At 44.5% G+C, this 144,179-nt stretch overlaps 2 protein-coding genes across 2 annotated transcripts; one reads left to right on the top strand and one right to left on the bottom strand.

Annotated features, from left to right (window-relative positions):
* Positions 1-16,515: 16,515 nt before the first annotated feature.
* Positions 16,516-17,172, bottom strand: ASCL1 (achaete-scute family bHLH transcription factor 1). The gene has a single exon (XM_065921110.1). It carries the CDS (start codon positions 17,170-17,172, stop codon positions 16,516-16,518), a length of 657 nt encoding a protein of 218 aa, XP_065777182.1.
* A 29,506-nt stretch (positions 17,173-46,678) lies between these two features.
* Positions 46,679-125,448, top strand: PAH (phenylalanine hydroxylase). The gene is made up of 13 exons (XM_065921098.1): positions 46,679-46,853; positions 54,438-54,542; positions 68,210-68,393; positions 86,814-86,902; positions 98,890-98,957; positions 106,920-107,116; positions 110,454-110,589; positions 111,694-111,763; positions 115,270-115,326; positions 118,580-118,675; positions 119,195-119,328; positions 122,661-122,776; positions 124,860-125,448. Exons 1-13 carry the CDS (start codon positions 46,794-46,796, stop codon positions 124,901-124,903), a joined length of 1,356 nt encoding a protein of 451 aa, XP_065777170.1. The 5' UTR covers positions 46,679-46,793; the 3' UTR covers positions 124,904-125,448.
* The last annotated feature ends 18,731 nt before the right edge of the window (positions 125,449-144,179 follow it).

The raw sequence follows: 144,179 nt of genomic DNA, 5'->3' as shown, positions 1-144,179 counted from the left end.
CTAGTCAGCACCTGTGGCCTGAGAGTGTTGTGGGCCAGGATACAACCCCAATTGCTATATCCGGACCTCCTCCTTGGGAAGCAGGAAGGAAGATCCCTCACAGGTTGAATTTTCTGATCAAAGTGAGGACTGACCTCCCTCATAGAGGGATGAATAAGCCCTCTTCCCTGAAACATGTGTGGAGAAGAAACAGATATAGCAAATGAGTGCTCCCAGGAGTAAAAAAGAAAAAAGCTTGTTTATAAAGACAAAACTAATTGAACATCCCCCAGGATGGAGACCATGTTTTATTTATCTTTATAGCCCCAACATTCATTAGAAGGACTGATGCTGAAGCTGAAGCTCCAGTGCTTTGGCCACCTGATGCGAAGAGCCGACCCATTGGAAAAGACCCTGATGCTGGGAAAGACTGAAGGCAAAAGGAGAAGAGAGTGGTGGAGGATGAGATGGTTGGATGGCGTCACCAATTCAATGGACATGATCCTGGGCGAACTCCAGGAGAGGGTGAGGGACAGGGAGGCCTGGCGTGCTGCAGTCCACGGGGTTGCCGAGAGTCAGACATGACTTGGTCACTGAAAAGCAACAACATAGCCCCACTGCGCAGTGTAGACACGGCATACTTTAGGGTCAAAACTTCTATGATGTAAATAAATGATGAAAAGAAGGAAACAAGCTTTTTCCATCAAGGAGTTATTTTACCTCTATGAGAGCAAACATTCATGTCTGATGATTTGTCATTCAGCCCACTGGCCTGACTCTCTTCCCTCCCCAGGTCACATAAAACCAACCCATGGGGACCTCACATAAGAAGCTACTGACTATTTTATCAATGTGACTGGCATCCCCTCAGGAAGAAACTAATACCCATGCGCCTGGAGTGAACTAAATGCCCTTCTGAGACCATCCGTGGCCAGCAATGATGCCACTGGCCCTAAAGGTGTGGTAATGCCACAGAGCTGAGGAAAGGAGCCCCTGGGAGACCGGGGAGGTGGGGGGGCAGCCTGGATAGTCACGCAGGAGGGCAGAAGATGAAGGAGGCTTCTCTTCTCCTAGCCACTGCCACACTCCTCACCTGGAGGGGGCGCTCCACTAATGCTCAGATCCGAATTATAATTCTATTTGAATGCAAATATATGGTTGGTCAAAAGTTTCACTTGGGGTTTTTCATACTATCTTACAGGAAAACCCAAACAAACTTTTTGGCCAACCCAATAGTGTACTTGGGAAAATTCCAGGAGATGGTGAAGGACAGGGAAGCTTGGCATGCTGCCGCTCATGGGGTCTCGAAGAGTCAGACAACTTGGCGACTGAACAGAAACAGTAGTTTACATGCAATTAAGCCCCCACCTAGGAAACAGTTTTCATTGTAAAACCAGCAGTGACCAGAAGTAAGTTAAAAACATGAGAGGAGCAAATTTTAAAGAATTTCTGCTTTCTCCACCTGCGCCCATCTCCAGCCAGGACACAGAGGCAAGTTTCTCAAGTTGCCTTAAGTTATCACCACCATCCACACTCTAGAGCAAGGATATACAATCTATGACCTGAAAGCCAAAGCTTGTTTATGTATAAAAACTGTATTGGAACACAACTGTATATTTCAGTTTGCATAGAGTTCCTGCTTCTCTCATACTGCTATAACAGGAAATATTTACTTGCCCTTCATGGAAATAGACCCTTCGTGGAAATAGCTGGCTGACCCCTGCTCTGAAAGCTGTCATCCTTCTTGTTGCTGCTTTTCATTATTTGGTTTGCTTTGGGGCTGCCCAGCATCTGAGCACCCTTCCACTGGAGGTTCTTGAGCATTTTGGTAGGAAGCAGAGTCCATCTCCTGCCATAAAACTGGACAAGGTCAGACACTGCCTTCTTGGCCTCCCTTGCACCTCTGTCTCGACTAATCAGAAGCTCCCACCCCACATGTAGACTGGATGCACGCAGGCCTGTTAAGTCGCTTCAGTCATGTCTAACTCTCTGCGACCCTATGCTATGGACTGTAGCCCACCAGGCTCCCCTGTCCATGGCATTCTCCAGGCAAGAATACTGGAATGGCTTGCTGTGCCCTCCTCCAGGGGAATCTTCCCAATGCAGGGATCAAATCCACGTCTCTTACGTCTACCTGCATTGGGAGGTAGGTTTATTTTTATCACTAGTGCCACCTGGGAAGCCCATAGACTGGACAGATAGTGTCATAAAGAAGCAACGACAGCAGAGAATTCATTTTTGTCACAATGGCATCTGGAGCTATGGGTTCAGCCAACGAGTTTCCAAGCAGTGGCATCGTCTCTGCTGGCAGGACATCCAGGGCTGTTCCTGGAGGTGGTGTCAGTCTAAACAGCAGAGTCCAGAGGCTGGAGGCAAGGTGGATGCAATCTCACCCAGCTACAGTGCAGGGTGATTTTATCGATGATTTTGGCTGCTGCTCAGCCCCATTTTTTCCTGGTCACCTCCTGACTCTGCAGTTAACATTTTCAGTAATTCTAGGAATCACTCAAAGCCATTTGATAAGTTTCTTTCCAGTTTAAATCAGCCAGAGTTGATTTCTGTTGTTTGCACCTGAGAGTTCTGACATTAAAAAACATCTATTTTTTTCATATTGGTAGGGTGACTAGCAGATTACAAATCAGCTTCACATAACCTGTTTTGTTCTTGTGACAACCCTGTGAAGTATGGTTTTCTGCCCACTTAACAGATGAAGAAATTGAGGCTAAGTGAGGTTAAGCAATCCCTTTGAGTCAACACTGGAATCCCTTTCTGCTGTGCCAAACAGGCAGAACTCCTTTCATAATGTCAGGCACACGATCATTGGTTTTACTTTTAAATTAAACAAACCCCACCTCTTCTTCAAAGCCCATGGAGGGCTGAAAGCTCTGTTGTGCCACTTACCAGCATCTTGTCATTTTTCACCTCTTTTATTCTAAGTCCAGGTGGCTTTATTTTTTCATTTGAAAATGTCATCACCACGTCATTAGCAAGGCCCTGTTACCTGACAGGAGGAAGAAGCGTCCCCGGGCCATATGGCTGGGTTTAATCTACATGGTCACGGTGTAATCCCATTGAAATGGCTTCCCTTTGCAATCAAAACTGAATTTCACACTCTACCAAGATGGGGACAGCTCTCGTCTTCCCCAGAGTAATATAGATCTCCCCAGGCAGCCAAGGCCAATGGAAATGGCTTTCTTCTTGAGGCCAGCAGCAGGTGGGGGGCAGAGCTGGGAGGTCAGTGTGAATAGGAAGAGGGGGAAAGGAGAGTAGGAACACTTGGTGAGTCAGAGGCTAGAGTAATCCTTTGCATTCCCCGCCCACAGATTACCACTGGGGGCATTTAACCCTTGGCACCTGGAAAAAGTAAATTTGGAATAGAAGTCACCATTATCCCATGAGTGGTCTTATCACAGATGTTGCTTCTAAAGTTAGTTATCTGGCATATCTCCCCAGAAGGGCTAAAATTACAGTCACTGTCCAGAGCACGCAGTTAATCAGGATTTATCTGTATTTTAAGGAACATGTATGTTAAGTAGACATCCTCCTGTGTTCATTGTGAAGCAGTTCATCTCAGTCCAGCATATGAGAATCACTGATGCAAACAGACATGAAAAAGTAATTGACCATCATTGGTGATGTAGCAGAATGAAAGAAGGAGGCATCAATTACCATTGGCAACATTGTTTGCTTATTTAAAATGCAATAAATGTAATACCTGATGTGTACTCAATCACTGCTGGTGAAAACCACACTGATTGTATTAATATCTGCTGAAGGCAATTGTAGGTGATATGAATCTAAAAGTCTTCAGAAAACACATTCACTTTAACAAAACAGTTCTTCAGCTGTGTGTTGGGAACATAGTCTTGTATAATTGTTTGGTTATAAGATTTTTCATCACAGGCTTTATTCCAAATAGCAAAAAATAAAATTAAAAGAAACCTCTGTGTAAAACTACAGATCGGTTAAAGATGTTATTCAACTAACATTTAAAATTATGTTGTAGAAGACTATGTGAGGATTTAGAAATGTGTAACTAGCAGATTTTGGAGTGTCTTTCTTACCTCATAACAATAAGGTGTAGGATTGTGTTGGTCTTTGCCACTACTGTATCCCGAGGGTATAGAATAGGGTCTGGGAAAATATTTGCTGAATTAATGACTAAATTGATTAATGGTCATATTGGGTTGGCTGAAAAGTTCATTTGGATTTTTCTGTAAGATGTTATGGGGAAAACTTGGATGAATTTTTTGGCTAAGCTAATATTTTAAGAAGAAAAGTGAAGTATATAGTACCACCTTGTCAAAATAACCACACATGTTATTAGACATTGTCTGGTTTCCTTTGGCTGGCAGAATTATAGGTGATGGCTATTCTTTTCACTTATGACAAGATACTTATATCACAGATTATTTCCATGATGTGTGTGTGTGCTGAGTTGCTTCAGTTGTGTCTGACCCTATGGACTGTAGCCCACCAGGCTCCTCTGTCCATGGGATTCTCTAGGCAAGAATACTGGAGTGAGTTGCCATGCCCTCCTCCAGGAGATCTTCCCAAACCAGGAGCCGAACCTGCATCTTTTATGTCTCCTGCATTGAAGTTTCAGTTTGTGTCATATTCTTCAACACTATGAAAAATACCACTATTACTACTGTTACAAAAAAAAAAAAAAAAACACTATCTGCTGTGTGTCTTTTGAGCATGTCTGATTTTTTTTTCCTTAAAAAAGGTACCTAGAATTAGAATTAGCATGTCTGCTGTCATCTGTAGAGGCTGCCTAGCAACCAATTAGCTCTTCTCTGAGAAGTATACCCACTTTAGATGCCACAGAATGAATTGCCTTCATCTGTGTGTTCCAGGGAAGCAAGGTGACAAAACTTTCTGGGAACCGGGAGATGGGTGTGGAGCAGGTTTCTTCTTGATCGTCCAACAGGAAGAGCCTGGGGAAGGTGCCTGCCCGGGGCATGCGCTGCTTCTCTACCAAGCTCCGCTTCCCTGTCCTTGGGAAGCAGAGATACTATAAACTCCATGGATACTGACACCAGGCTAGTGTAGCCTCACCCTCTCCTAGGGCTGCAGTGCTGACTCATTCTGTCTTTTCACAGGAAAGACCTCATCGCTAATTAAACCATGAGTGTTAGACTCTCAGGAGTCTTTTCCAGCACCACAGTTCAAAAGCATCAGTTCTTCAGTGTTCAGCTTTCTTTATAGTTCAACTCTCACATCCATACATGACCACTGCAAAAACCAAAGCCTTGACTAGATGAACTTTTGTTGGCAAAGTAATGTCTATGCTTTTTAATATGCTGTCGAGGTTGGTCATAACTTTTCTTCCCAGGAGCAAGCATCTTTTAATTTCATGGCTACAGTCACTATCTGCAGTGATTTTTGCAGCCTAAGAAAAGAAAGCCTGTCACTGTTTCCACTGTTTCCCTGTCTATTTGCCATGAAGTGATGGGATCAGATGCCATGATCTTTGTTTTCTGAATGTTGAGTTTCAAGCCAACTTTTTCACTCTCCTCTTTCACTTTCATCAAGAGGCTCTTTAGTTCTTGCTTTCTGTCATATGAGTGGTGTTATCTGCATATCTGAGGTTATTGATATTTCTCCCGGCCGTCCTGATTCCAGCTTGTGCTTCATCCAGCCCAGCATTTCTCATGATGTACTCTGCATATAAGTTAAATAAGCAGGGTGACAATATATAGCCTTGACATACTCCTTTCCCTATTTGGAACCAGTCTGTTGTTCCATGTCCAGTTCTAACTGTTGCTTCCTGACCTGCATACAGATTTCTCAAGAGGCAGGTGAGATGGTCTGGACTTTTGAGAGTCCTTTGGACTGCAAGGAGATCCAACCAGTCCATCCTAAAGGAAATCAGTCCTGAATAGTCATTGGAAGGACTGATGCTGAAGCTGAAACTCTAATACTTTGGCCACCTGATGCGAAGAACTGACTCATTTGAAAAGACCCTGATGCTGGGAAAAGTTGAAGGCAGGAGGAGAAGGGGACAACAGAGGGTGAGATGGTTGGATGGCATCACGCACTCAATGGGCATGAGTTTGAGTAAACTCTGGGAGTTGGTGACGGACAGGGAGGCCTGGCGTGCTGCAATCCATGGGGTCTCAAAGAGTCAGACACCACTGAGCAACTGAATTGAACTGAACTGAACCAATGTTAGATCACTGGTTATACAAACTCTACATTCTTCACTTTAGCAGTCTTATATCATGTTCTTGAGCTTCCTAGGTGGCTCAGTGGTAAAGAATGTGCCTACCAATGCAGGAGACACAGGTTAGATCCCTGGGTTGGAAATATCCCCTGGAGAAGGGCATGGAAATTCACTCCAGTATTCTTGCCTGAAAAATCCCATGGGCAGAGGATCCTGGTGGGCTCCAGTCCATGGGGTTACAAAGAGCCAGACATCACTGAGAATGCCCATATGGTATCACGTTCTTGGGACATGGCGTGTTCATATAGTTGGCCTGCCTTTCAAACATGACTACATTCTGAACATCTTCAGCCAATGATATATTTTCATGAAATAGCTCAACAGTGACCTCATGTTTACCCTCCTCCATTATTTTTGGCTAGCAGTCCATGAATTAATGATTATATATCCAGGACAGAATCTGTCTTCAGAAATATGAGAAAGGTAGACCAGGGAAGGAGGAAAAGGGGGAAATGTGACACAGAGCAGGCCATGGAGATCATCCCTGATCTCTGGAAGTCAAACAATTCACACTTGGAATCAGTGGGAAAACAGTCACTGAGAAGCTGATCTGGTTGCCGAATTATGAAACCTTACTGGGATTATAAACTTTTCTCACTCACTTTTTTTTTTTAATTGGTATCTTGGAACTTGGAAAAACTGATTGTTGGGAGGTAATAGCAGTACTGGAGGTTTGGGAGTTGATGCAAATCTAAATAATCTAGATAATCTTGAGAGACACAGTGGAAGTGTTGGCAATCCCTTGAATTTCTATAAATGGCTTTTTGGAAAAATTTGCTTCTAAGACTTGGGAAGAGGCCACAGTTCTGAATCAGTTCAGAATGCTGAGAGGGCAAAGCTCCTGGAGTGGGGCCCAGTGGCCAGTTCTAACTCTAGTGCTCACTTTCTCCCAGCAAAGTCATCACTCCTTGGGCTGTCTTTTTTTTTTTCTTCCACGACCTGGGCTGACAACCTCCTCCCTACATCACCAGGGGTAGTGAGCAACAGTACAACTCTTCTGCTCTAACCAGAGGATGACCACTCACTTCTCAGAGGCACTGAAACACTTCCATGCCACCAGGCAGTCCCGTGAACATCCATGAACATGGACTCTGCTTTAGCTCACCATCCTTGTGGTATGAGCACCATACAACAGAAGATAAAATTCCCTGATGTCATATGTTTCATGAATGTAATTGGATGTGTGGCATAATTTTCTGATACACAAAAATAAAAGACTAAATCCTATATCATGTTCAACTGAATTTTCTTGAGCACCTACTATGTGCTAGATACTATGCTAGTCACTTCTACATAGTCTGTTTAATTCTATCTTTATAATTAGCCATGTAGACAGGTGTTCTCATCTCCATTTATGCAGATGAGGAAACAAAGACTTGTGATGATGCATGGAGAATCCCAGCCAGGTCTCTTAATCCCCAAGTTAAGTATCTTCTAGAACATTTTATTCAAAGAAAATCAAAAGGAATCTAAGGAGTCCCTCCTTCCCTCCCTCTTCTCCTGTCTCCCTTTCTTCTCTCTCCCCTTCCCTTCATATGTTTTGAGTATCCAGCACATGCCAGAATATTCTGGAAGCAGGAAATATTCTTGGTAATACAAGGAAGATGGCAAAGAAATGCTCACACACTAGTAGTCTTTTCAGATGTAGACAAGCATAGAGTTGGTCTTTGGGTCTTATTGGAGAAACTATGGGCTGGATTATGGTGGAAAGAACTTGAAATCTGAAGTCAAACAAACCTGAGTTCAAATTCTGACTCTGCCACTACCTGGGTTTGTGATCACGGACAAGTCAGATAACCTCCCCCTGTCCCTCAGTTTTTTCATCATAAGGCAAATATAATAATGCATCACCTTATAGGATTGCCCTGATTATGAGCAAAATAAGATGCCCAGAGCTTGAAAAATGCTCATTAAACAAGAGATGAAGTAGTAGCCATTTAAACCGTATCCACTGCAGGAAAAGGTCCTGCTCTCCTGCCCAGACCTGGGAGGTCTGTTTATCTGTCCATCCTCACATCTATCTCTTAATGACCTCTTTCAAGCATCTTGCGCTGACTCTTCCAAGGAAGAAGCTGAGTGTATCTCCTCACATCCTGACACTGCAGAAACAACACCCAGGCGGCCTCCAGCTTCTTTGGCTTTGAAATCCCTGCTCTTTTGGCTGGCGGGCGCTTCACGCGGTGGATGGCCAATTCGCCATGGCGGTTTGTATCTGCAGCCAGCCTGACAGGCTGGGAGAGGAAGGCGTTAATGTTTTCTGACAGGCGACCCCTAATTGTGGGAGCTTTTCTTCTCGAGCTTTCTGTGAAATTCTGACTTAGGCGAGCAGCATAACCAAACGGCAGGGCATTGAGCTGGGCTTGCACTGCGCTGAGCTGGGTGGCTGGGCGGGGGAGGGGGCGTCCTGGGGGAAGGGTGCTGGCCCAGCATTATTCATGAAGACTTTCAGCTGTTTTTGTCTTTTAACTAACCTTTGAGTTTGATCAGAGGGCTGGCCGGCCTCCCTTTCGCCAAAGGCCCCGCTGGCACCTGGACAATGGAGGCAGACTGTTTTTCCTGGTAAAGAGAGAAGAGCTGGGGGAGGCCATGGGCTGTGTGTCCTGGAGGTGGGAAGGGAGGGTTGCGGAGGGCAACTTTACTTCTGTCCTGGTCCTGGGCAGAGGGGTGGTTATTGATAGAACTTCCAACTGCCCCAATACAGGCAGCCACCCTCCTACTGCTGACTTTCCAGGCTCTACAACTTTATCCAGGAAAATGCACACAGCCTTTGGTTCTCCCGTTTGATGTTCAAATCCCCTCCCTTCCCCTCCAAGTAGCTTTCTTCTGCTCTTTCTGTCCCCTCCCCCCCCCCATCCCCCTTTCCAAAGGGCTCATGGGCTGGAGTAAGACTCCAGTCTACAAATATTTGGGTAGTGCTGGCTTATTATTATTATTGCAAATAATGATGCAAAGTGGGTGAGAGCAAATAAGTCAAGAAAAGACAAGGAGAAAATGACCCTTGAATGAAGTTAGAGACCCAAAGAATGCTTAATGGCTCAGTCAGGCCAGACTTATTGTGACCCCATGAACTGTAGCCTGCCAGGTTCCTCTCTCCAAGGGATTTCCCAGGCAAGAATACTGGAGTGGTTTGCCGTGCTCTGGAGAATCTTCCCAACCCAGGGATGGAAACCAGGTCTCCGGCATTGCAGGTGAATTCTTTTCCTTCTGAGCCACCAGTGAAGCCCTACTATTGTAAATAATAATGCAAAATGGGAGAGAGCAAAAAAGTGAAGAAAGGAGTAGGAGAAAGTGACTCTTGGATGAAGTTAGAGACCCAAAGAATGGTGGGAAGAGGGTTCAGGAGCGGCCTCCCCACCTGCAGGGGAGGAGGGTGGAGGGGAGGATGATTTGTTCTTGCTTTTGGCAGGTGCGGGGCTTTTGTCCCCTGCATCCACTTCCTGCCTGGACCCAAGGCCCAGTCCTCTCCAACGCACTTTGCAGAAAGTGACTCCCTTCAAGGAGTGTGGGTTGGCGCCTTTCCCCCATCTCGTCCCCAAAATAGTCCTGGTCGCCAGCGCATCAAAGGCGGCTTTGTGAGCGGCGGCCGGCAGGCTGCCTGGAGGGGGGGCGCACGTGGGGCGTTCTGGGAGCGCGTCCCACTCCCCTCTCCAACCTCTGTCTTCTTTCATTCGTTCTTCTCTCTTCTCCTGCTTTGTCTCTTTCGTTTTTTCTTCCTGCTCTTTCTCTCTCCCTCCCTCCCTCCCTTCTCTCCTCTCTCCCCCATCCCACCCTCTCTTTCTTCTTTTTCTCTCCATCTCTTCTCTCTCCTTCCCTTCCTCCACCTTTGGCTTCCACTCTCTTTCTCTCACCTCCGCCATCTCCCTTTTCCCCACCTCTCGCCTCCGAGCGAGTGACAAGCCTCCTCTCCCCGACACCCCCCATCACTGCCATCAGGTAGCCGGGTGAGGTCCCGGCGTGCGCGCAGCTGACAGCGGACGCATGCCTGCAGCCAATCACTGCCCGGATGCGCTGCAGCCTGAATAAATCATTAAGCCTGACACGCGCTCAGGGCCCTGCTCTGCGCTGCAACTTGCTTCCTGCCATTAACCTACACACCCTCTTTTGTAACAACCTAATCTTGCATACAAAGGAAGTGGGAATATAACTTCGACCTGAGCTTAAAGCCCAGCCCTCATCATTCCCAGTGGGAAAAGAACGTTAGTGTCAGCGAATCCACTTCCCTCCCTCCCTTTGACTCCAGATAACCTGGAGTTTCTGGGGAAATCTGAAAACAGATCATTTCTGGGTCCAGGATTGGAGAGAAGGAGAAAAAAGAGTTCAGAGACTTCTCAACAACTGGAAAAGGAAAACAGCTTGGAGGGCACTAGGAACCACAGAGAAGCATCCATTGTGTTTGAAAACAGGTTGCCATAAATCCAACAGAGAGAGTTCACTCTAGAAGATACAGATTAAGACAATTAAGTCCTAGAAATGTTGACTCACCTTAATCATTTGTCCCTCCCGTTTTATTTATGAGTGCAGACATGGAGAGTGAGTGAGTGGGTGAATGAAAGCAAGTAGAGCTTCCCAACAGCACCATGGTCTTGGTTTATCTTTGTGGCAAGTCCCCAGCGCCATCGTTCTATCTACCTGGTTTTGGAAGATCGTGAGAAGTGGGTATCCCTTCAGCTGCTATAATCATGGACAGCTCTAAAGCCCTTTCATTTTCTATCCATCTGTCTATGCAAGGGACAAGTCATTACCCTCATTTTCTAGAAGAGAAAACTGAAATTGACTTACTTTGCGAACTTTCTAGTAAGTCATTCCCAGTGCCAAAGGATGAATTGCTCTTCCAGAGTTTGGTTTTGAATAAAGCTAGGTTCACCTCTGCCCTAGGAAGTTTCATGATGATGGCCATAGGGCCATCATAGGATTCCTGAGAATCTTACTCAAAACAAGTACATCCCTGAGATTCTGCAAGGAGAAGAGCCTGGGTACCAGACAGGGTCAGCAGGAGCCGGCAGCGCACTTGAAAGGGCAAATGAAAAGAGTCTAATGGAGAGACGGAGGTGGGTGGAACTAAAGGAACCAAAAAGATGCAGCACCCAGAGACTAGAAACAAGGGGAGTATCCTTAGCATCTCTGGATTTCAGGGGACAGAGGAGGAAGCTGTTACTGCATCTCTGCAAGAGTTGTTGCTATGGGAGAGAAAGGTCCTGACAAGAGCCGAGGCCTGAGACGGAAGAGGAAAGCCACTGCTAAAGCAACTGAGGTCCTGTTCAGTGCGGAGCAGGGATAAACATGGTCTGACCTACCTTCCCTCCTACCTCACAAACTCCTAGTGGCGCCTCCTAGTGGCCAAACCCAACAGGAAGCCAGAGGGCAAGGGAGACCTAGGGAAGAAGGAGGTCTTGCCACCAAGATAAACCAAGACCATGGTGCTGTTGGGAAGCTCTACCTGCTTTCATTCACCCACTCACTCACTCTCCATGTCTGCACTCATAAATAAAACGGGAGGGCAGATGATTAAGATGAGTCAACATTTCTAGGATTTAATTGTCTTAATCTGTATCTTCTAGAGTGAACTTTCTCTGCTGGTTTTATGGCAACCTGTTTCAAACACAATGGATGCTTCTCTGTGGTTCCTAGTGCCCTCCAAGCTGTTTTCCTTTTCCAGTTGTTGAGAAGTCTCTGAACTCTTTTCTCCTTCTCTCCAATCCTGGACCCAGAAATGATCTGTTTTCAGATTTCCCCAGAAAGTCCAGATTATCTGGAGTCAAAGGGAGGGAGGGAAGTGGATTCGCTGACACTAATGCTCTTTTCCCACTGGGAATGATGAGGGCTGGGCTCTAAGCTCAGGTGGAAGTTACATTCCTACTTCCTTTGTATGCAAGGAAGAGGCAGAGCAGGGTAGGAGCTGGAGGGACTCCAGAGAACAAGACAAGTAAGCTCACTGTCCTCGTGGAGTTTACCTTCCAATAGGGGGCAATGGAAAGCAACTGCATAAACAAATAGGTGGTGTTTTGTTGTTTGTTGGAGTTTGTTTTGTTTTTAGTTTTTGCGTAGTAGTAGATGGCAGGAAGGAGAAACAGAAAAATGGATAAAGAGTGACTATAGCCAGCAGAAAGCTGCTTTACATAGGATGATCATGGAAAGCTTCTCGGAAGAGGTGGCGTTTGAGGTAAGCTGGGCTGGGCTTCCCTGGAAAGACTACTGCTATTCACAGATTTCTTTTTCCTGTAGGTAAACCTCAAATCTAGGTTGATTTGGATGCATCAACTAACTGACCAGTCCCCGTGAAAGTGAGATATTAGAATAACAACACCAGGTGATCACATTTACATGTAGGTTGTAATCTCCCCCACAAGGCCATGTGCTAAGTCCTTTTACATAGCATCCTGTTGCTGTGGTGGGTACCACCAGCCTCATGTTGCAAACAAGAAGGAGATGTGGATTCTCTTATCTCACACCCCCAACTCTGCAAGAACAGTGAAGTGTTAACGCACATTGTACTCCTTCTTTCTCAGTCCTAGCCCTTTGATGCTATAGGCAGAGAACAGACCGGTTATTTTTCCCTCTTCTTTGGTGGGCCCGTCTGATAACCGAAGATATTTCTCCACTCCAAGCACATCCTCCTCCTCGCAATTTAAAATTTTGAAAGGTAGTGTCAGGGAAATGAGATGTGCGTCCCAGGAGCTCCGGTACAGCCTCTGATAATACTCGCATTCAACAGTTTTGCGGCCAGCGGCGGGTCTATTTTTTCTTTCCTCTCCCGCCTGCTTGCTCCTTCTGGTCAATTTCAGGCGACTCCAGTCTTAACTCGGTGGTCTCAGGTTTTTTTTTTTTTTTTTTAATAGTTAAGATTTCTAAGTTAATAAAGTCAAGGCAGTTTTTTCTCCAGCATCTCCCTCCCCAAAAAGAAAGCAGGAGAGGGGGCTCACGCTGGGGAGAGGCCGCTACTGCTAGCCGCTGGGGTCTACATTTTGTATTTCGCTGACAGCCCAGGGCCGCTCCAAAGCCCGCCGCGCAGCCAATGGGCAGCGGTGATTTATGGAGCTGACTAATGCTGGCTGAATGCGGCCTGTCAGAGCGCCCTGAATGGCTTCCCTTCGCCGCACAAGCCCCGGCTTTGTGTTGCTAAGCGATTAGAGCAGATGTAATGAGATTTTGCCCAATCCCCGCTTTGCCTTTCCTAGCTTCGGCAAAATTGTGTGTGTTTTTGTGAATTTTTAGAGTTTGCCTCCGCATTGTGGCAAACAACGGCTAACTTTGCCCCGAGTTTAACGAGACTGGATATTTCCCATTCAGAAGTGAGTAAAAGAACACCTGTCTTCACAAGCAGAAGGGGGGAAAAACCCCCTTTGTGGGGGCTGAAACATTATCCTAATGTTATATTCATAGCCATAAATGACTTGCTACACTTTCTTTGCGTACCTTATCTGAAAACTTGCAAAGGAGCTAAATTAAAAGAAAAAAGGAAATGCATGAGGGTCGGGAAGGGGTGGGGATGGGGGGGACCGAGGTCCGGTGCTACAAATGAGAAGATAAAAATAAAGCAGGCATCTCAAAAGCATTACTTCCCTCAAGTAAGCTCTAAATTGGCCCACTGCTGGCAGAAAGTCCGATTATTTATGGCGATGAGGAATTTACTGATTTTTTTCCCCCCTTAATTACGCTCATCTCTTTGAAAGGGACTGAAGCCTCAATGTGCATTCTATAGAGGGTCATTTAGCAAAATGACATCAGACGCTGGGGCGTGCTCTGCGCATCGCGGCTTTAAAAAATGATTATTCTGTGCCACTAAATGGTATAGATGTACCAACACAGACTAGATTTTTAACTCTGGAAGACGTGCTGGCCCCCCGCTCTTTGTTGGGTTTTGTAAGATGCATTTTGCGCTCGGCTTTCCGCTTGGCTGGAGACACGCTAACTGAATCTGCAAGTAATGCAAGCGGCGAGCGAGGAGCCCACAAGAGGCGGAGTGGGATTCTGATCACGTCCTTGCTAACTGACAAGAAGCAAGCCAGCCAAAAACCCACCAATTTCTTTTTGAATCTTGGTAATTGGGTACTTTTACACGCAACTCACACCATTCGGATAGAGTCCCAAGCTTAGATAGGCCAGTGTCTCAAAGCTACCACACATTTCTAAGGCTTTTATTTATTTAAATCTAACTCCTGTAAGAAATTTATATCATATGTACCCTTTACTTAAAACCGACATGGACAGTGTGTGCAGTGGGAGAAAGAAGTAGAAAATGCATGGCTGGCGGTGAAGGGAGAACACGCCCACCACTGGCAGTGTGGACAGGGCTACCTCTCCCAAGCCCAGCCTCAGGCACCCCCATCCTTTCTCCCACTGCTGATGTTCATCATCTCATCCAGACCTGCCACAGTTTCACAATGAGAAACTCAGAGTGGGACTAAGGGGTGGAAAGTGGGGTGAGGACCCTCTCCTTCCAGTGCATTTTGGGGGAGATTTTTTTCAGTGTACAGTCATTTCATCAAAAGATGATGCAGCTGTTAGTCACCACCTATTTGCTAGGTGTCTGCATACATTTACACCATAAATGTCAAGGAAAACTATCTATATATCTATATATGTAGATATACAGGTAGAGATATATCTCTTTGTACAAGTTTCATAGAGTCGGATAGGCCTGGTCACAGCACTTATCTTTGACATCCCTGCCACTTAGCATCTTTCACACCACCCTCTCTCCCTCCCTTCCCTTTGGCACTTTGATAATAACTTGGATGGGGCAGTAACATCAAAGAAGACTTGGAGGCAGCTGATTATTTTCATTTGTAAAAAAAGAAAAAAGTTTTATTACGAAACTAGTTTGTATAAAACAGGGTTATACACGGGGTATTTTCTTTTGTAAGTTTGTAATAAAACAGTAAGAAAAAAAAGGGGCAGTGGTAGAAATTTCCCAAAAGGCAACCTATCAAAACCAACTGGCTGCCACTTTGTGTTTGGACAGTAGCTGCATAAACTTTGTTCTTCTTGAACAGTATTTAATAACATCATTAATACATTAACAAAGTTTCTATAAAGTAAGACACATTGGTGCTGAAGTACATCCGATGGCCTTTAAATCTCACCTATGAGGACAGTTCTTTACAAAACCACATAGGGGAAATGGCAGTTGTAAGATGAACTACACATCTAAAATATGCAGAGGTAATAGCATTACATGTTAAAGTATCAAGATATACACATTTTAAACCATTTGTACAAAACTCTATAAATTTTTTTCTTTCTTTCTCTCTTATGTACAAAAATATCTTAATATATCCCCAAACTGGTTAGGATAGATACAAATAGATTTTTCTTATAATAAAAAAAATTCACAAAAGATTGGAAGCATTCTATGATGAAAATGATGGAAAAGATGGTGTGAGGGAGTGAAGCTTGGGGAGGGGGGCCCCAAGAGGCTGGGGGTTTTGAAAACCCCCAGAGGATCAGGGTTTCAAATACCATACTTTCACTGCAGACGAACGTCCACAGCTTTATCAGGGTGGGGCATACAGAGGAAGGACACCAACCCATTTCTAGCGGGCCAAAGAACTGGCTTTCAAGAGAGGGCGGGGAGGTCAGCTCTGCCTGTTAGTGGTGGGTGGGAGTTCCTACAGGGCGTGTGCTGCTCCCTGACGCCAGGAACCCACTGCTTTTGCACACCAGCTGCAATCTGTGCATCCTAGTCATCCTAGGGTCCTAGTCACTCTATCTCAGGGAATGATTGGAGTGCAAAGATACTGTTCTGAGCCCATCCCTGTTTTGCCAGAGCCTTGCTTCTCAGGCGGGCGGCGCTTAGTTGATGTAGGGGGTGGGGTGCCTGGATTTGTTTGTTTTCTTCTTATTCTCTTCTTCTTCTTTCTTCTCCCTTCCAACATCGCCGAGGAGAAAATACTAAAGATGCAGCTTGTGCAGGCCCTATAACATAAGAAGAAGGGGACAGGTTAGTGTGGACTTGGAGGCTAGTGGTGGAGGAAGTGGAGGTTGGGAGGAAGATCTGTCAGGTGGAGCGCCTCTTCTGACAAGTCTAGTACTCGGTACACCGCCTGGGTACCCCTACCCTGCAAGTCCTTGGAGACCTGGGCAAAGCCGCCGCTCCCTGAAGCCAAGGCTGAAACTTACACGCCTGGATTTGAAAAGGACAAACTCACAAATCCTTTCAATCCACCCCTCCCCTCATCTCCGTGGGGGCAGTCGCCCTCCTACAGAAGAAAAAGAATGAAGGCTAGAGAATCCCCCGGTCCAGGCCCCCATGTCGCCTACCTGCTTTCGAAGTCCATTCGCACCAGGGCCTGACCAGGCCGAGCCCCTCAGAACCAGTTGGTGAAGTCGAGCAGTTCTTGCTCCTCGGGGCTGAGAGGGTCGTAGGAGCCCTCGTCCGAAGAGTAGGATGAGACCGGCGAGCCGGCCATGGAGTTCATGTCGTTGGAGTAGTTGGGGGAGATGGTGGGCGACAGAACGCCCGCCTGGAAGGCGGCGCTCACCGCGTCGTGCTCGTCCAGCAGCTGCTGGAGCGCGCGGATGTACTCGACGGCGGAGCGCAGCGTCTCCACCTTGCTCATCTTCTTGTTGGCCGCGCCGTTGGGAACGTGCTCCCGCAGGGTGGCGAAGCCCAGGTTGACCAGCTTGACGCGGTTGCGCTCGCGCTCGTTGCGACGCGCCACGGCGGCCGGCTGCTGCTGCGGCAGGCTGTAGCCAAAGCCGCTGAAGTTGAGCCGGCGTTTGCAGCGCATCAGTTCGGGCGACGAAGAGCGCTGGCGCTTGACTTGCTTGGGCGCTGACTTGTGACCGCCCCCTGAGGGCTGGCCGTCGGCCGCGGGGCTCAGCTGCGGCGGCGGCGGCGGCGGCGGCGGCGGCTGCTGCGCGCTCTGTGCAGCGGTGGCAAAGAAGCAGGCTGCGGGCGGCAGGAAGGGCTGCGGGGGCTGCGGGCCGGCGCCGCCGCTCTCCATCTTGGCAGGGCTCTCCATGCACCGCGGCGGCCAAGGAGTCGCGCGATCGGAGCGAGCGGGGACGCGAGGTGCGGGGCGCACGCTAGGGGGGCACAGACAGGACCGGGGAGGGGCACGAACAGAGAAGGGAGAGAAGGGGAGAGAGAAAGCTGGAGTCCCGAGGTAAGTTACAGAAATACAAAATCCCCGGGAGCCACTTCTTAGGGTGGGAGCGAGGAAGGTGCAAACCCGTCCCCTCCTCCCTCCACCCCGCCTCCTCCTCCCCTCCCCCCTTCGCAGGTCGGCTTCAGGAGCCTCGCGTGGCGCTCGCGTGTGAGGCTGCCGCTAGCGCCTTCTGGTTAAAAAAAAAAAAAAAAAAAAAGCAAGCAGCAGCAGAAGCAAAAGTCGGCGGTGAGCGCGCTCTGCTGTCTTCTGTTCTTCTCCCCTGAGGGTTGCGCGCTCTTGCGCCCGGTCTCTCCAGCCGCGACTCGGGCTGTTTGTGTTATTTGGTTAACCCCCTTTCTTTGCGTATTTCCTTCTTTTCACTCGCCCTCCTTGGCCGGCTCCCTGTCGCTGCGCCTTCCACGTTCCCTGGCCAGAAGTGAGAGAGTGCTGGGCGGCCGGAGTGCGGCCGCCTTTTCAACGGGACACCCAGCCCCACGCGTAGCGCTGGCCCCGCCTCGCCCCCCACTCCCCGCTGCTGCAGCGAGCGGCTGCAGCCCGCACCCCCTCCTCTTACCGCCTCCTCCCACCCACTCCCTGAACCCCCCTCCTCCCCCCCCAGCCCGCCCCCGCCCGTCCCCTGCGCCCGTCCCTAGCAAACTCTCCATTCAGCCGGGTTTGTTGTTGCAGTGCGTGCGCCTGGCGCGTGCCGGACTCCCGGCTGAATAAACAGGCGGCGCGCTCAGGGCGGGCTGCAGCCGGGGGGTGGTTCTGGAAAAGGGGGGGCTAGCGTCGCCGGATAGGCGAAGAGCTCTGGAAATTGGAGGTGGATGGGTAGACAGGTGTGGGGTGACGTGTCCCGGGATTCTCCTGAAAACTTGGAAAAAAGCACAGGCTAGGGTTTGGGCGGAAAAAGTGACGCAGGGCCGTGCGGAGGTTAGGCACAGTGGGGCTCCATTTCTCCTGTTTTCTTCTCCTACCCTACGGCCACTTTCTTGGGGGGGGGGGAGTCCGATGTCGTTGGGAGCAGAAGCAAATTAGCTCCTGAAGTTCAGAAAGATGGGGAGAACTCCGTGGAACTAAGTGATGGTTAAAACTTACGTTCTGGTACCAAGGCATCCTCTCACTAACTCCGTGACCCTTGTTCAGCGGCATCCGCACCGAGCCTCAGTTTCCTCATCGGGAACCACAGAAGGTTGGATTGGGTGGTCTCTAGTGTCCCATCCAGTTGTGAGAACTAGAATATGCTCCCGCAAACTGAACAAGTGTGGAGGAGGTCAAGAAGGGAGGTGATCGCACTGAGGGGGGTTGTGATCAGCATTTAGACAGGTGTGTGCAGGACGGATACTCTGCCAGGGTGAGCTCCCGCCTGTAGCATCGCCCCCAGCGCAAGGATTATTTCCTGACCGGTTAGGGGGATGCGTAAAGAGGCGAGCGCTTTGGCGTGGACCCACTGGGGATCTGAGAAAAGAGATGGGGGCGGTGGTGGAGCTGGGGAGAGGGGTTGGGGGAGCAGCTTCGCCCGCAGTTCGGCGCCGCCGCAGGCACCTCGGCTGCCTTGGCGCGGCCTCCATCCCGCCCCAGGCGTGTGCCCGGCGGGCCGGTGGCAGGCGACTGGGAGCCGAGCCCGGCCCGGCCGCGTGCTGGCGCCGCGAGGGGGGAGGAGACGCTTGCAGCCGCCGCTCGGCCGCTTGGACAGCGCCCACCCAGGCGCCCTTTCTGGGCCCTCGGCCCTGGCCCTCTTTGGCCAGAGCCTGGTCCAGCTTCGGGGCTTCTTGGGACACGGCGCTGCAGGGAACGCGAACGCAGACGGAGCCACGGGTCCCATCTCTGTGCGGCTCCCGGGAGGGAAGAAGTCAACTGGGGCGCGTCCCAGGTCGCCTTTACGTCGGCTGGAAAAAGCAGAGGGTAACCATCTGGTTGATTTGTCCACTAGAAATAGGCAGTCCGGGTTATGGGTGCAGGAATGCTCGTGGTGAGGCATCCTAAGAATTGCTTCTCACTGAACTGCCCTTTGTGGAGATGGGTCTTTCTAAAAGATCGTGGGGGTGACCCTGGGAGCCGCCTTTGGTATGTGTGCGTGGCTGCGAGCGCTGGGGGTGGGGGGCTCCGGAGATGAATCGCCTCTCTTCTCGGCCTCGGTTTCTTTTTTTGAAACAGACGGGTTTAGGAAACATAGGACTGCATGGTGCCAACAAAGCTCAGTTCTGTAAGCCTCCCAGCCACACAGCCCTCTCCCCGACGGGAACTGTGGCCCGCTGACCCCGACAGGCCCGAGCCGAACTCGGTCCTCTGGCCTTGGAGCTGAGAGGGCGCCCAGATTACGCTTGTCTCCTCTTCTGGGAAGGACAAGAGGCCATGAGGCCTAAAGCAGAGGCGCACCCCCACGCTTTCTAACAGGAGGAAGCCTCGGACCAGCCGGCAGGGTAAAGGGCCTTCGGGCACATCCCGCCACCCACTTACCCCCGGGGGGGGGGGGGGCGGTCAGGGCGGCCGCTAGGCGGCGTCCCCTCCTCCTTAGGAAGACACAGGCTGAGGGCGGGGTGCAGGGCGGGTAGCCAACAACAACGCACCGAAGCGCACTTTCCTTCACCTTAGGCTGCATCTTGCGCCTTGAGCTCCGTTCCAATTCAGACCCTCTCCTTCCACACTTGACAAAGGCCGATAATCCCGGCTCCACCACCGTTTCGAGTTGTGACCTTGAACAGTCTCTATGGACCAGACACGCATCCACCGGCTCATTTAGAAACACGTCTGGGAGCGGGGAAGTTTGCCGACGGCCAGCACATGTTGTCAGTTTCTTTCCAGAGTGCGGGCTCCACGGGTCCACAGAGATCCTCATTATCAGGCATATCAAGGCCAGAACCTACTCCCAACCTCACACACACGCGCGCGCGCGCACACACACACACACACATACACACGCCATGCCATGGGCGCTCAAATAGAAGCGCCAACTAGTGAAGACGCGCATTGTAGTGGCCCTACGCTTTGGCCTCCACCCAGGAGCAAAGACAGCGGGTGCTGCGATCCTTCCGGCCAAAGCCACAGAACATTTGTCCCTATTCTTCCCTCCCCAGTCCCGAGCCAAAATCCCTCCCTACTCCCGCATCCTCAGCCTGTTTCCTTATAGGCTTGGCAAAACCTCCAGGCTTTCTCTTTCTCCTACTCAAGTAAACACAAAGAGTGCTCCCAGCAGCCCCCCATCCCTGCACCAACACACACACACTCACACACCTAAGAGAGCTGCCACTTCCTGCCCCAGCCCCCGGGGGGCTCCAGCCTTTACACAGGGGTTAAGGCAGAGGGACTCGATTTGGTATCCAGGCTGTTACTTAAGAACTGCGACTTTGAGCTAATAGCGGACACTCTGCGTCTCAGTTTCCTCATCTACATGCCCATGGTTAGAGCACCTACCTCCAAGAGGTGTGAGTTTCATAGAGATGTCCCTGGAGTGCTCAGGAGGAGGTCAGACAGAAAGTGATGAATTTTAATGGCCTTTTTCAAACAAGGAGGAAGGCCCTGCTCACAGAGCCCACCCAGGAAAGGGTTTGTGGGAAGAGGATGCTTGACCCCCAGCTTCCTAGAACCACACTGCCCTAATGCTCCAGCCCTTGGAGAGTCGATGCCACTGTGTCCCACTGTCCCAGCATCTGGGAGTCATTTCTGTTCTTTTTGAGGAATGGTGGTGATGCTCACTGGCAAATGCTGGTGACAGAGAAACCACTTTTTTAAAAAAAATACACACAAACAGTAACAAGTCAGATCAAACACATACAAGCTTCATGGCCAGCCCAGGGATGGGCTTCAGCAGAGCCAGCGGCCCTGCCCTCCAGCTGTCTGAGGCTCCATTGACACCCCGTGGGCCTGACAGTGCAAATCTCCAGGCTTTACTTGACAGGGATGCTCAAGGTCCCATTTATCTGGAAGTGGAAGGAGAAGAAGAAAACTTCCATGCAAAGTGCTCAGATGCTCAGTCATGTCCAACTCACTGAGACCCCATGGACTGTAGCCCACCAGTGTCCTCTGTCCATGGGATTCTCCAGGCAAGAACACTGGAGTGGGTTGCCATGTCCTCCTCCAGGGGATCTTCCTGACTCAGGGATTGAACCTGCATCTCCTGTGTCTCCTGCATTGGCAGGCAGATTCTTCACCTGGGTGCCATCTGGGAACCCCCAGGGTTCCATACTTTCATCCATAAATGGAGTAGTGGCACTCCCTTTGTTTGCCTAGCAAGGGAATAGGATGTTGTTTGTAAGTTCACTTTGCAGATCCCTCCACAGTCTACAGGGGTTGCCATTGTTTTAATAGGGAGGCAGGGCGCTGACCCCCTTTTGTGTTTGTGAATTCCTCAGAATACAGAGCTTCCCACATGGCTCGGTGGTAATGAATCTGCCTGCCAATGCAGGAGACATAGGTTCGACCCCTGGGTCGAGAAGATCCCCTGGAGGAGAAACTAGCAACCCAAGCCAGTATTCTTACCTAGGAAGTCCCATGGACAGAGAGCCTGGTGGATGATGGTCTGGTCCTTAGGGGCAAAGAGTCAGATACGACTGAATGATTGAGCATGCACACACACCCAGAGAGGTGGAGAGGTTCCTCTTTCTCCTCTCTTCCTAAAGGTCTTAGTTTCTGGATCTTCAGATCCCTCTTCTATGTTAGGGAATCCTGGAGGTAGATCATCCCTTAGATGAAAACTGCGTTCAACACCAGGATCTACATGGGGAATTGATGTTCCTGGTGATTCATAGGGGATCAGCTACCCAGGACACGTGAGGTGCTGGGGCCCTGAATCTCCTGCCACCTTCTTCCCACCCTTAGTTGGAAGCCAGGCCACCTGTTCTTACAGGCTGCACTCCCGCTGCCTACTTGTTCAGCTTCTCTCTGTGGAAAGGAGACAGGCCTCATCGCTTTCTCACAGTGGCTTCTGTGCTTTTTCTCTGGAGGGAAAGGAGTTCATGTTAAAAGTGAAACTAGTTTTCCCATTAAAGGAATCATTTAATAGAATCCTATTTAGAGTGAACCCTGAATAAAGGGCAAAGAGAGTGCAAAGATGAACACAGGCCTTAGAGCCTTGACTTGAACAGGAAATTTGGGGTGCAACCCCATAAACCAGGGGAACTTTGAGAAAAGTGAGTGTGCAGGAAATTCATAGCAGACATCCCATTCCCAGTAGCTATCAAATGTCTTGGGGTCTTGGCTGCCCCAAGCCTGAGCTGACACTGTCCTACCCAGGAAAAAGAAGTTCATTACTGTGAAGTCTACTCTCCAAGGCACCCTACCCAAAGCTACTTCAGAAGCTGCCCAGCCTGGGCTGAGTCTACCAGCCGCGGGGATGGCCTGTGGGAGTAGGGGAGGGGATCTGGCTGAGCCTCTGGGTCTCAGCAGCCAGGCCGGCACCTGCATTAAGGAATCCAGGCTCCTAACCCATCTATTTGCTTTTTCAATATGCATTACAAAGGGAGGGGAGGGGGCAAAGCTGGAAAAACAAAACAAAAAAAGCACAAACTATTATTTTCTCGTGGCTTTTTAGTGAGGGAGGGGAGCTGCAGTGAGGGAAGGGGGCAATTTGCAGCCACCCTCACAAATCCTTTTGAAGTTCTTCAAATAAGAAGTGATGCTGCAAAGTCTTTATTTATTTTTTTCTAAAGCCCCATTTACATTATGATTAAATACCTTCCTCGGATAAGCATAAAGAAAGTCGTTAATCTATATAGCTCTCCAAAGCACCAATACATTCTGAACTTTTGTAGGATTTGTTACACCCTATTTTGTTACAGTAGGCCAGCTCCTCTAGGTCTAGGCACATGGCCCTCCTCCCCTCCCCCCTTCCCCACCTCCTCCAAGAAAGGAAATAAAGTGAAGGTCTTTCACGGTAAACAAAACCAGCTGATTCTTCACAGAGAACCCATGAATAGCTGGAGAAGGAAAAAAAAAAAAACTTACAATAAATGGTGCATTTTTTCTCTGCTGGGTATAGTATTCAAGGATCGGGGCAGTATTCAAACAGAGGTCCATTTTTTGCTCAGCAAGAGAGTTTAGAAAGGGAGCGTGGGGTCCATTCAGCGCTTTCCCCCCTTCACAATCCCTGGGTTCTATGAAACCTATCTTCCGCGCCTTGTCCGAGTGCTTCTGGGGACCAATTAGTGCTTTGTTGCACGGCTTCTTTGCTGAATCTTTGAGCAGCAAGAAAAAGCGCTCTCGACTCTCCCCTTATTTTGACCATTTCAGTCATTACTCAGTGTAATAATTAATATGACAACTGGACGCTCCGGTTTGTATAGAAACACCTCAGCGACAGGAGCGAGCGTGCAGTGGGTGGTAACGAGCGGCACATCAGCCCGCAGAAGCCACACACACAAAAAAGGAATGAATGGCCGGGGAGAAAGAGAAGGAATAAAGATAAAATGGTTGGCACAACGCAGAAGAACAGAAAACAGACGCGAATGCAGAGCGGGAGGGGGAAGGGGGGACAATGAGAAAGGGAGGGGGAAAAACACCCGACGGAGGTTAACTTATTTTGAAACTGTTTTCTGAATAGGACCTTGGAAGTGAGTGGCCGGCTGTCAGCCCAGCGCGTCCTCGCCCTCCCCCTCCAACTTTCTGAACTCTCTTGGAACTCGGTGGGGAGTGGGGGCCTGGGGTGGGGAGGGGGGGTGAAAAGAGGACTCCTGCATCCTTTAGGGTCTCCCTGAGGTCGCTTTAAAGGATGCATCCAACACACCACTGCGCCCAAATCCCCGACTCCTCGTTTGCCTTCCATTTTTGCAAAAATCTTGCTTTCGGTTAGCAATAGAAAAGATGTGGCGCGAGTACAGACGAGAGTTGAGTGCTGAATTACCTCCCTGAGGGTGAGTTTTGGGGAGAGGGCACTTCTGATACACACCCCCCCCAACAACTCTGCGACGCTGCCTCCTGGAGCAGCGCCCCGCGGGGGCCCTGGCGAAAAGGGCCGGGTAGCGCGCAACCAGCCTACGCGCTGCGCCTGGGTCCCTGCAAGTGCGCCCCGGGGTGGCGACCCGCTCCGTGACGGCATAATAAATAATTAGAGGGTTTAAGCGCGTTAGCCACAGCTCATGCTAATGAGCCAGATAAGGGTTCAGTCTAACCCGAAGTGACAGTTTGCATATCGCAGGAAAGAAAAAGAAAAGCCCGGTGTTTTTTTTTCCCCCTAACTTGATCGCCTCTTCTCAAATTCAGGCGTCCCCAAACCCATATTCCCCTGATTCCCTCTCCTCACATCCCCCTGACCTCCCGCCACACACGCAACACGCACACTCCACTCCCGCTTGGACCCTTCCTCGTCTTTCAGCCGGCCCGGCCGCCTGGTGCCAGGGCAAAATCCCTGCGTGTCTCTATCTGACCTGCCAGGGAAGTTGACTCCCAGCGCGTTCGGGCCAGACTCAGCCCCCAAGCGGACACGGTTCGTGTGTCTGTCTTTGCCAAGTAGGGAAGGCACCGAGGCGCGCATCCTCGGGGAAGGACTTTGAGACTTGGGGTCAGAGGCCTCTGAGAGCTCCGGGGGCCCCAGCACGCCCTCGGGTGCCCTCTGCGCTCACCAGTGCGGGCGAGGGGCGCTACCTGCTGGGGAGAGGAACGCGGGCGCCCCGGGCCCTTGAGCTGGAGCTCCTGAAACGCTCCTGCCGTCTCCGGAAAGCAGGGGCAGTTTGCCGAAGTGACTGAGGTCAGTCGTGTGTCCCCATTGTGTGGCCACGTGTCCGGTGTCCATCATCACCTCCCCGAAGTCCGAGCTCAGCCCGACTCCTTGCGGCGCGGCCTGGGAATGCTCCCGGCTGTAAATCAGCCGGTGGCTGCGAGCCGTCGGCACCTCGGCGCCGCCCTGGACGCCCGCCCCGCCGGCCAAGGGGAAAGTTTGCTCGCACCAGGTTAGCTAGAAAGCCGAGGCTGCCAGTGCCCAGGGTCCGCCTGAGCAACTGTAAGCCCCCACGGTGGGGCAGTTAACTCTTTCTCCCTCCCCACCCTCTTCCCTAGCATTTGCAGAATCTTTGGGGGGAGGAGGTGGAGGGAGGGGAAGAGCGTAATTTCTGATACATGGTTATTCGTTGTCATGGAACCTTCAACACACAGCAATAAAAACAAAATTAAATGAGTTAATATTTGTAAAACGTTGAGAACATTGGTGGGCACTGAGTGAACACTTTATACATTTGTTAAATAAATGCGGGCATCATAGGAGGTGACCTGCTCATCTCAGATGTTAGAAAATATTGCTTTGACCCCAAAATGATGAAGGTGGATATGCTCACTGATTCGTCAAATAACTATTGAACATAATCAGAGATAAATAAGACTATCTGCCTTCAGTAACCTAGTTTAGCCGACATAAAAGGAAGAGTAAAAGACAAGACTGCCCATTAAAACACAGTTTGAAAACAGTGGAGAGCCTCTGCCCTCTGCCCTCATGGACTGTTAGTGTGGACTCCACTCCCACCCCCTGCCCCTGGTCACCCTCCTGGTTACCGCAAATAAATACACAGCCCAGGTAAAAAGTGGACTTGATGCAAACAGAGCCAGGCCCTCTTCCCCAACCAGATGGTCGCTCCCAGCTTCTCCTGTGTGACAGCTCATGAGCAGACACTAATGAAGTAAACACACACCTTTAACACCTGTAGTGAATGTCAAATGAAGTGAAAAGGCAAGTCAGTTGAAGTCAGGCAGACTCCAGGTTCTGGAACTTTTCAGCTTCGTGCCCTTAGGTAAAAGGCTCACCTTCTCCTAGACTATCCTCATCTACCAAATGAGGGGACTGAGTAAACCCCCCCCCCCCACCTTCACCTCTACACAACTACACAGACAACAGAGGCACGGCCATCCGCCCCTCTACTGACAATAGCTTTCCTCTTTGAGCAGACAGACATCTTCTGCTGATCTTTACTGCAAGAACCTTCAGAAGGCACATGACCTCATCCAGAGTTTCAAGATAGAGACCAGCCCTTGCTAGTACGAAGATTAAGGCTCCTAGTGGCCAGAGGCTGAATTATAGGGTCAGCATAACTTTAGCCCTGGGGGTTAGATGGACCACTGTCTCAAGGGGATTCATGTGCAAAGAAAATACCACCATTCTGACTAAGACTTTGCTTGGGAAACAGGATTCCCCTCGATTGGACTGCCTGAGCAGATTTTGGTTTGGGATTTGGGACTCAGTAAAAGGAGATCCAACCAGTCCACCCTAAAGGAGATCAGTCCTGGGTGTTCATTGGAAGGACTGATGCTGAAGCTGAAACTCCAGTACTTTGGCCACCTCCTGCGAAGAGTTGACTCATTGGAAAAGACCCTGATGCTGGGAGGGATTGGGCGCAGGAGGAGAAGGGGGCGACAGAGGATGAGATGGCTGGATGGCATCACCGACTCGATGGGCATGAGTTTGGGTGAACTCCGGGAGTTGGTGATGGACAGGGAGGCCTGGCGTGCTGCGATTCATGGGGTCGCAAAAAGTGGGACACGACTGAGCGACTGAACCAAACTGAAAACGCGACGTCCTCCTTGCTGGGTTGTGTGAATCGCTTGCCACCTGCTGGCCATTTCTTGAACTGTAGCGACGACTGCAATTCCATACCTTGCGCGTCTGTTTTGCAGTCACTAAGTCGTGTCCAACTCTTTGCGACCCTATGAACTGCAGCACGCTAGGCTTCCCTGTCCCTCACCATCTCCCAGAGTTTGCTCAAACTCATGTCCATTGAATCGGTGATGCCATCCAACCATCTCATCCTCGGTCACCCCTTCTCCTGCTCTCAATTTTCCCCAGCATCAGCATTTTTTTCCGGTGAGTTGGCCCTTCTCATTAGGTGGCCAAAGTACTGGAGCTTCAGCTTCAGCATCAGCCCTTCCAATGAGTATTCAGGGTTGATTTCCTTTAAGATTGACTGGTTTTCTAACACCATACACAAAAATAAACTCAAAATGGATTAAAGATCTAAATGTAAGACCAGAAACTATAAAACTCCTAGAGGAGAACATAGGCAAAACACTCTCCGACATAAATCACAGCAAGATCTTCTATGACCCACCTCCCAGAATATTGGAAATAAAAGCAAAAATAAACAAATGGGACCTAATGAAAATTAAAAGCTTTTGTACAACAAAGGAAACTATAAGTAAGGTGAAAAGACAGCCCTCAGATTGGGAGAAAATAATAGCAAATGAGGAAACAGACAAAGGATTAATCTCAAAAATATACAAGCAACTCCTGCAGCTCAATTCCAGAAAAATAAATGACCCAATCGAAAAATGGGCCAAAGAACTAAACAGACATTTCTCCAAAGAAGACATACAGATGGCTAACAAACACATGAAGAGATGCTCAACATCACTCATGATCAGAGAAATGCAAATCAAAACCACAATGAGGTACCATTACACGCCAGTCAGGATGGCTGCTATCCAAAAGTCTACAAGCAATAAATGCTGGAGAGGGTGTGGAGAAAAGGGAACCCTCTTACACTGTTGGTGGGAATGCAAACTAGTACAGCCACTATGGAAAACAGTGTGGAGATTTCTTAAAAAACTGGAAATAGAACTACCATATGACCCAGCAATACCACTTCTGGGCATACACACTGAGAAATCCAGATCTGAAAGAGACACATGCACCCCAATGTTCATCGCAGCACTGTTTATAATAGCCAGGACATGGAAGCAACCTAGATGCCCATCAGCAGACGAATGGATAAGGAAGCTGTGGTACATATACACCATGGAATATTACTCAGCTGTTAAAAAGAATTCATTTGAATCAGTTCTAATGAGATGGATGAAACTGGAGCCCATTATCCAGAGTGAAGTAAGCCAGAAAGATAAAGAACATTACAGCATACTAACACATATATACGGAATTTAGAAAGATGGTAACGATGGCCCTATATACAGGGCAGGAGAAGAGACGCAGAAGTACAGAACAGACTTTTGAACTCTGTGGGAGAAGGTGAGGGTGGGATGTTTCGAAAGAACAGCATGTATATTATCTGTGGTGAAACAGACCACCAGCCCAGGTGGGATGCATGAGTCAAGTGCTCGGGCCTGTTGGGCTGGGAAGACCCAGAGGAATCGGGTGGAGAGGGAGGTGGGATGGGGGACCAGGATGGGGAATACATGTAACTCTATGGCTGATTCATATCAATGTATGACAAAACCCACTGAAAAATAAAAAAAAATAAAAAATAAAAAATAAAAAAAAAGATTGACTGGTTTGATCTCCTTGCTGTCCAAGGGACTCTCAAGAGTATTCTGCAGCACCATATTTCAAAAGCATCAATTCTTTGGTGTTGGGCTTCTCTTGTGGCTCAGCTGGTAAAGAACCTGCCTGCAGTGATGGAGACCCAGGTCCAGTCCCTGGGTTTGGAAGATCCCTTGGAGAAGGGAACGGCTACCCACTCTAGTATTCTGTCCTGGAATACCATGGAATGTATAGTCCATAGGGTCGCAAAGAGCTGGACAGGACTGAGTGACTTTCACTTATACTCACTCATCCTTCTCTATGGTCCAGCTCTTATATCCGTACATGAATAATGGAAAAACCATAACCTTAACTATACATACCTTTGTTGGCAAAGTGATGTCTTTGCTTTTTAACACACTGTCTAGGTTTGTCATAGCTTTCTGCCAAGAAGCAATCGTCCACTAATTTCATTACAAGTAGATTCCACTAAATTTACCCCATATAGTTCAGTTCACAGAGCATTGTGCTATCTGTATCACATCCACACAATACTTACATTAGAAATATAGGAGATGCCTATTAATGTTCATATTATAAAGCTTCATCCCAGCCCTACCAAGTCATAATCTGGCCAGCTGGCCTTTTAAACAAGCTATACAGTAGTCATTTTGCACTCTGCAGATGGAAAATTAGTACTCTAGAGGTGTTCCAGGTGATAAGACATAGTCTTCATTATTCAGAGTTATGAAGAATTAATCTTCTAATAAAGAAGTTACACTAGTTCCATAAATATACTTTCTTGGGATGAAGGGGTGTCCCAATGACTACTGAAGGAAGTGGAGATAATTGGTAAGTTATTACAGAGATGGTCTTTGATGCTGGCCCTGAAGAACTGATGGAAATTTGCAGTGACAAGAAAAGGGCTATGGGAGCAATCCACCCAACACAGAGCACCTTGCTTTCTTGACTTTTGAGACTTCAAGAAGCTTAACCTCCACTCCTCTTTGTTACACTCCTCCAAGGCTACATCCTGGGTGTGGTCTGCACTCGGAACAGCTCCACCTTGGAAACCTTAACTTCCCAGCGAGTCCTTCTCATCCTTGTGTTTTATTATCAAGTATATTCCCAACAAGGAAAAATTCCTGCTCTTTTTTAATTTGAGGGGAGTTGCCCAAGCGTATGATATTTCCCCCCAATTTTATAATTAATTGACAAGTTAAAATTGTGTATATTAAGTTGTACAACTTGATGTTTTGATGTTCATATCACAACAATCAAGTAATTAACATCCTCATCACCTCACATAATTACCATTTTCTTTTTCCTCTCTCTCTCTCTCTCTCTCTCTCTCGTGTGTGTGTGTGTGTGTGTGTGTGTGTGTTGAGCAGACTTAAGATCCACCTGCTTTTAGTAAATTTCATTTATGCAATACAGTATTGTTAACTTTGTTGTGCATTAGCTCTCCAGGAAGGAAATTGTTTTAATTAAGGGCTGAAGAAAATTGGACACTTAGGCCACATTTTCAAGACTTCTGACTTTGAATCTAAGAGTCAGTGACCTAGGACAGAAACAGTAGGGGTGTTCCTGGAAACCCCTCTTACTTCTAGACAACCAGCAATAGCTATCCACGCAAGTGACAGCAAATGACTTGAATGCATCTACTAAATACAGTTTAAATGGACCTTCATCTTTACTTCTCCTTAGGTTGATCTCAAAAATGTCTGGTCACTGCATTTAAATATATATTCAGTACACAGTATCTTACACTATATGTAAGATAGAGAGCCAGTGAGGATTTGCCATGTGACTCCGGGAACTCAAGCCGGGGCTCTGTGACCACCCAGTGGGTGGAATGGGGCGGGAGGGAGGCTCAACAGGCAGGGGCCATATGTGTACCTATGGCTGATTCATGTTGATGTATGACAGAAACCAACACAGTATTGTAAAGCAATTATCCTTCAGTTAGAAATAAATAAATTAAAAAGCAAAACAGGAGTAAAACCATCAAAGAGCTTGCATGGAGGCATCTCTGAGAATGGCACTATTTCCATTGACTCAGCAGCCCAGAAATCATCTTTGACCTGTTTCTCACCCTCACCCACCATATCTAAATTGACTCTTTCAAGCTTCTAAGTCTTTCTCAAATGCATCCCATTTTTTTTATCTCTACTGTTTTAGTTTGAGATGTCCATTTCTTGCCTGAACAACTGTAATTACCTCTGAACTGCTCTTGCTATGCTTCCCTGCCCTCCACCCCACCAGCCCGAGTGATTTGTTATAATGCAAATATCATAAAAAGCATTAGTTGCTCAGTCGTATCTGACTCTTTACAACCCCATTGTGGGTAACTCACCAGGCTCCTCTGTCCATGGGATTTCCCAGGCAAGAATACTGGAGTGGGTTTCCAGGCCCGTCTCCAGGAGATCTTCCTGACCCAGGAATTGGACTCAGGTCTCCTTGATGGCAAGCAGATTCTTTACTGGCTGAGCCACCAGGGAAGTTGGCAATCTCATAGAAGAGCATCGTTTTATTACATACTTCATGGCCTGGAAATTCTTCCAGGAAAAAAAAAAACTCTTCACTTGGTCTATGAGACTCTGCATGATCTAGCTCTCTCTAGCTCTCTGGCTACATCTTCAATCTTATTCCCCATTGTTTCTACCATATTTGACTTTTGCGTATGCTTCTCCTTCTGCCTGGAAGGTTCCAGACAGTTCCAGATTCTTCCCTTCCTTTTTCACCTAGGTATTCTTAAATCAAGAAAACCTCCTAGGGAAAGCTTCTTACAGCATCATGTGTGTTTCTTTCATGCTCTCTGTTACGGCTGTAAATTTGAATTTATCTCTGTAATTTTGCTAATCCTAAAAAAAACATAAACTCAGGGAAGCATTTATACTTGGAACTAGAAAAGTGCCTGTTTTTCGACAAAACTCTAATACATATGTTGTAGGGATGTTGTTGGTGGTCGTATGGATGAGTCTCACTCACTTCTAGTCCCCCCAAGTATCTTCTCAATCTTAAGAGTTCACCTAGCTCCCCTCCTCCCACCAGTGAGGCAGATGCAGAAGAATTAGAAAAAAAATCAAGGTCTAAGATCATGCATGTGTTTTACAAGAAACTGGGCATCCCATTGGTCTAGTGGGCTGCATGCCTCTCAAATTAATTACTCTGTGAATAATGATCACAACCACCAAGACCTAGCTTTCAAATGGCCAAGCCTACCGACACTCTATAGGGACCAGGAATCTCTGAGTGGACAGAGGTGTTTATACCACCCTTGCCTTCCACAGAAGGCTCTTCTGTCACTCAAGAGTCAATGGGAAAGGATAATGGGTATTTTTCTCAAGACCAACATCACCACCACAGGTCTTTTGCTTATATCTCAGATTCCTCTTCCATACAGCAGGACTATCCAAAATCTATCCCCCTGGATTCTAGAATGAATTAAATAAGACAGCCTCTGCAAAGTGCCTGGTACTGAATAAATATTTAAATACAGAATAAATATTTGTTCCTTTCTGTTTCCAGAGAGGAGGAGACAAAAAGAGTAAAGCTGAGAGATAGCCTTTTGTGTCTAATTAGAAATCCAATATGGCTTTGGGAAAATTTTCTACACAAGCTCCTTTATTCCTTGCAAATTTCCTTCCTTATATACATTTAAATGGAAAAGATAACAACCACAGCAACAAAACCTGTTCCCCCAATTCCATAACTAGAGATAATTCCTCTTTCTCATTCCTTTTTGTTGTTTTTGTATGCCTCCTGACATATTTACACAATGTGGAATACAAGACTTTATGTTTTACTTTTATCAGTCATGAGTTGAATTGTGTGTATTTGGAGTATGATAAATGCTTATAAAGTATGATAAATGTTTATGATTTAAAAAATAATTTTATGACTGTATCTATTATGTGAATGAAATATAATTTAATTAATTCCCCTATTGGTGAAGTTTTCATTTCTCCCCAAACTTTTTTTGATCTGAACATCTTTGTACATATTTTTCTACATTCTCTATTAAACTAATATGAATGAGCACTTAGTATAATGAACCAGACACCATGCTTAGTCCTGGAATTTAGAAAGACTAAGATTTGGTCTCTAGACTGAGAGTTCTTAATCTTGAAGGAGGAGACAGAATAGGGAAAACAAGACAAGACAATTTATAAGTTTAGTTATTGAGGGAAAGTCGAGATGCGACCTGAGTCGGGGTGACCACTCCCACCTGGGGGCAGTGTTTTTGGAGGAGGCGGTGTTTGCCTTGACCAACTGAGCCCCACCACTGGGGCGGCGTTCCCTGGCTTTGGCTTTGGATTTTTCTTAGACCAAATCTTACTCTGACCTACTTGGATTTGATGCCATCGCTCTATTGACCAGTGGCTGAGCCCACTCTGCCCCGAAGTGTCTTCAATCTCTGGACTGGCTTTGTCGTCCTGCCTCTGAGGCCTCTGACTTTGAACCAGTCCTACTTGTGGTTTTGCTGCTGTAGCTGTTGTTGATGGGATGGTGGTAAATGTTTAACAACCCACTGACTTCACTCCTGACGTGTGGTGTTTGCTGATTTCCATGGAGTAAATATTCCTGCTCTGGCAGATTTCAAGCTACCAATGTGAGCGTGAAGTTGAGAACAGAGATGTGGTAGCATATTATTATGTAGTGTTTTTACCACACAGATAAATGGACATAAATAACCTTAGGAGCATGAATAATAAGATTTAGTAAAATAATTATGAAATAACATCTTGAGGATTTATTACCTTTGTTTTAGATATAACTTATTTAATTTTAAGTTTATATGATTTAGTTTATAGTCAGGGATGTGTTTAGCAACAATCTCACAAAACTGAAGAATGCACTCTCTCACGCCTATATAAACAGGCTTTAGTGCGCCATGGCTATAAATACAAGAGCTGGTTCTGCCCATCTCTCAAAACTCAACTCACCCCCTCTCTCCCCTTCACTGTCTACTTCGGTCATGACAGGCCTCTGTTCCTCAAAAGAGTTCCACTGCTCATTGTTTTAGAAATTTTCTAAAATGTTCCCTTCAGTGGGATCCTTCTGCCCTCTCATCTTTGCATTTGGAGTTGAACCTTCTCATAATTCAGTTCTCAGTTTAACTATTACCTGGTTGAATAGGTCATCCTTTTGCATCCAACTCGAATCGGCCTCTTCAGAACATTTTATTTCCTTTATAATACCACTTTTTAAAACTTTATTTCTTCTTGGCCATCATTAATACTGAGTGTATCTTGCTTTTTTCCCTTCTTGTTTACTCATCATATCCCCCTTAAAAGAATGTGAAATCAGTGAGCACATGGGCTGTCCTGCTCACCAATGTCTTGAACCGTGCCTGATGCTTCAAGAGTATATTCAGTCGCCGCTGGGTCAGAAAGATTCCCTGGAAGAGGAACGGAATATACACAACAATTTGTTTAATGAATGAGTGTATGAATGACAATGTATGAATGATACTAAGTGACTTCAACCTGATGTTGCCAAAAGGGCTAACGGCTCCAGAGTCTTAAGATTTATATCTATGTCTGTCTATCTATCTATCTATCTATCTGTATCTATACATATAGATAATAAAAACCTTTGATCAAGTGCCCTTGGTTTACCAATTGATTTTATTATAAGCTGAGGAAATGTCTGAGTTTTGCTAATAATTCCTAGAATACTTTGCCTTAACTCTTACTTTGATGGAAACCACTAAGTACATTGATTATTAGCTTGTGTGGGCATTGATTGATAGTAATCTTCATGTTTCTGAGTGGTCTGTGTGGGAAAAGTTGGACTGAAAAGAAGCAGATCACAGGAATGAGGTTCTGAAGAAGCTCACAGCCAGTTGACTTTGCAAGGTGTGAAATATGAGGTCTCTGAATTTTTTTCCAGTGAGGTATTGCACTGTTTTTAAAATTCTGATGAGGAAAGAGTAGTTCTTGCATAGATAAATCCATCTTAAATATTATTCTCACATCTCTCATATTGCAAGAAGTAGACTTGGCCATGAGTGGCAGAAATTTCAAAATAACATGGGTTTAAACAAAATAGAAGTTAATTTTTCTCCTAGGTCAGTGTCTGAGGCAGCAGTCCAAGGCTGCTGGAGTGATGGTCCGTGGTGTTGAGAATCAGGCTCCTCCTGTCTTGTTCCTTCTCTTTTTTGCTCTGAAAAGCATGGCTCCCGCTCCTATGTTTACCTCACAATCCAATGTGGCTGCTCCATCTCCAGCCAGCACTTCTGCATTCCAACCTGCAGGAAGGAGAAGATAAAAGGAGGAGGACAGGCTTCCTTCAGGAACAATTCATAGGTGCTGCACAGACCTCTTCTCTGTGTGCTGTGTGCTATGTTGGGTTGGTCACGTCCGGCTCTTTGGGACCCCGTGGACAGTGGCGCACAAATCTCCTCTGTCCGTGGGATTCTCCGGGCAAGAACACTGGAGTGGGTTGCCATGCCCTCCTCCAGGGGATCTTTCTGACCCAGCGATTGAACTCGTGTCTTTTATGTCTCCTTCATTGGCAGGAGGGATTTTTTTTTTTTACCACTAGCTCCATCTGGGAAATCCCTCTCTTTGCATTTCCTTGATCAAATATTAGACCTGTGATTACACCTAGCTGGGTGATGCTTTTATTTTGGGAAGCCTTGGAGCTGGATAGCTAACATTCAGAGCTTTATTTCCTGAGAAAGAGAGAGAAAGAAAATGGGGCAACTCGCCACAGATGCCACATCTTTGTTTCTTCTCCATCAAGTGGGTTGAGCAGTTCCCAAATATCAGTGTAGCTACTAGGCTGACGTGTCAAATTTCCGTGAAGTTGGCCAGTAAGAAAACAGCAAACCCAAATGAACTTAAGCAGTTAATTTCTCAGAGCACAGCAGGCAGCATGTTTTATGTTCCTGTTGGCTCCCCTGGTCCCTCAAATTCATGGGCATCAGCGCAGAGTGGATCTGGGCAGATGCTGAGCACACATTGGATCTGTGTCACAGCAGAGGAACAAGGAGTTCAGGAAACTCCGATCTTATTTAAGGATTGATGGCAACTTTCCCATCCTCCTCTCCAAAGTGAGGCATTGTCTTTACCCTGGAACATATGAAAATCATCTCTGGGTAGAGGAGAAAGTTTTATGATCATGGGATGTCTTCTGGGATGGAGAGGTTCTCCATCTATCACGCTGATCAACATTCTGCCCTTTGACCCACAGGGCCTTATCTCCCAGCTCCAAGGCTGTTTGCTCTGCCAATATCTTTGAAAAAGTAGTTCACGTCATGCAGAAATGCTGTGAAATCACTTCTCCACATGCTCCTTTCCTAAATTCTACACAAATGCATACCCTAATTACACACGTAAAGGAATATCTGAATTTGTTTGAGAACCATAGTTCCTGTTACTAGTCTAATATATGTTAAATGTGATTGTTTCGTGGTTGTTCTTTTGGAGTCTGCCATTCTACGCAGGACATCCTAAGGGACGCTGAAGCCCATCTTGCAACCCTCAGCTCCACACTCACTTTAAGGATTTATAAGGGCAGTCTAGGAGACTAACACAAGTGGCTGGAATAGAAAATTTATTAGAGAGAGATTTGTTAGTTTGCTGGGACATCTTTCCTTTCCACTGATTAGTATGCTGTCACACTTCTCCTTTCTTTTTTCCCAGTCTCCCAATTTATCCCTCCCTACCCGCCCATCCTGGTACCAATAACTTTGTTTTCTGCATCTGTAACTCTATTTATGTTTTATAGATAAGTTCATTTGTACCCATTTTTAAGATTCTACATAGAAGCAATATCATAAGATATTTATCTTACTCTTTCTCCCCAGGCTTCTTTCTCCTTCACTTTACAGCAAGTTAGGGAGGTTAAAAAGAACCTAACAGAGAGCATGGCCTTTGTCCTCTGGAATTTAGGGGATGGATGGACTATGCCTAACTCTTGTATAAAGGTAAGAAACTCTCTAGCTTATTTGAATATTGAACATGAATGTGTGGTCACAGTGAGAGCAAGCTAGACTCCTCTGTTGGAAGGACAGAGGTATGTCTTTCTTGAACTAGGCTACATGGTGAGATGACCCCAAAGAGACAATTCATTGTGGGATGAACCTCTTTAAGTCAGAGGCCATCACTCAGACCACAGAACCATATTTAAAATCCCCCAGTGGGAAATCTCCAAGCTAAATACAAGACTCTCTGTTAGAGAAATAATCAGAGTTGGGACATCTTTTGTGTGTCTGTGCCAGAGAACAACAATGCTAGATTATACCTATAGATGCTTCCATGAAGAGCAGGTATCTTCCACAGTGAGGTGTAACTGAGGCTGGGGGCAGGGTTTGGGGATAAAGCCTTAAGCCTCTGTCCTGTCCAATGATTTAAATTATAAAGGGCAGGGGTGTAACTCAAGGTATAAATAATTCACAGAAAAGTAAATAGAAACCTTGTTCAAAATAAAAGATATTCTAATTAAAACTATAATGAGATTTTTCCCCCTCAAGATTTTCAAGGATTTTAAAATTTGTAAGTGCAGAAGAGGTCTCATGGCCAGTCTAAAGGCCACATGTGTGGGTTCTCCTCTCACAGTGATGAGTTCATAAATGTTCTTGGCTCGAGTGGTTCACATTACTGCGAAGAGATGGTAAGTGGGAAGTTAGGTCAAGGTTTTGTGCTATAGCATCTCCATCAGCTTATGCAATGGATGGCTGAGGTCAGTGACTTCTGTGTGATCCAGGAAAGGCTCTGAGATCCAGGCCTGCCTTAGCCTCAAGGTCATCAGGTTGGTGTGAAGGCAAGTGCTGAGCTCCCGTAAGGTCTGATAGATCTCTCATTCCCTCAAATATTCTAGTCTGCCTGTGTGTACTCACCCAAGAAGGCTATAGCCCTGCTCATCCCCAGATAAAGTTGATGACTATTTTGCTGTGAATCCTGACTTGGCAGATTTTTAGGTTTCCTCAAGCGATGTATGGTTTTTCTGTGTATCTGAATCTACTTGTTAAGAATTGTCAATACTGAGGTAAGCAACCTCATATTGGGCTGGAAAAATTATAGGAAATAAATAGGTAATAGATAAATAGATAAAATAAATAGAAAATAGATAGAAAATAAATAGATAAAATAGATCAGATTAAATTTTTATCTGATAGTGTATGACCTGTCAGAACCCATAAGGACTGGAAAACTATTCATGATGATTTGCCTTAGATAGTCCCAATTTATACCTGCTATGCCAGTGTAATTATCACTAGCACTACTTTCACTACCAAAAAATTCCCATTTAGATGATAAATTATATGGCCATGCTCTGGAGGATAATTTGCCAGTATCTATCGAAATGATATAGGTCCATACCTTTTGACCCAGAAATTCTACCCACAGTCTTTTTTTCATACAGACATAAGCTAACATACATGTAAAATGATGCACATAAAAGTTACTTATCACAGCATTATTTGTAATAGCAAAAGATTGTAAACAACAAAACTGTTAATTAACAGAATACTAGTTGAATTATGATGATTTATACAAAGAAGTACCATGGAGCTATTAAAAAGAATGACGAGGAGCTCCCTGGCAGTCCAGTGGTAAGGACTTCGAGCTTCCACTGCATGCTGCAGGGCTTCAATCTCTGGTGAGGGAACTAAGATCTTTCAGGCTGTGCAGCTCTGCCAAAAAAATAAAAAAGAATGAAGAAGGTATATAGTAAGCAGGATGATCCCAAGACATACCGTGTATGTTGTGCTACTATTTGAATGGAAGAGAAAGAATACATGTACACACACAAATGCAAACATATATTTGCTTTAAAGTCTCTGGAAGAAAATAAAAATGTTGGTTGTCTTTGGAGGAAGAGAATCACGCAGCTGAAGGATGTGGGAGTGTGAGAGAATTTTCATTATTTATGCTTTTACTTTTGGATTTTTGATCCACATGAGTGTGTAACTCTTCAAATGCAAAGAAATGAAATTAAACACTATATCAAAATGGAAAAAATAAATAACAACTTAGAGATAAACAGTGTCTTAGTTTGGTCTGCTATAACAAATATACCATAGACTGGGTGGCTAAAATAGCAAACACTTTTTCTTTTCCTTACAGTTTTGGAGGCTGGGACAAGATCAAGGTGCTAGCAGATCTACTGTTTGGTGAGAACCCCCTTCCTGGTTTTCAGATGGCCATCTTCTCACAGTGTGATACACAGTGAAGAGCAGAGAGAGAAGAAACAAACTCTTTTATGTCTCCTCCCATAAGGGCACTAATCCCTCTCATTCGGGCTCCACCTTCACATCCTAATCACCTCCCAAATTTCTCAGTTCTAAACACCATCACACTGAGGATGAGGCATTGCAATATGAACTTTAGGGGGGACACAAACATTTCAGGCCATGACAACCAGCAAAGAAAAACAAATAGAAGGGATAAGTTTTTTATCATAAGAGCAAACCTTGATCTGTTCTTCCATAGGAAGGTTAAAAAGGAGAAAATGAAATCAAGAGAAAGTGCAGGAAATGGAAAATATGAAATAAAATAAAAGAAATATGCCCTAACATAAAAGTTGTTATAATAAATTTAAATGGGTTAACCTTACTAATAAGAAGAAATTGTCAGATTAGATTAAAACACAAGATATGTATGTATATTATAATCTCTGTATAAATGTTTGAATGTGTTGTTTGTGTTTTATATCAGTTTTTTGATTTGATCTATTAACTTCTGAAGTGAGGATGTTAAGATATCTGTATCTATCTATATCTAAGAAATAAAGAATACCTATTTTTTCTATTATATCTGAAAATTTTGAATATCTGAAAACAAAAATTGGCCATATGTACTTGGTCACCAAAAAAGCTTCAACAAACCCCAAAGAATCATAGTGACAAAGACTGGGCTCTTTAGCCATGAGGTAATTCAGTTATAAATTTTAAAACTGAGAGCTAAAAACATCTCCAGTATTTTGAATTTAAATAACAGACTACTAATAACTCTTGAATTATTGATCATTATATTCAAAACTTAGAACCAAACAATAACAAAAACACTAACTATATCAAATTAATGAGACATAGCCAAAGCAGTACTTACAAATACTTCATTTTAAATGCATTTACCAGGAAACAAAGAAAATTAAAAACAAATAAGCTAAATGTTCAACTCAAAAAGTTTGGAAAAGAACAACAAAGCAAGCTCAAACACAACATAGTAAAGAAAAGTGGAGAAAAACAACGAAATAGAGGACAACACAAACAACAGAGAGGAGCCGTCTTATGAAATGCTGACTCTTATTGGGCAAACATCTGGCAGGACAAGAGAAAATTCAGATAAACAAAATACAAAGTAAAAAAGGAAAAATAAATATAGACACAATAGAACTCCAAAAAATAAGAAAAGAATATTATAAACAGTAATATGTTAGTTTTGTTGAGACCTTGACAGAATGAATTAATTTCTGAAAAAATACAAGCTGAGAAGAAACATAAAATATAAATATGCCAACAAAAGTGAAATAAATTGATCTATATTACTTTTCCTGCTTTCCAAAATTTCGGTCCAACTTATTTACAAGAGGTCTTACCAAATCTTCAAGAAGCAAATACTTTCTATCTTCTATAGGTTATTCCAGAAATTATAAAAACAGGGCAAGTTGTACAACTCCTTCAGCAGGATTACTATAATCTTGATTTCAAAATAAGATGATGGTACAAGTAATAAAATTTCAGTTTCATTTCTCTACTGAAAAGAGATGGGAAAATCTTATATAAAACACAAGCTAACTATATCTACTAGTGTAATAAAAATTAATATATCATAATCAAAGAAGGTTTATCCTGGCATATAAGAAGAGTTTAACATCTAAAAAAAAATCTACCAATGTGATTCATTATATTAATAGATGAAAGGAAATACATCACATCATTTTCTTGGAAGATATAGAAAAAGCATTTGCTAAATTCAATGCTTTATAATAAAAAGAAGCCTCAGCACACAAGGGCAGAGAGATTTTGTAAATCCAATGATTGTCTAACATGAAAAACCTACATCAAGTATAATCTTGATGAAGAAACTTTGGCATTCATAAATTTGGATCTAGTGTGTATGTCTACTCTTGACTGCTCCTGTTTAACACAAGTGTCCACAGATTATCCAACACATTCAGGGTTAAACTAATCACTGTTTCAGATGAAATATGGAAGAATAAGTGTGTACTGATACCCAAATAAACTTTTCAAAACATACAAGCAAGAAAGGGGACCTGACAACCAGATATTAAGATATACTACCAGACCATATTGTAATAATAAATGTAGTATGATACTGACACAAGAATAGATATAATGCAATACATCAATGGAATAAAATTAAGCTTTAGAGAAAGACTCAGTTACAAATGGCAATTTCATCTTGACTCAGAAAACTCTGACATAAAAATTGGGGGGAATTTTTTTGCACTTGTTATAGAAAAGCTGACTTGTGATTTGGGAAGAGAAGAAAAAAACAGCTGGGTCATTACTGTATCCCATATACAAGAGATCCAGAAAGATTAAAGAGCTGAATGTGAAAGAGAAAACTCAGGATGACAGAAGAAAGAAGTGAGTATCATAGCAACATAGGAATAAGGAAGAACTTCTTTAAAAAGATCGCAATAGCACAAGCCACAACATTTTTAAGATCAATTTTTTATATCTGAATTATAAATTTTCTCAAGGAAAGACACCAGTTGACAGTTAACTGAGAGTGATTGGCGACGAGATGATATCCTTAGTGATCTGAGAAAGGCACAAGGCTAATATCAAGGCTACACAAATTATTCCTGTGATTAAATACAAAAGCCAGGAATCCTAATACAAAAATAGGCAAAGTGTTTGATAACTATTCAGAGCGGAGCCTAGTGGGTCGCCATCTATGGGGTTGCGCGGAGTCGGACATGACTGAAGCAACTTAGCATGCATGCATTGGAGAAGGAAATGGCAACCCACTCCAGTATTATTGCCTGGATAATCCCAGGGACAGAGGAGCCTGTTGGGCTGCCGTCTATGGGGTCACACAGAGTCAGACACGAATGAAGCGACTTAGCAGCATTCAGAGTGTAGTTCTTAAGTACATAGATGCTCAAACTCACTCAGTAGACATGTGTGTGTGTGTGCATGTGCAGTTGTGTCTGACCCTTTGCAACTCCACGGACTGTAGCCTGCCAGACTCCTCCATCCATGGAATTTTCCAGGCAAGAATACTGGTGAGGGTTGCAATTCCCTTCTATAGGTGATCTTCCTGACCCAGGGTTCAAACCTGAGTCTCCTGCAATGACCGGCAGCTGAGCCACTGGGGAACATACCTTTTCATATTGAACAGACTGGCAAGGAATCAGACATTTGGAAAAGACCAAATATTGAGGATACCTAGCAACAGGAACCCATTTGCTCTGCTGGTGGGAATGTGGACTCATACAAGCCATTCAAAGGGGCAATCTGGCATTACTTTGTGAAATTAAGGATGCATGTTTCCTATGATTCAGGGCCTCATCCTTCTATCCCAGAAAAAAATTCTCACACAGGATGTAAGAGGACAAGGATGAGAATATTTATCACAGTATTACTGTTGGGCGTGGTGGAAAGTTAGAGACAGCTTAGAATCCATCACTGGGGAATGGAAAAATCAAATATGGTAGCAATACAGTGTGAAATATGCTACACTAGCTAAAGGAGCAAAGAGTTACTATATTCAGTAGCATGGCCACATTCCAAGAATGTAGGAAGAAAAAAGTTAGAAACCAGAAAATCTGTAGTACATTGATAGGCTATAGTAAATGTATACTGGGGCTTCCCAGATGGCTCAGAGGTAAGGAATCTGCCTGCCAATGCAGGAGACACAGGTTCAAACCCTGGGTCAGTAAGATCCCCTGGAGTGGGAAATGGCAACCTTCTCCAGTACTCTTGCCTGGAGAATCCCATGGACAGAGCAGCCTGGTGGGCTACAGTCCATGGGGTCACAAAAGAGCTGGACACGGCTTCATGACTAAACAACAACAAATCTACATTATGACATCACTCGTATTCATGAAAAATATGCACACACACCAATATTTTCTTGTAGCTAATAAATCCATGACTAAATAGTAAAACATGTTAAGGATGTTGTATCTAGGGGAAGGGAATGGGAATGTGGCATGAAGAGAAAAGAGAATGAATAAATAAAACAAGAGAAGGGCCTTGGAGGTTTTGATCACTTGCCATGAACTCAGAGATTATGATTAACTCAACTCTCTACCTGTGAGGTTAAATGACAAGTGTTTGATAACCTGCGGTGATTGGGAAATCTTCAACTTCCAAATCAGTGAAGGTCAGCTCTAAGTTTACCAGGTATACAACTGCATATCTTGCAACATGGTGCCTACCTCTGCCTGGTCGGTCAGCGAATCTCAGTGGTCGACAGGCTGAATGCTCTCTCTTTTAAAAAAAAATTAATTTATTTATTTTAATTGGAGTCTAATTACTTTACAATATTGTGGTGGTTTTTGCCATATGTTAACATGAATCAGCCATGGGTGTACATGTGTCCCCATCCTGAACCCCCTCCCACTCCCTCCCCATCCCTCAGGGTTGTCCCAGTGCACTGGCTTTGAGTGCCGTTTCATGCATCAAACTTGGATGGGTCATCTATTTCACACATGTAATATACATGTTTCAGTGCTATTCTCTCAAATCATCCCACTCTCACCTTTTCTCACAGAGTCCAAAAGTCTGTTCTTTATATCTGTGTCTCTTTTGCTGTCTTGCATATAGGGTCATTGTTACCACCTTTCTAGATTCTATATATATATGTGTTAATTTATTGTATTGTTGTTTTTCTTTCTTTTTTTTTGTTGTTGTTGTTTTTCTTTCTGACTTACTTCTCTGTATAATAGGCTCCAGTTTCATCCACCTCATTAGAACTGATTCAAATGAATTCTTCTTAACAGCTGAGTAGCATTCCATGGTGTATATGTACCACAGCTTTCTTATCCATTCGTCTGCTGATGGGCATCTAGGTTGCTTCCATGTCCTGGCTATTATAAACAGTGCTGCGATGAACATTGGGGTGCACGTGTCTCTTTCAGATCTGGATTCCTCAGTGTGTACATCCAGCAGTGGGATTGCTGGGTTATATGCCAGTTCTATTTCCAGTTTTTTAAGGAATCGCCACACTGTTCTCCATAGTGGCTGTACTAATTTGCATTCCCACCAACAGTGTAAGAGGGTTCCCTTTTCTTCACACCCTCTCCACACAGGCTGAATTCTTGGGTGTTCCTTTTACACCAATTTTCTTAGGGCTCAGTACCAGCCTTGTTCACAACAGCAACACATTGCATTCCATCCCAATTAAAATGATGGGTTTTTTTTTAATCAGTACAAAATTAATGTCAGCAGCAATCTCATGGTAAGTGAGTTTTAATCTTATTGCATGGATAAATTTCCCCTTTAGCCAAAACAATTTTGAAAAGAAGCTACTAAATGTTTTTCCCTAAAGCAGCAGGCAACTAACTGTGCTCTCCTCCCAACACAGATCTGGGTCATTTTTATGTGAGAGGAAATTAAGAATCTTATTTTTAGTAGATGAGAAAAGAAAAAAGAAGTGCTATTATTTTGTTGTCCTAAAAATCGTTACTGACCTTATTTTTAAAAGGGAAGGAAGAGTACGTAAGAGCCAGTGCCTTGAAACTGGGTGAAATGTAGTTTGACTTTGAACTACTTATTTAAACTTTCTGTGTCTCAGTTTCTTTATTTATAAAGTGGGGATTCATAGTTCAAGGTTTTGGAGGGGAAAAATGAAACTACGCATGGGGAATGCTTGGCAGTGTCCACCATACAGTATACATTTATTTAAGTAAGAAGCTGTTATTGCTTGCTTTTATTCATTGCATGCCTCTTAAATAGCAACATAACAGGGTTGTCACATTCATTGCTCTCCTTAGTATGGCCGCAACATCAAGGGATGAAGTGATGTTTGTAAGGCAATCTTGGGGTGGAGGTAAACTCTTCATCTCATGTCTGTGTGTATGTGCTGTGTAGTCACTCAGCCATATCCAACTCTGCAGCCCACCAGGCTTCTCTATCCATAGAACCTCCCAAGCAAGTATACTGGAGTGGGTTGCCATTTCCTCCTCCAACGGATCTGCTAGACCTAGGGGCCGAACCTCACGTCTATCACACTAGAAGAACACTGGAGTCTGATCAAGGATATGGATTCTCCCGAGGGTGGAAGTCAAGGTCTTGCTCTTCTATGTTCAACAACATTGATCCCCCATCTGACCACAGGGAATATTAATCACACACCCAAAGACTCCTTTTGAACAGAAATTATGTCTGTATTCATAGCAACCAGTAGAAAGCCAGGCACGCAATAGAGGCTCCAAGAATCCTAAACAACCCTTAAAACCCCATTTTATTTTATTTTTTTGCCTCTTAAATTTATTATTTATTTATTCTTAATTGGAGGATAATTGCTTCACAAAGTTGTGTGGGTCTGTGCAGTACAACATCACGAGTCAGTCATTAGCGCATATATACCCCTTGTCTCTTGAGCCCCCCTCCCACCCCACCTTCATGTCACCCTCTAGGTCATCACAGAGCACTGAGCCGGGCTCCCTGTTAAAACCCCATTCTAAAGACAAACTGAGGCAAGGACTTGACCAAAGTTAGTGGTGGAATCAGGAGTCAATCTACTTGTTTTGAATCCCAAATCTGAGATTTATTTGTTTATTTTTTAATCTTTTGGCACGTGCCTGGTCACTCCGTCAAAGAATCGTGGGAGGGGAATGGGTGGATTTCTAGCAGCCTCTATTATTGGCTTCTTGACTTGTTTTCTCTTAGCCCATTGCACTCTCCTGGCTAAATATTAGGCAGAGACTCAAGGCCTTGACGATCTTGATTTGTTTCACATCTTTTCTGAACTTCTGTCTTTGCAGTGTTCTTATGAATTAGTTTTGCCTGCTGGGAATGAGTGTCTCATCTCAGTGTCAGAACTGAAAAAGTGGAGGTGAATGACATCTTCCTGCAGATTAGACCGTCCTCTTATTTTATTTTCTTCAGAAGGCTTAACTCTGCTTAAACTTACTTATATGTTTGCTGTCTGTCTTCCAGAATGAAGGCAGGGCCCCCCTGCATTCCCATCACCACCTGGCACACAAGAAAAGTCCGCAGGAAGCACTTCTATGGTGCACTTTTAAGCGGTACCTCCCAGTTACTGGGTGCTGACCTATATGGCAAGAACTCTGTTACCTCGCTTCAGTCCTTTCGGATTCTGCAACCTTGTGGATCCTAGCTTGCCAGGCTCCTCTGTCCATGGGATTCTCCAGGAATTCTCCTATCCCACGGACAGAGGATACAAGAATAGTGAAGTGGGTTGCCATGCCCTCCTCCAGGGGATCTTCCTAACCCAGGGATCGAACCCCTCCTCTTATGCCTCCTGCACTGGGAGGCGGGTTCTTTACCACTAGCGCCACCTGGGAGGGAGCGAGGGTGGCTCAGAGGGCAAAAACTCTCCTTAATGTTAAAGGTGTCACCTCATGCTTCCTCTTACCCACAGTCTTACCACAACGTCCCGGTAAGGTGCTGCCACCATCCCCTTCTGCGTGCTCCCAGCGCGCTGCAAACAGCTCAGTGACACGCGGGCTGCATTTCAGCCCAGGCCGTGCTCCCACCTCTGCTGCTTAGCTACAGTGCCCAGTATTCACAGCCTCACCTGTTTAGTTTTCTCAAGTCAGACCCCAAAAGGTCGTTTCTTTGGTGGTTAATAGAAAGGAAAGTGAAGTCGCTCAGTCGTGCCCAACTCTTTGCGACCTCATGGACAGTAGCCTGCACCAAGCTCCTCCGTCCATGGGGTTTTCTAGGCAAGAGTACTGGAGTGGGTTGCTCTAAGATCTTAACTCTGCTTCTTACAATTGTTTTCATCAGGCAGCCACAGATTTACTCCAGTGGCAGAGAATCTGTGCCCGGGCTTTGGAGAGTCCTGGAAACGCCCAACCTGTCTAATCGCCAGGGCACAGGTGGTCCTGCCCTCCCTCGCTGGCCTCCCAACATGCCAGGAGGGCAGCCAAGTTCGGCCTCTGGGCAGCCGCCACACCCTCCCGCCGCTCCCCCTGCCCCTCCGGTCTGGGAAGTCCAGGTCCCGACCCAGAGCCCTGCGGCGTCAGGACAACGCCCACCGGGGGCGTTCCTGCGGCGGGTGCGCGGCAGGAGGCTTCTTGGAGGCGCTCCTCCCTAAAGCCAGGTTTAAAACCTCAGCTCTACGTGCGCTTTGCGCTGTTTGCAAATCTCCCTGCGGCTGACGGCCCCTAACTGTAGAGAAGGCCCGCGCTACGAGCCAGCATGTCGGCGCTGGTCCTGGAGACCGGAGCCTTGGGCAGGAAACTCAGCGACTTTGGACAGGTGAGTCTGGGGGGGCTTAGCTGCGCAGGGAGGGGAGTTTGCCCCCCACCCTCCGCCGTGGAAAGAGGTCTGAGCAGTGTTGGTGTTTCCAACTCCCATCAGCTCACCAGGACATTGAGAGTTCATTTGAGGAGGATGGAAACGTTTAGGAAGTTGACAGATAACACATGTGCTCACCACGTTTCCCAAGGAGAGGACATCTCTCTTGGGTGACTTTCAGGGAATGAGCTCCAGGAGTTGGGGGTCGGCTTTCAGAGCTTCCACGGATGGACTTGCTGTGTGTCTTTACACAAGTTTCTGTCGCCTTCTTTTTCTTCTGTACATTGGTCCTTAACAATCTGGAATGGGAGTTGGGGTCCATCCGGATTTGCCCTTCTGTGATGCTTTACAAGTGTTCTCAGCCAGGAATCAAAATGGCAAAATTGTAAGAAACTGTATCCTTTTTTTCACCTTTGGGAGAAAATTGGTCATGAAGAGGTCCCAGACTTACTCCCACCTGGGGAAGGAGAAAATTAAATACAGAGGAAAATACTCAAGAGTTAGCCTTGAACTTGGAATGTAAGAGAACCTTAAATGTGGCAGGAATAATGACCAGGGTGCATTCTTTTCTCTAGAAAGTGTTGCCTGTCCCTTGAGGTGAACAACTGCAGAGTTCTTTAATTGACTGGCCACATTCCCAGAATTTAGGGTTCAGACTTAAAGCCCAGCCCTGGGAGATAAGGTGGGTCTATGGGGATTTGTCATCTGTAGGATTATTAAGAATGATTTAAAGACCAGGGGGGCTGGAGGACAGAGGATGATTGATGTTTTAGTATAACTACAGAGTGCAGAAAAGTGGACTTTTTTTTTTTTTAATCCCAAGAGAAAGACTTCCTTTGGAAATGGTATGTAGGACTTGGGAGACAGAACTTCATGTTGAAGAGGGACGCTATGGGTTTCAGATCCCAGAAAAGACCCCAGCTGTGCCATTATTTAGCTTCTGTGCTGCTGGCCCTGCGATCCCCACAAGCATGGTGGGAGGTTACAGGCAGCAATCTGGTTAGGGAGCCATGGGATCCGAAAACTTCATTTACAGAGCACTTAGAAGTCTAAGAACCACAAATGGTCACTATTGATGACCGGGGTGGGGGGGAGGGGCATGTAAAGAGGAGACTTTAGAGAGTGCCCTGTAACACCTGTGTGTTGAAAGCAAGCTATTTAACTTTGCAGAGCCTCAGGTCTATTCATTTGAAAGATTGGAATAAAAATACCCATATCCTAGAGTTAGTATGAGAATCAAGTGAAATAATATCTTTAAAGCTCTTAGCACGCTTTCTGGAGTATAGGAGAAGTGCCAAGGGTGTCTTGCCTGAAATGATTTGTTTGTTCAACAAAATGTGTCAGAATACTGGCAGGAGGAACATACACTGAGTTAAGCCCAGTGGAGCTTCTCAGTGGAAAGGTGATGGACCCGGGATCAGGTGATGTGGACTCTGTGTTTAGTTTGCTGATGCTGTGTGTCATCAAGAAGTCCCCTAACTGGGTGAAGAGGCTCAGTTTGGGATCTGTAAAATGGGTGGGTGGGGGAGATGGATAAAGAATAGTCTCTAGGAGGGCTTCCCTGGTGACTCAGATGGTGAAGAATCTGCCTGCCATGTGGGAGACCCAGGTTTGATCCCAGGGTCAGGAAGATCCCCTGGAGAAGGGAATGGCTCCCCATTCCAGTATTCTTGCCTGGAGAATTCTGTGGGCATAGGAGCCTGGTGGGTTACAGTCCATGGGGTCACAAAGAGTTGAACAGGACTGAGCTACTAAGACCTTTGAGTCTCTAGGACTCCAGCTCTGACAATCTACAAAAAGACACGTTTATTACCTTCTTGAAGCTCTAAGCCAGATAAACAGAATGCCCTAGGTGTAGTCCAGACAGAAGGCTGAGCTACACATGCAAGCATAACAATCCTGCAAGAGACATCTGGCTCATTCGTTCCCTCAACTCAGCAAAGACTTACTGAGCGCCTACTCTGAGCTAGGCACAGCTAGCTGGCATAAAGTCTGCCCTGGTGAAACTTAAATTCTTGTGGAGGAGACAAGACAATAACATTTAACCAAATGAACATATAATTTCATGTGGAGGATAAGTGCTGTGAAGAAAAATAGGATGGGGCAATGGATTAAAAGATGAAGGAATCAGAAATCATAGCTGTAAATGGCACAGAGTCAGTGTTCAAATCCAGGTCTGCCTCCAACACCCTGTGCACTCCAACAACCACACTGCTTCCTCCTGTAGATAAATTCTGCAGGATACAGGCTTGGTGTGTCCACAGCAGGATGTCTGCTCTTGTTTCTGGGTGTCTTACACTGTAGATGTGTGTTAGTATAATCACACATGTGAAAACACCTCTGCCCATGATCCCCAAAAGCACTAAGGTCGGCAGTGAGTGCCCCTGGAATATATTTACTGTAGATTAATTGCTTGTAGTTATGAAAACTGCTCTTTTTCCAAATAATATTAACAATAGAATGTATTTGTTAGACTAAAGCAAAGGGAACTTATTTCTGTTGTTAAGTGTATTTCTCAGTTCAGTTCAGTCACTCAGTCGTGTCTAACTCTTTGACACGTGCTACCATGGACTGTAGCATGCCAGGGTTCCCTGTCCATCACCAACTCCCAGAACCTACTCAAATTCATGTGCATCGAGTCGGTGATGCCATCGAACCATCTCATCCTCTGTTGTCCCCTTCTCCTCCTGCCTTCAGTCTTTCCCAGCATCAGGGTCAGTTCTTCGCATCAGGTGGCCAAAGGATTGTAGTTTCAGTTTCAACATCAGTCCTTCCAATGAATATTCAGGACTGATTTCCTTTAGGATGGACTGGTTGGATCTCCTTGTAGTCCAATGGACTCTTAAGGGTCTTCTCCAACACCACAGTTCAAAAGCATCAATTCTTCAGCACTCAGCTTTCTTTATAGGTCAACTCTCACATTCATACATGACCACTGGAAAAACCATAGCTTTGACTAGATGAACCTTTGTCGGCAAAGTGATGTCTCTGCTTTTTAATATGCTGTCTAGGTTTATCATAGCTTTTCTTCCAAGGAGCAAGTGTCTTTTAATTTCATGGCTGCAATCACCATCCATAGTGAATTTGGAGCCCCCCAAAATAAAGTCAGCCACTGTTCCCACTGTATCCCCATCTATTTGCCATGAAGTGATGGGACCGGATGCCATGATCTTAGTTTTCTGAATGTTGAGCTTTAACCCAACTTTTTCACTCCCCTCTTTCACTTTCATTAAGAGGCTCTTTAGTTCTTCTTTGCTTTCTGCCATAAGGGTGGTGTCATCTGCATATCTGAGGTTATTGCTATTTCCCCCAGCAATCTTGATTCCAGCTTGTGCTTCATTTAGCCTAGCGTTTCTCATGATGTAATCTGCATATAAGTTAAATAAGCAGGGTGACAATATACAGCTTTGACGTACTCCTTTCCCGATTTGGAACCAGTCTGTTGTTCCATGTCCAGTTCTAACTGTTGCTTCCTGACCTGCAAACAGATTTCTCAGGAGGCAGGTCAGGTGGTCTGGTATTCCCATCTCTTGAAGAATTTTCCACAGTTTGTTGTGATCCACTCAGTCAAGGGTTTTGGCATAGTCAATAAAGCAGGAGTAGATTTTTTTCTGAAATTCTCTTGCTTTTTTGATGATCCAACAGATGTTGGCAATTTGATCTCTGGTTCCTCTGCCTTTTGTAAATCCAACTTAAACATCTGGAAGTTCATGGTTCACGTAATGTTGAAGCCCTGCTTTGAGAATTTTGAGTATTACTTTTCTAGCATGTGAGATGAGGGCAGTTGTGCAATTCTCAGTGATCAAAATTCTTTTCTTCTTGGTTGCTAGTAAAGATTTTTTTCTCTCTGCTTTCTTTCCCCTTTTCTAGTTTTTAAACTAATTTTCTGTACCTTTATGCATCCTGAGTGTACATGTGTTTTTAAGACAACTCACATATCTATTTGAAGCACATAATTACAGATTATGAGCCAGTTTAAACACATTCTGGATAAGTTTTGCCCAAGATCCCATGCTGGTCCACAGAACAGTATTGGAATCAGAATCCATCCAAGAAACATCATTTCACAAAATTCCATGAGCTTCCTTTCAGTTCAGGTCCCTCAAGCTTTGAAGAGGGGAGCTATTGTTCCAGTTGGGTCACTGGGATTTAGACTAAGGATTTTGGAGTTATTGGACCTGGGTTCACTTACAGGCTCTGCCACTCATTAGCTGAGTGTACTTGGACAAGCCACTTAATCTTGCTGAGTCTGTTTCCTCATTTCAAAATAATAAGGGTGGTGTCATCTGCATATTTGGGGTTATTGATATTTCTCCCAGCAATATATATATATATATATATATTGCAGTATGTATATATTCTGGTATATATATATATGTACTACACCTTTATCCATTCATCTGTCAGATGGATCTATCGGTTGTTTCCAGGTCTTAGCTATTGTGAATAGTGCTGTGATGAATATTGGGGTGCATGTATTTTTTTGAAATATAGTTTTGTCCAGATGTATGTCTAGGAGTGGGACTGCTGGATCACATGACGATTCTTTGTTTAGTTTTGTGCGGAACCTCCGTACTGTTCCCACAGCAGGAGCCTGAGCTCTCAACTGCAATGCATTTCCTGTGTGCTCTCAGGTGAGTCACGTTCTTTGGCCCATAGTTTCCCCAAAATGAGGTTTGGACAAGCCTGTCTCTGTGACCCAGTTATTCTCAAGTCCCATGAGGGCATCAGGAGACAAACGGAATACCTAGACTGAGGAGGGGTTATTCACCTTGGCTGAGGAGTACAGAAGTTTTCAGAGAGAAATAGTACCCGTGGGGCTTTCGAGGAAGGGCAGTGGATTTGAAAGGGGAAGAGGGTGGGATGCAGTGCGTTTCCTGTAGTGAGGTGTTGAAAGAGCAAGGAGGAAGTCAGTTTTCTGGAGAGGAGTTTCCTGAGGGTGAATCTCAGGAGATGAGGCACCAAGGAGATTTTTGAAAATTCAAAAGAGGTATTGTATACTGTTGGCTGTGTTGTTGTTCAGTTGCCAAGTCATGTCTGACTCCTTGCGACCCCATGAACTGTAGCCCACCAGGCTCCTCTGAAGCTGTAAATTCTGCTGGGAGCATCCAATCACTGCCAGTCACTAAGGGTGGAGTGTTGTCAGTGGGAACCAAAGAAAGGCCTGACCCCGAGAGCCGTTTCTGGAGAAGGTCAGACTGGACTGGGTGGAAGTGGGAAGGTGGTGGCTGACAGACTTTCATACATTCACATCTGAATCGCACTAGTCATAGGTGACATCTGTTGAAATGTTCTATTTCCTGGAAGCCAACAGAAAGGAAAATGTTGCCAAGTGAACTAGAAATAGAAATTTTTTGTCCTTTCAAGGAAACTGGGAAGAACCGAGGGCTTAGTGTTCTCTCCTAGGGGGAAGACTGACATCAGAGACTGGTTTGTGTGTCTCTGGCAGGGTTGGAGGCAGAAAGCAGAGCCCATAGGAAGTTGTGATTCAGGGACAGAGTGCTGGCGTCCGGTGACATGGGCTCCACTGCTAACCTTGCAGCTCTGGACGAGTTATGTCACTTCTCTAAGCCTTCCTCTTGTCATTGATAAAAACGGCACTTGGAGAAAACCTACTTTCTAGACAGTTATCAAAATTAAATGAGATGATCCAAATCAAGTGCTTATTATAATGCTTAGGACAGTATACTAACCAAGTGGTACTAGTGATAAAGAACCTCCTGCAGTGCAGGATACATGAGACACGGGTTGAATCTCTGCATTGGAAGATCCCCTGGAGAAGGGCATGGCAACCCACTCCAGTATTCTTGCCTGGAGAATCCCATGCACAGAGGAGCCTGGTGTGCTACAGTCCATGGGGTCACAAAGAGTCAGACACGGCTTTATAGGGGCTTTTAATATATGGTAGATCCAAAAAAAATTTTTTTTTGAAAGATAGTACTGTGGTCCATACAAAGATATATAACAGTTCAGTCTTGCTATTCATCAAGGCTCCCTCTAATCACACTTACTGATAATTCTGGTTCTTCCCCCACACTGTTTCAGGTGAGGTTCTGGGAAAATCTGAATTCTCTGAATTCAAAGAATTTCATCCTAAGGGTCATCAGTGGCCACCCAGCACTTAAGATGCCAAGTCACCGAGAGCCTGCCCAGGACAGCCTTCTCACTGAGATAATGCAACATCCATTCCGCTAATTTCATTAACTTGCTTACAAGAGAGTAATTGTTCTGCATGGAGTTTTTGTTCCCAGTTTTAGGTACATGATGTTCATTTGAAGGCACACATGGAACTTTGTGTATTATTGTAAAACCTAATTTAATCCTTAACTTTAAAATTTTAAGACTTCGGCCAACCCTTTGTGGAGTGGCAGCCCTAGTCCCACCTTAATTTGCTGTCACGTGGCTGGAGAAAGCATTAGATCCTTGACATTCTTTGCTGTTTTAAGACATCCATCTTCCAGTAGGTTATTTGTGTACTCTTATGTAATTCTGTGACTCTTTTTCAACAATTGGTATCTCAGATCCCAGCATCTGGGAACAAGTTAATGCTCCTGCGAGATCTTTACTGACGGCCAAGAAATCTTTTCTGGGTATTTTTAGTATTTCCATCATTTTGTATGCTTTTCTTAACATTATATTTAAAATATTTTCTCTCTGTCTTACTTTCATCATCTGAATACTGTTTTGATAGGGCTTGGCATGATTATACACTAGCCTGATTTCACAAATGAGGAAATTAAGAAGGTTAAACTGTTGGTCCCAGAACGCTCTGGTTGGTCAGTGGAAGAGAGAGGATTCCAACCCATGTCTTTGGAGCTAAAAGCCTGTGTGTGTTCTAATTTTAGTATTTTCTACCCTCTGTTTCTCAGTGTTTTCCTTGGACAATTACTGAACCATCATACCACCTTTAAGATCTTTTCCTACTTACCTTGCTTGTTGTGTATGTGTCTGTTAAGTAAAAATGTGAGTTGCTGATGAATGGGGCATCTTCTTATTCATTTGTTTCTCTCAGAGCCCTGATTGTACCTCGCACTTGGTAAGTGTCACTGAAAGGCAATCTTTAGAGTGACTGGTGACAGCAGTGAATAATTGTGTGTGTGTTAATTACTCAGTCATGTCTGACTCTGTGACCCCATGGACTGTAACTGGCCAGGCTTCTCTGTCCATGGAATTCTCCAGGCAAGAATACTGGAGTGGGTAGTCATTCCCTTCTCTAGGGGACTCTTCTCAACCCAGGGGTTGAACCTGGATCTCCTGCATTTCGGGCAGATTGTTTACCATCTGAGCCACCAGGGAAGCCCCAGTGAAAAATTAGAGCTTTCTAAAACTGAAATATGATCTATGAGCATCATTTAATATTTTACTTTTCTTGATTTACTTATTTTCCCTTGCACATGTACTTCTATATAGAATATATGTAGCTCATTGTATTCCAAGGCTTAACTAGAAGAGAAAGTTCATGCTCACTTCTTCCTTGGAGGTTTCACAGGACCGAATTGCTCAGCTGTGAAAAAAAATTTTACTCAAATGCATTTACTCCTATAGGAAACGAGCTATATTGAAGGCAACTCCGATCAAAATGCTGTGTCGCTGATCTTCTCACTCAAAGAAGAAGTTGGTGCACTGGCCAGAGTTTTACGTTTATTTGAGGTAAGTGCTCTGTTCATTTCAGCTTTAAGTCATGGCACGGCAGACTTCTGTGTTATCTTCTGGTTGGATGCAGTGAAAAGAACATAGGCTCTGGAACTGGAAGGCTTGATTTTCAGCTTAGGCTCTTACATTACCCGACTGTGTGATCTTAGATAAGTCTTCCATTGTCTGTGAGCTAAGGCTTCTCCATTTCATAATTAGGATCATTCAGAATCATGGTTGCACACCCAGGAAGTCAACATTGGACTCCCTCTTCCTGTGTCAAACTTTGCCTGAATTAATTACAGTTGGCCTTCATATTTACAAGTCATACCTCCTTCAGAGTCAACCAAAATTTCTGTCTGGGATTGATTGAATCCACAGATGTGCAGCTCACTGGTAGGGAGGCCTGACTGTATTCATTATCCTAGCACTGCCATTTTATATAAGGGTCTTGAGCACCCAGGGGTTTTGGTACCCATGGGGTCCTCCATGGATACAGAAGGATGACTGTACTATTCTCTCAGTGTTCCCAAAGCATTTTTTAACTTTGGACCACAGACTCACACTTTCCTAGCACTTACTTACCTCGTGAAATGCATACATTTCTGATTGAACCCGAGGAGTGTTTCTTCAGGCAGGGAGCCTTGTATGAGTCATCTTTATATCCTCTGCAGGCTCAGAGTGGGATGAATTGAGAGAGTACCACTCACATGTGTACACTACCGTGTGTGAAATGGACATCTCGTGGGAAGCTGCTGTGTAACGCTGACCCAGAGGGGTGGGATGCGCTGGGGGAGGTTGGTGGGAAGGAGGGTTGGGAGGAAGGGGATGTGCGTGCAGTTACAGCTGAGTCACTTTGTTGAACAGCAGAAACTAACACAACATTGCAAAATGATTATCCTCCAGTATCAAATCATAAATGAAGAATGAAATTATATTTAAATATGAGCAAAGGAAAATAGACGTTCAAAAATGCTTTTGCCCTGGATTGTAAGAAGAAATATTTTTGAACCAAATAATTTTTTACCCCCTAGTACTTTAGTTACATTCTACCTGGTGACTGAATACGTAAATAGGTGAAGAGACAGATCTCCCGGGCAGAAGAATGCCAAATAATTTAAACAGACACTCTGGAGTCAAAGAAGGAAAAAAACATAACTCTCCACTCCTTCGGTGTGGGCCATACAGAGTGACTTGATGAAATGGCCCTTCACTCCTGAACCCATAACCCCAGGCTAACCATGAGGAAAACATCAGACAAATTCCAGTTAAGCAACAGTGTACAGAATACTTGACTAGTACTCTTCAAAGCTGTCAAGGTCATCAACAACTAAGAGCATCTGGGAAGTTGTCCCAGTCCAAAGGAGCCTCAAGGTATATGACAACTAATTATAATGTAGTGTCCTGAGTGGGATTGTAGAGCAGAAAGAGGACATGAGACACAAACTAAAGAAATTCAAATAAAGTATGGGCTTTAGTTGGTGATAGTATATCAACATCAGTTCATTAATTATAACACATGTTCTGTACTTATGCATGACACTAATATTTGGGGAAATTGGCTGCAGAATATATGGGAATTCTCTCTACTAGCTTCTTACTTTTTCTGTAAATCTAAAGTTGACCTAAAAATTAAAGTCTGTTTTAAAGAAATTAAACCTGGCTATCCAAAGTGAGGAAGAAAAATATCTGAGTGAGAGCAAGAAATGAGTGTAGAAAAGAGAGACAGAGAGGTTTCTGCATGGCAAGCTGATCCTGAAAAAGAATATATCTGTAAAATACAGGAATGTCACATTTTTGCCTCTGTATTACACGGTTCATAAGCATTTTCCTCACGAGAGTCAGACCTTAAGGTTAATAAATTAAATAATAGTAAATTAACAGGATTTTTTCAACCTAATAAGTAAGCCACAAGTAACTATTTATCAGGATGAAATGTACCCAAGAAACACGGACTGCACGTGGGATGGTTGGAGGCCAAAGTTCACTGGCCGTGACCCGTGGTTTAATGTGTGCCTTTGGTTACTCATCTGTAAACTGGAACTAATGATGCACACCTCCCTCGGTCGGGGAGATTTTATGTGCTGCATACAATGCATGGTATGGCTCTGAGTCCGCAGAAGATTCTCACATAATGTCTGTTTCTTCACTGCTTCCACCTGTTATCTATGAGCCCCATGAGAAATCTTTGAGACTGTGTGAAGAGCAAAAAAAGGTTAGATGCTTAGAGATATTCAGAAGCCTTGATTTAATTTTTTTTCCTAAAAAAGTAAAAAAAAAAAAATTTAGAATAAATGGCTTAGTATGTATTGTGAGCATTTATAGCAAATTGCAATGACCAAGAGTCAAGGCAGGACCATTTTAAAAAAGTAGAATGGCATAGGGTGGCAAAGAGCCGGACAGGACTGAGTGAGTAATCAGGGCAGTAAGCCCAGCTTAGTAGAACCGGGGGTTGTGGTGGCCACAGTGATTTGTGCACTTCACGTCTCTCATGATGCCCTCAATGAGATGGAGAAGTAAGTGTCAGATACAAAACTTTAAATTCTGTGCATGTGTGCTTAGTTGCTCAGTCGTATCCGACTCTGTGTGACCCCATGGACTGTAGCCCACCAGGCTCCCCTGTCCATGGGATTCTCCAGGCAAGAATACTGGAGCGGGTTGCCATGCCCTCCTCCAAGGGATCTTCTCCACCCAGGGATCAAGATGTCTCTTGCATCTTCTGAATTGCAGGCAGATTCTTTATTGCTGACCCCATGGGGAAGCCATTTATGTTGTGTAGATGATGCTAAACTTCTGGATCATATAAAATTAAATCATTTTCTGCCAGAAAAAAAAAGAAAAGAAAAAGAATAAGGATGAATCTAAAGTACACTTTAGGGCAGTGTTTCCTAAGCAATATTCTATCAAATGCCACATATTATTAGGTGTTTTATTAGATGAGAGTTCCAAAGGTTAATAGGGTTGAAAAATTCTGCATCTAGATTTTGGAGACCCCTCATGCTTGTGAAAATATTAAAGACTTTGGAAAGCCCTGCAGTGTGGAAGCTTATTCAATGTTACCTTACTCAGCGTTTCCCAAATGTTTTCGACCATGGAAACCTGTTCAAGATCATATTACCATTTTGCAGGCACTAGTATCCCACTGAACTTATGCTATTACAGAGTTGGGAGCTCCAGACTCTCAATTATGAGTGAGATTTGGGACCCTGAGGAGTAGAACAGCATTGGGATTAAGACTATGTTTTCTGGAACCAAATTGTTTGGGTTGAAAATCCAGTTGTGCCACCTGTGAACTGGGTGACCTTAGGAAAGTTATTTATCCTCTTGGTGACTTAGTTTCCCCATGTTTAAACTGAAGGTAATAAGATTTTTTTGTAGGGCTGTTGTGAAAATTAAATGAATTAACACAGGCAAAGTACTTAATGATAGTATCTGTCACATAGTAAGAGCTCAATAAATGTTTGCTCTCATTATTTCTATGCAGTATCATTTTTGAAGAGTCATGGAGCATCAGAGACTTATATTCTTAGCTCTGTGACAGATAGCTAAAGGATTAAGATTAAGGTTAATTGACTTGAAAAGGAATTATGGGGTGAGGAAACAATAGTTTCATTCAAATATTTGAAGTGCCATCATAGAAAAAGAATGGGGCTTCCCTGGTGATTCATATGGTAAAGAATGCTTGTAGTGTGGGACACCTGGGTTTGATCCCTGGGTGGGGAAGATCCCCTGGAGAAGGGAATGGCTACCCACTCCAGTATTCTTGCCTGGAGAATCCCATGGACAGGGGAGCCTGGTGGGCAGGCTACAGTCCATGAGGTCAAAAAGAGTCAGACAGAGGAATACTGCTTATTTTTTATTACTTCACAGGCAAAAGGACAAAGCACGAAATTACAGGGAGTATATTTCAAATCACTTAAAGGCATCATCTCTATTGTAGAAGAGAACTGGAAGGCACTGATTTCAAGCATTATTACTATCAAAACAGCTAGTAAAAAGGCACTGGGAGGACCCAGAGGAGTCAGGTGGAGAGGGAGGTGGGAGGGGGGATCGGGATGGGGAATACGTGTAACTCTATGGCTGATTCGTGTCAATGTATGACAAAACCCACTGAAACGTTGTGAAGTAATTGGCCTCCAACTAATAAAATAAAATTAAAAAAAAAAAAAAGGCAGGGCAGAATCAATGCAAAAATTATGGTATAAATAAACTTACCTTTCCTCAATAAAGACAAAGGAAAAATCCATTCCAGTTTCTCCAAAATTGGCAATGGAAGAGAAATGTTATATGGCGGAATCACCTGCACCGATGAGCCCCTTGCTAAGTACTCTTGCAGACACCTCCATCCTTGGTGAGCGCGACTGTCTTTTCCGCAGCTGATTAACACCAAAGTCATCATCCCACCAAGTGGTGGTACTGCATGCTAGTGGGCTCCTGGTCTGTTAGACCTCAGCAGTAACAACATCAGAATGCAACTCAAACCTCGAGAGGTGGGATGGGTGGCGGTGGGAGGGAGGCTCAAGAGGGAGGGGATATATCTATGTCTATATATCTATATATCTATACTGACAGCTGATTCGTATTATATGGCAAAAGCCAACACAACATTATAAAGCAATTATCCTCAAATTAAAAATAATGCTAATAATACAAAAATAAATAAAGATTCATTAACTTAAAAAAGGATGTAATAGGCTTGATGTTTGCATTGGAGATACAGAGGTATGGTGTTTACATGCATTGACTGTGTGGTGATGGGGGTGATGAGGCAGATGGTTTCGTGAATTGGGGCCAAACAATTAGGAACATACTCAAACCTCTATCTGCTAACCCCCAAAAATCCCACTGTCCTCAGTACACTGATCTCTCAATTCTCTGCATTTTCCAAAGTTCTCTTTATTTTTAGCTTCTACTCACTCATGTCCTGCGCCTACTTAGAAAAATAGTCTCCTGAGAGTCTTTATTGCAAGTGGCTTAGTAATGGGCTATAAAATTAGAATCTAACTCCTGGGGGAAGTTGCAGAGAAGAGGTCTCCCTTTCTCTGCCAGAACGCCACTAATCATTTTACCTCGAATCCCCTAAGGACGGAATAAGCCCTCAGGCACATATGCAGAGCTCTGAAGCACATGATGAGTGTGCTTAACTGATGTCTCCATCTAACTGATGGAGACACACAGGTTCAGACTAAGCAAGCTGCCCAGGGCTAGACACTCAGCTAAAAACTGCTTCCAAGATCACCCTCCGTTTTCACAGTAGATCTGAAAACAAATCTCTCTGTGTGTTTATAGTCTAAATGTTCACAAGTATGGTCTATGTCTGTCACAGTCACTTTCTATGCTCCCTCTCTGCCCAGATGACCCAACTCCCACCCTCACAAGACACAACGAGCTCATACTGTCTCATTCATGCATTCCATTAACCTTCTGTGATATCAGCTGTTATCAGACCGTACATAGGTGCTGAGGAGACCGGGATGAGTGAAGCAGTCACTGTCTGCACCTACAGAACGAGGAGAAGCTCAGGCTTCCATGAGCATTCTTAACCCAGGCTAGGGTTAAGAAGTTTCTTGCAGACATAACGTTTAAGGTGAAATCTAAAGGACTGACTAGTAAATTCCAGAATGAAGAAGCAAATGACTTGAGGGGAGAGAATAAACACATATCCAGGTAGAGGAATCCTTGAATCCTTTACCATCCACCAACCTCAGTGTTCCTGGGAACAGAGGCGGGGTTGCAGAGGAGACATTTGGCAGATAATAAGATGTTTACTGCTCTCAAGTTTGGGCCTCAGGTCCTGCCTGTGACTCCTGGGTCTGGTGAGTAGGACCACATCAAGACTGAATCACGAGGGTTCCTTTTTTTTTTTTCCTTTTTTATTTATTTATTTATTTTTTATTAGTTGGAGGCTAATTACTTCACAACATTTCAGTGGGTTTTGTCATACATTGATATGAATCAGCCATAGATCCTTTTGGCCTTGGTCCAGAGCTGTTGTGGCAGTAACGTGTTTACAGGGAGCATTCCATCTTTAATCAAAATAAGAAGAGCATTGTGTTTCACTGGGGAAAAGTTCTTACAACCCAGATGACTTTTTCATCTTATTTAAACCCCAAAATATAGATAATGATATAAAGAATGCCCATGTAACTTACTTTCTGTTTAAGCAGTAAATCATTACAGAAATGACTTAAATCTCTGGGTACCCCTTCCCCATGTACTTCCCTCCTCAGAAGCAGCTATTAATCTCAATTTGATACATATTATTCCCATGCATCTTTTTAGACTTTGTTATATAAAGATATCCATTAGGATATATGGTATGGTCTTGCAAGGTTTGCTTTTTTGAACTGAAGTTGATTTACAATGCTGTATTAATTTCTGGTATACAGTAAAGTGATTCATTTGTATATGAACATATATGCTTTACATATATAGACTTCATATTCTTTTCCATTATGGTATATCACAAGAGATCATATGTATATAATTCCTTGTGCTATACAGGACCTTGTTGTTTATCCTGTAAGCTTTTATTTAAAATTTTTTTTTTTCATTTTTAAAAAAATTATCCTGTAAGCTTTTAATCTTCATAAGATTGGAATCATATTGTAATAGTCCATCTGCAGTTTTCTTTTTGGGGAGAAGATGGGGGACATTGTTTTTGAGATTTGTGCATGTATTTTTGCTCGTTTGTTTTTTTTTCCTCTCTATTTTCCACTTCGTGACTATATTTTACTTCTTGTTGATGGATCTTTAGCTTGCTTCTGTTGTGTATCCATGCAGATGGTGCCGCCTCAAACATTTTGAGTATGTTTGATGATCCAGTTATTGAATAGGGGAACCTCAAATGGAAAACTGGCACTGCTTTCAGCTGTTCACCTGTTCAAAACCAGGCATATTTGAGAAACAGTAGCACGGAGCTGACTTTCTAAACTTTCATCATAAAGTTCAGTCCCACGTTGTGAAAATGTAGACAGAGTGCCATGGTCCATTGATGGCATGTGGGTTGTGATTGCTTATGGATAGCTTGGACGGAAACAGGCCACTGGGCCATTTAGATTTTATCTCTTCGGTGCCAAAAACAAGGGGTAGAAAGGGGAACCTGGGACAGGACAGCTCTTTCCTGTAAAGCCTTGAAAAGAGCCTGGAGTAAGATGCCAGCCCAACTCTTCCCCAGGAAAGGGGTTCCCTCTGAATTGGACACAGTTCCAACCACAGGGAGGGGAAGATGGGGAAGAAATAACCCAACAAAGAGGGACAAGACCAGGGGAAGGGAAGACAGGAGCTGACCACAGAGACACTCCCAGGGGAGGCGAGAGTGGGATCCTAAAAGATAGTTTCCAGGGGGTGAATCCTGAAAGTTAACTTGAACCTGCCTGAGAACTCGCCTCTAGCGTGGAGTTGGGGAGAATCTTGAGCTCCCTCTAGACTTTAATTGTGCTGCTCTTGCTTTCCTGAATGTTTTTGGTCTCCTGTTTAGCCCAGTGGGTTTAATTTTTAGACTCTTAGTCAACTGGGGCTGTTACCGGACCTCTCACAAGAAGAGATCAGTAAAATATACAAGAAGCCCTGCCTGTACCTCTGTGAGACTTCTCTATTTTTGTAACTGTTATTTCTCACCCCAGATGTTGTGGCCGTCCCCAGACAGTTTCTGCCTTTGTCCCATTGCAGTCTTTTTTTTTTTTGGCTGTGCCCCAAGGTTTGTGGGATCTCAGTTCTCCAACCAGGAATCGAACCTATGCCGTCTGCAGTGGAAGTACAGAGTCCTAACCACTGGATCACCAGAAGTCCCCAGTTTATTCTTAAAATACCTGCCAGAGTGCTTCATTAGAAACATGAGTGACAAGCTCTCTCTCCCCCTGCCCTGCTGCCTCTCAGAGCTTATTTTATTGGGGTATAGTTGATTTACAATGTTGTGTTAGTTTCAGATCTACAGCAGAGTGTTTAAGTTACACATATACATATATTCATTCTTTTTTCAGATGAAAGTGAAAGTCGCTCAGTAGTGTCCGACTCTTTGCACCTCATAGACTATACAGTCCATGGAATTCTCCAGGTCAGAATACTGGAGTGGGTAGCCTTTGCCTTCTCCAGGGGATCTTCCCAACCCAGGGATCAAACCCAGGTCTCCCATATTGCAGGCAGATTCTTTACCAGCTGAGCCACAAGGGAAGCCCAAGAATACTGGAGTGGGTAGCCTATCCCTTCTCCAGTGGATCTTCCTGACCCAGGAATCGAACCGGGACCTCCTGCATTGCAGGCAGATTCTTTACCAACTGAGCTATCAGGGAAGCCTTTTTCAGATACTTTACCTTTATAGGTTATTACAGAATGTTGAGTAGAGTTCTCTTTGCTTACAGGAGGTCCTTGTTGTTTATCTATTTTACACATAGCTTCTTAATATCACTCCAAGTGAAAACCACGGTTAAGATAATGGCCAACAGGTTATTCTTGGTTACTTCTCTGCCTCATGTCCTATTGCCCCCTGCCCATTCTGCCCCTATAATACTCGCCTCATTGATGGTCTTCAGTCATATTGTGAGATGGCTGACCGCAGGACCCTTCCACTTTCTGTTCCCTTATGACTTGCTTCCTCATTGATTTTAGGTCTAGGCTTACATGTCACCTGTTTATTTTTTGAGGATTTCATGACCCCATTGTTTAAAATGGCACCCCGATTGAACCTCTGGAATAGTCTGTCCCTCTTCCCTGCTTATTTTTGTATGTTCCATCTGAAGACTGTATATTTTATTATCATAGTTATTATTTATGTCTTCCTTCCAGAATGTAAGCTCCAGGAGGGCAGGGCTTTTTCCTGCTTTGTCTGCTCTTAGAGCCCAGTGCTTAGGGCAGTGTTTGGCACCAGGGAGGTGTTGGATTGAATGAGTTATGAAAGGCTCCTATCTGTTTATGTGAGACCAGTGATGTGGCCCATCATCTGTGACTGTCTTTGATGTTGCCCCCCACCCCAGAAAGCTCTGAAACAGACCAAGACATAACTTCATTTGAGCTTATGCCAAGGCAACAGCATGTAGGGGGTCCAAGAATTCAAGAAGCTCCCCTTTTCCAGTCTAGTTTCATCTGAAAATATGCTCAGCATTTCATTCTCCTTTTGGAAACATACTTTCAGGGGAAAAGCTGAGAAGAGCTTAAAGTACAGCAAATATTAAAGGGGAAGTGACTTGTCAGCTTAATGTGTTTCAGTTTCCAGAATATGTATCTGTGCCAGGTTGAGAAAGGTAGGCTATACTGACTTCTTCCTGAGGAACTGTGATTGAAGCCACAATGGTGCTAGATGCTTTCTCTCTTGTTAATGCTCTTTAAGCTACCAGATAATATTATGATTTTTATATTAAACATGGAAAATAAAAGTTCATAATGGCTAGCTAATGTTTCCAAAGGTATTGAGTACAGAACAGAATTTGAACTCAGATTAGTCCCAAAGCCCACACTTTTCACGTTACCATTCTTCTTTCCTTGAGGAATGAAATGGAAGAAGAGAAGAAGGAGCTTGAGTTCAAGAAAAGGTCCAGAAGCACAAATCCATTTTTCACATTTCATCATATCCATTCTGTGTTTCATCTACTTGTGACGAATCCCCCTTTAGGAAGATTTTCCTCATGGATGGGAGCACAAAAGGGTTTCTGGTTTCTTGTTAAAATAGACCATTCGTTTCACTTTGCTTTTTTCTGGTCCCCACACTCTGTTCAAGAGTCCTGAGTCATCAAGTTGTTACTCTGCCTTCTTGTGTGTAGAAATTAACTACCGGGCAAGTTGTGAAACTGTCTTTGCAGTGTTGAGCTCTAACTTTTCTTGCCTCTGCCAAAATGTTCACGAAGATGTGCATGGGTCAATTTTTAACTTGCATAGAGCCCTCGTTTGAAAATACAAATTCAGGGACTTCCCTGGCTGTCCGGTGGTTAAGACTCTGTGCTTCTACTGCAGGGAGTGTGGATTCAATCCCTGTTGGGGAACTATGATTCCACATGCCATGTGGCATGGCCAAATAAATAACTAATAATAAAAATTCATTTCTTTAAAGGTAACTATGATCATATTCAGATTTGGAGGTTCATTTCTAAAGCATTTCTTAGCAACCAAAATTATTGGTATCTAAGGATCCACGCTATTAAACCAGAGAAACACCACTAAGGAAATTGCATGCTAAGCTAGAGAATTAATTGATTCAAATGGGAAGGAAATCATCTGAAGAATTTAGCTGGGTGATCTTAGCCAGAAATTTCACTCACATTAAAAGGATATATTTTAATTTTTGTTGCATGGGCAATAGTATGAAACTTTTGGCAAATAAACAGAAGTTACCCATAATCTTGTCATAGCATCATGATGCCTTTCATTCTAGCCTTTTTTCCTTGAGTTGGACAGAAGTTTTAAAACATATTTTAATTACCTATCACATACCTATATCCATTGTAAGTATTTTCCCAAGGGTCTGTCATTTAAAAGAGAAAGTTAAATTTTAGTAATAAATATTGTTTTTTTGAAAAGTTGAACTGTGATGAAAAAGAAAATAGAGACAAAAAACACCCTGAGGCCCATCACTGGAGTTGTTCAGTCGCTAAATCCTGTCCGACTCTGCGACCTCACGGGCTGCGACACAAGAGATTTCCCTGTCCTCACTGTCTCCTGGAGTTTGCTCAGACTCATCACTGGAGATCATCACCGTGGGAGTGCTTGCTGGCACTTTGTTTTACCCACGTTGTTGTTAGTTTCTTTTTAATGGTTGCAGGATCTCCAGTGATGATTACACTCTATAGCCCATCTAATCATTCCACTCTTGTGTAGTCAGCTTACAAATTTTGGTAAAAAGTTCTCCCATAAGTTAGGTCTCCTGAATGACAAAAGCTGAGTCATGGGGCATACGTTGCTTTTGTTTTTCTAAACTGGAGCAAAATTGCTTAGCTTTGTGTTTGTTTCTGCTGTACAATGAAGTGGATCCGCGGGAAGTATATGTTAATTCCCTTCCTCTTGAGGCTCCCTCCCTCCCACCCCTCTCGGTCATCACAGAGCTCTGAGCTGAGCTCTGCGCTATGCAGCAGCTTCCTACCAGCTCTCTGTTTTACTCATGGTGGTGTATACACGGCATACGTTGTCTTCTGGCTATTTCCAAGGTGAGAGGCTTCTCCCTGGGAAGTGGTGTTGTATTAGGAGGGGTGGGATGGAAGTGGAGAAACTCAATCAGTGTAGCATCTGCCTTCCAAACTTAAAAATTTTTTTTTCACTCTACACCCCTTCCCACCTCCTATACCACCCGCCCTCCCTTGCTGTCCCACGAATAAACATGCTCAAGGTGCATCCACTCCTATTTTTTGGCTTTGCTGTTTTTTCTCTGCTCTTAACAAGGCAGGAATTGGTTAAAGTTTGAAGTTACTTTAAACTTCATTTAAAGTTTCAGCTTAGGTCAATAGGTGGAGCTTAACCATTCGCTTTCATCCAGAGCCAAGAAGGATGACATTGCTCTTTGCTTCCATTAGGAAGTCACCCCTGTTTGCAAAGAAAGCTTTAAAGCAACTGCTATCTGTCTGATCTTCCTTCCTCCACGTGATCTTCTCTCTCTCTGGTCAGGAGTCCCCACATTGTGTTACCTGGGCAGGGGTATGTTCTTCTGCAGCTGGTGCCCGTATATAACGGCTTCATCATGTACCCTTGAGAATTATGGGGAAGAAGGAGCAGGAAGCAGTGCCTGTGCAGGATTGACTATGATTGTGTTTACTCCCATAGTGTCTTCACCTTGAGGGACTTGGCATAATAGTAATAAGAATGATGAGACCTGGTATCTGTGGGATGCTCATCATGTCCCTGGAGGGACAGGTCGTGTGGTTCAAAGACCAATGTCTGAGGTTAGAGAAAATGAGCTTCTCTCTCCAGCCACTTTTTTTTTTTTTTAAATAGGTGTATAATTGCTTTGTACAATGTAGTACTCGTTTCTGCTGCATAACACAGCGACTCAGCTGTGTGTATACATATATCCCCTCCCTTCTGGCCCTCCCTGCCACCCGGCATCCCCATCCCAGCCATCCAGGTCATCACAGAGCCCCGAGCTGAGCCTGTGTTTCACAGCAGCTTCCTCTCTGGCCCCTTTTAACAAAGCATCTTGTCTCTGATTTCGTTTTTCACATCTTCCTTAACCTCTACAGAGGATTCTTGAGAAGGTCACAGAAAATAAGTTGAAACTGTAAAGTGATATTATTTGAATATCATTACTGTATTTAAGTATCATTACTGTAATTAGCCATGTGCTCTTCAACCAGATGCCACTAACCATCAAGGAAAAAGATACACTTCTTGAACTCTAAGGTTGATGAATTTCATTTCTTTGCAATTATAGACTTATTCAAGTTAAGCGTTTTTTTCTGGCTACATTTTGTCCGTTTTAATGTTTGGAGAAACCCTCTTTTAAAGAAAAATTAATAAAGAGGATACTCCTTGATTTTCTCCACAAAGAGCAGTACTGTCAATGAAATCAGAGTTTTGAATAAGTAATAATGAAAACCACATGTTGAAATTTGAGGGCCAGTTTAAGTAAGTGACTCTTTTTACTGATGAACTCCATAAGGGTTTAAGTAGCACCAGCTAGAGACATTGAAGTTGAGAAGCTGTATTAAGTGATTATTATTTTGTGGGATTTAATGCACATGAGTCTTCCCTTCTCAATGAGACTTCACGTGCCCATTCTATTAACTGAAACTGCCACTCCAAGATTGCCTGTTTCCTTTACCCTGCTCTGCTTTGATTTTTTCCCTAGCCTTTGTCATTATAATACAAAAATCAGTTATCTTTTTTGTTTGTTGTTTGTATCTTCACAACTTGAATGTAAACTCTATTAAAGGAAAATATCTTTGTTTTGTTCACTACTGTATCCCAGCCACCTAGAAAGTGATCAGTACCTGGTAGGTGCTACATATACATTTGTAGCATAACTGGAATGAAAAGTAATTATTTAAAAGTATGAGCAGTATTTATACTGGATAATTTTAACTGAGCATGGATCAGGTACCTGGCAGTCTGTATGTATCATCTCATTCAGTGTTTCCTACAAATTTATGAACCAGGTACCATGAATACCTGGAGAAGGCCATGGCAACCCACTCCAGTATTCTTACCTGGAGAATCCCATGGACAGAGGAGCCTGGCGGGCTGCAGTCCTTGGGGTGGCAAAGAGTCGGACACGACTGAGCAACTAAGCACCACAAATGCCCACAAAATTACAGATGGAGAAACTGATGGTTAGAAATATAAAAGTACATTTTCTAAGGTCTCGTAGCTGATATAGTTAAGAACTTTGATTTAAACCCAAAAAGTCTGACTCTTGCGGACTCTATCCAAGCAGCACAGCCTTGCTTCTGTGTACCAAACTGAAACCTTATGTTTACAATTCTAGGCCTTGAGCAGATTTCCACGTGATTAAATTCTGTGACATTTGAACTATTTCCCTAACATTTGATTAGTTATTTGGTTTTGCAGAAGAAAAAGTAAACAATTTTTGCTGTGTTAAAGGCTTTCTTCTACTCTTATATTGGGGAAAAAAAGGAAGAAAGGGGAAAAAAAGAACTCTTCTTTCTCACTTCACATTTCGTTGTGTTTGCTCTGGTTTTGCGTGTTTGGTCTGTGTCTATTCCAGTTACTGTCCCCTTCAGTAACTGAACTTAACTCCTCTTTTCTAGGAGAATGATATAAACCTGACCCACATTGAATCAAGACCTTCACGTTTAAAGAAAGACGAGTATGAATTTTTCACCAATCTGGATCAGCGCAGCGTGCCTGCCCTGGCAAACATCATCAAGATCTTGAGACATGATATTGGTGCCACTGTGCATGAGCTTTCCCGGGATAAGAAGAAAGACACAGGTGAGAGGCAGGATTTTCACAAGGTAAACAGCTGTACATCCTCATCGTAAAGTAACAGCAGAGAAGGACTGACCTGGGAGCCCAGTGGTTAGGACATTGCCTTCCAATGTAGGGGGTGCTGGTCCCATCTCTGGCTGGGAAGCGGGGATCTCACATGCCTTGTGGCCAAGAAACCAAAACATGAAACGGAAACAACATTGAAACAAATTCAATAAAGATTTAAAAAATCGTGCTCCTGCTAGGTTGCTTCAGTTCTGTCTGACTCTGTGCGACCACATGAAAAAGACTTAACAAAAAAATAATGTCAAAGGTCATCTCTACCATGAAAGGCCAGGATTTACTGAGAGGATGTAGTTTAGGGATGCAAAATAGTGCCTGTCGTAGTTAGACATTTTCCTTTTCCCCTTCCTCAGGATAGCTGTTTCTTATATTAGCTGTCTTTAGTTGCCTTATAGTGCAATTTTTATCCATTTTTCATTGGTGGATTCTTATGCTTTCAAAATTTCCCAATCTCTAGAGGTAGGATGATTAGGGTGTCCAGGGTGCTATTTAAATATAATGTCAGGATAGATTCTTTAGTAATCTCTATTGCATCTCATGATCTCTCCCCATGTGCTTCTCATGAGCTGGAGCTTTTTGGTTCCTTATTCTTAGGACTTCCATGGTCTCTTCCACTAGATTACAAGTTCCCTGTAGGCAGGGAGGCCTCTTACCTACATTAATATCCTTAGAGTTACATAGCTTTCAGCATATATTTGTGCATGAATGACTAAACAGAGCAATTGTCGAGACTTGCTCTGCCCACTGGTTTACTTACTGAAATTGCTACTGAATCCAAACTGGTTCTGCTCTGTCACACGATGGGCCAGTAAATCAGGAGACAAGTTGTTGGGGACAAGGGACTTTATTCAGAAATCCAGGAGACTGAGAAGATGGCACACTGATGTCTCAAAGAACCATCTTACCCCAGTCAGGATTTGGGCTATTTTAGTAAAAATAGGCCGAATTATATTTTTATGTTAAGAAGAGAAGTTAGTTGTCTATGGCAAACTTCTTGGTGCAGGAATCCTGTGTTCATGCCGGTGTCCCTGTGGGTCAGGTCACGATGTTCCTGTGAATCTCCAATAAAACAAATGTCATTCTCTGTTTTGCAACTTTTTGCGCATATATGTATAAAGGCCAGAGCCCTGAGAATGGGCTATCCTGTATATTTTAGGTTCTAGGCAACATTCTTTTACAAAAGGTGGAGAGCCAGTGTGACTAACCACTGGCAGCAGAGCTCAAAGGTTAAAATAAAAGAAACATCTAATATGGAGTCATATTTGTTCTTCCCTATTACAAAATATTGCCCTGGAGAGGAGTTAGGGCAATAGAGTATAGGAATTTCATGGCTTGGCCTTGGAGAGGCTTCAGTTCAAGCCCCACTTTTTCCTTTGGCTTATTGGCTTTGAGACCCTTGACAAGTCTCTTTAACAGCCCTGACCTCTATTTTTCAAAGGACTTCTGTGAGCATTAAATGAGACCTTGCTTAGTCAGTGCTTGAAACAGTGCCAGCTGGATAGATGGAGTATGTGGTGGTGGTGATGAGCCATGCTAATAGCTGACTGCTAAGTAAAGGCCAGAGTTCCCACTGGGGGTGACGCTTTGCATTGGAGAGCTCTGTTGATTTTGACGGATGCGTGATGTCATGTGTTTGCCATTACGTGTCACGCAGAATGGTTTCAGCGTTCTCACAATGCCCGTGCCCCACGGGCTCACCTCCCCTACCTCCCCTTTCTCCCTGGCAACCACTCATCTTTTTACTGTCTCCATGATTTTGACCTTTCCAGAATGTTATGCTGTATGAATATGTAACCACAGACTATACATCCTTTTTTAAAATATTTATTTACTTGGCCGTGTTGGGTCTTTATTAGGTCTTAGTTACGTCATGTGGGATCTTTTGTTGCAGACTCTCTACTTGTGGCATGAGGGCTTAGTTGCTCTGAAACATGTGGGATCTTAGTTCACCAACCAGGAATCGAGCCTGTGTCCTGGGCACTGTAAGGCAGAATCTTAACCACTGGACCACCAGGGATGTCCCTATATCGTTTTAGACTGTGTTTTTTTTTTTTTGTTTGTTGGTTTCATTTAGCAGGTTTCCTTCATGCCTTTCTGTGACTTGATAGCTCATTTTTTGGTAATCACTGAATAATGTTCCATTGTATAGATGTACCACATCTCGTTTATCCATTTTGCTCAATCTATTGAAGGACATTTTGGCTGCTTCTAAATTTTGGCAATTACGGGTGAGGCTGTTAAATATTCATGGGCAGGTTTTTCTGTTTTCAAAGTTTTCAACTCATTTGGGTCACTACTTAGAAGTGATTGCTGAGATGAACTATCTTTTCCTATATAATCAAAATGTTTTTCCTGTTGTAAAATCTAAAATCAAAAGCTTCTTTTGGCCACAACATTAAACACTAGCTCAAGAGGCTCTCAGGCTCCGTAGCTGAAGATAACTGCAGAGATGCTATAAAATGGACACAAGACTACCCCCCCCCCCCCCACCATAGGCCACTGAAGCATTTTCTAAAAGACTCCTCTGAAGCCGTCCTAGGGGATCCCTTCCCTTCCTGCCCTTGCTCTCTTGTGGGGGTAACCGAGCCAGCACGTCCACCCTGGCTGTCTGAGCTGGTAGTGGCAACCATGTATGCGGGCTCTGGTCACTGGTGTCTGGGGTTGGGGGGGGCACTTGGAATTCCTCCTCAAATTAACCCTGTCTGCTTCCCTTCTTGTTCTACCTTCTGAGTGAGCTGCTTCCCTGATGACGTCCTTCTCTTGCTTTTCCGGCCACCTGCTCCCAACAGGAGCCTCAGGCCCTCGGGGCAAAGGGCCTGCCGGATCCTGGGGCGAGCTCTGCCTCTTCTGGGAGCAGGTGGAGGCCGGGCCAGCTGGGGCCCTGGGGTAGAAATTCAAAGCAATTGACAGGCAGGCAGGCAGCCCCTCGGGGAGGCAGGGAAGATGTACATAGATCAGCTGAAGGGCTGGCAGCCTGAACTGGAGGCTCAGAAAGCAGATGTGGAAGAGCAGTTAGGAGCCCAGACTCCGGAACCAGGATACCCACTTGGTGTGATTTGGGGCAGGTTATTGATCATCATAGTTTATCATTGTATTGAATTCAAGTAAGAAGTCTCTGCCTTATAAGATTAATGAAATAATACCAGTGGTGTATGGAGGACAGCCCAGAGCACAGTTAAGGGCTTAATAGAGGTTCTCTATTCTTCGTGTTATCATCATTGTTATTATAAATAATGACTTGAGCACAGGAGCCACGAAAAGCTAGCCGGTACACAACTGCATTTTCAGGGGTTCTGGGAACTGGAAAATGACCTCGGAGGTCATGCAGCCCAACAGCCTCCTTAATTTTTCATCCGTTAAAATCAGAGGCCACGACTTGCCTTCAGGCACAGAGCGAATCCTCTGCAGTTGTGGCCAAGAGAGGGCCGGGCACCGCTCTCTGCCGAGCACCGTGCTTGGCGCTGGAGGGAGAGAGAGCTGGCAGGGCCTGTCCTTAGGGAGCTCACAGGCTGACGAGGGCAACTGGGCAGCCGGGTGAATGCAGAAGAGGGGTGGGTGCTGTGATGGAGACACGGCTGGTAGAATTTGGCCTCGATTCTACCTTAACTCCGAGGACCCAGCAAGTGTGAAAGTGAGGAAGCCCACGCTCTGACCTCGAGGCACCACATCATCACTGTTGGGTTCATCAGAGGTGGAACGTGACGCAGGTCTGATTCCCTGACGGGGCCCGAAGTGGCAGGGTATTGATGTTTAACACTGGGGCGATATTTTACCTCGTGAGGAAAACACTGCTCAGACTAACCTTCTGAGCAGTGTGTGTCTCCAGACCCTGGTTTCTTTGGCTGGTTCTTCACCCCGGCCCATACTGGTTGCCCTTCCCTGGAGCAGTTTCCTGACCCTGCACCTGCTGAAAGATGTGGCCCTTTGGGTTTCTGGGTTAGTTTTTGTGAGCTGGAGTCTGGGCCCAGAAACAGATCTTTTTTTTTTTTTTTAGGGGAAACAGCCATCCAACAACAGAATTGTTCTTTCCATCCAACTCCACGGGAGGATGATTAGGAGAAGAAAGCATGTTCGTAGATCTGAACCTTTGATTCTTTCATTCAGCAAAGTGCCCTTTCTATTGAGGGGCTCAGATCTCAGGGGTGAGTCTGACAACAGACTGAAGGAGGGGGAGATCTGAACCCCTCAAATCAATTGGGCTAAATCACTTTCCATTCTAGTTGTTAAACCATTCAAAAGGCTGTATGGGTGCTACAAAATGAAAGTTTTCAGTTTCTTAATTGCTAAAGTTCCCCACCCAAAACAGCTTAAGGGAAGGCTAATTATGGTGACAAGTTAAAGAAACCCCAACCTTCTCAAATGGCTCCTGGCTGATAGGAATTTAATAGGATTTTAATCCATAGAGTCTTTTGAATACTTGAGGTCTATTCTCCTGTTCCCCTGTCTCCTGATGACCTCAAATCCTTCTTCAACCCAACATGAAAGAGTGTTAATATCTTCTATCGATTAGTCTACTAATCCTTTTACCTTTCTCTTTAAATCTTTTGCATGACATTACGTTTAGCTGGGGGGGGATGTAAAATTCCTACATGGAGCCAGATTGCAGCCAGGAGAAGCAGATGGACAAAATGTCTTGGCTAGACAGAAGTGTAGGATTGTCACCTTTCGAGAAATTTGTTTGGAGGTATTTTCCAAGAGCAATTGGGTAGATTTTGTTCAAATTGGGGTGATTATAAGGGTCTTGGTGTGGAAACAAAGCGTGTCCAGATTGCTAGGACAACTGTATTTTCTGTGGGGAGTAGAAAGGCTATTTATTTACTTATTCATCTGTCTACTACCTGTCTAGCCTGGAGGTGCTTATGATTTTGTCTTTTTTATTTGGATTAATTCCTGAAGCCATGATTTAGGTGGAAAAATTATTGCGGAAGACAAAATAACATTATATTTATTCTCTCCTTCTTATACATTATATTTATTTCCTCCCTCGTATATGCCCCTCTCCCCTCCCAGCCCACTTGAGTTTTCCTCTTTTCTGCTTCAACATCACTGCTCTGAAAGGCAGTGTCATGATAAGGCTGAAGTTTCAGATCCATCATGGGAGGAAGAAGGGTAGGGTTCCTTGGAGGAGTCTGAATAGCCCCTGGGATTGTGGGCAAAATTGTACACGTGCACCTGCTTGCATATATTTTAGGAGAGAGGATTTTCAATGGGGTCATAGTTCTCAAAGAGTTGAGATCCTGTAGAGAGAAGCTGCTTAGGGCAGGAGGGGAATCCAGATGGTCAGGATGTTTCCCCATTTCTACCACCTGCTCCTGCCTTTCCCCTGGCTCTTCCTCTGCTCTACGCATCCATTTCCATCATCTTCCCTTTATCCCCCTCTCACTGCTGAACCTCCTCCCTGGCATTTCACTTGGCCCCACATGTGTCTCAGGGCTGGAGATGCTCGTGGACCTGGGTCTGCAGGAGACCTGGGATCTGCATGTTCATAAAGACATACAGGATTGATTGACAGCCATTTCCAGTCTACCTGGATGCTTGCTACCTGTGGCAACATCGTTCTAAGTCCTCTGGCAGTTGGGGATGGGACTTTTGTTTCAGTAGCCTGCCTCATCGTGACAAGCACTCCCACAGCTAAGAGGACAAACCTGTTTGAAGAGGTGGCAGCAACTCTGAAGCTGGAGGCTGGCCTAGGGCTTGCCCTCTTGCAAGCTGTCAGAAGCATGTCTATTCACTGGTGAGGGAAGATCCTCAGTAAATGCAGTTTCTGAGGCCAGTCTGCTTCCCAGGTTCCAGGGCTTCAAGCTGAGGAATATCATAAGATTATAAGCAGGCTTTCATTCTAACAGGAATTCCTTATTTGCGGGCCAAATCCAAAATATTTTCCCCTTAGGTTGTCTCACTGAAGCTTTGCAACTCAACTGGCCAGAGTAAGCAGATAACGTGATTTTTATTCTCCATATTAGGAAATGAGGCAGAGGTACACTTGAATGGCAGTGTGGATTTTGGAGTCTTCATTTTTCCAGTTCAATTCCTGAGCTGTAGTTTTTTGGCCAAATTGCTCGCCTCTGTAGGTCTAGCTTTTCTTGTCTGTAAAACAAAGATATCTGTGTGCCAGTGCAGTTGTGTCAATTCTGTGATATGATTGTACAATGTGCCTGGCATAAAGGATCCACGCAAAAAGGTCAGGAAACTCATGCCTAGTCTTTTCGAAGGGTATGCAATAATCTCATGGTGGAGACAGAGTCAGAATCTCCAAAGTCCGATCTTTGATAAAGAAAGGCTACCATGATGTGCTATTTGGATCAATCCAAAAGATGGTGAAGATTACAAAGAATTAGACTGAGAACACCCTTCCTCTCTGTACAGATGTGTTCCCTCAGTTGAAGGAGGTAATAAGAGAATATGAAATGCTTATAATGAAATGTCAATTTGCCATTGATGCTGAGTTGAGGAGGCAGCATAGCAAGTAAAAAAGAGCAACTACTTGAAAAGAGTCAAGAGCCAGGATGTGAATTCCTATTCTGTACAATGGCAGCTAGGCTTGAATCCCATCTGACTTCCTGCCAGCTGGGAGACCTCATTACCTCTCCTTCCTCATCTGTAGAATAGAGCTGAGATCCACTGTCACTTTCTGGGTCTCACAGGGGCATCATGCAAGATACTCAGTATGTTAGGATGTTTGATGGATTGAGTTGAACTTGCTTGAGTTGAAGAGGCCCCTTGATCTTAGATATCCTTAAGCCTCAGTGATGGGGGAGCTTTGTGGTCTGTTGCTATTCAGACACTAAGTCGTGTATGACCCTTTGCAACCCCATGGACTGTAGCCTGCCAGTCTCCTCTGTCCTTGGGATTCCACAAGCAATACTGGATTTCTTTCTCCAGGGGATCTTCCTGTCCCAGAGATGGAACCCATGTCTCCTGCATTGGCAGGCAGATTCTTTACCATTGAACCACCAGGGAAGCAACCACAGCTTTGTATCAGGTTATTTGCTACCACCAGCTCCGTGGGGTGGACACTCACCACCAGGCTAATAACAAATAGGGAGTTGGTGGCAGCCACTCCTTCACTGGGCTGGCCCCACCCAGAAGCCAGGGAGTCAACTTCCCATGTGGGGTGATATGAGGGCCCCTGGGAATGATCTCTCATCCACAAAGATGACTTCCTGTGGACACAGCTTGGATGTTTGATACTATCCATGTGACTGTGTTATACTGGAAATAGCACTGGTCTAGGAGATGGAAGGCCAGCTTCACATTCAGACTTCCTGCTTCTTCCTCTTTGTTCTTCCTTTCTCCCCTCCTTTCCTTTTTTCCTCCTTCTTCCTCATCATTCTGACAACATTGATTACCAAAAGCAGTAGCCTCTTTTTTGTCATCTTCCTCTTTGAAATATTTGTAATGTTTGACAGCATTTTTCTCCCTGGAATCCTCTCTCTCCTTCATATTTGCTAAATCACATGGCTCTTTCTTATTAAAATCCTGACAATTGGGGTTTTCTTCCTTTTTCTTTTACATCTTCTCCAAAACCAGAGTCTGCTTTACCACCTTCTTGTCGTTCATTCACATTTGTGCCCTAATTCAGTGGATCGTCCATCCATACAACTCATGTATATTGAATACCCATTCAGCGGCAGCCACATGGAGGGATGCACTAGGGAAAATCAGTCACGTGGTGTCTTGACTCATGTGTCTTATGGTCTAGGAGTTTGCTGTTCGGCCATGTCTGTGTAGGGATAGGGGAGTGGGTGTGTGCCGGGCACGCCAAGGATCTACACTGAGGTGTGTCTTGGGCATGGTGGGGAGAGGGGAGCAGGGGTTGGGCAGGGGCTCCTGTGGGGCTTTCAATGCATTCTGATTGAGCCAATGTAGGTTGACCATAACTCCAGGGTCAGTTCAGTTCAGTTCAGTCACTCAGTCGTGTCCGACTCTTTGCAACTCCATGAATCACAGCACTCCAGGCCTCCCTGTCCATCACCAACTCCTGGAGTTTACTCAAACTCATGTCCATTGAGTTGGTGATGCCATCCAGCCATCTCGTCCTCTGTCGTCCTCTTTTCCTCCTGCCCCCAATCCCTCCCAGCATCAGGGTCTTTTCCAATGAGTCAACTCTTCACATGAGGTGGCCAAAGTACTGCAGTTTCATCTTCAACATCAGTCCTTCCAGTGAACACCTAGGACTGATCTCCTTCAGGATGGACTGGTTGGATCTCCTTGCAGTCCAGGGCACTTTCAGGAGTCTTCTCCAACACCACAGTTCAAAAGCATCAATTCTTCGGTGCTCAGCTTTCTTCACAGTCCATACATGACTACTGGAAAAACCATAGCCTTGACTTTTGTCAAGGACCTTTGTTGGCAAAGTAATGTCTCTGCTTTTTAACATGCTATCTAGGTTGGTCATAACTTTCCTTCCAAGGAGTAAGTGTCTTTTAATTTCGTGGCTGCAGTCACCATCCGCAGTGATTCTGGAGCCCCCCAAAATAAAGTCTGACACTGCTTCCACTGTTTCCCCATCTATTTGCCATGAAGTGATGGGGCCAGATGCCATGATCTTAGTTTTCTTAATGTTGAGCTTTAAGCCAACTTTTTCACCAGGGTCAAGTGAGTGGTAATCAGATCTCACTACAATGTGGAATTCAGTGTTTGGGAACATAGTGAACATTCCCATCAATAAGTAAGTTAATAAGATAAGTGACATCTTAAAATGGCTGTTGGGAGGACAGCTCCAGTTTAGCTTGGTGATTGGAATACGTGCCCTTTTCTCTGTTCATCATTTCACTGGCATCTCTCACTCATTCCATCCATTTATTCATTTTGACACCTTTTCAGTCTTTACTTCCGGGTAGATGCCTTGTATTCCCCTGGCTTCATTCTTATTTTGATATGTGGATGGAGGGATCGCACGCTTTGTCCGGCCTCTCAGTGATAAGTGAGCCCTGCCTCTGCCATGCTTCTGTTTGGTCCAGGAGGAGGGAACTGGCTTGGCACCGTCTTCCACATTTGGCTCACCCATTCTTGCCAAGACCTTTACAGAGACCATTCCTTCTTCAGAAAGAAAATGGAAGCTCCTTAAAGGAGAAACCTAATGCCCTCAAAGGCATTCATCCTTCAGGAGGTGGACACACCAGCCCTGTTGGGGTTAGTTCGGCAAAGGCTTCTCTGCTGGGCTGGAGGCCATGGCCTCAGAAAAGACATTCAAGAGTCTCAGTAGCGGGGGAAGTGAACACTCTTCTATTTTGGGCCTCGGAAGCCGAGGATTTATTGCTCTCCCTGAGACAGGCTGGAGGCAGAAGTCTGGGGCAAGCCTGGGTGCCTTGCTGGCTACACCCTGGGGCTGGTGAGCATCTGGTGGAGGGAGGGGGTCAGATGGGATTCAACCTGCACCTTGAACTGCTATAAATCTTCCTGGCCAGGAAGCAGGCTCCAGCCAGGCCTGTGGGGGGCGGGGTGGTGGTGTTGGTGGCAATGATGCTTTTTGCTCAGGAGCACCCCTGAGCCAGCCGCCCCTTGGCGTCCAGGCTGAGCAGTTGACCCCGACTTAATGAGACTACAACGTGGGTGTCCAGAGCCAGCTATCCCGTGGGCTGCTTCCCTTGGAGCCAAATCAATATTTATTAATGATCTGCCCCCCTCACCCCACCCCCGGATGCCTCTGGCTTCACAGAGGCCCCTCTGTTGCACCAGCCTGCTGGAGCCATTCATTAACCACTGAGCCCCGCCGCCCGTGAGGCTGTGGAAGGGCTCACAGAGGCCAGCCCACCACGGAGGTATTTGCAAAGGTCATTAATGAGCTAATCTGATTTCACTTTTCCAAACAGAAGCCTGGGTCGCTGGGGTCAGTCTCTATTCCCAGCTTTGTAAGTCTGGTTGGGAGGGGAGAGGCCTGTAACCATCACTGAAGAAGAGAAAGGGAATAGGAAGGGGTCTTGGAGGAACCTAGACCTTGCATGTTATAAAGCTACCAGGTCTAAAGCCAGGGTGCCTGACGGGAGGTGGAGAGGACCTGGGGCTGTCCTAGGGATTTTCTATCAGTCCCTCTAAATTCCTGCCTTAGTTTGTCATTTCCTCCCCCTCTCTAGGTGGGAGAACAGAAACCTAAAATCGAGGGTCCCCCACCCCCACTTTATTCTAAGCCAGCCCGGTGGTTCAGTTGATTCCAGCCCCGCCGGCTCTGCAATCCTGAACAAGAGTCACCTCATCTCTCTGACCTTCCGTGTGCTCCATTAATAACGCAAAAATAATCCTGTCTACCCCCCAGGGCTTCCCTGGTGGCTCAGATGGTCAAGAATCTGCCTGCAGTGCAGGAAACCTGGGTTCTATCCCCGGGTTGGGAAGATCCCCTGGAGTAGGAAATGGCAACCCAGTCCAGTATTCTTGCCTGGAGAATTTCATGGATAGAGGAGCCTGGCAGTTATAATCCATGGGGTCGCAGAGAGCTGGACACGACTGAGTGACTAACACACGCCTGCCAGGCTGACTCTGAGAATTAAGACAGCGGAAGTCAAGTGCTTAGCGCAGCATTTGGTGGCCGGGAAGCTCTCAAAAAGTGTAACTCTAAAGGAAAAAGGCAGTTACTGTAACCTTGGGACTGGGAAAATTGGATGAACCCAGAAGTTGACAATGGGGACACGGGTAAGTGTCCTATCCTGCCCAGCAGTGGCCTGCGGGGCCTTACTTAACCAGATAAGTGTGTTCTGAGCCTTTTCTGAATGATGCTGGGGCTCAGAAGCTACCAGAAGCCCCTGGACTTGGGTGAGGGCCCCACAGCCTCACAGTGCCGCCTGGGTCTCTCTGACAGTCTCTCCCCTGGGGCTTGTTAAGCTGCTTCAACCTTTGCCTTCTCTTTGCCAAGACTTAACACCTGGGGGATTCCTGGTGGCTCAGATGGTAAAGAGTCTGCCTGCAGTGTGGGAGACCTGGGTTTGATCCCTGAATCGGGAAGATCCCCTGGAGAAGGACATGGCAACTCACTCCAGTTTTCTTGCCTGGAAAATCCCATGGATGGAAGGCTATAGTCCATCAGGTCACAGAATCGGACCCGACTAAGCAACTTCACTTTGCTCAGACTTGAATCCTTTGAGTCTTTGCAGCCCTCTCAAGTTCTCTGATTTTTTTTTCCCACCAAGAGGCCTGAACCAAGCCATGTGGCCCAAGTACAGAGGGTTTTGCTTTTGGAGGAGAGAAAAAGAGAAAAGGAGAGAAGAGAAAAGAAAGAGAGGAGAGGAAGAGAAATCAGCCAGTGAAAGTAAGCTGGTTCTGCTGCCCTCTGGCGTTCAGCGGGAAGCTGACCAGCACGCCCAGCCCTGAACCCTGGTGGGGACAAAGAGCCTTGTCCCCGGAGCAAAGCCTTGTTTCTTTGGAAAACAAGATCAGGCATTTGGGGAGCTGAAGAGACACAGTAACTGTGCTTCCGAGAACAAATGAGGCTGACACATCGATTGACTTGAAGTGTATTTTCATGTGTCCCCTAGCCAGCATTAGCCCTCCACATAGGCACATGAAGCCCCAAAAGGATCGCAGCAGCTGTGAATCCAACACCCCATGTTTTATGAAAGGGGAAGCTGAGCCCAAGGTCAGAAAACCTGTTAACATCAGGGCAAACCTGTTAACATCAGGGCAGAGCCTGTCTGAGAAGGTGCTTCTGACTCCAGCCTCCCTTCTTTCCTCCTATTCCCTCCCCTCCTCCCCGCCCTTCTCCCCTCATTCCTTTTCCTTCTTCCTCATCACCGCTGAGCTTTTCCCATCCTAGTGGTTAACGCCAATGGAACACTTACTGTGGCCAGCGCTCTGCTAAAACGTGTCCCATTTCCTATAGCATTTAACACAAGTGTGTGCGTGCTCAGTCGTGGCCCCCTCTGAGACCCCAAGGACTGCAGCCCACCAGGCTGCTCTGTCCATGGGATTTCCCGGGCAGGAATACTGGAGGGGGTGGCCATTGCCTCCTCCAGGGGATCTGCTGACCCAGGAATTGAATCTAAGACTCTTGCATTGGCAGGCGGATTCTTTACCACTGAGCCACCTTAACGTGCATAATGATGCAATAATACGGAAAGACAGTTTTAATTCATTTTGTGGTTAAAGAACCTAAGGCTCTGAGAGATCAAATGCTTGCTCAGTTACACAACAGAGTAAGTGGATGGATTTCTAGCCTTGCGGGGAGACTTTATGCTCTGCTCCCTGTATTATATTAAGGGCAGAGTAAAAATGAAAGCAAAGTCCCCAGAGTTTGTAGCTGAACAGTCCTAGTACAGACAGTCCTCGTCTATCGTGCTTTGCTTTACCATGCTTCACAGGTACTGTATTTTTCACAAATGACAGGTTTGTGGAAGCCCTGTATGGAGCAAGTCTATAGGCTTCATTATTCCAACAGCGTTTGCTCGCTTCCTGTCTCTGTATCCTATGCTGGTAGTTCTCACAATATTTCAACCTTTCTCATGATTGTATTTGTCATGGTGATCTGAGATCAGCGATGTTACTACTATGACTTACTGAAGGCTTGATGATACTTAGCAGTTTTAGCAAATAAATATTTTTTAATTAAGATATGTACATTGCTTTTTCAGATGTAGCACTATCGCACACTTCCTAGACTACAGCATAGTGTAGAAACACAACTTTCATATGTCCTCGGAAACCTCAGAGTTCCTGTGACTCGCTTTGCTGTGATACTCTCTTTATTGTGATGATCTGGAGCCAAAGCCCCAGTATTCCCAACATGCATGAGTGCTTAGTGGCTGCAGTTGTGTCAGACTCTTTGCAACCCCATGGACTGTAGCCTGCCAGGCTCGTCTGCCCATGGGATTCTCCAGGCAAGAATATGGGAGTGGGTTGCCATGCCCTCCTCCAGGGGATCTTCCTGACCTAGGGATCGAACCCACGTCTCCTGCATCTCCTGCATTGCAGATGGATTCTTTACTACTGAGCCATCAGGGAATCCCTATTTCCAGCATGAGTCTGTATTTATTATGTGCCAGACTCTGTTCTCAACAGATCACACATATTAACTCTTTTAAACTTATGTGTTCCTATAAAGTGGTACTTTATTATCCCCACTTTACCAGTAGGAAGACTAAAGCAGGGTTAATTATTTGTCCTGGGTGCCCCAGAGACCACATTCAAGCCTAGGTTGTCTGCCTGTGTAATCAGGGCCTTAACCATAGCTAGACTGTCTCCTCCTGAGAAACGGGGGCCCTGCTCTGGGCTGGGGACAAACTCTGGCTATTCCAGTCCCCTTGAGCCATGGCAAAGTCGCGTCATGTCTCTCCGACCTTCGCCCTGGGGTCTGGAGCCGTGAGATGTTATATAAAATAGTATCCTGTTCCTTTCTATTCCGTGGCACTGCTTTGTTCTTCTTCAGGGACTTCCTGGCATTGTTATATGTTTAAATGTATTTATAGCTTATTCCTCGTCTCTGTCTCAGATGTAAGCCCCACAGGAGTGAAGAATCCACTGTATTCGCTCCTCAGCGTCCAGAACCTCGTAGTGTAAGTGCTCAATACATAGTCATGAAAGCTCCTTTGGCAGGGCTGAGGGTCCCCCAAGTCAGAAGATGGTGCAGCGAGGAAAGGCTGGCTTGCTGTATCTCCAAGGGCAGCTGTTATTGCCAGAATGATGCATACATTTCTGGCAAAACAGAGGCTGTGAATGAGCAGGGACAGGCAGCCTTGGGAGGGAAGTGACAGGGCAGCGACACCCTCGAGAAGCAGCCAGGGTCTTAGAGGGTCTCAGAGGAGTCTCAGGGCTCCTGAGTCCTGACCGACTACAACAGGGCATGCTTCCTCCTGCCCTCCCAGACCCGTGGGGGGAACAGACCCCATTTTCAGTGCTGACAACAGAGATCCTTCATGCAAGGCCCTGGATTCAAGGAGAAAGAAAAGCCTGGAGAGAATTCAAGTGACAAAGTGGGAAGTCAGGTCTCACCTTCAGTGAACTGAATGCGGGGCTGAGTCACCCCAGACTCCACAGTCTAGCATCTGGGACAGCGGGGGTCTGTGAAGGGGCTTATCCTCCCTGCCCCTCGCTTTCCTCTTCTGAAAATGGGGGTGATAATAACACCAACCTCACGGGGCTGGTATGAGAATTGGGTGAGGAAGGGTATGTAGTGTTTAGGACAGCGCCCGGCACGGAATAAGAGCTCTCTGAGTCTTAGCTGGAATGACTGCCACAACGTCTGCTCCTGATATTACTGTTGTAGGGGGTCCACCTTGAGAAGTGGGCTGGGCTTGGGGGCGTGCAGACCTCCAGGTGGGACCCTGTAAAGAAAACCAGGCAGTCAGGCTCCAGAGCCAGCCCCTCTCCCAACTGCTGTGCTCCCCACCCCCCTACCTGGCAGGAGGGGTTTTGTGGTCCAGACCTGAGACCACAACATCATCCGGGCCCAGGTTTGAATCTTGAATCCATTATTTCCTAGCAGTGTGTGTGTTTGGGTTTATCACTTAACCTCTCTGTATCCTGGTTTTCTCATTTTCAATATGGGGAGAGCAATAGTATCCCAGGCTTCCCTTGTGGCTCAGACAATAAAGAATCCACCTGCAATGCAAGGTTCGATCCCTGGGTCAGGAAGATCCCCTGGAGAAGGGAATGACAACCCTCTCCAGTATTCTTGCCTGGGGAATTCCATGGACAGGGGAGCCTGGCAGCCTATAGTCCATGGGGTCTCAAGGAATTGGACACAACTGAACAATTAACACACACACAATCAGTTCAGTCAGTTTAGTTGCTCAGTCATGTCCGACTCTTTGCGACCCCATGGATTGCAGCACGCCAGGCCGCCTTGTCCATCACCAACTCCCGGAACTTACTCAAACTCATGTCCATTGAGTCAGTGATGCCTTCCAACCATCTCATCCTCTCTTGTTCCCTTCTCCTCTGCCTTCAATCTTTCCCAGCATCAGGGCCTTTTCAAATGAGTCAGTTCTTTGCATCAGGTGGCCAAAGGATTGGAGTTTCAGCTTAAGCATCAGTCTTTCCAATGAATATTCAGGACTGAATTCTTTTAGGATGGACTGGCTGGATCTCCTTGCAGTCCAAGGGACTCTCAAGAGTCTTCTCCAATACCACAGTTCAAAAGCATCAATTCTTCAGTGCTCAGCTTTCTTTATCATCCAACTCTCACGTCCATACATAACTACTGGAAAAACCATAGCTTTGACTAGATGGAGCTTTGTGGGCAAAGTAATATGTCTGCTTTTTAATATGCTGTCTAGGTTGGTCATAACTTTTCTTCCAAGGAGCAAGCGTCTTTTAATCTCATGGCTGCAACCACCATCTGCAGTGATTTTGGAGCCCAAGAAAATAAAGTCTCTCACTGTTTCCATTGCTTCCCCATCTATTTGCCATGAAGTGATGGGACCAGATGCCATGATCTTAGTTTTCTGAATGTTGAGCTTTAAGCCAACTTTTTCACTCTCCTCTTTCACTTTCATCAAGAGGCTCTTTAGTTCTTCTTTGCTTTCTGCCATAAGGGTGGTGTCATCTGCATATCTGAGGTTATTGATATTTCTCCCGGCAGTCTTGATTCCAGCTTGTGCTTCATCCAGCCCAGCGTTTCTCATGATGTACTCTGCATATAGGTTAAATAATCAGGGTGACAATATACAGCCTTGATGTACTCCTTTCCCGATTTGGAACCAGTCCGTTGTCCCATGTCCAGTTCTAACTGTTGCTTCCTGACCTGCATACGGGTTTCTCAAGAGGCAGGTCAGGTAGTCTGGTATTTCCATCTCTTGAAGAGTTTTCACAGTTTGTTGTGATCCATACAGGGCTTTGGCGTAGTCAGTAAAGCAGAAGGAGATGTTTTTTCTGGAACTCTCTTGCTTTTTTGATGATCCAACTCATCGAATAGTACCCACCAATAATACAAATACTAAGTAAAGTATTTGGAATGATACTCAGTGTTATTTAGTTTTTATTACTAACACAGGGGGAAGAAAGATTAGCATCTTAGATCTATGGAAAGAAGGCTGTTAAGTGGACCTTTATTACTTGTGTTCACATAATCATCTTGTGGAATCATCAGATAGAATGCAGCTGTTTCCTGTCTGATGCGCTGATGTGTAGACCATGGGTGACAGTTCCCCAGTATGAGCACTAGATGGCATGCATGTTCTTTCCTGCCTGACTTGCGCAAAGCCAGCCAGACAGAAACAACATGTAAGCAGTGGAAATCTACCTTTTATCATCCTGCCGCTGGGCTGCATCCTATGCCTACGTTCTCATTTACTCCTCACGGCCTCACAGCAGTCCCCAGATTAAAGGACATATTTCACCAAAAATGCTAAGGGCAATTCCTGGCATATGATAAAACCTCAAAATATGTTTACGATGTTGTTTACGATGATGTTTACTATTGTTGTTGCTGCTATTTTTACGGAGTCGGGTCTAAGACACAGAGAAGGTGAGTAGGCAGCTGGAGCCTGGGTTCTAAAAGGCAGACCCAACTGGCTGCAAGTTTAGCATCTTTTCCCCTAAAATTTCCTCCCTCCTTTCCCTCTCTGCACATAGAACTACAGTGCAGTCTGGTTGCTAACTTCACGGAACTTACAGTCCAAAATGTCCTCATCTCTGTTCATTCATTCCTGGGACAGTTCCACTCTCGGCGTGCCTTCTTTCTTGAAGAAGAAAGCTCCCACCTGCTCTGCAGGACCCAGTCACGTGGGTCACACCATTCAGACCCCACCTTCCCTCCCACTGTACTGCTACTGCTTCAGAGCAAGCCTGTGGGTTTTAGGTACTGCAGAGCATCTTCAAATCCCAAACTGCTAGATGGTGTTTATGCCATGTCACGATGGCTGTGACATCAAAAGATTTTGCAAGGTTTCCTGGAGGCCCTTGGGAGGGAGATACATGAAAGGAAGATGGGTCGCAAGAGGCGGGTCTTGGGCTTACTGGTGCTTACAATAGAACAGGCTTCCCAGGTGGTGCTGAAAGAAAGTGAAAGTGAGAGCTGCTCAGTCATGTCCGACTCTTTCTGACCCCATGGGCTGTACAGTCCATGGAATTCTCCAGGCCAGAATACTGGAATGGGTAGCCTTTCCCTTCTCTAGGGGATCTTCCCAACCCAGGGATCAAACCCAGTTCTCCTGCAGTGCAGGTAGATTCCTTACCAGCTGAGCCACCAGGGAAGCCCAAGAATACTGCAGTGGCTAGCCCATCCCTTCTCCAGGGGATCTTTCCGACCCAGGAATTGAACTGGGGTCTCCTGCATTGCAGGTGATTCTTTACCAGCTATCAGAGAAGCCTGGTGGTAAAGAACCCACTTGCCCATGCAGGAGACATAAGAGATGTGGTTTCAATCCCTGGGTTGGGAAGATCCCCTGGAGGAGGTCATGGCAACCCACCCCAGTGTTCTTGCTTGGAGAATCCCCTGGACAGAGGAGCCTGGTGGGCTAAAGTCCATAGGGTTGCAAACAGTCAGACATGATTGAAGCAACTTGGCATGCATAGAATGCCTATTCCAGAATATATCTGGAGTATATATCACATGAAATATTCTGCTGCTAACGTAAACCATCAAATACCACTCCACTGTGCCATGACAAGAGATGAATTTTGAGATCATTCAGAGAAAATATCCAGGAAAGGAAATAGGTGAGGGAACATGTTTTAAATGAAATAAGCGAGGCAGAAAAAGATGCATACTGAATGGTATCACTTATATGTAGAATCTTCAAAAAGAGAGAAAAAAAAAGGTAAACTCATAGAAGCATGAGGTAGATAACTGGTTACCAGGGGCTTATGGTGGGGAAATTGGGAGAGGCTGGTAAAAGGGTACAAACTTTTCAGCTATAAGGTGAATGAGGTCTGAGACTTCCCCCAACAGTTCAGTGGTTAAGACTCTGTGCTTCCAATGCAGGGGACATGGGTTCAATCCCTGGTAACAGAACTAAGATCCCACATGCCGTGTGGAATGGCCCCCAAAACAGATGGATCAGGTCTGAGGATCTAATGTAAAACATGGTGACTATAGTCAATAACTCTGTACTATATTGTTGAAATTTGCGAAGAGAATAGAACCCTCAAAAGATAAATATGTGTGGTGATGGATGTGTTAATTAACCAGATGGGGGGAATCCTCTAACAATGTGTATGTCTATCAAACCATCGTGATATACGCTTAAGCTATTGTCAGGTTTTGTTACTGGCTTATTCAACTTCAGTGTTGAATAAGCCAATAAATATATAGATTTGGTTTCCGAGGAAAATGAGATTTGACTTTTGAATAGGTTTTGGGGGTTATCTGTGCTCTGCTTGCCAGCACCATGGGCTGGCCTCATTGGAGCTGACCCCGCTCCTGATCTTGGCGAGGCCTTTGGCCACGTCTCACCATCGGTGAATCAGGCCTTTACCCTTTCTCTGTTGCAGTGCCCTGGTTTCCAAGAACCATTCAGGAACTCGACAACTTTGCCAACCAGATTCTCAGCTACGGAGCCGAACTGGACGCCGATCACCCGGTGAGCCCGCGGCCCCGCCCACGAGGCGCCCTGAGTCCCTCCCTCCACCCTCCGCCCCGTTTGGAGAGTGTGTCTTTGTTTGCTTGTAGCACCAAACATGTACTGAGCGTCTACTTAGACATCATCATTATCATGGTTCTCTTTGAAGCAAACACAGATCACCATCCAGAAACTATTATTTATTTATTATGTATGTATGTAAGGGATGTGTATCCACACCTGCACAGAAACACACATGCACATATGTAAATCACCTTTCTTTCTGATTTGGTCCTACCGCAGAGTGTACATCAAGGGCTTGGGCAACACTCTACTACTAACAACTCCACCAGGTACAGTGGGGCAGTGGGGAGTGGTGACCTGGAACTGGACTTCAAAGCCCGAGAACAAGATGCTCGTCATATAAGGAGCCAAGAGACTCTATGAGCCAAGGGGATAGCGTATGCAAAGGGCCAGAGTCCTGAAAGTGTCTGGAATATTTGGACATGAATCTGAGTAAACTCCAGGAAATGGTAAAAGACAGGGGAGCCTGGCATGCTGACGTCCATGGGGCGCCAAGAGTCAGAAACAACTCAGTTATTGAACAACAGCAGTATTTGGTGAATGACTGGGTTGAGGTGTTAGGCGTGAGGGTGTGAGAGTGTCAGGAGGTGAAGCTGGGCAGTGGGTTATGGTCAGATTTTAAAAGACCTGATGTATCAGACAGAACATTTGACTGTATCCTGCGTCCATTAGTATTTTTAAGTAGAGGACCAGGGTTGGAGTCTTATTCTCCTTTTTAGGGCAGAGGACTCTAGAAGGAGCAACCTGGAGGTGAGAAATGCCATCATCGTGTTGACTGTCATTTGTTCTCCGACCAGGCAAATGGTTCCTCGATCTTTAAACGACTTGGAGGCTGTTTTCATTGGCGATGGTTACTGTAACTCACTTAGAGCCTCTGCATTTTATCAGGACTCTGTTTTCTTCTCCGTCTCAGCTATGTGGTCTTTACAGCTGAGCAGGTTGTGAACTTTCTCTTCACAAAGGCTCTTTTCAGTAAGAAAAGCTGATGCTCCTATTATACAGACAGAGTCACTGAGTCACAACAAGAGTAAATGACTTTCCTAAGTCATCCTAAACTTTATATTCTTCCACTGTTCCATCTGTGCTCATAGTACCTGAGGACAGAAGTCTAACCAGTGTCAGAAATTCAGGCCCTTTTACAGAGACAGAGCAAGCTAGGTGGGCAGGCTAGCCTTTTAAAATATGAACAGTTGTTGCTTGTTCCAGTGCAGATAGTAAGCCCCTTAGAGTGGACTCAAAAGTGCAGAAAAGCATGAGGAAGAATACGAAGATCATCCCTAATCTCAGTTATTTCTCTTTTTTCTCTAGGTTCTATTCTGCATTTTTTTTTCAACACGGAGAAAGTGTTTTATAAGCTGAAGCAAAAGTGAATTTCCCCCAGCTCCTATACTTCAAAACAAAAAATCACCTATTATACTGTCCAAAATCATCAATATTTTATTAGTTAATTTATTTGGACACACATGGCACTGCCCAGGTGGTGCAGTGGTAAAGATTCTGCCTGCCAAATGCAGGAGATGCAGGAGACTTGGGTTCGATCCCTGGGTCGGGACAATCCTCGACAGTAGGAAATGACCACCCACTCCAGTATTCTTATCTGGGAAATCCCTTGGACAGAGGAGCCTGGCGGGCTACTGTCTGTGGGGTCACGAAGAGTCGGACACGACTGAGCATGCACACACACAGCAGGAATATACATATTTTAAGTCAGTGTACTAACCTGCCCCCAACAGGAAGCTTGTAGGAGGTTTCATTATTTTAGGATAATTCGGCAGTGAATCCTCCTGCCTGTGCATCTTTGTGTAAACTTCCCAGAGCTTCTTTGATTCTTATTTGTGAAGTTATTTAAGAATAGAAACTGGATTTCGGGCTCCTCATATCTATGACTTAAACACCTGCTCCCTGCGAAAGCTAGAGGTAAAGATGCAGCATTTGGAATCTCGTCCCATCTTCCTGCGTAGAAAGGGCTGAGTGGAGCCCAGGGAAGGGGGGGCACAGAAGAAGATGCTCTACACGCCCCGTGACACGTCTAGGGCAGACCCACTTTGCCTCCTGCCCAGGGAGACGAGCATCTCCAAAGACTCCGTTTCTCAGAAATGCTGTCCGGCCACCCTGAGCCGGTCCCCGGGATGCTTTCCCGTCTCCCCAAGCTCCCCGCCTCCCGCCGGGCTCCCTGTCCCTTCCCTCGGCCACGTGCTGGCTCCCTCGGAGCAGCGGGGAAGAGGCCAGTCCTCAGAAACGGCCCGTTCCACTCCTTACCCTCGTGTCTCCTCAGAGGCGGGGCTGGTCTTACACTCCCTGGAGTTCATTTTCTTTACAGACCCAGCCCGTGTCTCTGGCTCTCTGGCCTCTTCATGTCATGCTTTTTACCATAAAAATACGATTTATCAGGTACACGGTCCCCCTGGTGAGGAGGCCAGGCTCGCTGTGTTCCTCTCTGTGACTTATCAGATCCGGGGAACTCGCGGGCCAAGGACAGAGAAAGCCCTCCAGGGTGCTTCCCCGCAGGGCCTGGCCTCGCCGCGGGGAGCGGCTCGGGCGTTCTTCCCGAAAGGACCCTCTGTCCCTCCCGGTCCCCGGGTGTTCAGGCTGACCCCTGCCCTTGGCAGGGCGCCCTGACGCCTGGCCCGGCATCTCACTTCAGGGCCTTCAAAACAGCCCCTTTGGGAAAGGAGGCCAAGGAAGACTTGCTCCCGAATGCAGGGTGGAGGGCACCTGCCTCTCGGCGTCGGCCAGGCGGGACTGGGGAAGGGGCCAGCTCACCTGCCTTCTTCCCCGCTCTCTCCCGCCTCCCCCGCCACCCTTCTCCCCTCCACAAACACTGATTAAGCAAACAATATTCACAGCTGATGTTTCTCCAGTGAGGACTGCGTGCCAGACACTGTGCTGAGTACTTTACCCGCATGTTCGAAATTTCAGTGTTATGACCTCCCTGGGAGGATTGGATTTTCTCATTTTCAGAGGCGACAACTCAGACCAGAGGGCTGTCTGGCCTCACATGTGTGTGGACTGCGTCCCAGGCTGTGTAGAGGAAAGGGGGTGGAAATGATTAGTGAGACCTGGGTCCTCCTGCCCTCCACAGGCCTTCGGTCGTGGGGTAGAGCAGGGAGGGGTGTCAATCTTCCCAAACGGATGCCAGAGGGGGCTAGGATACAGTCTGCCAGGCGGAATTCAAATGGGTCTAGTTTTTGTTTTTTAGATCATTAATTAATTTGGCCGCTTTGGGTCTCGTGAGGTCTAGTGCCCTGACCAGGGATCGAACTGAGGGCCCCCTGCATTGGGAACACGGAGTCTTAGCCACTGGATCACCAGGGAAATCTCTCAAATGGGTCTGTTTGATCCCCGTTTCTAAAATGGACTCTCCTTCCTCTGACGTCTCCCAGCCTCTGTGCTCCTGTCCATGTCATTTCATTTCCCTGGGTTATTTTTTTCTTATCGTCTCATCCTGATAAATCGTATTTTTATGGTAAAAAGCGTATCTTATTTCTTTGCCTGCTGGCAAACCTGTCTTTTCATCTTTTAAGGCCCAGCTCACATATCTTGGCTTCCCGAAAGCCTTCCTCCTGACCTCTTTCTCCTGGTCAAGTTTTTCATACTGATGCTGCAGAACTGTGTGCACTGGGTTTTATACTTTGAACACAGTATCAGCTTGAAATAAATTCATTGCCTAGTTCTCAAACTGTAGTCTTTGAAAAAAATTCTCATGATCAAGGAATGAAGTCTGTATTCTAGACTCTCATTTTAAGCATCTATAAGTTCCATTATCTCACTAGAGGCTTTGGAAAATTCTATAAAAATGAAACCCATTCAACCTAATGTTCCTTAAATTTATTTACCCATGGAACCCCCTTTTCATGGAATACCTAGCGACACTATCTTGAATGGTAGTGTAACATGAAACATAGTTTGAGTAATATTTGGTAAAATCACAACACACAAAGTACATGATTAAACATCAGGTTTAAAGAGTCAGATAGTACATACTATCAGTTCTAAGGTCCCTGTGGACTAGAATGGTTTGGGAGGACTTGTGGAAAGAGGGAGATCCGAGATGAGCCCTCTAGTGTCAAGGTCAATAGTTGTCCAGTTGCTGAGTTGTGTCTGACTCTTTGCAACCCCATGGACTGCAGCGCACCAGGCTTCCCTGTCTTTCACTCTCCCCCGGAGTTTGCTCAGATTCATGTCCATTGAGTCCGTGATGCCATCCAACCATCTCATCCTCTGCTGCCCTCTTCTCCTCCTGCCTTCAATCTTTCCCAGCCTTAAGGTCTTTTCCAGTGAGTCGGCCCTTCCCATCAGGTGACCAAAGTACTGATCAATAGGGCCAAATGCTTATCAAACAACCCCCAAATCTCTATGAATTAACCCAGTAAAAGTTCATTTCCAGTGTAGGTCAAAAGGGAAGTTTCCTCCCAGAGTCCTGCAGAGATCAAGTCTCCTTTGATCTAGTGGTGGCACCGTCATCTGGGTCCTGGGAGCCGTCTCCATTCTGCCAGGCATGGGAGAATTGCTCCTGGGAGGTTGTTGTGGTCCAGGATGACTCACATCCCTTCACTTCCCTCTACTGCCTGCAGCTCAGTCACAGGGTTGCTGCTCCCTGAAAAAAAGACCAGGAACTGTGGTTTAGCAATGCTGTCTGAAAGCAAGAGGGCTCAGATCTTGGGGACCACCAGCAGCCCCTGCCACACAGACCCTAACCCCATAGATCCCCCTTCCAGTTTTCCTGGCACCTGTACCTGCTTCTAAACTGAAGGTCTGCATGAGGGGAGGCTCTCCGGTGGGGAAAACACTAGCCGATACAACTGCTTTTCTGTGTCTCTTTCTACTTCTTGATTTAAGTCTCTCAAATTGCTTTTCAGTCTTTCCAGAACATAGATGCTGAGTTTCCCTGCTCTCCAAGCAGAGCCTTGCTCTTTCCTGAAAGCAGGGCTATCTTTCCAATACTCCTCTTTCCTTTTTCCTTTGCCCATCCAACCTTCTCCACCCCAGGGTCCTGTCAAGATCTATTCTAAGGATTAGTCAGAGAGTTGAGTCATCAAACACTCCTTGTGCTTCTACCAAGCTGCTCTGTCAAAGCATAACTTTTAAAAAGTTAAAAACAACTGTCATATAGGTAGATAGTGAGCATCTCTCCAAATCTATGAACTCTGGAGTAAGGAAAACAATAAGATGGCAAGGACAGTGCAAAGGAAGATAAGAGATGAAAACATACATGGTCACTGAAAAATGGGATGCTGGAATGAGATTACAAAGATGGGTACATGTGATTAATGTCCTATAAAACAACAAAGTCACAACCACGAGTGTTTTCTGTTGGACAGAAGTCATCTGCAAGTTGATCACAAAATAAATGCTTTGCTACTTACTAATCTTCTGTAAGGGCTTCCCTGGTGGCTCAGGGGTAAATAGTCTGCCTGCAATTCCAGAGACAAAGGTTTGATCCCTGGGTCGGGAAGATCCCCTGGAGGAGGGCACGGCAACCTCCTCCAACCTTCTTGACTGGAGAATCCCATGGAAGAGAGGAGCCTGGCAGGCTACACTCCACAGGGTCGCAAACAGTCAGACATGACTCAGTCCTTCTGTAAGTCAACCCTGCTGAAGCAAAATCATACTGTTCAACACCCCAAGTGAAAAAGTTGCTGAGATTAAGGCGAGAGATTCCAGGTTGACGTTGCAGTTTGCATCCGGTAGACTTCTCTCAGCATCTTCCCATCCACTATGCCTCTCTTCCACCTCCCCCCACCACTACTTCACCAACAATGTATTTTCCTGTCAAAACATACTTGGTTACATGCAGTGCAACCAAAATTGCTGCTATTAGCTTAATTGAGACAGGGTGATTATAAATAAATTATATGCAGTCCTACCGAAATTGCTGCTATTAGTCTAAATTGAGATGGGATGATTAGTCATCACCAACCGTAGCCTAATTCAGAGTGTCTTCCGCGTGGTCACAGGGCCCTGTGGCCACCTGGCAGCCAGGGGATGCAAGGCCAAATGCCCGAGAGGTGGGCTCCAAGGCTGCAGATCTCTTTTGCTGGTAACAGAACAGAAATCTGTGCTGCCTAGTTGGCAGAGTTCCTTTGTACATTGATAATGAACTTCTAAGAAACTCGAAGTTGGAAAAGGCCATAGTTAGAAAACTTCCCATATAGAAAATCTTTATAAAATAATAGTATACATAATTATATAAATGACATATAATAGCATATATTATGCAATATAAAATATAATAATATTATATTTGGATGTGTTGATATAGCTCACTGTATCAATCTTCTGTCCATTCCCATAATGATTTGAGGTGGGCTTTTAATATTATTTTCCTTTTTTTCTAATTATAAAAGGGGTAGAGATAAATTGGGCTTCCCCAGTGGCTCAGCAGTAAAGAATTCGCCTGCAGTGTAGGAGACGCTGGTTCAATCCCTGGGTCAGGAAGATCCCCTGGAGGAGGGCATGGCAACCCACTCCAGTGTTTTTGCCTGGTGAATCCTGCGGACAGAGGAGCCGGTAGGCTATAGCCCATGTGGTTGCGAAGAGTTGGACACAACTGAAGTGACTGAGCATGCATGCCAAGAGAAATTTTCAAGTTGGGATTAACATATGTTGTTTAGTCACTATATTGCGTCCAACTCTTTTGTGATGACCTCTCTCTTGTGACTGTAGCCCACCAATCTCCTCCGTCCATGTGATTTCCCAGGCAACTGGAGTGGGTTACCATTTCCTTCTCCATGGGATCTTCCTGACCCAGGGATTGAACCTGTGTCTCCTGCATTGGCAGGCAGATTCTTTACCAATGAACCACCAGAGATTGATATATACACATTGCTATATATAAAATAGATGGGCTTCCCTAGTGACTCAGAGGTTAAAGCGTCTGCCTCCAATGCGGGAGACCTGGGTTTGATCCCTGGGTCGGGAAGATCCCCTGGAGAAGGAAATGGCAACCTGTTCCAATATTCTTGCCTGGAGAATCCCACGGACGGAGGAGCCCGGTAGGCTACAATCCATGGGGTCGCAAAGAGTCAGACACGACTGAGCGACTTCACTCACTCACTCACTCACTCACTATATAGCACAGGAAACTATACTTAATATTTTATAATAACCTATAAGGGGAAAATCTGAAAAAGATATATGTATGTATATATCTTATATACATATATATCTTATATATATACATATGCATATATCTTATATACATATATATCTTATATATATATATACATATATATAAATGTATAACTGAATCACTGTGCCGTATACCTGAAATTAACATGATATTGTAAATCAATTATCCTTCAAATAAATAAATAAAAATGAAACAATAAAATAAACCCAACTGCAAAAAAAAAGAGGAGGGAAAAAAAACCCACATTCACAGTAAAAAAAAAATACCGTGTATTTTTACACATTAAAAATACATTTAGAAGCCTAAATGGCACAGAAGGATAAGAGTTCCCATCTCATATCATTGATTGGATTTGGGTGTATTTACTCTATCATTGTTTTTATTCTATTTAAATAATCCCTCTGACATAGTTGCTACCTACTGCAGATACAATTTTATGTTAAGCTTTTATTTTTTATTATTATTTTTTTTTTTTAATTTTATTTTATTAGTTGGAGGCCAATTACTTCACAACATTTCAGTGGGTTTTGTCATACATTGACACGAATCAGCCATTGAGTTACACGTATTCCCCATCCCGATCCCCCCTCCCACCTCCCTCTCCACCCGACTCCTCTGGGTCCTCCCAGTGCACCAGGCCCGAGCACTCGTCTCATGCATCCCACCTGGGCTAGTGATCTGATTCACCATAGATAATATACATGCTGTTCTTTTGAAACATCCCACCCTCACCTTCTCCCACGGAGTTCAAAAGTCTGTTCTGTACTTCTGTGTTTCTTTTTCTGTTTAATTGATGAAAAATCTTGAAACTATCTAGACAAAATACATTGAAGGTAAAAGAAAAATGAGCCAAATGTAAGAGAAATTGTCATGGGCATCCCATTCTGGAGACAGCATAATAAGGCGGAAATCCACCGGTTAAGCGAATTTTAATTCTTCACTCCTCTCCCTGGGTAACTATCTCAGACTTCAAACCACATCTCACCACCTGCTTGGACCAGAAAACCCAAACTGTTTCATGCAGTTAAGGGCCCCTCGGCCAATGGCTCTATGGGCTTCACTTTCTGTATATCCACATCAAAACATAAAAATAGATATTCTCCAAGGCAACTTTACAAGTGCAAATCCTATGCTTTGTATTTAGGGTCTGGGCAAAGCCATGACCATTAAATAGGACTTGTAGTGAGGATGACTGTAAGTCAAGCATTAATGACTGACAACATTAAGGTTAAATTCTGAGTCTTTAAGTTTGGAGATATGTTCTTCATTTAGCCCAGTAGACGGGTTCCTCAAAGTGTTTGTTAGCGCTGCTTGGAAATAAAATGATAGAGCCCAATTTTCTTTAATTTATTTTTATTTATTTATTTTTGGACACACCACAGGGCATGTGGGACCTTCCGTGACGAGGACTGACCCCACGGCCCCTGCACTGAGAGTGTGGAGTCTTCACCAGCGCACTGCCAGGGAAGACAAATAGAGTCCAGTTTTCTTACTGTGTTGTCCCAAAGCAACTTACTTTCTTCCAGAAGAACTGGGTCCAGCAGTAGTTTTAGGTTTTCAGATTCCTATGCTTTCCTGCCTGTAGTTAATGATTTAAAATCATTCAGTGCTTGAGGGAAAACACTGTAGTTATACATTGTAATAACTATGTTATGGATAACTGAAAAATTATCTAAGCTGAATAATTGCTTAATTTGAAATTTAGTTTTGGAGTGAAAAACTAAATAATATGGAAATTTTACTTTACTTTTTTCAGTGTGAAACATTTAGATTTTTCTTTTTCTCAAAAAAATATAAATATCCAAGGAAACAAACTAGGGAACTCCTTTCTCCCCTTCCTTCATCTCCCCCACTATTTATCCCTCCTTTCCCCTTATCCTTTTCTTCCTCCTCTGTTTTAACAAGTGTTGGTGGTTCTTTCCATATGCCAACCAGACTCTATGTGCTATGGATACTCAGGTGAAATTGCATTATATACACGGACCCCTGGTTCTTTGGAATTACTGGTGGAGTTGGGTTTTATGAAACAAATGAACACAATAACCAACCAACCAATCAAGTGAAGCAGAAAACAATATCTGAAAGTCAGGGTGTACTTATCCTTTAAAAAGAATCTTTAAATATTACTCTCCATGGCATAAACCTTTGCTGTTGATTCATTAATGCCTTGGTTTGGAGGGATGGTGGGACACAGAAATTGCAAGCTAAAGTGTTGGATGGCATGGTTTATTGGTAGATGCTTGGAGGGAACAAAGCAAGTTCTAGAGTGATGACACTGGTTATCTTGTTTAACTAAAATACAGATTACAATCAAATTTTTTTGGAAAATGGCCTTTTTTCTAGCTTTTTTGAAATATAATTGACATATAGCATCATGTAAGTTTGGACTTACAACATGCTGATTTGATATGTGTGTATATTGTAAAATGATTGCCATATGTGATTACTATATATATTATAATGTTAGTTAGCACCTCTATCTTCTCACATAATTACCATTCTTTCCCTGTGGTGAAAACATTTAAGATCTACTCTCTTATCACCCTTCAGGTATAAAGAGTAGTATTTTGACTATAGTCATCATTCCGTACGTTAGATCCCTAGAACTTGTTCATCTTGTAACTTGAAGTTTGACCCTTTAACCAATATCTCCCTGTTTCTCCCACTCTCCACCCTCTGGCAACCACCAGTCTACTTTCTGCCTATGAATTTGGCCTTTTTAGATTCCACATATAAGTGATGTCATACAGTACTTGGTCTTTCTCTAACTTATTTCACTTAGTAAAATGCTCTCAAGTTCCACCATGTTGTCAGAAGGTTTTTCCTTCTCTTTTATGGATGAACAATATCCCATTGTATATATGTACCACATTATCCATTTATCTGTCAGCGAACACTTGGTTTATTTCTGTATCTTGACTGTTTGAATGGGGATGCAGTGGTCATAGAGGTACAGGTACCTCTCTAAGAGTGATTTTATTTCCTTTGGATATATATATACAAGCAGGATTGCTGGATCATATGGTAGTTCTATTTTTAATTTTTTCAGGAACCTCCATACTGTTTTCCAAAGGAGTTATACCAATTTACATTCCCATCAATAGTACACAAAGGGTTCCTTTTCTCCACATTCTTGCCAACACTCCTCTTTTTGATAATAGCTATTCTAACAGATATGAAGTGATAGCTCGTTGTGATTTTAGTTTCATCTTACTGATGATTAGTGATGTTGAGCATCTCTTCATGTACCTGTTGGCCATTTGTTTGTCTTCTTTGGAAAAATGCCTGTTTTGATCCTCTGCCTATTTTTAAATCAGACTATTTGATTTTTGTCTATTGAGTTGTTTGAGTTTCTTGTATATTTTGGATATTAATTCCTTAGCTGATGAAGAGTTTGCAAATATTTTCTCCTATTTTATTGATTGCCTTTTCATTTGGTTAATTGTTCCTTTTGCTGTGCAGAAGCTTTTCTGTTTGATGCAGTCCCACTTATTTACTTTTGCTTTTGTTGCTTGTGCTTTTGGTGTCATATTAAAAAAATTGATTTTCTAGTCCAAGATCAAGGAGCAATCCTGAGAAAGAACAAAGCTAGAGGAATTACATGCCCTGATTTCAAGCTATATTACAAAGCTATAGCAATCAAGACATTTTAGTATGGGCATAAAAACAGACAGATGAACTAATGGAACAGATTAAGAGCCTGGAAATCGACTCATGCACATATAGTCAACTAGTATTTGATAAGGGAGTGAAGAATACTCAATGGGGAAAGGATAGTCTCTTCCATAGATGGTGCTGGGAAAACTGGATATTCTATGCAAAAGAATGAAATTAGACCCCTGTCTTACACCACTCAAAAAATAAACTTGAAATGCATTAAATGAAGACCTGAAATGATGAAACTCCAAGAAGAAAACATAAGGAAAATGTCCTTTTAACCAATTGGGATCATCTCCAACTCTAGGATGTGACCTTCCCCAACCCCCAACACTGAAAGATACTCTTGGCCTGTTTTCACTCAGAAATGTTTACAAATAGTTGGGGAAAGGCTGCCTGCCGGTCAGCTTCAGAGGAGAGACTAGTATCATCCTTTTTATGCCCTGGGGCAGAATCTTAGTTAGTCAGGCCCCTGCCAAGTTGTAAAGGCTGACATTTCCTGAAGTGAAGTAAAAATAGTATGGAGCTGAGTGATTCAAATCCTAATTTATCTTTACTGGATTGCTCTTCTCTGAACCACCGTTTATTCTGGAAAGAAAGGGATCAGCACACTGGTTTACCTTACCTGTTTCTTGTGAGAGTTACAAGTTCCTAGCATGCACAGACTGACACATAATAGACACTGAATAAATGGTATTTTTAAAAATTGCAATACCAGTAAACATTTACCTTTTAGTCTATTAAGAAGTTAGGAGGCAGTGCTGGACTCATGCCATTGGTCAGGAGTTGAGTGGCTATTGTATATCTTCTTCATAGACATTTATCCTAAGACCTCTGCCTAATTTAGTACATTTTTAGATTTGAAATGCTCTAGATGAGATTTCTTTAAAACCCAGACACCATTTGGGCTTAGGAATCCCAAGGCAGAGCTCACATTGAATTGAAAGTGTGGCTAGTAATGTGTCACTCATGATATCTTGTGGGACAATTTATGCTCAGATTAACTGAGACTTTATTTTCAGAGTATAATCAGGGGAAGGCAAAATGGACTGTCAGTGGTCAAAGGCCCCCATTCATAGATGGAGATAGGCCAGGTTTCAAAGCCTGCAGAAATCAAGTTCTCCTTTCTTCCTAGGGATTTAAAGATCCTGTATACCGAGCAAGACGGAAGCAATTCGCTGACATTGCCTACAACTATAGACAGTAAGTCTGCTCTGCGTGTTGGTGGGGGATGGGGAGAAGACCATACTCTCCTTTGCCCAAAGCTGGAAAATACCAGCTTGAAGAATCCTTCCCTCTGTGCATGTTTGTGTATGTTTAAATCCTCCCTTTAATAACACACATTAAAAAGTCACCAATAAAACAGTATTACCCCCTGCACCAGGGCCCAGCTCTCTCCCAAGCCTTGTTGTGTAATTACGCAGTGACATTTGACATAATTATGACAGGCCTCAGTCCTGAATAAAAGAGCCTCTGGTATTTCTGCATTAAACCCGGAAGAAGGAGAAAGAAGTATTTACATTTAAGGAGTTGGCTGCTTTACTGAATTAGTGAATCATTGGAGGTTTCAGGAGAGCCAAGCCTCAGGGTTATACTTTTATCTGATCTGACCCACATGCAAAGAGCAATTTTAGAATGAGTTTATTTTTTTCTCTCTGGGATTCCACCAGATTTTAGCCAGAGGAAAACGCAAATATCAAATGTTATTTGGGAAGAGAATTGTTTTGCTATTTTGAGTTCTGGGGAACTACTGAAATGCTCCCATGTGAAACTTAGTGTCTGGGGACCTGAGCTCCATTCCTGAGTTAAGGGTGTGAGAAAAGACGTGCTCAAGAAGAAACATATAGGGTTTAGAACTCTGAGGTGATGGGACTTTAACAGCTTTGCTAGACTATGGGGGAGATAAAGGAGATGCTCACATTCTGTACATGGAATAAAAACGACCTTCACAAGGGAAAGGCTTCCAGAGAAAATGAGAAAATTCCTTTATCTGAATGAGTCCTGGTAGTAGAAGGATCCAGAACAGTGCTGACCTTAGTCATGTCTAGAGCCAGCTGGACTTTGGCTTGTGGCGAGCAGGAATCACAGAATGTGGTGACCTCTCTCCCCTGTCCCATCATGGTCAGGTGGGCACATCAGGTACAGACAAGAGCCCTTCTTCAGATAGTCAATAATAATAGGTCATGTTAAATCTCTTTGCTATGTCCGAGGCCTTGTTAAATGCTTAATGTACATAATTCCATTTAGTCTTAATAATAACTCCCCATTTTTCAGATGGAAAAACTAAAGCTTTAGAACATCCCAGTAAATAACTTGCCAAAGTCATAGAACTAGAAGGTGGCAGAGACTGGTTTTGAACTCAGGCTTTTTTAACCACAAAGTCATTCTCAACCACTTCCTTGAGTGTCTAGGAACTCTCCAAGTCAGGAGACCATGCTTCTCCAGATGTCCCAAGAGTTCCTTATGGGGTGCATTCACTCCTTCTTGGCTGTTGGGACTTGAAGGGGAGAAACTCAAACCACCTCTTTTCCATAAAAATATTATACCTGGTGAAGAAGTATGGAATTGGTTGAATGCCTCATGATTCTGGATGGTCATGAGTTAAATTGGCTACTGAAAACCATCCAGAGATGGCTGGTACTCAAAGGCACACCAGATATTTTCAGGCAGTTTTGCACCTCATATTCAGTTCAGTTCAGTTCAGTTCAGTCATTCAGTCGTGTCTGACTCTTTTGTGACCCATGAACCGCAGCACGCCAGGCCTCCCTGTCCATCATCAACTCCCAGAGTCTACTCAAACCCATGTCCATTGAGTGGGTGATGTCATCCAACCATCTCATCCTCTGTCGTCCCCTTCTCTTCCTGCCCTCAGTCTTTCCCAGCATCAGGGTCTTTTCAAATGAGTCAGCTCTTCACATGAGGTGGCCAAAGTATTGGAGTTTCAGCTTCAACATCAGTCCTTCCAATGAACACACAGGACTGATCTCCTTTAGGATGGACTGGTTGGATCTCCTTGCAGTCCAAGGGACTCTGAAGAGTCTTCTCCAACACCACAGTTCAAAAGCATCAATTCTTCGGCACTCAGCTTTCTTTATAGTTCAACTCTCACATCTATACATGACCACTGGAAAAACCATAGCCTTGACTAGATGGACCTTTGTGGACAAAGTAATGTCTGCTTTTTAATAGTGTCTCTGCTTTATGACCACCTGCTGTCTAGGTGGTCATAACTTTTCTTCCAAAGAGTAAGTGTCTTTTAATTTCATGGCTGCAGTCACCATCTGCAGTGATTTTGGAGCCCCCCAAAATAAAATCTGTCACTGTTTCCACTGTTTCCCCATCTGTTTGCCATGAAACAGGGACCGGATGCCATGATCTTAGTTTTCTGAATGTTGAGCTTTAACCCAACTTTTTCACTCTCCTCTTTCACTTTAATCAAGAGATTCTTTAGTTCTTCTTCACTTTCTGCCATAAGGGTGATGTCATCTGCATATCTGAGGTTATTGATATTTCTCCTGGCAATCTTGATTCCAGCTTGTGCTTCCTCCAGCACAGCACTTCTCATGATATACTCTGCATACAAGTTATATAAGCAGGGTGACAATATACAGCCTTGACATACTCCTTTTCCTATTTGGAACCAGTCTGTTGTTCCATGTCCAGTTCTAACTGTTGCTTCCTGACCTGCATACAGGTTTCTCAAGAGGCAGGTCAGGTGGTCCGGTATTCCCATCTCTTTCAGAAGTTTCCACAGTTTATTGTGATCCACACAGTCAAAGGCTTTGGCATAGTCAATAAAGCAGAAATAGATGTTTTTCTGGAACTTTCTTGCTTTTTTGATGATCCAGCAGATGTTGGCAATTTGATCTCTGGTTCCTCTGCCTTTTCTAAAACCAGCTTGAACATCTGGAAGTTCATGGTTCACATATTGCTGAAGCCTGGCTTGGAGAATTTTGAGCATTACTTTACTAGCGTGGGAGATGAGTGTAATTGTGCGGTAGTTTGAGCATTCTTTGGGATTGCCTTTCTTTGGGATTAGAATGAAAACTGACCTTTTCCAGTCCTGTGGCCACTGCTGAGTTTTCCAAATTTGCTGACATATTGAGTGCAGCACTTTCACAGCATCATCCTTTAGGATTTAGTGAAGTGAAATTCACTTCATGTAGTGAATTCACCTCATGTAGTGAAGTGAAATTAAAAGACACTTGCTCTTTGGAAGAAAAGATATGACAAACCTAGACAACATATTAAAAATAGAGAGATTGCTTTACTGACAAGGTCCATCTAGTCAAAGCTATGGTTTTTCCATTAGTCAAGTATGGATGTGAGAGTTGGACCGTAAAGAATACTGAGCACTGAAGAACTGATGCTTCTGAACTGTAGTGTTAGAGAAGACTCGTGAGAGTCTCTTGGATAACAAGGAGATACAACCAGTCCATCCTAAAGGAAATCAGTCCTGAATAGTCATTGAAAGGACTGATGCTGAAGCTGAAACTCCAGTACTTTGGAAAAGATCCTGATGCAGGGAAAGATTGAAGGCAGGAAGAGAAGGGGACGACAGAGAGTGAGATGGCTGGATGGCATCACTGACAGGATGGACAGGAGTTTGAGCAAGCTCCAGGAGTTGGTGATGGCCAAGGGAAGTCTGGCATGCCCCAGTCCATGGGGTCACAAAGAGTTGGATATGACTGAGTGACTGAACTGAATAGTGAAGTGAAAGTCGCTCAGCTGTGTCCAACTCTTTGCGACCCCATGAACCTGCCAGTCTCCTCTTTTCATGGAATTCTCCAGGCAAGAATGCTGTAGTGGTTTGCCATTCCCTTCTTCAGGGGATCTTCCCAACCCAGGGATTGAACCCAAGTCTCCCACATTGCAGGCGATTCTTTACCAGCTGAGCTACCAGGGAATCGCCTTGTATAGATGAAACCCAAATGGTTAAGTGATGTACTGAAGGTCATATGTCTCATTAGGGACTGAACTTGTCCTCCAATTTAAAGCCTGTTTCTGACCTCATCTCCGCTCATCTCTTTTGCGCTTCTGATGCTATTTTCCATCCCTTCCTTCTTTGCTTTTGTCTTTTATCTCAGCATCTGTTACAGCTGATTCTCATTCTTTGAAAGTTACTTGCTTACACTGATTTGAGACCCCCACAAACTCAGGGCATTCCCACTCTAATCTCCAGATATGCACAGAGCAAGGAAAAATGGGAGTCTCCTGATGCATCAGTCTCCAACTGAGGTCAAACAAGGCAACACTGCCTTCTTGTTTCGGCTTTTCTACTGTAAACATGTGTTTCTTTTGAGGTCTCTTCAGAATCATGTTTGTTGACTTTTTGTTCTTTGGGTTGGTAATTTTGTTGTTTAAAATGGCCCTCCAGCATAGAGCTGAAAGTCTGTCTCATGGTCTTGAGTACAGGATGGCTCTGACATGTCTAATGGGGAAAATGTGTGTTCAATACGCTTCCTGCAGTCCTGGGCTGTAGTGCTGCTGGCTGTGAGTTCAGTGTGAATGAATCAACCATATACATTAAGTGAGGTGTCTTTAAACAAAGTCACACGCAAGACAAGGATGGGATTATGAGTTGAAATTGTGATCTGGGTCCTGCATTTCGCGTAGGAGCAGCGGTTCAGTGTTCACTCACTCAGAGTTCACGGTGTCTGATGGAGCAGAACTGCTGTCCATGAGGAGAATAAACTCTGTTCTACTCTCTGCAGGTTTCCCTCCTTCCTCTTTCAGGCTTCGTCTCAGTCTCCTCTGGCCTCCTCCTCCTACCCCAGAAATCATCATGCCTTTCAAGACCCAGTTTTGACCCTCTTCCTGGGCTCTGCCAGCCTCCATGCCAACAGCCCCACATTCTGGTCTGTAACACCTACCCAGTCATCCTCCCACATGGAGGTCAGAATCCTGCCCCTTGAGTCATAGACTCACAGGATCAGTTGATCCAGTGTGTTTACTCTGTTCTGGGACACATGCCAAGAGCAAGACCAACAAACTCCATGTCCTCTGGGGATGATTGAGAAAGACAGACAATGACAAAAAGAACAATAAATGCAATCAGTATGACCAAAGTCAAAACACGGGTGTCACGAGGCCATATAATTGGGAACTTTAATTCTGACTGGAGAGATTGGTTAGAGGAAGTGACATTTGGACTGGGAACAGAAGATGGAGTAGGAGTTTATCAGCCCAAGAGAATGAGGAAAGTGAACAGGAGGGCAGGTGTGGCTAGAAACAGGGCTTTTGTTCTAAGATATATATATTTGGGTCCAGAACTGAGTTACTGGAGGCAGTCAGGAAGCAGCTAAACCCTGTCAGCAACCTCTTCTTGGCCCACCCACCATGTGATGCACTGGCTCCTCCCTAAGAATATTTACCAAAAGTCTTAAAACATCAGTTTGAAGAGGTACTGTCAAATTACTCTTGTGTTTAGGGGCCCCAAATTATTTGCCTTGGTAATGATTACATGTATGGGGACTTGGTGTAAAATTAGACTGAGTGAGGAAGCTGATAACTTTCCTGGACTATAGGTGCTGGACTATCTTGAATGCCATCTTTGGTTGGTGCAATAATTCAAAACCAGTATCTTCTCCTTAAAATATGTGTTTTTTTTTTTGAAGAGAGATTCCAATTGGCTGAAATCTTATTTCAAGCTCATTTGATAATTTTTATTTCAAGCCAAATTAATAATTTTCCTCAAATATCTTAGTTTATTTTACTTCATGAGATGATAGTTTGATAAGGTAATTGATGATATATTCAAAGACTGAGGATCTTGTGGAACCTAGGTCTCTTGGTGGAAGCAGAAGATGGAAGCAAATGTGCAGAATTTAATTCCTAAGTAGACCATGGATGGACAGAGGAGCCTAGCAAGGTCACATGATTTAGTGATTAAACAGCAATAAATATTCCCAGAACATCATGGGTGTTCAATAAATATTTGTTGAATGAATGCATGAACCTAGGAGATCCTATGACAGTAAAGATTCAAAGTACCAAGTCAAAGATGGAGCTAGGGGCTGTGTCTAGACCCACTTAGAAGGCAGCTGCTGTAGAGTTTGATTATGTTTCTGGGGTGGGACTTAGACTTTAGAATTTTATCAAAGAATATGCTAAATGGTCTATAAGAATTTTTATCTTATAGCCACAACTGAATTGAAACAAAAGGGGTGTTTCATTGGCTCCTATAAGTGCAGAGTGTAAAGAGAATAGTTGAGGTGGATCTAGGACTCCGCATCTCGTTCTCCTTCCTTCCCCCTGACTCTGGTGTCCTCTGTAGTGACCTTGCTCTGAAGCACTGGCCTCTTCTCTCTCAGAAGTGGACGCAGCCCCTCTAGGCTGACACCACAATCTGGCTAGAGGTTCTATCTCTTTCCAACAGAATCACCGAAAGTTCTTTCACTGAGTCTCATTGGCTCTGATCAGGAAATGGGCCCATCTCTCGGCCAATCACTGTGGCCAGGGAAATGAGACACTCTAATTGGCCAGGCCTGGTCACATGCCCACCTCTGAAGGTAGGAGGGGTGGAGTCTCCTCTTACTTGAACCTGCAGGCTGAGAGGGGAGAAGGGGGCTTTCCTGGAAGAATGGGAATGGGTATGGAACCCTGGAACAGCAAATGTCAGCCCAGGGGATATCTCATTACCTAATATGTTACAATCTCTTGAGAATGTGTTGCTGTTATAGCAGAGACTTTGCTTTCTAAATGAGAATCTGTTATGATGATAATTTCCGACTATCCAATGGGATTGTTTGTCAGCACCAGTATTAGGTACTTTATGCATAGCATTTCACTTACCTCTCCACCATACCCTTCAAAGAGTTACTTGTTATTAGCCCATGTCCTGGCTGTAGAGGCTCAGAGAGGTTTACTAAATTGCCTGAGGCCACTCAGCCAATGGTAGAGCAAAGCTGTCTACTTACCTCTGTCCCTTTCCAAAGCCTATTCTTTCCCTTCATCAGCACTTAACCCTGAAACAATGGTGCCTCTGTAGCCAGGTCTTATGTGCTGTTCTTTTCACAGTTCCTAAGCCATTATAGACCCTCTGGGCTTTTCATTCTTAAGCAAAAATTGGTCTTTTCCCCCTACCCGCTGCTCATCACTCCCTGGAACATAACAGTGACTTTGCTTTAATGTCTTTGGAAGAGCTACAACTCTGAAAGGGCAAGAGAGGCCTAGTTTGGAGCCTGAAGATGATCCATAATTATAAGGTAAACAGTCTTGCCTTGTCCCAGACACTGTGTACCCTGTTAGGAAACAGGCCGGCAGCCCAGAGAACAGTCACGGGTCTTTGAAGTCAAGCTTTGTTTGGTTTTTGTTTTTTGCTGTTCAGAACACAGCTCACTCTTAGCTGGTTTTCAAAAGGACCTTTTGAACTAATGAAACTCAGATAATAGAGTGCCACCTGGGAGTATATTGGAATCCAGAAGCCTGGGCTCTCCCCTGCCCCACGGGTTCAGGGTATGAGGTCCAACATATGTACTTTAGCAAGCTCTCTATAGTTTTATTATATCATAGCAACAGATGCTGGGTAAGCAGATCTTATACCTAGCATGCATTTAAATATCCTTATAACATCCTGGGGGCAGAAATACCAAATCCAGCAAGTTTATGCCCACTCAACAAGGGATCTCAAACTCATGGTGCGTATAGTAAATCCACTTGAGCCCACAAGTATGGTTGCTTTAGTTGACAATACAAAACATTACTGTTTTGCTTGAGCTTGGATCCGTTTGTTCAGAAAGAGGGTGTATTCTTCACTTGTCTCAGCCCCCACCCTCCTGTTATCTATCCCTGCTACTTTGCACATTTATGTTATAGGCTTCTGAAAGTAAGTGCATTTCCACACTGGGTAAAGAGTAGGAGATAGGAGAGCAGAAAAGCCCAGTGGCTTCCCAAAATGAGAAGAAATCCTTGGTGCAGTGGGTAAGGTTGCAAGCTTCTGTCCTTGCTTAACCAAGTCACGTGAATGTTTCCTATGTCAAGAAGTGGAATTTTCCTCTTTCAAATAACTTATGAAATAGGAAATCCACTGTCATCTGGGGTGGCAGCTCACAGACTCTGGACCCATGGACTCAGAGCTCCAGAGAAGGAGCTCTGCCCAAGCTCCTTCACCCTCTCCTCTGCACCTGCCCTGCTGCTGACAAATATTTCATGTCTGTTTCCTAGCGGGCAGCCCATTCCGCAAGTGGAATATACGGAGGAAGAAAAGAAAACATGGGGGACGGTGTTCAGGACCCTGAAGTCCTTGTATAAGACCCATGCTTGCTATGAGCACAACCACATTTTCCCCCTTCTGGAAAAGTATTGCGGCTTCCGCGAAGATAATATTCCCCAGCTCGAAGAGGTTTCTCAGTTTCTGCAGAGTAAGTGCACATCCTGGTCAAAAGGTTGGGGGCTAGGGATGGAAAGGGGCAAAGAAGGAAATTTAGGCAAGTGTGAGTGTGTGCGAGCTGATGCAGGCAGGTTGATTCTCCCAAGAAAATGAGTATTTCACTGCTGGGCTCTGCCTCCCTGCCAGGCCCCACCAGTAGAACACTGTCACCCAAGAAAAGGCATCTGGTGTGGATTTTGCCATGCCTGTATCCCTGAAAGGATTGTTTAATACTCAAAGCCCAAGGTGCCTAGTCACGGTTCTCCCCGCAGCTCCTGCTATATTATGAGTTGGCTGCAGTGTGCATTTGGGTAAGACATGCACTATTTGTGCCAAGAGATCTGAGCCCTAAGTCTATTCATCTGGTCTCTGGAATCTTGTTTTGATCCTCTCTAGTTGGGAGAACCTTCCTGAGTTTAGTCATTTGTCAAATGGAGACCATCCACCATTTAGTCTTTCTTATAGGGAAACTATGAGAATGAAATAAAATATTGAACATGAAAGCTTAGCGCTCATGTATATTAGGGGCTCACTGAGTTTGGGCTGCACTGGAATCTGAGTAACTCAGTAGGTAAACAGGTGATCGAACTGACCTGCCCATCATTTCAGGGGAGAAAACTATTTTCCTTTCTGCCAGGAGCTGTTGACTCAGCAAAACCAAGATAGACAGTCAACACATGTTAAACACCTACCATGTGCTAGGTAAAATGTGGGAAATTAGGGAGTCAGGTCACAGGGTTATAGAAGGAAGAGTTTTCTATGCCTCAGAGCTATGCAGAGACGGTGTGACCAGCTCTAGGGAAGGAAGTCAGGGAAGCTTCTTGATAGGGAGGGACGTGGGAGCTGGACTAGATGGGGAGTGAGTTGGATGACCTTTTGAACCCCTTCTATTTAGGGTCTTTACTATTCAGATAAAGAGAGGAGCAGGCTCAAGCAAAATGAACTTCAACCTGAGGGTCTAAGACACAGAAGCCGAGGGACAAAGGAATCTTAAAGATATTCTTTGGCTAATTACTTGTGTTGCTATGGCCAATAACAAGAAGAATATAACAGTAATACTAGTAGGTGTGTGTGTGTGTGCACTCAGTCATGTCTGACTCTTTTGCAACCCCAAAGACTGTAGCCCACCAGGCTCCTCTGTCCATGGAATTTTCCAGGCAAGAATACTGGAATGGGTTGCCATTTCCTCCTCCAGGGGATCTTCCTGACCCAGGGATTGAACCCATGTCTCCTGCATTGGCAGCTAGATTCTTTACCACTGTGCCACCAACTGGTGGGGTGGCAGGTAAGGGTGGGAGAGAAGTGTGTGCTAAGTCATTCTAGTGTCTGAGTGTTTGCAACCCCATGAGCTATAGCCCTCCAGGCTCCTCTGTCCATGGGATTCTCCAGCCAAGAATACTGGAGTGGGTTGCCATGCCCTCCTCCAGGGAATCTTCCCAACCGGGGGACTGAACCTAGATCTTCAGCACCGAAGGCGAATTCTTTACCATCTGAGCAACCAGGGAAACCAATGGACTATATACTGCACCAGTGCCTAGGACAGAATTACAGTTCAATTCAGTCGCTCAGTCGTGTCTGACTCTTTGTGACCCCATGGACTGCAGCATGCCAGTCTTCCCTGTCCATCACCAACTCGTAGGTTTGCTCAAACTCCTGTCCATCAAGTCAGTGATGCCATCCAACCATCTCATCCTCTGTTGTCCCCTTCTCCTCCCGCCTTCAATCTTTCCCAGCAACAGGGTCTTTTCCAGTGAGTCAGTTCTTCACATCAGGTGGCCAAAGTATTGGAGTTTCAGCTTCAGCATCAGTCCTTCCAATGAATATCTGGGACTGATTTCCTTTAGGATGGACTGGTTGGATCTCCTTGCAGTCCAAGGGACTCTCAAGAGTCTTCTCCAACACCCCAGTTCAAAAGCGTCAATTCTTCAGCACTCAGCTTTCTTTATAGTCCAGCTCTCACATCCATACACGACTACTGGAAAAACCATAGCTTTGACTAGACAGGCCTTTGTTGGCAAAGTAATGTCTCTGCTTTTTAATATGCTGTCTAGGTTGGTCATAACTTTTATTCCAAGGAGTAAGCTTCTTTTAATTTCATGGCTGCAGTCACCATCTGCAGTGATTTTATAGCCCAAGAAAATAGTCTCTCACTGTTTCCACTTTGCCCCATCTATTTGCCATGAAGCGATGGGACCAGATGCCCACTGGAGAAGGCAGTGGCAAACTGCTTCAGAGTTCCTGCCTTGAGAACCCATGAGCGGTAGAAGAGAAGCATCGAGTAGCGATTATAGGAGCAAACTCTGAAGTCAGAGTGCTGGTAGCTGTGCCCTTGGGCAGAGCTTTAATCGCTGCATCTTCTCAGCTCCCCCGTCTGTAAAGTGCAGAGAATAAGAGCTCTGCCTCCTAGAGTTACGATGAGTATTAATTCATGTATATAAAGTGCTTGAACCTGTGTCTGACACATGGTGGGTATTATACAGTGTTAACTATTACTATCATGATCATGGTCGTTACCATTCTCCTTTCAAGTCTGAAATTAGGGAGACTGAGAGACAGATACAAGAGCCAGAGGATGGGTGATCAAAATGTCAGCTTTATTACCGATAGAAGCTGCTTCAAGAACGTGGTATAGATGTCTAGGCAAAGTGAACTTTCTAATGTTTCACCCCTGGATTAGGTAAGCTAACTTGCCAATTAATTCACGGGCACAGTATCTAGTCCATTGGTTGGCCAAGAACAGACCAGAATGTGTTCCTGTGTGGACATTCAAGAGAGAAAGGGCAGAGAGGGTTAAGTTGAGAATATTCATTTCCTCTTCTCAAATCCTCAGTCAGAGAAGTCACTGTTCCGCATGGCGTGGACCTATATGTGCTATTTGGAAAGCGCTGCAGAAAAGCTAGAAGTGCTCCTTTCATATTCTTCCCTCCTGGGAAGTGGAATGAAAATTCCCTGCTACTTTGGAAACCTGAGAAGTAAGGAATAAATGTTCCACCCTAAAAACAATAATGAAAGTTTCAATTGATTGGAAGTTTCCATGTGCTAGGCTCTAAGTCTTTTATACTTATTAGCTCTTCTGATTCTCAGAATAGTCCTAAGAAATATCTCCCCACATTTTGCACATGAGACAACTGAGGCTCAGAGAGGTGAAGTTACCTGACCCAGATCACCCAGCTAGAAAGTACTAGGGCATAGATTTGAAGTCAGGTCTGCTGGGCGTCAGCGTCCGGGCTCTTGGACAGTTGAACGTACTGCTTTCCTCCCCAGCCGTCTTCAGGCCCCTCCGGCTCCCTGTGACGTGCTCTGAGTTTTCTTTCTCCTTTGCTTCCCAGGTTGCACTGGTTTCCGCCTCCGACCAGTGGCTGGCCTGCTTTCTTCTCGGGATTTCTTGGGCGGCCTGGCTTTCCGAGTCTTCCACTGCACTCAGTACATCAGACATGGGTCTAAGCCCATGTATACACCAGAACCGTGAGTACTGTCCTTTTGCTATCAGCTTCCAGCCATAATGAGTTCCATCTCACCCGGCTCCCAGAACAAGGCTGGGACTCACTGTGGGCTGGTCCACAGGACTCATTGCCTGCATTGTTTGATGATAGTGCAACAAGGGAATTTCATCTCTTCTGGGGATTTCCCTCATCCAAATAGACTGTACTGATTGGAGATTTAGGCATCTTCTGAATCAAAGGTTCAGATGAGAGAATGAGAGTTCACATTCAAATTCCAAAGAGATTGTAGAAAAGTCAGAGCTAGAAATGCCAAACTGGAATAGGAACAAGTGACACCCACGCTGTCTCAACACTTCCCAATTCCTGGATCACGTCTAGATGATTCTCATCTCTCTTTGCCTAGGTTGGGTCTCAGCTGAAGATACAGAATGTCTGGCCACTATGCTGCTTATTTTTGCATGTAGCCAAATCCTTAGTCAGCTAGAACTGAAGTAGTTTATGTGAACAGCCAGCAGGATACCCCAAATGATCTTTCCCAGCCTGCAAAATTCATTACTAGAAATCAGAAAAGACCTATTCCTAGTAAACCTGGCACCTAGAGTGTTAAGTAAATGTAAGTTTTCTTCTGTAACCAATGTCAGCCCCCTCCAGGATAAGAGAGGAGCATCATTACTATTATTATTGTTGTTGTTACTGTTATTATTACTTCTACTATTATTGTTATTTAGTTCCCATGGAGAGTAACTGAGCATATTGTATCTGTACAGGAATGTCAGTCCCAAGGAGAAGACTCAGGGTGGGAAGTGTTTGTGATCCACAGGTCATTCAGGTGTATGGCTGCCCATAGGAGTCCTGGCTCTTTTGTTCTGCTTCCCACTGGGCATGCACTCAAAATCCCCTGGCCACTGTGCTCTGTCCTGTCCCTTACATTTCTTTTCTCTTCTTCTTTCTCTCTTGTATCTTGTCTCAGCTGATACCAAGCCTTACATACCCCTTATTCTTAGGAATGAGGTTATAAGACTGAATGAGTTGCTTGTTGCTTTCTGCCCATTGCTCATGTAGAAAGACTGAGTCCTGCATGGCCTAAAACCCTCCTCCCCTCCAAGCTCTGCTTTCTGTTTTTCAGTGACATATGCCATGAGCTCTTGGGACACGTACCTTTGTTTTCGGATCGCAGCTTTGCCCAGTTTTCCCAGGTGAGCAATTAATTTCTCTTGCCTTCTAGTTACAGGGTGAGACCTGGATTGCTCAGATAAATTGAACCCATGGAGGGGCCCTCATGTCCTCTGTGGGGATGGAATCCAGATATAGTTCCGTGACCCCATCACAGGTGGGAATGTGGTCCCATGGGGCTGGCTAATTACCAATTCCAGGGACCACAGCACGGAGCTGGTGATTTGGTCATCCTAGGAATTGTGTGTTACTGACAGCTAATTTCACTTGTCCTACTGGATGTAGTTTAAGAGCCTTTTCATCTGTGAAAACCTCCCAGATCCCCATGCAGAAGTAACCTTGCCTTCTTCCAAGTTCTCGTGGCATCTTTCCCCTCATATTTTGGGTCTTTGCCACTTTCTACCTTATCAGGCAATCATTTTTGTATATGCTTTAAGTACGTAAGATGGCATTTGCCAAGACTCTAGTGCCAGTAGCCTGACTCACGGCAAAAAATAAAGAGCCAGTTGCCTTCTCACCATCGGCAAGGCAGCAGGCTAAGCTTTGATTCATCTATTACAGCAGTGAGCAGGCTCAAAAATGCTTTTTGGATGAGTGAAAGAATCCTACAAAATCTCTTCTGGCACTGAGAGGCAGCCCAAACCATGGTTGGGCAACTGGGATGGTGGAGAGTGGATGGTAGTGCTGTGTGGTCCAGGGCAAGTTGCCAGGCAACCCCGAGTCTCAGTCACCACAGATGTGGGTCAATAAAGAGCCCTTCCTGATCGTCTCCTTCCTCACAAGGAAGAGTAACGATCAAATGGAATGACCTGTGAGCAAATGCCGGGCCAAGCATGAATTTCCCAGTAATGGGATTGTCTGTGAATCACTTAAGCATCTTCCTTCAGCCAGAAAGAAAGAACTATTTCTACTCTTGAATGAAGAGGCTGCCACATGGTAGCTGAAACAACCAGAAAGCAAAATTAGCTGCTTGCTAAACAAGGAAAAACTGTACTCGTTAGACACAGCCTCTCTAAACAAAGAAAACATCTGCTTTTATGTGTGTTAGATGCTCAGTTGTGTCTGACTCTTTGCGACCCCGTGGACTGTAGCCCACCAGGCTCCTCTGTCCATGGGATTCTCCAGGCAGGAATACTGGAGTGGGTTGCCATTTCCTCCCCCAGGGGATCTAACAAACCAGGGGATTGAACCTCTGTCTCCTGTGCCTCCTGAATTGGCAGGCAGATTCTTTACCAGTGAGCCAGCTTATGTGGACTTGGAGGAATTGTGAAGTTCAGCGATGCTGGACTTTTAGAAGTGGGAGTGTTTAGAAATTAGGTGAACCTTTGCTGTGGAAGTGTCACCACCGGAGCAGCTGACTTTCAGAAGTGTGGTTCCTGCTGCCAAGATGTCATAGATTGCTTTCAAACTAGGATTGGAAGTTTTTATTCTCATTACTAAAAGTTTTACTTCCTAGTCAGAGGCTAAATGGCCATCCTCCTTGAGCCATTTCCATTTTGGGGATCCCCACAGAGGGGTTGGAAGTTACCTGAGTCAGCAGACAGGAGTTTCTGGCTCATCAGTGCTCCTGGTTCCAATTTTGACCTGGACAGTTCCAAAGCAGGGAGTTATTTTGAGTTCCCTGAGCATATTCTTTTTTGATCTAAAAGCAGGATTAGTTTCCCACTAGAGTGCAGGATGGAGTAGGGTGAAGCACTTTGGTTTCCTTTTTTTGGGCAAGATCTAGGCTCCCAAAGAATAGTGGCTGTGAGAACAGGGAACCCTTTCAACCTTGCATTTATTGACGATGACTTCTGTTAGACTTGGGTTTCCCAGGTGATGCAAGTGGTAAAGAGCCCGCCTGCCAGTTCAAGAGACATAAGAGATGTGGGTTCAGCCTCTGAGTTGGGAAGATCCCCTGGAGGAGGACATTGCCTCTCTTTAAAGAGATTTTTCATGGACTGTGCATTTGGCCTGTACAATGCTCTTTCCTCAGCTACCAGCAGAGCCAATAACAGCCTTACTTCCATCAAGTCTTTGCTCAAATATCACCTTTCCAGTGATGCTTTCAAATTTGTGGTGCTGGAGAATACACTTGAGAGTCCCTTGGACTACAGGGAAATCAAACCAATCAATCCTAAAAGAAATCAACCCTGAATGTTCATTGTAAAGACTGATGCTAAGGCTGAAGCTCCAGTACTTTGGCCACCTGATGTGAAAAGCTGACTCATTAGAAGAGACCCTGATGCTGGGAAATATCAAGGGCAGGAGGAAAAGGAGGTGACAGAGACTGAGATGGTTGGATGGCATCACTGATTCAATGGACATGAGTTTGAGCAAATTGAGTGAAGCACAGGGAAGCCTGGCATGCTGGTCCATGGGGTTGCAAAGAGTCAGACATGACTTCGAGATTGAACAATAGCAACACAGCGATTTGTTAAAATCATTCTGGGGCCTTATTTAAAATCACAGTCTCAGGACTTCTCTTATGGTGCAGAGGTTAAGACTCTGCCTTCCAATGCAGGCATTCGAAGGTTCGATTCTATCCCCGGTTGGGGAATTAAGATGCCATATGCTGCAGGGCAACTAATCCCGCATGCCTGAATTAGAGAGCCTGCATGCCGGACATACTGAGCCTGTAAGCGGACCCAATACAGCCAAAAAAAAAAAAGATGAAGGAAAGGGCAATCAAAGCCCCCGACCCCACCGCTGCTTCTCTGGCACTCAGGATCCCCCTTGTCCCTTTCTCCTTTTGTTTCTTCTTTCCGAAGAACTTATCACCTTTAACATACCTATGTACATGCTTGTTATTTACTGTCTATCCACTTAAATATATAGGTCAGAGATCTTTGTCAATTTCATGCATTGCCTGTCACATAGAAGCATTCAGTAAATATTTTTGGAATGAATGAATGCATATTAGTAGGAAAGAAATATATATATATATGCGCACACACCCACACCCACACCCCCCCCCCCCCCCACATATATATTTATTTATGTATGTGCTCTGTCTGCTGCAAATCAGGCTGGAGCAAATGCTGTAAAAGAGACAGCGACCACTAGAGGCTTCTGAGTTGGGAGCTGTGATGAGAGGTGGCCCGTGACATCTCAGGCTCTGCAGCTGTGCACATACCAGATGTCAGGAACTTCACAGCAAGTCTCCTATGGTGTCTTCAGGGGGCTTGGTGAAGTCTCATCTAGTGCACCAGGAATATTCCGCTTGAACTGTGGGAGGATAATGAGGACTTGAAACGATAGACACAACCTACCGTGTGACCTTGGGCAGGTCATCTCTTTGCTCTGTGCCTTGGTTTTCTCTTTTGTAAAGTGAATAGAGGACTAGGCTTCCTCCATTCTCGAGATCTGTGATTCTGGGAAGTGTGGTCAGGGAAGCCTGGACAGAACAGTTAGAGTATACCTGGGCCCTTCTGAAGGTATCTAGCCACTCATCCCCTTCCTGTGGTCAAATACGAGGTTGGATCTGAGGGTCAAGGCTGAAGGTCAGCAGACCCGAGCCATGTCAGTGCCTGTTTCTCTGCCGTTGCAGGAAATCGGCCTCGCCTCCCTGGGTGCCCCTGACGAGTACGTTGAGAAACTTGCGACAGTAAGTACCCTCTCTCCCTGCTGGCTGGTGGGAATGTCTCCGGTCTTTGAAACTTTGCTGTTTTCCTGAAAGCCAGATCATTTGAAAAGAAAAAATAAATCAGAATGCCTTGCTTACTTTTGCACAAGTGACATTTCACACATTGACTTCTTCTTGGTGGTTTGATTTTGAAATCAACTACACGCAGATGTTTCCATGTAACTTTAAACAGTATGTCTTGAAAGCACCAACAGGCTGTAATGATAGTCATTGGGAACCCCCTTGAGTGGGTGGGAAGTAGTCTAGATTCACATCTTTGAAGAGGAAAATGTTTACTTTCTACCTGACGCTGGGGGCAGCATGAGGATCTTTCCTTTCTCAGTTCCGAGGTAAAAGTGGGAACTGGGCTCTGCCTTCTAACCAAACACTCTCCTCCGCAGTGGGTGACGACTCTCATCCGTAGACACCGTGGATGAGCAGCTTCACGGCAGGGCCTCCTTCCTGTAGACCCCCTTCCAACTTGACTGACGCACTCCTAACTTCTAAGCCACGTTTTTTATAATGTGCTCAGCTTGGAAGATAGGAAATAAAACTTTATAGTGGAATTAGGGACTTCAAATTAATGCACACATATCATTCAGTTCAGTTCAGTTCGGTTGCTCAGTCGTGTCTGACTCTTAGCGACCCAATGGACTGCAGCACTCCAGGCTTCCCTGTCATTATGATGTATCAGTTTAGAAGTTTGTGAATTTATGAGAAGGTTGAAACCTCCCAGAGCCTTTCTCACTGCCCAGCTGCTCTGAGACCCTGGGCAAGTGGCTTTTGCTCCCTCATCTCTAAAAATGGATACAATTGTTTATACCGTTTCCATCTCAAAAGTACATCATGAGGATCTTGAGGATCAAAAGAGTTAAACTTGTGTGGATTTGAGTTTTTAAAAGCCGGATGCTGTGGTGATACAAAAAGTGACTTTCAAAGAAACTGTAGAACTTGATAGAATTTCTCAGCTGTAAGAAAAAAAAATAAACTGAAATACACAGCATTAAGTTACCTGCTGTAATTGTGATAAAAATATTCATCACCAACCTAGCTTCTCAAAAACGATCTTATTATTGATATACTGATCTGGGAATAGTCTTGGGGCCCTTGCTCTGCCTTGAGATGCTGTGTCACTGTGTGTATGTAACTTCACCTCTCTGGGCTAAAGACGTCTCATCCGTATGTGAGGAGCTCAGACTGACTCAGTTCTGGCAGCCTTCCCAGGTTTCACGTTCTCTAGTACAATAAATAGACTTATCTAGAAACCCTGGGCCTTGGCTTTCTCTTGACGCTATTCAGTAGGAAAGAAAGTGAAAGTCGCTCAGCTGTGTCCGACTCTTTGTGATCCCATAGACTATACAGTCCATGGAATTCTCCAGGCCAGAATACTGGAGTGGGTAGCCTTTCCCTTCTCCAGGGGATCTTCCCAACAGGGATCAAACCCAGGTCTCCCACATGGCAGGTGAATTCTTTACCAGCTGAGCCACAAGGGAAGCCTGAGAATCCTGGAGTGGGTAGCCTATCCCTTCTGCAGCAGATGTTCCTGACCCAGGAATCGATTCTAGAACCTTATTTCCCAAGCCATTTATCTGGGCCATGTAGCACTGGGAGCTATTGAAAGGAAAAGACTTGGTTATTTGGGAGGCTGAGTGCAGTGACTGACAGGGGTTTAACACAGGTTGTTGCATGGTGGGGATATTGAATAGCAACCTTAGAACCGAGAAGGAACTTTGAGGCAAAATAAGGAAGCAGATAGCTCAATAAAATGCAGTGATGAAGTTTACTGTGGGTAACTGACACACAGGAAAGGGCAGGTAGACAGCAGCCAGAGGCTTTGGCAACCACACTCTATGCCATGAAAAGGGTACAGGGGGGCTAAAGGGGCCAACGCTACTAAGATCCAGTGCAGCCAAATTGAAATTGATTTGTTAATTAACTAAAGGGGTCAAAGCTAAGGATAGAATCTGATTACTAAGAGAGAAGCAGGTTCACACTGTCAGGAGTTAGGGGTTTTTTCCCTCCCCCCAGAAGGTCTCATGACCATTATTTCTTGTGAGACATTATCCATCTGCCTCAGCAAAAGTGTTTATATGTCAGATGAAGATTTTATATTGGATAAGAAGGGTAAAAGTTGATGAGGAACTTACCTGGTGCATTCCTTGTGAATAGACTGAAGCTCAACCTTGCAGAAAAGGATGGGGTTAGGACTTCTGGCTTACATGGAGCTGACAAAATGGAGTTGGTGTGGTTCAGTCACACAGATAACAGGATACTCCCTCACTGATTCTATCATGACCCGATTCCCTACCTTCCACTGAGCCTGATGGAATTGTCTGGTAACTCCAGCCAACTTGGGGGATCAACTCCCTCTAGCTGATGCCACAGAGAAGAAAGCGGAGAGGGTGGAAGAGTTCCTGTCATAGAGAGTGGCTTGTTGGGGGTACCCTTTGGGCGGCTTCCTTAATACTCTCCCACCACTTCCCATCACATCTTGCAGTCAGTTCAGTTCAGTTCAATCACTTGGAGAAGGCAGTGCACCCCACTCCAGTACTTTCGCCTGGAAAATCCCATGGACGGGGGAGCCTGGTAGGCTGCAGTCCATGGGGTCACTAAGAGTCAGACATGACTGAGCGACTTCACTTTCACTTTTCACTTTCCTGCATTGGAGAAGGAAATGGTAGCCCACTCCAATGTTCTTGCCTGGAGAATCCCATGGACTGGGGAGCCTGGTGGGCTGCCGTCTATGTGGTCGCACAGAGTCGGACACAATTGAAGTGACTTAGCAGCAGCAGCAGCAGTTCAATCTCTAAGTCGTGTCTGACTCTTTGTGACCCCATGGATGGCAGCACGCTGGCTTCCCTGTCATCACCAACTCCTGGAGCCTGCTCAAACTCATGTCCATTGAGTTGGTGGTGCCATCCAGTCATCTCATCCTCTGTCATCCTCTTCTCCTCCTGCCTTCAATCTTTCCCAGCATCAAGGTCTTTTCCAAGGAGTCAGTTCTTCACATCAGGTGGCCAAAGTATTCGAGTTTCAGCTTTAGCATCTTGCATTCAGCCAACCCTTAATTCGACAGGTAACTGGATAGGCTAAGACATAGCACAGGAAACCACGACCCCAGGTCAGGCTGATTCAGAGAACAGACCTGCACAAATCCCACCTGGGCGCCTTGTCTCTGGCCCTGGGTCACCTGCTGCTTCCTCGTGTACGCTTTCAACCTGACTTTCCATTTCAGATTTACTGGTTTACTGTGGAGTTCGGGCTCTGCAAGCAAGGAGACTCCATAAAGGCATATGGTGCTGGGCTCCTGTCATCCTTTGGTGAATTACAGGTATGAACCGAACAGGAACCATGGATGGATTTGAGAGTGGTAGGTACAGCAGACCATTCATTTTCCCTTTGTGCTGTTGAAACCCTCTTATATCCACTCTGAAACTAAACCTCAGGGTTTCTCCTCAAGTGATTGACCTCTTACCAGCTGTGATTTGGTTGTGACTGTGGGTTTTAGAGATTGAAATTGAACTGCAGATACACAGGTCTCCAGACCAGAGGGGCCTCCTGAATCTAGGGTTGAACTATGCATTGGGACAGAGGCAAACACATGCCAGAAAATGTGGCTGCTCCCACACCATCTGTTGATCACCTTACCTGAAAATTGTTGGGGTAAAATATTCCTTTTGATCCTGATTTCTCTCTAGTATGTGCAAAATAATTTAGTTCACCTGCATTGGGACTAGGGTATGGAAGGAATCAGGATAAGGTGGGAAGGGATGCACAAATAGCCTAGGGGATGCGGCAGGGACCAGCAGCGCTGACTTAACCATGATGACTTTCCATTTGGGACCCACAGTATTGCCTATCAGGCAAGCCGAAGCTCCTTCCTCTGGAACTGGAGAAGACTGCTGTCCAGGAGTATACGATCACAGAGTTCCAGCCTCTTTATTATGTGGCTGAGAGTTTTAATGATGCCAAGGAGAAAGTGAGGTGAGATGGTAACCAAGCTGGGCCAACAGCCCTTGGGACCTCCTGACTCGACCTGGTGCCGCCGGTCTGTGGGAGGCTGGGCAGGAGAATGGATTTCAGTGCCTATAGCAGTGGCGTGTGTCAGACAGTCTTCTCTCCCCATCCTGTCTCTTTCCACTCCCTGTTGAGAGAAGTGCCTTCCTTTGCAGGACCCCGTTTCATAGCTTATTAGCCGAACATGATGACCCCTGCAGACAGGCCTACCACCTTATCCTTGCTCAGTGCAGCCACCAGGCCCACCCCTGAACTCTCGTATGTTCAGAGTGGCCACAGAGGTCCCCCATCAAACAGCACTAGACGTCTTCTCACCCAAGGGAGTCCTTTGCCACTTTATTCTCCCACATACTTGCAAACTCCCTCCCTCCCCTCTCTTCAGCCTTTACCCACATTTAACCGTTTTTGTGTGTCTTTCTCTAAACAACTTGCTTAAAATCACTACCCAGCCCTGTCCCCCCCACCCCCCAGTACTCCTTACTGACTCTGTGATTTACTTTTCTCATTAGCACTTATTAATGTCTAAAATCTTGTGTGATTTAAGGTCCCTGAGGATAGGGGATTTTGTCCTTTCTGCTCTTTCCCCTGACTTCAAGAACAGTGCCGGACACCTAACAAGCACTCAGTATTGCTATTGTTCAGTTGCTAAGTCATGTCAGGCTCTTTGCTACTCCATGGACTGCAGCACACCAGACTTACTTGTCCTTCACTGTCTCCTGGAGTTTGCTCACACTCATGTCCATTGGATCATGATGCCATCCAACCATCTCATCCTCTGAATCAGTGAGTAACTGGCAAATGTGCCAATCTCAGAGGCAATTCAGCACCAGGTTGGTGGAGTGGTACCAGGATTCTGAGACTCTCAGCTCCCCGAGAAGATGGCCCTGCCATCAATCTGCCAGAGCCACACTGCTCCCAGCAGGTGGTAGGCTGGACAGAGGGTCTACTTATACGGGGCAGCCATGATACCATTTTTACCACTTCTTTTGTTGTATCTTAGCAGTGATGTGTAATAAATGTAAGTCTTACAGGCTTCTGGGATCCCTGAAGCTGGGCATGTCAGCTTTGAATGCACCGGGCTTAGGTAACCAACAGTAAAATGGTAGCCCACAAATGCACTTTCTTTGACCCCAAATGACTCCCTTCACTCTTTTCTCCAGGGTCCTTAGGTCCTTCCTGCCATTCTTTGCCGTTTTTCTACTAAATTTTCACCCTTACTGAGAACCTAGGCTTTCTGTAGCCCTAAAGGTTCCACTCTGCCATTCCTGGAACTCCTTTAGGGTTATGGATTTTCATGAGTTCATGCATTATTCCACCAAGGTAATTATAGTTACGGGTAAGGTGGCTCAGACAGTGAAGAATCCACCTGCAATGAACGAGACATGGGTTCGACCCCTGGGTCGGGAAGATCCCCTGGAGAAGGGAATGGCGATCCACTCCAGTATTCTTGCCAGGAGAGCCCCGTGGACTGAGGAGCCTGGCGGGCTACATGCCATGGTGTCACGAAGAGCTGGACACATGTGAGCGAGTAACACTTTCACTTTTCAAGATGCCTAGTATCTATTTTGTACCAAGCATTGTTCTCAGTGCTTTTCAGATACTAATTCATTTAGACCACAAACTGTGGATAGGGTGCAGAAACATTGACGGGTAAGTAACGCCCTCAGCGTCACACAGCTAGTAAGTGGCCGGCTCAGGGTCTGGACTCAGGCAGCGGAACTCAGAGCTGGTCCTCTTAACTGCTGAGTCGCACTGAGATTCCCACATGGACAGGCCCCTCTGGAGATGACTCTCTCACTCAGGGAGTGATCAGCCCCAGGCCAGCAGGGAGGACCTTGCCAGGCCATGGGCCTCTCTGTGAAATCCCACCTGCTCTGCTAGTGTCTGCTTCCCCCGATGACTTGGTGCTAAAGATCCTGCCTGCCATGCAGGAGACGCGGGTCCATTCCCTGGGTCAGGGAGAGCCCCTGGAGGAGGAAATGGCAACCCACTCCAGTATTCTTGCCTGGAAAATCCCATGGACCAAGGAGTCTGATGAGCTATATAGTCCATGGGCTCACAGAGAGTCAGACATGGCTGAGTACGCACTCACTCACTGCTAGTGTCTAGAGCCCAGAGGAGACACAAAAGCTCTCATCTGCTGAGAGCTGGCTCACAGAACGAAAGAGAATTCAAAAAAGGGAGGGATCTGAGCACCTCTGGGATACCCTCAGAGCATCCCGACTAAAAAGAAACCGATGCCAACCATTTTCAGTTTCAGTATTCAAGTTCTAGCAGAGACAGGGCTGAGTTTGTTCACACACCTGCTGCTTGACCTGAGGAGTGCTGAATGGGCCTCAGACTGACATCCCAACTCATATAACTCCAGTGGGGGAGATGAGTCCCCAAAGAAAAAACAAGCTGCACCCTGGAATGAGGGATGAGGGGAAGAGCAGGCAGAGCCACAGGTGTCTACTGCTTGGTTCACGTCACCAGCTGGACTGAGAAGGCTTTTTCCAAAGAAGAGATGGGGCAGGATACTTAACCACTTATTCTTCATGCATCCCCAGTCACTAATAAAAGATTCCTCCCAGGCCCAGGAGTGATGCACCAGGCAGGCAGGGAAGTGAGGGGCCCAGGCCAGATTCAGACTACCTGTATTCTTTCCCTTCTTTACAATGTGTTGCCAGCATGGCCTTAGTAGTTATTTAGCTTCCCCAAGCCTCAGTTTCCTCATCATAAAATGGGAATAGTAAAATGGTACCTTCCTCTTAAGGTTTTATGAAGACTAGTTTAGTAAATAGTTAATAGTTAGTTAATAGATAATAGTTGTTAAGAGTATAAAACAGTTGAAACTTGCTCTAGTTCTCAAACATAGGAGGCCCTCAACCCATGTCAAGTTTCATTCATAGCGTTGTCTTCAACTTTGAGAACCATGTTTTCCTTCTTTGCATTGATGATCAAGCTTCTCAGAGGTTTTTTCCCTTCTATAACATTCTTTGGGTAGATTTTACTTACTCCTTTTATTTTATTTAATGATAAGAATTTGGCCTTATTGTGTACTGTGCTTTTATTGTAAGCTACTTCTGACATTTTGGAGGCATGTGCCTAAGTGTGTTTGTATATACACAGATACACCTACCACATACAAAGGCTTCCCAAAGAGGACCTAAAACTCCATTTCACTTCTCAGCCCACTACTAAAGCCCCTGGTGAGGTTTCAATGCTACTAATAACCAAGTGAATGCCACTGAAAAATCTTTTTAAATTACTTTTCCCCAAATGGTAGCCTTCACTCAGACCTATGATTTTGGTTTCAGGAACTTTGCTGCCACAATCCCACGGCCCTTCTCAGTTCGTTACGATCCATACACTCAACGGATTGAGGTCTTGGACAACACACAGCAACTTAAGATTTTGGCTGACTCCATCAGTAGTAAGTAACATACACCCTCCGAGGCCATTCTCATAGAGGATTGTGTTTTCTTACCTTCATCAGAGGAACAGTAAGAAATGTATTAAATGTTTAAGAAAAACTTTTCCAAGGAAGCCACTGACTTATTGAGAGAGAAAAACTTAGCAGTAAAAAGCCAGAATTGCCTTGAGTGTCCTCTCTGCTTTGACCTTCCTGGATCCCACCCCACCTCCTATGACCCACCACCTTTCCACCCTGGCTTGTTGCTGCCACGTTCCCCTTTCTCTTTGCATTTTCACCCCTTCCCCTCTAAGTGTCCACCGGACCTTACTCTGCCTGGAATACCAGCTCCTAAGGATAGATTTTATCTACTTTATCAACCACAGAGTAGTTCTTCCATTGACCTTTTATTTTTTCTGGACAATAAGAATATTATAATAGTTGTTCTTAAAAAGTCATTGTGCTATTATGTTCATCTCCCAATTCTTTCTAGCCTTCAAATTCCCCTCGAGCAACACTGACCAGCTCTTAGTTCCCATGCATTCCCCTGGCCTTTGCCCATACAGTTTTTGTTTAAAATACTCTCTTTACCACTGCCATTTAGGGACCCCATCCCAGTTCATCTTTCAATTGTTCATACATATCTCTTCTTAGGGTAAGTCTGGATTGGGTGTTCCTCCTAGGTCTTGGCCTTCCCATAGATTCCTCTCTCAGAGCATTTATCATAGGTTTTTTATTTTATTTTTATTTTATAATTGTTTACTTGTCTGTCTCCCCAACTAGACTTGAGCAGAGGGCCATGTCAGGTTTGCTGTCAAATCCCCAGCAGTTAGCCATATTCCTAAAAATCATATTAGGTACTCAAGAACTATTGAATGAATGGACAAAAGCACCCAAGGATCAAGCTTTAAAGGGAGAAGTTCTAGTCCAAGGGGTGGGGAGTTTCTGCCTGTAAAAATGTGCTAAGAAAGGCCAGAAGGGCTGGTGGACTTGGCGTATCCCTCTCTAGCCCTGTGATGTTGCCTGAGGCCACTGCTAACATGTAGAACTAGCCCATTATACTCGTTCCCATCAGGTATGGCCTCCCTCCCATAATGAGCCATTGTGATAAAGTCCAAGGCTGATTCCCTTCCAGAGATGCCATCTTGAACACTCAGCTGGAATAATCTGTTCTTGGAAGAGGCCAGCCACGGGCTCAGGAGGCTGGGGTGTGAGAGAGAAGGGTTAGGCCATAGCCGTTTTCTCTCTCTCATTTCCCCTGAGAAAGTGAAAATAATTTCAAAGACTATTATTTATAAGAGGTTTCTAAAAATCACTGACTAACAGATTGAGGAACTGGAGGGTCCTTAGTTTTGTGACCTTATATAAGGCCCCATCATCTCTATACTGTCCTCAGGATCTAGGCAGGAATAAGGCTGGTCTGTCTCCAAGTCCCCTTCCACTTCTATGAAGAGTCTGTGTCCTTGCGGCCCCTTGGCATGTGAGAATCTGGCATGAATGAAAGTGACTCCATCATACCTTACTTAATCTGGTGGTCTGGCAACCTAGGCTGAGTTCTCTGCTTAGACCATGCCTTCTCAAACCTCGTGTGCCTCAGAATCACTTGGAGAGCTAGTTAGAAATGGATAGTCCTGAGTTGTACTCCCAGACTAAATTCCCTGAATGTGTGATGTGAGTCAGGGATTTGTATTTGTAGGGAAGCCCCAGGGAATTCTGACATGGAGTGGGGGTGGGGGGCAATGTGACCCCTACTTTTAGGTCCCGTGGCTCAGCCCTTTGCGAGCATCTGTGGATGGTCATGTGGAAAGGAAACAGAAAAGCTAGTGATTTCCCTGGTGAGAAAGCTATTACCTCCTTCCCTGAGAAACAGACAATGGAAAGAGGAAGCGTAATTACATTAATAGCTCTTTAGCACTTCCTATAACTTGGAATCATCTGTAATGGCTCAGATTTTATCACCCTAACTAAGCTATCAGCTCCTTGAAGGTTGGGGTGGTACCTAGTGTATCCACACACCCCACTGATTCCCTAGCCTTTTACACACTGCAGACCCTTGAAGGATGTTTGTTCACAGTATGAGTGGCTCCTTTGTTTTTCTTTGTAGGTGAAGTTGAAATCCTTTGCAGTGCCCTCCAGAAATTGAAGTGAAGTCACAGACAGAGCCTAAACTGAGAATCTCTCAATGGAAATCCAACTACTTCTTTCATTTCATCTTAAAAAGTGTAAAAAACAAGCCTTAATTCAAAATGAACCCTTAAATCTTTTCGAGAGCAAGATGGCGGGTCAACAAATAAAATCATCTGAAATGACAGCATATTAATAATACCCCAAAGCATAATGGTGGATCTTTTGGGATCATCTGTGATTTAGAGATGATAATCTCATACTCTGAATTGAATTAAAAATCAATAACCTGTCACATTTCATCAAAGTTAATGAAAATTTGGGACCTGCTTTATTCAACCTTCCTAAATACTTTTGTTATTTGCTGTAGAGAATTCCTAAAGGGATATATATCCCTCACTGTGAAACACAAGCCTATCAGAATTGAATTTCTGGATTTAATATAAATTTTAGCCTATAAAAGTCATTTTCTGTTTCAGGGAACTATGATTCTACTTACTGCTTTGTTATTTTGCCTATGTAGATTTTCTTTAATTCAGAAGCCTATTAAAATCAATACAAATATTAAAGTTCATAATGTAATATCAAAATATTTTTGTGTGTTTTATTATCATCATATACACTGGTATGGAAGGTGGTAGAACTCTCCATCTGATTCAACTTGCAGTATCATTTTCCAATCAATTGTCAAGTCTGTTTTGGGAGACATTTTGAAGACATTTAAGATGCAGTGCATACATGCCAAGTCACTTCAGTCATGGCTGACTTTTTGCAACCACATGGACTATAGCCCACCAGGTTCCTCTGTTCATGGGTTTCTTCAGGCAAGAATACTGGAGAGGGTTGCCACTTCTTCCTCCAGGGGATCTTCCTAATCCAGGGATAGAATCCAAGTCTCTTAAGTTTCCTCTATTGGCAGTTGGGTTCTTTACCACTAGCACTGCCTGAGAAGCCCCTTTAAGATGCAATAGATGTTAATTAAAATCCCAGATGGTAGATTTTCAGTAAATATTCATTGAATGAATAAGGGAATGCATTTATTAAACAGCAAATCTTCAACAAATGTGAGAATTTTAAATACATTAAAAAAAAAGTTAGTGGTTTCTCAATTTTGTAGTTTCTTGGAATGAAATAATCCTCTCATTGCCTTAGAAATATATTAGCTGGATAAACTTGTAACATGAAAGAATGATCAGAGTTTCAGATTTTCCACCCATTGCAGGGGATCACTGTGATAATCTAAGTCAAGTCTGGGCAGTTGACAGATTTTGACTTTTGTTAGTTGTGCATTTTATGTGACTATACAAATATAAGAAAGAGTGGGGGAAAAGCAGTGTCTTGAAAGCTTTGCTTTGAAATTCTCACACCACTTTTTCATTTTATCATGGAAATAGTTAAATCGTCAATGATTTTTGTAGTACTTCTGCAAGTGTGATTCTCAGACCAGTTGTATCGTTATCAACAGTAAATCCGAGGCCCAATCCCAGCCTTGTTGTTGTTTAGTTGCATCTGACTCTGCAACCCCATGAACTGAAGCATGCCAGTCTACCCTGTCCTTCACCATCTCCCTGAGTTTGCTCAAACTCATGTCCATTGAGAGTCAGTGAAACCATTCAACCATCTCATCCTCTGCCCCCTTCTCCTTCCCTCACTTTTCCCTGGATTTAAGGTCTTTACCCAAATAGAATATCTGGGGATGGGACACAGAGACCTGTGTTTTTAAGCACTCCAGTTATTCTCTTATGCCCAGCCACATCTACTGGGTACCTCAAATTTGAGAAGCCCTGATTTCCGGTGGGCAGTTCTGCCACTTGCTAATGATGTCACCTTGCATAAATCACTTCTCCTCTTTGGATCTTGGGTTTACTCTGACAATGAGGAGTTAAACTGGATGAATCAAGATCCCTTCCGGCCTTGAAATATAATTCAAATGCTAACATGTGTCTTTAAACAGCTGTCACTAATCTACTAATAGGGTGTAATAATACCCGCCCAAGTGCGCCAAATGGGTGGAAAGAACAATTTGGTCTGAATGTGTCTGAGGTTTCATTGCTTTGAAAGGGGGATTTTCTTTTCTCTGTTTCCTCATGCCTTAGAAGAACTCCTTGACAAGCTCTGATTCTAAAACTGGAAGTGGACTTTTTCTCTGGTGTTCATCTAGGGTTCAAGTACCCTGCAAAGGAACTGTTTTGATAACTATTTTTTTCACTCTGCTCGGTTGCTAAGGTGTGTCTAGCTCCTTGCAACCCCAAGGACTGCAGCCCACCAGGTTACTCTGTTCATGGGATTTTCCAGGCAAGAATACTGGAGTGGGTTGCCTTTTCCTTCTCTAAACTGTTTCTTTACTTCACATTAAATGTAAGTTAGAACATTTCTTGATTTTGGTACTGAGATATTATGAAGTATCTTATACTGGATATTTTATTTTATAGTGATTTTTAGTCCTACTGAAGATAATTTAGTGTGTTCTAAGTGAAAGCTTAGGCAGGAAGAAATTATGTACTAGATGGAAGCTATAGTCTCTGAAATTTTCATGTGTTACTCAGTACTTAGCTTTTTTCATCTAGATATAAAAGGTACAGCAATTGGATTCAGTATATTTCTATGTGTTAGTATTATTATTTGTTCAACATGCAGTAAATAAGCAGTTTTTAAGGAAACAATAGTAATGTTTTACTGACAGCTAATCTTGCTATGTCCAAACAAAAGAAATATATGGAAGAATATTAAAACTGTGTAGTATTAGTGTTCAGTAAGTTTCTGAAAGGAGGAAACTAAATTTTAATTCTAAATTTCCAAGGTATATCATTTAGTTGTGCTTCAGAGAATCTACCACTAAAATATCATCTGCATGAAATCAAGAACCTTTATTATCTTTTTCACCACTGGAAAGCGTGGGCATGTTACACATGGTAGGTGCTCAATACTCTTTAATCTTTAAAACTTTTTCTGAGTTTAATCACAAAAAGTATAGTGAGATTGTCTCTCACAAATAAACTATTTTGCAAGAAAAATTTGAGAACAACTAAACTTGTGATTTCCCCTTTTAAAATCTATTGAAAAATATTACTCTAAGCTATGACTTTTTAAAAGAAAAATATTATCTCCTGTTTAAGCTAGGTTATGGCTAGGTAGTTTGTATCTTACACTTCTTCAGCAACTGACACTTAGAAATGCTTGTTGTTGCTTAGTTGCTAAGTCATGTCCAACTCTTCTGCAACCCCTTGGACTGTAGCCTGCTAGGCTCCTTTGTCCATGAGATTTCCCAGGCAAGAATACTGGAGTGGTTTGCCATTTCCTTCTCCAGGGGATCTTCCCCACCTAGCGACTGAACCTGCGTCTCCTGCTTGGCTGATGGATTCTTTACTGTCTGCGCTACTAAGGAAGACTTTTGGAGTGCTTAATAAATGTCAGTTAATAAAGGGGACAAAAATGCACTGGTGAAACTTCAGAGTTATCTACAGTGGGGCTGAAGTGGTCAGAAAGCAATAAGTGACTTGTCTAAAGATTGCAAAAAATCACAGGAGACAAAATAAGAAAGCTTAGTAAAATATGGACTTTTCAAAATAAGAAGGAAAAAATGTGATCAAAACTTTCCCTTCTCAATGAAGTCTGCACACACACACACATGATCGCTGCCTTTTTATAGCTTTCCCATTCAGTTTCAAAAACTATAAGCTATAGTAGATTTGATACATGTTAGAAATGAAACTAGTAGTTTCTGTGCCTTGAATTTTTATCTAATTTATGCTCTTACTTTTAACTTTGCTAGCTTCAAGGCACAATTTACCTTTTCACCTGTAATAAGCACAATTACTTTAAAAGAATAAGTTCAGTGTGATAAGCAATTGCAGAGAAAATTGATTCTAGCTCTCCAGGGTCTATACAACTCATCTATAACATTATTTATAATTGTTCAGGGTTACTCTTTAACAATATTTGTTTTATATGTATCTTGCACACTGTTTCTTTTATGACAACAATCTCTGAATAACAGAACACCTATGAAAAATAAAGAGACAAAATGTACTTCATTGAGAGATGGACCTGAGTCTCCCAAAAGAAGGAGGCGATACTGCAAGAAGAATAAAACCTGCTTGTTTTCAGGTCTGTCTAAATGGGTAAAACGTGAATGGTGATTCACGTGAACTGCAGTGTGCATATTTTCTCAGATCATTCTTAGGAGGTAGGTGATGCCCCCAAAATCAATTTCTTTCATTGAAGCTATTAAAATTAGTACATGCTTTGGATGTCTATAGTTTATTCTTCCCAGAAGCAAATTAAAGACTATCTGTTAAGGAAGAAATAAACTTAAGTCTTCTCTGAGGCTTCTTTATTCCTACACATTTTCAAAAAATGTCAGCTATATCCAGTCCTATTCTGCAATCACCTTTCAAATAGAGGGAGTGCTGGCAAAAGGCTTACTGTCATTGTTCCTTGTGAGTTGTCAGGGGAGGGTGGAGTTTAGACTTAGAAAGAAATGATAAGGAATGTACATTCCTTTGTTTTCAGTTTCCCTTATGGCTCTCTTTTCAAAAATGTGGCCCTTGGGTTTCTTTGAAAAGAATCTCATCCTATCACACACACACACACACACACACACACACACACACCATTCCTTTGACCTCTAAGAGAAGAGACTTTACAAAAGATGAGTTGGGGGCTGAGTTAAGGTCTCTGCAGATAAAGGCACATAGGACATATTTGAGGGTGGGGGGAGCATGTTTTAAAGCATTTCTTTGAGAGCCTCCAGCCATTGACACCACCCAGAAGGAGAGAATCGGCTTGGAGCAACAGCGGTACTTGCAAGGTGTAACCGTTGGCCTAGTAAGGCTTTAAATGTCTCTAGCATCCAAATACTCCCCCTGCCCACCAGCACTAAAACCATGGAGCCTGCTAAGTTCCATTTCTTTGGCCTAACAAAAAACCAAATTTCCAAATGAGAAATGAGGAAGCTGAACCTTTCCCAAACTTCCCATCCACAGAATGCCCTTGGGAAAGGGAGGGAGACAAGAGGCTCCCATAAGAGTGTCATTTGGGGGAGAAAATAATTTCCCGGTGCACAGGGACATCTGAGATTACAAAACAGCAGATCAGAGAACAGGGGTTTTATGAACATGAAGTGCCAGATAAGAGAGCTCAAATGTGCCTGAGGTTGGAGCGGAGGAGTGCATGCTAAGTCACTCATTTGTCTCTGCAATCCTATGGACTATAGCCCACCTGGCTCCTCTGTCCTTGGAATTCTCCAGGCAAGAATACTGGAGCGGGTTGCCACTTCCTCCTCCGGGGGATCTTCCTGACCCAGGGATTGAACTCGAGTCTCCTATGTCTTCTGCATTGGCAGGCAGGTTCTTTACCACTAGTGCCACCAGGAAAGAAGGTGTAACTAGAGGGAAAGAGCCCTACTTATCCGCGCCTCCAGAAGCTGAGTGTCTCAGCACCGCGGACAGCACCCACTCCCAGCACGGGGACTCACTGACCTGGAAGAGGATGGAAAACCTGGAGGCTATCATTTCACTGAGCAAAAGTAAGGATGAGGGGGTGGAAAAAGCAGAGGAGTAAGTACACAGATGAAGCGGCAAACTGTCTTGCTCACACAGACTGAGTAAATTTTGACTGGGTAAAGGCAAGGCAGGATGGACCAGAGGGTCATGGTCCCCTTGGTGACAATGCTTTATACAGATGAAAGGCAGGTGTCATATTTTTGTTAGCGGTACACACCCACATTTGAGATCGGAAGACACAGCATCTTTTAGTAGCACTGCTCTGGTGACCCCGATTCAAATGCCAGTTTTTCCATCAGGCTGAACCTACTTGGACAGACTCTTAATCTCCCTGAGTTACAGTTTCCTCCTCTGTAAAATGGGGAAGAGGTATGCTTACCTTATAAGATTGCCACATAAATAAAATAACATACTATGTGTGTATAGGCACTTCTCAATCATTTTTAGTAACATTCTAACAATTTTAAATGTTTATTTATTGCTACTGTTTAGTCTCTAAGTCGACCCCTTGTGACCCCATGGACTGCAGCATGCCAGGCTCCCCTCTCCTTCACTATCTCCTTGAGTTTGCTCAGATTCACATCCATTGAGTCAATGATGCTAGCTAATCATCTCATCCTCTACCATCCCCTTCTCCTTTTGCCCTCGATTTTCCCCAGATTTTTATGCTGACATAAAGCACAAATGAACTCCCATGAAATTTGGTTACTATTATTATGGTTGTTTTGGTCAAATAACAAGATCCCAATTGACCCATTTTTTTACAAAGAGATGGATAACTGTGGAAGGGCCCTATATAAAGACTATTTGGTTTACACTTGAGAAAGGAGCTTGACCAAATCAGAATATAAACCTTTCAACACAGTCCAAATCTACGTACACACATACATAAAAGTTGGGAGCTATAAAATAATGAAATGTACATCAACTCGAAGCTAAAGCTCTATCTTGTAAAAGATAACTTTGGAAATTGAAATGGAAGTTTCCTGTTTGAAGTTCAAAGCGATAGACTTTCACTCCTTTAACCCCATTTCTGCAGTCCCCACATCACTGCCTGTTTTCTTTTTCCTTCTGGAGCTATGTCATTACCAGCACTGTTTAAAGCCATAACCTCCAAAAGCCAGCACTCACTCTTCTGCTAAGGACACTTCTTTCTGCTAGGAATATCATGTTGTACACATTCTACGAGATGGCGAACATAAACAAAATCGAATCGAAATCACCATTCTCTAGATATGTTGTTTTACTGAGGAACCAACACAAGAGAACTTAGCTTCACTCTGCTGCCCAGTTTTAAGGTCACCTTGGGCAGGCCTTTTATCTTTCCAGGGGCAGGAAGTAGAGATCATTTTTTCAAAATAAAAGTAGCTGGTACTATGATCAAGCCATTTCCCCATCTGAACATTTTGCTCCAATGTCAACCCAAGGAATAGCCAATGTAGAAGACCAGATGGAAATAACACTTCTTGCAGAACAGAATGAGTCCCTCAAAGATGTGGATGTTATAAAAACGTATCCTTATACAAGGATTATAGAATAAATGCTTCCAAAATTTGTCATCAGCTCTATACTTTGATCGATGGAAGAGAGAACCAACCAGTATACCAGTATACAAAGCTTAAAAACACAAAATTTATTGCACTTTCTGGGTCTAATTCAACAAGCATTTATTTGACAGTCTACTTCCTGCTCAGCCACGGACCAGGCTCATTAAAATGATCACTGGGAGGGCAGTTCGGCAGTGCCTGCCTCCATGGGCGCTCCACTGGAGTGTTGGTTCAGCTGGTATGTTGCCACCTCTGTACCATCCCATTTCCTGATCTGCTTTTCTCTTCCCTCTCAGGAGCTCACTGAACTGAAAGATACCACTTTCCTTGCTTCAGTCCTAGCTCATACTCAGTTCAGATGGAACCAAAACATAGGCTCCACTTTTACTTTTTTAATTGGAGCATAATTGCTTTACAGTGTTGCATTAGCTTCCGCCGTATCACACCCCAAATCAGCTGTATGTACACATATATCCCCTCCCTCTTGAGCCTCCCCTCCCACCCTCTAGGTCATCACAGCGTCGACCTGAGCTCTCATCACTACACAGCAGCTTCCCCTAGCTATCTATTTTATACTTAGCAGTGTATATATGTCATTTTAAGGGATTCAAACCTCACTGACCCAAAGACCCAGTTTTTATTTGACAAAATTAAAGTTGCATCCCCTGGAATCACAGGCCAGGGCAGTGAATTTTAAGCCAATCCCAAATTCATTCCACCCTGAAATTTTCAGGACCAGTTTCAGGGGCTTGGGGATTGCGAGTCAAGCAGGAAAGGACCATGTGGCTTTTCTGCCTGAGCTGGGAATGGTGTGGAGGAGGATTCGGAGGAGGCAGGCTAAGAGGGTAGGAGGCATCAACATCTTTGTAATTCACAAGGGGAGATAGTACTAGCTGGAAGTGTTAAGACTTTGAGATTCACCCTGACAACTGACACATGGTTGGGAAGGTGCGGAAATGCAGCACTCAGACTTTAATTAGCCTGCCTGCAAGTGGGTTAGTTAAAACCAATTCCAGTACCATAGCTCTGTTTTACTGCTTTACCCATTTTACTGTAATATGGGCGGGCTGCTGTTAGCCTTAAACATCCACGCGTTGATGTTGGCCAGGACCATGGTTAGTTGCCATCCCTAGGTCTGCCTGTCCTCCCAGCCCTGGGCAGTCTCCAGTTCCACCCGGGAGGACCAGGACTGTAGCTGTCGGAATCGACTTCCTCTTGCTCTGCTCCCTCCCCACCCGTCCCCGCGACTTCTGGGAGCCTGGAGTCAGGCCTTGAGCTAAGAGCCCTATGAAGGGTCTGAGCCAGAGGGCCAAGAAAGGGGCGCCCCCCTGAGTACCCAAGTCTGCAGCGCTGGGAGTTCTGCTTCTGCATCCAAGAGGCAGCACCCAGGGAGATGACAGAGGAGGAGAAAGCGGCCACGGGACCCAGGAGACAGCAGGGCAGAGGTGACCTTGCTTTTCTCCCCGAAGGAGGGCGGCTGGTTTGTCAAAGACAGCCCAAGCCCTTTGGGTACCACTTCCCTTCCAAGTGAGGGAAGGGAGAGATGTGTTAGAAGCGTCTCTGCACAGTGGAGCTGAGATTTCCCAGGACTGTAAGTTTGATCTCCCCATTTCCCCCTCTACTTCCAGTCTCTAGCCCCTGGAAACGCGGCTCTTTGCGGGGAGGGGTGGCTAGATGTGGAATTCTCTTCGTACTAGTCTTGCATCTTAATGTCCCCATTTCACCAATCCCTGGGTGGTTTCCACATTCCCTCCCTCCTCTCTTTCCAGATCTCACCATCCCCAGGTCCTGTAGGAAGAGCTGAGAGGAAGGTTAGGTTACCAGGGCCCAGCTGGGGGTTGGGGTCTGGAGGTCCTTGCCTTTTGTAGGAAGGTTTGAGATCCTTCTGCTTCAGATTGGTCTTCTCTGCTGGCTTCCATTCTAAGTATAGAGGCAGAGCTCAAGGAGAAAAGTCTTCCTCTTCATCCAAGACCAGGGAAGCTTTCCACAGATGCCGTCTTTGTTAAGAAGCTGGAGCTTGCTTTGTGTGTGTGTGTGGTTGGTGGGTGTGTGGCAGAAAGCACGGAGGCATACTTCAATCCAACTGAACAGCATCTTCTAGGTTTTGGTCTCTGTGAATCCCCAGAGGGCCCAGGGCTGGCCCAGGAGACAAGTCAGGGTGGAAGGCTGGGGTTGAGCCTTCCAGGGTTGAGGGGGCGGGGAGAAACGATGGAGGAGGGGGGAGGGAAGGTGCTCCCTGGTATCAGAACAGGAATGCAGACAGACAACATTCCTTTGGGGATTTATAATTTAGATTATTGCTACTATTAGTTGTGGGTATCTCAACTAGAATCAGAAGCAGGAAGTATTTGTGGAAGGGGGTCTGGGACTCTGAAAAGTAAATATTTAGTTATGCTTTTTCTGGGTGGTTGGGGGTTGGAGGGAATTCCAACCACCTGACACCTTCAGGCAAGTGCTAAATGCACTAAAAAGATGAATTGGGCAGCGTTAAAAAAAAACACCAACATGATTTCTATAGCACTTTTTGTATTAACAAATATTTTGACGTCACCCAAATGTCCAACAATAAGAGATTGTTTAGACAAGTTATAACCTATATACTGGAAAACTGCACTGGTGCGGGTGGGGGTTTAGTCACTCTGTCATGTCGAGCTCTTGTGACCCCATGGATTGTACCCCGCCAGATTCCTCTGTCCACGGAATTTCCCAGGCAAGAATACTGGAGTGGGTTAATAAAGTTAATCACATCCTTTTTGCTTGTTTGTTTCTTTTCTTAAAACCAGTATATAAGCTAAAGAACGAAAGCAGTCTCTGAACTCTATCCCAGTCTCAGTAGTAACCCTAACCACTGGTGACATTCTGGTGCTCACAAGTACTTTTTTTTTCTTGTAATCATAAAAAGGAGAAGAATATTCTCCTTAAGGAAGATTGTTGGGGGGCCACCTCAAAAGAAAATGAGGTGAATCTGTAAAAACTACCAGGTAATCCTAGGAGGTGTGGTTAAATGAAAAACATAAAAGCATGATCATGTTTTAATTAAAACAAAAAGCTGTCAATGGTGTGAATGCCTGTATTTAGCCTACAGGTATATTTTTTATACTCACAGAGGGAAAAGACTTTCGAGCACCAGAATGTTGCCAGTGGTTACGGTTATTACAGAGACTGGAATAGGGGTCAGGGACTGCTCTCGTTTTTTACCTTATATAGTGGTTATAAGAAAAGAAAAAAAAATGATGTGATTAAAGACAATTTTGACTTTATTTTTCTGTTGTTTTTATTCTCATTATTTCAGTATTTTCTGTAATAAACAAATCCTACTGAAATGAGAAAGAAGCACACAAAACTGTCAATTACTGATACGTCTCCCTTTCAGTCCTTGGGAAAAAATCCTCTGTCTAGAATCAAAAGTTACTCCCAAGGCTAAGGGAGCTTTGTCCCAGCTGGGAATTTACATGAATATGACATTTCTAAGTCCAGTGTCAGCCTGTCTATTGATGACTTAAAACAAGAGTTCAAAAATAATGCATGTTCACCCAGAGGCTTACCATTGACTTTTTCTATTCATATTTTCTGAATCAAAACTGAGTGGAGATGCTAGTTCCTTGGATTGGCTATGCTCACTAACTTTGTCTCCTTTTAAAGGTAGTTCCTGGCATTGCCGAGGGCCACGTCCACTCAAAACTTTGTTCTTGTAAATCTTGTTGACTAAGAAGACAGCAGCACTTAGTGATTAAGCAAGGGCACTGAAGTCAGATTGAACCTTGGGTTTTCCCATTCACTGAATATGTGGCCTCAAACAAATTATTACCACCTTGTGTTTCTGTTCCCTCATCAGTAAGTTGGGAATATAATAGTAAATGCCTCATAGATTTGTTAAGATAAACACTTTAAAGAGTTTAGGAGAGTGCTAAGTATCAGCATTAATTATCAACAACCTTACCTACAAAATGCTAATCAAGGGGCAATGGAAATCAGTTAGAAGCAACTTGGATTTTTTGTTTTTCTGGATAAAAATACCCAGCATAACCATGAAGAATGGAGCTAGAGAAATGGGAATTGATTAAGGAGCCTACATAGATGGGAAAAGATAATGATTTTTAGAGTCAGACGCCCTGGATTCAATTCCTGGCATTAGCATTTATCAGCTATTTGCATATGAGCAATTATGTTACCTCTCAGTACTTTTGGTTAATTACAAAATGACGGCAATAATAGTGCCCACTTTATATAGTGGCTGTGATCATTAAGTGAATCTAAGCATTCAGTAAGTGGTAGCTTCCACGTGTCTCTTGTCCTCTAAAGGCAAAACTGCTTAGACACTGTCAGTTACCCACCCATATCCCTCTATCTTCTCCAGTGCAGGAAAGCTTGACTCCCAGCTACCAGATCTTGCAGTTCTCTTCCTGAAAGTTTTACCTGGATTCTAAGGCATTTTGCCTGCCCTATGGTAAAGAAGAGTGCCTGCAAATTAATAACTTCCCATCAGCTTTCTACCAATGACCAATAAGAGTTGGTAGTGAATTTTTTTTAATGTATATAGACACTGGCTCCCAGAGTTTCCTCAGTGAGATGAAGCTCAACTGCCCACAGTAAGAGCTGTTGATCATATGCCCTTTAATCATTGCCTTTCCTTCCCTGTCTCTCTTTCCTAATTGTTCTATCTTCAGTTCCTAAATAAACTATTTGTACTAGAATCCTTTTGTCGGGTTCATCTTCTGGAAGAACCCAAAGTTTTCTGTGAGGAGACACATAGTGTTTCAGTAATGATTATAGTGGTGACATGCATTTCTCCTACAAGCTTCTACGTTATTTTCTTCCACAATGACCATTCTTAAGCCTTATTCTATCACATAATTGCTCTCTTTTTTTTGCTCAGATGTCCTCATTTCTCTTTCTTAAATTTGCTTTGATTCCAAGGAAATATATAAACTCTTGACAATTGCCACCACCTGGTGCTGAAGCATGGACACAGTTTGGACCATGATCACTTTGTCTGTCTGGTATTTGTTTCGTAGCTTACAGTGTGTGCTCTCCAAAGTTCTAAAATGGGACTCCAGACAGACTTCCCATACACACTGAGAATACAGACACTGTCAGGCAGGAATCTGACAGGCAGACCCTGATCTTTCCCAATAATACGTCTGGAAACATGAACCTGGATTTAGACCAGTGTGTAGGTACTGCACAATCTCTGACCCCAGACATACAGACAAAGGGAAATTGGACTCTCTTGTTCGTGAGTATCTTAGAAGGAACAGTTGCACCCAGTAGAGCTGGTAGCCTGAAGTCACATAGGTTAGGGTTTCATCCCAGCTCTTTCACAGCTAGCTATGTAACTTGAGAAGTTTGTCTTTCAAAACTCTGATTCTCCTCATTTGCAAATTCAGGATAATAATACATACATACATACCTCACAGGGTTTTTTAGCAATTAAACATGCTAATACATATTAAGGACTTCCTCAGTGGCTCAGTGGGAAAAAAGTCCATCCACCAATGTGGGAGATGTGGGTTCGAGCCCTGGGTCAGGAACATTCCCTGGAGGAGGAAATGACAACCCATTCCAGTATTCTTGCTGGGCAAATCCCAAAGACAGAGGAGCCTGGCAGGCTACAGTCCATGGGGTTGCAAAAGAGTCAGACATGAATTAGTAACTAAACAACAAGTACATATTAAGTGCTTAACACAATGGCATATGTCTAAGAAATGTCCTTCCTCATTTTAACTGATAATAATAACAATGACAGCATCTTGAAGAGGAATCATAGAGTACCATATAGTATACAATGAATTGATACCATCTGGATGCTGGACAAAGATTGTGGACATCCTACAGCAGAGCAGTCCTCTAACTGAGGTAAGGGGAGGTAACATTTTACAGTCTACACAACTGGCTTCAACGAACAAATGTAGTCATTGTTCAGCACATGTTAGATACGATTGTTGGTGTTGCTGTTGAAACTACAGGCAAATGGTAGAGCTAGTTGTTGAAAGACATACGGCTACAGGTCAGTACAGAGCCTATTCGCTGTCACCCAGCAGGTGGCCATTTGCTGTTTAGTCGCTAAGTCGTGTCTGACTCTTTTGGGACACCACGGACTGTAGCCTTGCCAGGCTCCTCTGTCCATGGGATTTCCCAGGCAGGAATACTGGAGTGGGCTGCCATTTCCTCCTCCAGGGGATCTTCCCAACCCAGGGATTGAACCCTTGTCTCCTCCATGCAGGCAGATTCTTTACTATTGAGCCGCCAGTGCAACCCACAGGTGGCCACAGGTAACATCTAACGTCAGCTGAGAAAGGAGACCATCTCTCTTCTGCAGGCCAGGAGTATGCTTGGGGCCCTGACTATTGCGGAAAGAAGGCAGGGCTTCCTGGGTGCAGTTTGCCAGAAGCAGGGGTGGTTTCATTAGTGTGGCACTGGGCTGGAGGTACAGTGAGACAGAGAAGGAGCCTGGTTTCTGCCTCCTGGGTGCACTCACAGGGCAAATACCTTGACTGGCTCCTTGATCGGTTACCAGCGTATAGTGAGCATCCATATATGTGGGTCCCATTGCTGCTGGTGGAGCACACAGTGACATTTACCCTAGAAATTTCTGTCCCTTATCTCCAAAGCCCCATATTGGAGACCCTATTCAGAGTGAACTCTTACATCCTATATTATCACACTACTGCTTTTAAAAAAATGTATTTTATTTATTTAAATTTTAATTGTTTAGCTGTGCTGGGTCTTCATTGCCGCACGAGTTTTTTTCTAGTTACGGCGAATGGGCCCACTTTCTAGTTGCAGTGCGTGGCTTATTGCAGTGGACTTTTTGTTGCAGAGCATGGGCTCCAGGGCACACAGGCTGCAGGAAGTAGTTGTAGCTCCCAAGCTCTAAAGCACAGGCTCAGTGGTTGTTCAGGGGCTTAGTTGCTCCTGAACGTGGGATCTTCCTGGACCAGGGATCAAACGCATGTCTCCTGAATTGGCAGTGGCTTCTTTATCACCAGGGAAGTGCCACAGTATTGCTTTCTAAGGAAACATCATTCTTGTGGCAAAGGGGCATGGTTGAACAGCTTAATTCCTTACTGGAATCTTTGGAAAGTGCACCTAAAGGTAATTCTATTTCTTTTTTTTTTTTATAGCAGAACATCCTGATACTCCACAATTTCTCTCCTTTCTTTCTCCTATACTTAATACCTCTCAAACATACAACCTATGAAGCTTGTCTTTCCTCTGTATTTATCTTCCTATCTACTTCTGACTCTCTGGCTCTAAAGATAACACAGTGTCATGGTTCAAAGCACAGTCTTTGGAATCAGATTGGCTAGCTTTGAATCCTAGCACTGCCATTGTTTATTTGTAGCCTTGGACAAGTTGCCTAATAATATTAGTTGACATACATTGATTTTTATCTTGTACCAGGCAGGTGTTAAGCAACTTGCCCAAGGTAACTCAGTTCCTCAGTGATAGAGATAAGACCTGAGCTCAGGAGACTTGGCTCCAAAGCCCACACTCTTGGAGGTTATGCTCTTCTGCTATGATATGCCTCAGTTTTCTCATCTTTAAAACGGGGATAATAGTAATACCTGCTCGTGGCAGGGAATGCTATGTGCTAGTGAATGGTAAAGCTATAACTAAATTAATTTCCTCAACTGAAGTTCAGAGAAGCTAAGTTACTTCCTTAATAGTCACATTAATAAATTGCTAAAGCAAAGTGGGTTTAAATTCAAATCTATACTACTTCTAGACTAGCCATTCAAACCATACTCAGCCATCTGTTAATGTTGTGGTATTAAACATGTTTCTCTATCTCTCTGGGCTTCAGTTTTCTCATCTTTAAATTCAGGATGAAAAAACCTGTCCTGTCCACTTCACAAAGTTGGGATAAGAATAAAAATCAAATATGACAATGTAACTTGTAGACCTTCAAATGGCATGGAAATGAAACTTAAGGTACCACTAGAGCTTTCTAGAAGCTTTCTCCTAAGTGGCACACAGCTGGAAAATGAACAGTTTGGTGGACACACCAGACACCGTCGAATTACCCAGGGACAGCACAGATGACCATTTAGTCTATAGGGAAGCCTATTAAGAAAACCTATTGAGGAGAGGACAGGGGGTGACTGCCAGAGTCCCTGGAGCCAGAGGTAGAGGAGAACTGGAGCGATGCCCCTGCTGCACATTGAGGCTGGGAGGAGAATCTCTGTTGTACTGGATCAACCGTGTACTTAAGAGATTATGTATGGAGAAGGAAGCGTCAATAGTTGGGCTCATGGAGAACCCAGTTACCTATACATCCACTCTTCCCTCATCCCCATCCTAACAGAATCACTAGGATTGCCTTCTCTTAGGGAACAGGCTGCCTCATTCATTTGTTCAACAAATACTTGTTAATTACCTACCATGTATCAGACACAATTCCAAAGAATATGAGAAAGGTTCCTGCTTTTGTGGCACCTGCATCCTGACTTATAAGCAGGAGGAGAGACATGAAGTAAAGAATGTAATCATTTTTTTGTGTTAAGAGCTATAAAGACAATAAACATCTAATTGTTCATGAAAATAATTTCTGATGATAGATCACTATATACTTTTGGCAAATAATCTGAAGGTGTTCAAATAAATCAAGGACATTACTATAATAAACCTTATATTCTCATTTGCCTACTTACATCAGTAAATACCTAAAATTAAAAAAAAAATTTTAAACACACAAATAGGATCAATACTGGTTCTTGACTCATTCTAGCAATAAGTAAATTAGTTCTATATGAACTAATGGAGGTTAGAAAAATCTTCATTTATTATGATTAATAAATGCATTTCCAATTAAAGTGAACTTTTGTAGTTTTTTAATAATTTATAAATTGTGTACTAAGAATATTTGTACATTTTACTCAATCCAAAAGAAATATTTTAATGCTTAGGATCTTATAGTCACAGGAAATTTTTAAAAAACACACTCACCTTTAACTTATATTCATATTTTTATTGCAAAGACCAACAAAATGAAATGAAGAATGTATATCTTCATAAGAAATGAAGCATGTATATCACTGGGATAAAATTCTGTATGCAAAATGGAATGGAAATATGACTTTTTTTTAAATAGGAAGATACAAAATTTCTAACTGTAAGCAAAGTGTTTATTCACATATTTTGAGTTGATTATGGTGAGTACCAAATTGGAATGGAATTCAGATTTCATTGGATACCTATAGAAGTATGGTCTATGGTTTTATTTTATTGTTTGTTTTTAATTTTCTTAGTTTTATTTTAAATGTCAATATTTTAATTGACACTAGGAATTATATTCTTAGCAACACATGATAAAATAATAAACTTCAAAATATATAAGGGGTATATGTGTTAGTTTCTCAGTCGTGTCTGACTCTTTGCAACCCCATGGACTGTTGCTCACCAGGTTCCTCTGTCCGTGGAATTCTCCAGGCAAGAATACTGGAGCGGGTTGCCATTCCCTTCTCCAGAGGATCATCCCACTCAGGGATTGAACTTGGGTCTCCTGCATTGCAGGCAGATTCTTTACCATCTGAGGCACCAGGGAAGCCCCATATAAGGGGTATATGGTTTTATGAAATTTTTGTAGGGAGTGTGTGAGATCAAAGTTTGTTGAGCCCCTTTTTTGGGGGTGGGGGGAGATCAAAGTTTGAATAAAGACTGTCTAATCCATAGGCTTTATTTTTTTGGGCTCCAAAATCACTGCAGATGGTGATTGCAGCCATGAAATTAAAAGACACTTACTCCTTGGAAGGAAAGTTATGACCAACCTAGATAACATATTAAAAAGCAAAGACATTTCTTTGCCAACAAAGGTCCGTCTGGTCAAGGCTATGGTTTTTCCAGTGGTCATGTATGGATGTGAGAGTTGGACTGTGAAGAAAGCTGGGTGCCGAAAAATTGATATTTTTGAACTGTGGTGTTGGGGAAGACTCTTGAGAGTCCCTTGGACTGCAAGGAGATCCAACCAGTCCATCTTAAAGGAGATCAGTCCTGGGTGTTCATTGGAAGGACTGAGGCTGAAGCTGAAACTCCAGTACTTTGGCCACCTCATGTGAAGAGTTGACTTATTGGAAAAGACCCTGATGGTAGGAGGGATTGGGGGCAGGAGGAGAAGGGGACGACAGAGGATGAGATGGCTGGATGGCATCACCGACTCGATGGACATAGGTTTGGGTAAACTCCGGGAGTTGGTGATGGACAGGGAGGCCTGGCGTGCTGCGGTTCATGGGGTCGCAGAGTCGGACGCGACTGAGTGACTGAACTGAACTGAACTGAATCTGTAGGCTGCATTATATTCCATGGCCCCTAGAGGGAGCCTCTTCCTATTTCCACTCTAGGACAGTTTGGAAGGGTGGAGAACACTCATTTGCACTGATTGTTCCATAATTAGAAACACCCTGGATGGAAGGTTCACTGGGAGGGAAATGGCGCATAGCAGAAACAGCGCTGGATCTAACATAAGTCGAGTCTGATTGTGACTAGCTCTCAGGCTCTCTGATCCATAGTTTCCCCGTTTGAAATATAGACATAAAACCTGCTTCTGCTAATCCACAGTGTGCTAGAACTTAACGGTGAAGAACACAGACCCCCCGGATCTGACTGCCTAGGTTCAAATCCAGCTTCGCCGCTTACCAGCTGGGTGACTTGATGCATGTTTCGTATACCTCTGCACCTTGTGTCATCTAATAAAAAATGGAATAGGATCAATAATAGTGCCTACTGAGTAGAGCTGCTGTGATAATTAACCAAATTACTAATTATGAAGTGCTTTGAATAACTCTGGCCCAAAGCTATTATTGTTACATATTATCTTAGTTATTACAATCATGATAATCATTCATGTGTTTATTGAGAAAATCAAATGGGACAACGCACAGGAAGTGTTTTGAGTCCTGTGGCTGCTACAAAGATAAAAGAAATACTGAAAAAACTGTATTGGCTGTGGTGCTTCCACCAGCAATTACAAAGCAAAACCTACTAAAACTGACTTAACCTGTGAGAGGATGTCTAGTTTCCTATTACTCTAAGTCACTGTGAGAGGATTTCTAGTTTCCCATAACTCTAAGTCACCTGTGAGAGGATTTCTAGTTTCCCATAACTCTAAGTAACCTGTGAGAGGATTTCTAGTTTCCCATTACTCTAAGTCACCTGTGAGGGGATTTCTAGTTTCCCATAACTCTAAGTCACCTGTGAGGGGATTTCTAGTTTCCCATTACTCTAAGTCACTTGTGGAGGACTTCTAGTTTCCCATTACTCTAAGTCACCTGTGAGAGGATTTCTAGTTTCCCATAACTCTAAGTCACCTGTGAGAGGATTTCTAGTTTCCCATAACTCTAAGTAACCTGTGAGAGGATTTCTAGTTTCCCATTACTCTAAGTCACCTGTGAGAGGATTTCTAGTTTCCCATAACTCTAAGTAACCTGTGAGAGGATTTCTAGTTTCCCATTACTCTAAGTCACCTGTGAGAGGATTTCTAGTTTCCCATAACTCTAAGTCACCTGTGAGAGGATTTCTAGTTTTCCATGACTCTAAGTCACCTGTGAGAGGATTTCTAGTTTCCCATGACTCTAAGTCACCTGTGAGAGGACTTCTAGTTTCCCATGACTCTAAGTAACCGTGAGAGGATTTCTAGTTTCCCATAACTCTAAGTCACCTGTGAGAGGATTTCTAGTTTCCCATTACTCTAAGTCACTTGTGGAGGACTTCTAGTTTCCCATTACTCTAAGTCACCTGTGAGAGGATTTCTAGTTTCCCATAACTCTAAGTCACCTGTGAGAGGATTTCTAGTTTCCCATAACTCTAAGTCACCTGTCAGAGGATTTCTAGCTTCCCATAACTCTAAGTCACCTGTGAAAGGATTTCTAGCTTCCCATGACTCTAAGTCACCTGTGAAAGGATTTCTAGTTTCCCATGACTCTAAGTCACCGGTGAGAGGATTTCTAGTTTCCCATAACTCTAAGTCACCGGTGAGAGGATTTCTAGTTTCCCATGACTCTAAGTCACCTGTGAAAGGATTTCTAGTTTCCCATAACTCTAAGTCACCTGTGAGAGGATTTCTAGTTTCCGATGACTCTAACTCCACAGACGTGACAGTTGTGATGCTGGTGCTGTTACGCCTGCTCAGTCCTTGCGTGTGCTTGGCCTTTGACAATGGCATCCCTTCTGCTCACACAGGATGGTCACTGACAGAAGCTGAAGCCTTGTTCTTCCTGTCTGCAATGGTCTGAATGTTGATGTCCTACCCTC

Source organism: Muntiacus reevesi, chromosome 1, assembly GCF_963930625.1.
Source record: "Muntiacus reevesi chromosome 1, mMunRee1.1, whole genome shotgun sequence".
NCBI lineage: Eukaryota > Metazoa > Chordata > Mammalia > Artiodactyla > Cervidae > Muntiacus > Muntiacus reevesi.
Note: the sequence above shows the minus strand (reverse complement) of the source record. Positions and strands in the feature narration are given on the sequence as shown.

What these genes read in the sequence shown, in the direction of transcription:
- PAH (XM_065921098.1), top strand. Translation starts at nt 46,794, where the DNA reads ATGTCGGCGCTGGTCCTGGAGACCGGAGCCTTGGGCAGGAAACTCAGC. An exon ending in AACTCAGCGACTTTGGACAG is followed by an intron (nt 46,854 to 54,437) that starts GTGAGTCTGGGG and finishes TTACTCCTATAG; the next exon opens with GAAACGAGCTATATTGAAGG. An exon ending in CATCCTTTGGTGAATTACAG is followed by an intron (nt 118,676 to 119,194) that starts GTATGAACCGAA and finishes TGGGACCCACAG; the next exon opens with TATTGCCTATCAGGCAAGCC.
- ASCL1 (XM_065921110.1), bottom strand. Translation starts at nt 17,172, where the DNA reads ATGGAGAGCCCTGCCAAGATGGAGAGCGGCGGCGCCGGCCCGCAGCCC.